General features: G+C 32.9%; 9 protein-coding genes, 1 long non-coding RNA gene and 1 pseudogene across 12 annotated transcripts; 5 read left to right on the forward strand and 6 right to left on the reverse strand.

Annotated features, from left to right (window-relative positions):
• The first annotated feature begins 25,850 nt into the window (after positions 1–25,850).
• On the forward strand, positions 25,851–26,315 carry LOC148194456 (polyubiquitin-like). Its single transcript, XM_088097235.1, has one exon. It carries the CDS (start codon positions 25,851–25,853, stop codon positions 26,313–26,315), a length of 465 nt encoding a protein of 154 aa, XP_087953361.1.
• Positions 26,316–30,295: 3,980 nt separating this feature from the next.
• On the reverse strand, positions 30,296–36,056 carry LOC124824754 (RNA polymerase sigma factor sigF, chloroplastic-like). Of its 2 annotated transcripts, none has more exons than XM_047297255.2 (9): positions 35,757–36,056; positions 33,938–34,089; positions 33,557–33,681; positions 33,242–33,442; positions 32,849–33,122; positions 32,546–32,776; positions 31,969–32,109; positions 31,602–31,802; positions 30,296–30,945 (listed from the first exon to the last, which is right to left on the reverse strand). In XM_047297255.2, the coding sequence occupies exons 1-9, from the start codon at positions 35,875–35,877 to the stop codon at positions 30,658–30,660; spliced, it is 1,734 nt and encodes a 577-aa protein (XP_047153211.1). In that variant the 5' UTR covers positions 35,878–36,056; the 3' UTR covers positions 30,296–30,657. The 2 variants fall into 2 exon arrangements, with proteins under 2 accessions (XP_047153211.1, XP_047153210.1); XM_047297254.2 differs by having other exon boundaries at positions 32,849–33,137; positions 35,757–36,055.
• Positions 36,057–43,411: 7,355 nt separating this feature from the next.
• LOC124824810 (transcription factor TCP11-like) lies at positions 43,412–44,237 on the forward strand. Its single transcript, XM_047297318.2, has one exon. The coding sequence runs from the start codon at positions 43,480–43,482 to the stop codon at positions 44,044–44,046; it is 567 nt and encodes a 188-aa protein (XP_047153274.1). The 5' UTR covers positions 43,412–43,479; the 3' UTR covers positions 44,047–44,237.
• An 8,566-nt stretch (positions 44,238–52,803) lies between these two features.
• On the reverse strand, positions 52,804–58,193 carry LOC124824811 (OVARIAN TUMOR DOMAIN-containing deubiquitinating enzyme 12-like). The gene is made up of 11 exons (XM_047297320.2): positions 57,851–58,193; positions 55,894–56,303; positions 55,638–55,795; positions 55,470–55,543; positions 55,153–55,207; positions 54,939–55,013; positions 54,747–54,820; positions 54,591–54,639; positions 53,831–53,915; positions 53,384–53,440; positions 52,804–53,211 (listed from the first exon to the last, which is right to left on the reverse strand). Exons 2-11 carry the CDS (start codon positions 56,219–56,221, stop codon positions 53,117–53,119), a joined length of 1,050 nt encoding a protein of 349 aa, XP_047153276.1. The 5' UTR covers positions 56,222–56,303; positions 57,851–58,193; the 3' UTR covers positions 52,804–53,116.
• A 20,289-nt stretch (positions 58,194–78,482) lies between these two features.
• LOC124824812 (serine/threonine-protein kinase PCRK1-like) lies at positions 78,483–82,617 on the reverse strand. 2 transcript variants are annotated; one of them, XM_088097458.1, is made up of 5 exons: positions 82,115–82,617; positions 81,106–81,492; positions 80,616–80,876; positions 79,937–80,059; positions 78,483–79,414 (listed from the first exon to the last, which is right to left on the reverse strand). In XM_088097458.1, the coding sequence occupies exons 2-5, from the start codon at positions 81,484–81,486 to the stop codon at positions 78,908–78,910; spliced, it is 1,272 nt and encodes a 423-aa protein (XP_087953584.1). In that variant the 5' UTR covers positions 81,487–81,492; positions 82,115–82,617; the 3' UTR covers positions 78,483–78,907. The 2 variants fall into 2 exon arrangements, with proteins under 2 accessions (XP_087953584.1, XP_047153277.2); XM_047297321.2 differs by having other exon boundaries at positions 81,106–81,507.
• A 5,651-nt stretch (positions 82,618–88,268) lies between these two features.
• LOC148194457 (uncharacterized) lies at positions 88,269–91,443 on the forward strand. The gene is made up of 3 exons (XR_015781792.1): positions 88,269–88,601; positions 89,008–89,112; positions 91,087–91,443. It is a non-coding gene; the product is annotated as an uncharacterized LOC148194457 (long non-coding RNA).
• A 147-nt stretch (positions 91,444–91,590) lies between these two features.
• On the forward strand, positions 91,591–99,412 carry LOC148194458 (uncharacterized). The gene is made up of 2 exons (XM_088095763.1): positions 91,591–92,789; positions 99,056–99,412. Exons 1-2 carry the CDS (start codon positions 91,625–91,627, stop codon positions 99,127–99,129), a joined length of 1,239 nt encoding a protein of 412 aa, XP_087951889.1. The 5' UTR covers positions 91,591–91,624; the 3' UTR covers positions 99,130–99,412.
• A 1,699-nt stretch (positions 99,413–101,111) lies between these two features.
• LOC124824813 (putative white-brown complex homolog protein 30) lies at positions 101,112–108,077 on the forward strand. Its single transcript, XM_047297322.2, has 14 exons — positions 101,112–101,474; positions 101,612–101,685; positions 101,787–102,059; positions 102,789–102,852; positions 102,939–103,085; positions 103,267–103,301; positions 103,560–103,633; positions 103,951–104,873; positions 105,332–105,628; positions 105,723–106,208; positions 106,679–106,827; positions 106,996–107,285; positions 107,368–107,501; positions 107,626–108,077. Exons 1-14 carry the CDS (start codon positions 101,287–101,289, stop codon positions 107,780–107,782), a joined length of 3,291 nt encoding a protein of 1,096 aa, XP_047153278.1. The 5' UTR covers positions 101,112–101,286; the 3' UTR covers positions 107,783–108,077.
• Positions 108,078–120,072: 11,995 nt separating this feature from the next.
• LOC124824809 (cytochrome P450 71D10 pseudogene) lies at positions 120,073–120,531 on the reverse strand (annotated as a pseudogene).
• A 5,272-nt stretch (positions 120,532–125,803) lies between these two features.
• Positions 125,804–128,782, reverse strand: LOC124824814 (Tetratricopeptide repeat (TPR)-like superfamily protein). Its single transcript, XM_047297324.2, has 3 exons — positions 128,498–128,782; positions 128,024–128,418; positions 125,804–127,077 (listed from the first exon to the last, which is right to left on the reverse strand). Exons 1-3 carry the CDS (start codon positions 128,561–128,563, stop codon positions 125,925–125,927), a joined length of 1,614 nt encoding a protein of 537 aa, XP_047153280.1. The 5' UTR covers positions 128,564–128,782; the 3' UTR covers positions 125,804–125,924.
• A 10,283-nt stretch (positions 128,783–139,065) lies between these two features.
• On the reverse strand, positions 139,066–143,422 carry LOC124824815 (putative beta-D-xylosidase 2). The gene is made up of 5 exons (XM_047297325.2): positions 142,970–143,422; positions 141,091–141,539; positions 140,542–140,990; positions 140,044–140,460; positions 139,066–139,956 (listed from the first exon to the last, which is right to left on the reverse strand). The coding sequence occupies exons 1-5, from the start codon at positions 143,363–143,365 to the stop codon at positions 139,364–139,366; spliced, it is 2,304 nt and encodes a 767-aa protein (XP_047153281.1). The 5' UTR covers positions 143,366–143,422; the 3' UTR covers positions 139,066–139,363.
• Between the last annotated feature and the right edge of the window lie 757 nt (positions 143,423–144,179).

A 144,179-nucleotide genomic window follows, 5' to 3' on the forward strand; every position in this document is an offset into this window, starting at 1 on the left:
TATTGGCTCTGGAAGTGTTTTTCTGAGCTAGATGGATTTTTTGTTCCTTCACAATTTACTTGTGTTGGTGATGAGCTGTTCTTGATGGTGATCAAAATAAGTTTAGCATTTTTAATATACAATCGAATTTAATTTTAGAAATTTAATATATCTTTTCTTAATGTGATACTTAATAAATTAATCATTTTATTTTTGAACTATATGAAATACACCATTTAAAATCAAGTTTTTGGATAGAATTTAAAAAATAAGTCCTAGTAATATTTGAGGTCTTTTTTTTCTTTTTGTGTTGATACTCATTCCTTTTCCGACTAAAACAAGTGATTTCCATATTTAGAAGTGATATCACAAGTGTCAAAACTCTCAACTACTTGGTTAAAGAAGTACAAACTATCATCTTGTCCCAGCTAATGTTGGTAAAAGTAATATAATACTTAATACTATTAATATAATGAAGACAATTTTAATATTTTTTTTTCATGAATTGAAATTATTACATTCTAAAATTATCTGGTGACAAGAATATTAGTTTTGAATTTTTCTCATTCCTTTGGTCTCATTTATATTATTAAAACCATATGTTTCCTCTACTTTAAACATGTAAAGGTTTAAAGAATAAATTTATGAATAATTATTATTTTTACTGGATTTAGACAAAGTGCTTTCGAGGTGGAAGGATAAAGAAGTGTGGAGATGTAAGGAACACTAGGAGGAGCATCACCTACAAAAAGTTATTTGATTTTTTATGGAGAACCGGCATGACTTAATGATTTTTCATATATTTTTTTAAAAGTAATTTTGATACTATTGTCTATAAAGTAGACTTAGTGAGGTTCTAGAATCAATTAGGATGACAACTCCATTGAAAATACTATCTTAAGAAATGTTTTTTTTCGTATTTCAATACTCCGTACAATGGCCAATATTAAGTGGGTACTTTTGTGTTATTATACTATATTTATAGGGTGTTTTTTAACTCATTTAAATATTCTGAATATAATAAGAATGAGATATAATTGATCTATAAAATGCTAAAGTTGTCAAAACGGGTAACTTGACTCGACCCGGTCTGATTCACCACGAGTTAATTACTTAGTGAGTCAACTTAATCCAAACTCACTTATTAACAAGCTGAAAAAATTCGAACCGGTTCGACCCAGTGGATTAAACGAGTTGGTTCACTAGCTCATATAATTATAAGTTTTTTTTAAAATAAAAAATTTATTTTTCTTAATTCAAATATAAATAAATGTCACAAAATAAAAAAAAAGTATAATACAATCCAAACGTAATCCAAAAACATGTACAAAAGACGAACAAATAAGTTTGTATCACTTGTTCATTTATAATATTAAAGTCTTGAATAGATAAATGTATAATATTTTTTTTTTCTTGAAACATCTTCTTTATTACCATCTATAATATAATAAAAATAAATGTTAACTAATAATATTGAAACACAAAATAATAAATAATTAAATTAAATTAGGTGGGTTGGTGAGCCAACTCGGCTCACCATGGGTTCAACCCGTTGAACCGGGTTCTAAGTGAGTTGGGTTGGAAACTAGTCCGCATAAAAAAATTACATTTTTTTAAAATCCAACCTGGCTAAAACCTGTGATGAACCGGGTTGACTCGCGGGTTACAACCTATTTTGACAACACTATTAAATACTATACTAGTAAAAGATATCATTATTTAGTTATAACCAATCTTTTATATATATATATATATATATATATATATATATTTTAGGCTGTGAAAGTCAGATAAGCTTGATGTTGCAAGCTTCTTGAAAGATGACATCTTTTCTAGCATTCAGGGGAGTATAACTATCATAATTCTACCTCATCCTCGTTTGAAAGCTCAAGAATCGGTGGAGGAGGGTAGATTTTTTCATACCTGCTTCCTCTTATTAGAGTTTTCTTCGATATTGATGTACGAAGCAACTTATATTTGAAGTATGTCCATACTTTTGGGAGGATCAACATACAAGAAAACCAAAAACATGCCTAGGCATCACATAGCAAAGCATGCATAGCTACTGCTGGGTGTAAGTTAAGAATGTGAATAGAAATGGTCTATGTACTGTTAGAGTGGTTTATGGGATCTCTTTAAATGACGTGTTGAAGGGAGGTTAATGAGACCACCACAAGCTTGCAATTGGCAAACCGAGTTGTCAATATGGCACAAAAATGTATTGAAAAAAATCAATGGAATTCGTGCAAAGGAAGTATTACCATTTCAAGGCTACTCTTGTAAGAGTGGTTGGGAAGAGCCAAGAATTTACTCCCAAATCTTATGAAAATAGGTTGGCCTTGGTCAAGTAGGCTTTAATATGGGCATTTAGATTAGTTAAATTCTCATACTCTTTAATATTGATTATAATCCATTTGGGGATTCGGGCGCTCATGATCTTAGGTGTGAAAGGATGAAAATAAACGAGGTTGGCTTGTATGACTTCGTTTAATGGAGGTGTAGGTATGGATTTGAAATACACTTGTTAATCACATGCTCGAAACTCTCTCTAAGTACATGCTTTAGAGGTACTAGATTGGGAGGGATTATTAGAAGGTGTGTTTAAAGTCTAACTCAACCCCACAAAACTAGCTTGTAAGGTGAGGTTTGCACCTCATTTATATATTATAAATTGCTAGTCGTGTGAGACTTCTAACATGGATTGCCAAGTTGGTTCTACTAGCAATCCTTAATGGGTGGTTGATTTGGTTATGAGTTTTTGTACTAGGTCAGTTGTCTCCGGCTATAGTCTTGTTGAACTCTGACTAAACTCTATTGCTCAAATTGTTTAGAGTTGAGGCTTTTGTGTTGTTATGACTTTTGATACTTTGTCAGAGTAATGTCAGACTGAGGTGTGTGAATGAGACTCGGAGTTCAAAGTTGCTTTGTCCCTTTTCTTGTTTATTCTTTGTTGGGGTTGGATGAGATTTGACTACTCACTCAGAATGTTAAGCAACTCATCCTTATGGCTTTGATTATGATTATTGGATAAGTGGTCCCTGTCAAGTATGTCAAGTTTATTCTTGAAAGCATGAAACGATGTTGATTTTGCAAAAGCTCCATATCTTTATTAAATTTGTCTTGCATACCTAAGATCACTTGTTAGACGTTCCCCTCGTTTCTTTAGAGAAAAATCCTCCAATTTGTCAAAAATATCGAGATCCATATCTTGGTATGATGACGTAAATACCCGTGTTTGACTTTGCGTAGAAATTATATACAATGTGTTCAGGGAAACGTTTTACACAAGTCTCACATTGTATACTAAATGTTCTTAACAAATTTAGAGAAAGAATTTCCAAGGTAAAAAGACTAAAACTCTTGATAGCAGAGGTAAATCCTAATAAAGAAGTGCTGAGTTGTAAGGAACATCAAGAGAAGATGATTGTAAATTTTTTTTCAACATTCAAGTAAGATTTACAAGATATTATATATAAGAGTATGATGAAAGAGAATGGAGAGATGATTATATATATATATATATATATATATATATATATATATATATATATATATATATATATATATTGGCGGAGCTTAGTTTACAGGGGTTTTGGCTCCCTAATTGTTTTCCTGCAAACATGAAAATTAATGTATAAATAAAATTAATTTTTGTAGTCTTAGTATATTTTATTATTTGGCACTTTTAAAATTTTAGTACATATATTTTGATATTCTCAAAATATCTATTCAAGTATCACTGTTAGGTATAATTATGTCAATTTTAAAAGATGAGGTTTCTTTTAGAGTCAATGGTAAAATATGTAATTTCTTACACCTTCTACAAGTGTAGTAAGAAAGATCCTGGAATTGCTCGACCCAAGGTTGAACAACACTGTGTCGGCTTGTGTTTGGGCCTAATTTGACTAATTTGGTTGAAATTAAATTTAACATTTTAAAACACATTCAATTATATGACTCATCAGGTGAGTTAAGTGTTATTTGGTTGTGAGGGTGAGTTATTTGAATTGAGTTCAAATTAGGTAATCTTGTTTTCTAAAATAATTGAATGTCTAGTTTCTTTCTATCCATTACAACGAATAAAATAAATAATTAAACCTTTATTTTTTTTTGTAAGTGTGATTTCAATAATTTTTCTTATAACGTACTGAGGTTATACAATTTATTATTAAATTTCAATAGAAATAAGTCGTACCAAAAGTAAAACAAGATAATTTTTTGGCAAACATTGTAACACTTAATAACTTTTTAAGGGGTTGCCTCTCACATACATATGGACAAGGGAAACTCAAGTGAAACGGACAACGGGTCGTCAACCGTTCTAAATCTTTGTTGTCTCTCAAAATTCTATTTGAAGTTTGAATCAAAATCTAGCAACATTTTTCTTTTGAAACCTTCAAAACTTCATCTATAAACATGCAAAGCTTGCCTCCTAGAAAGTGGCAAATTTAAAGACTTCAACACGAGAACACAAAAATAATGGCTGCACGCTTGCATATGCAAATATCAAATCACATAAGCAAGTACCTTCTCAATTATTATAAATATAAACCAAAGACAATTTCATTTTAGTGATTGAAAAAGGACCAGTTTTGTTGGCAATCATCTGAAGCACTAGTGGCACAATAATTGGTAAGCACATGATATCATGTCATGAATGCTGTATAATAATAATGGAGAGCAACATGATACCCGAGACACAAACGTAGATCATAACAATTATGCCATTGAGTGAGGAAACACCAATAATATGCATTCTCTCCATTTTCTACATTTCTTTCTCTTCAAATTGTATCGTATTCCCATCGAGGTATCGAAAAATAAATCTAAATGAAGGAATAAACAAGTGAATTGACATACAAATGTTAAAGAGTTAACATGGTGAAAAAAGATGTGTTGAGATAAATAGGATCGAAGAAAATAATTGAAAGAAAGAATTGTTAAGACATCGAGAAAAGCTTGAACGAGATAGAAAGACATTGATAAAAGTTTAACCGAGGTAGAAAGACATCAAGGAAAATGCAATCGAGACAAGGATGAAGCTAAATTGAGAGACAAATTATATACAATAATTGATGCAAAAGGTGAAAATAACGAGAAAATCTATCAGGACATGAGTAATTTAAGACAGTTACTTGATTTTTGTAATTTTTCTTTTATTGTATTTTTAAGGCAGTCATAAAATAACACAACTTCCAATATAGGTCACATGGGTTGCCTAAAGGGCTTATTTGAATTGACTTGAGATTCTAAAACTACTGTGGTCGTTGTTGTTTTAGATATCCTTCCTCCCCTTCATCTTGTTGCCTATGATGTGGTGGTTGTGGTATATTTCAAGTTGGTATTCTTTGTCATTCTAGATGCACTGGTACTTTCACTTGCAACAACTTTTTTATTTTTCTGGCTTTTTATTTGTCATTCATATGCATTGATTAGGTTGAATGTTGTAATTAAATAAGAAAAACAATGTACATGATAGAAATGTTGTACCTTGTTTGTTTTTCCAGTTTTGCAACCTCTAATGTTGTGACCATATTGTTGACATTTAATGTCCTTTATCCTAACTTGTTTTTTCCCAAGTTTAGAGTGACCTATGTTTTCATCAGCTTCTCTCCTTTTTAGTTTCCTAAGCCTCTCTTGAGAGTCTTATGTGTTGAAGGAAGGAGTAAGGGTGCATTTGTTTTAGGCCATAACTCTTGTCCATTAATTGGTGAATTATTTTACCCGTATCAAGGTTCATAGGCCTCTCATAAAATGGATGCACATAATCTTGAGGTTGTTCTAATTTGTAATTAATTGCAGCAATGACATGTCTACAAGGTATAACACAACTAAATCCTAAAAATAACATGTGCATTTGTGGTTTGTAAGGTTAACAACAAATTGTCCATTGTAAATCCTTGAGCCACTTCAAACATACCATCTCTATTCTAAATAGCAATCCAATTTCCAATTTTTTGTACTTCTCTATCTAGCCTTTTTGCTTGGTTTAGGCATTACAATTCCAAAATATACACTTAACTTCTCTTTTAAATTATCTACTCATCAAATAACACTTAATCCACTACATCATAATGAATGATTATGATAAGTTGTTCATTAGCATATCACACCTATGATATGCAGTAAGGACATGCTTACACCAATATCAATGTGTAATAGCAATTAACCACTCATATGCCTCTTGATTTACCTTCTTAAGTTCCTCCATTTTTCTTCCCAAGCTAGGCAGTAGGTTGTTTTTGTAGTTGCCATCATTAGATTTTAATGAGTATCCTTCCATCAATTTTCTTCCTATAGTTTTTGTATAAGTGTCTTAAACAAAACCTATGCTCAAAATCTTGTAGAATTCCTCAAAGACTTGCATCAGTCCCTGCAAAGAATGAAAAAAATGGGTATTTTAACATACAACTTTTAGTACTTATAACTCATTAAAGTGTTGTTATATTTACCTTTTGCTGATCAGAAATAAAAACCTAATTGTTTTGGGAATGAGGTTAAGAACTATTCTTTCACACTTTCCTATTAATCCTTTAGCATTATCTTGTATCTCCGTTACAATTATCCTTAGTCTTTCTCCTTTAGTCTCCAAGCCGAGTGGGTAAGCATATGTCAAAGGCACTTTGATGCTCAAGTTAGTCAAATGTATTCGACCGGTTATCACAGTAAAATCTTGAATTTACAATAAATGTAATCACCTACCTCCTTACCTTACCTTTGTATTTATAGGTTTTGAAGTAGGCTTTTTTTATTAGGGTTGACCTAATCACGACCCAAAAGCTAATAAGTGTGTTTTACCTGTTTTTAGTTATAAATATGTTGGATCTATTATGATGGGCTTAAGAGTAGAATCATTGATTGACTCAATGAAAAAACATAAAAACACCTAAGACATAGTGCTAAACGACTAATAAGTCAAAAAATCTAAGAGAGTTTTACTAACCGTGTAAGCTTACTATACCCAAAGGGTATTTAATTGAACTCTCGGGAAAACGAAAAACTGTTAAGACAGTGTCTTCAACAAAAACTCTTTAAAAGCCTAAAACATAAAATGCAAAAGAAAACATAACATGCTAAACAATATTGCTCTGAAAAGCCGAAATAACAAAAAGCGTTTTCATCAGTCTAAACACCATGAGCTAAAACTACTACTTCATCCAACAATGAAGTTCTTTCTCAACGCTTGGTATCTTTAGAAGAAAAGCTTAATTGTTAAATGTTTCCTCAATGGTAGGAAATGAAAAACACTTTATTGTTCTGAGCAAGCATTAAATGACATTAAATGTTTTATATTCAAAAACAACAAAAGTGATAAAAGATAAGACATATCTGTTGTATGCACAATGTACTATAATCTTTTGCAGATAACCTACTCTACACGCATCCACATACTTCATTTAAAAGTCAAAAGTGGACGTTAGAGAAAAAAGATATAATCACAGAATGTTCTCACTTGAAGTTGTGTCTAAAACTACTTCAAGCAAAGAACTAAAAAAGCAAGTATGCTTTGACAAGTTTACCTTAACCAATGGTTGTTGTACACGAAGAAAGAGAAGACACATGAATCAAAGACAAGAATTGAGTCTAATAGACATTTTTCCAAGAAGATCATTAAGATAAAGTATCAAGAGGATAGCATACAACGAAAATATTCACCCTTAGAAAAGCATTCAAAAGAAAAGCACAAAAAGAGCTCAAAAAAAGAAAAAATATGAGTAGAAAAAGAGAAAAGAAGTCAAGAAATAATCTCAAGCTTCATTGTAATATTGGCTTACTTTTGTAAGAAAGAGAGAAAGAGAAAAGAAAGAAACACATGTGAATGTTTAGACTACATTGTATTATATTCACATCCTCTCTGCGAGAGTAATAGTTTTAACGACTTATAAGCAATCATTGATTACAATTCTGAAGAGAACTAAAACACTTGTTGAACTCAATTAAGTTAAGGAAATTTAGGCAAGGTTGTCTAGTACCAGGAGTGGTGCGAATACTCATCAAGTCTAGGGTAACAAGAGGTTATTCATTGACTGAGAAGACTAGGACTAGTGCGAGTACTCAGATGTAATATTATTGAAGATTATAGTGAAACCCTCTGTAGAGGAGACTGAACATAGCTTAGTTAGAGTGAACTAATATAAAAATATATGTCCATTTGTTGTCTATCTCTTGTTTAAACTCTTCTCTTATAAAACCTGCAGTTGCATTTTTATTTCTAAACACAAGAACCTTCCGCTCCAAACGATTCTATTCAATTAAGGAAGTTCTTACAAACACTGTAATATACATTATAAATAGCACGTTAAAAGCAACTATCTTTTTTAATCATTTATAAGGTCGAGCCTTTAAACATTCATTTGATAAATCTAAAACTCGACAAACGTACTATATTAGAAGGGTTGCAAAAAGAATTTTTTCATTAATACTATTCAACACCCCTCCCCTTTTAGTGTTTTTCAAGTACTATATATACCACCACTCATATAACACAATTCAAGAACTATCTCCTTAACATAATTCACTACATCACAACTCATGTAAAAATTAACAAGAAAAGTATATTTATTTCACTTTTCCTGTTCATGAAATCATCTCGTTAAACCATAAAAGTGAGTAGATTGAGGGAGAAACTAAGTAAGTTAGTATTGTCTTTGAGAAGAAATTAATCTTCACATAAAGTTAAATATGAAGTTTTCTAAAATAAACACCACAAAAAAATTGTAGTTATGTACATGATACTAGTGGCGTTCAAGCTTCAACTGTTGATCAAAATTCGTTACACTGTGAAGCCTTAATTTGGGATCATATCCCACTTAGCCTTAATAACTGTAGAAATCCTCTACCATCTCCCTAATAATTCTTATCATTCTTTAATTAAATATTGACTATGAAACATTATCTATCTAGTCTCCCAAATTTGACAAGCACAACAACATTTTCAAAATAAAGAAAACACAACCACTAAAACAGAACTTACAAGTTAACTTAAGTATATGATAATAAAGAGTTTCAAAGTCACGTACTGTTAAGCAACCAAATTTTGTCACAAACACCAAGTATATTTCTTGAGTACAATTAAAAACTTGGTTTGAATATTTGAAAAACCAAAATCAAAATCCAACCAAACGAAAAACAAAAAGACATTACTGAATTTAGGCTTGAGAGAGAAAGGAAAAAATGGCCACATATAGTAATGACTGAGGATTCTCAATGACGCCTCTATAGAGCTTCAATGCACGAGAACAATGGCCTAGAAAACACGATCCACTGAGAGTGAGTCGCGACAGAGCCAATTTGCCAAATCAAAGAACAAGAGACTTACCACTAATAGTAGATGACGGCAAGACAGACAGAGAACGTCGGTAGCCAACAAGACAGACTAGATTTGGTGAGACGCACAGTGAGAAAAATGATGCACAATGTTTTCACTGAAGATGTGATATTTCCATTGAAGGGGTATTGTTTTCAATTAGAAGAGGAAAAAAAAACTTTTTTAATTTTTAATCAAATTTACTTAGACAATTATCGACAAATTTTATTCGTTGATTGATGACGTATATACTTTACTAACTATGTTATTGACAAATATTTTATGCTATTGATGCAATTACTTACAAATATTTCGGTTTATAAGTTAACTGAAGTAATTCATCAATAACACAATAATAGAAACATTTGTCGGTAAATTTAATATTTCTTATAGTGAATTTAGCTTTACAACTTGTATGTTTTGCATATGTTTAAATAATATATATATATATATATATATATATATATATATATATATATATATATATATGGGTTTGCTAACTTACGTACAATTTTAGACAAAAATATTTTCATCATATGTTATGAATTCTAAGTTTTAAGGTCAAACTCTCATCATATGTTATAGATTCTAAGTTTTAAGGTAAATGTATTTGAATAATTTTTATTCTCAAAACTAAAAAAAGACAAGAAACCCTCATACCCTTACTCACCTCCTCATTCCTCTCAACCCTTTCTTTTTCATCTCTCTCACTTCAACATTTTCTTTGTAGAGATGATGATTCAACATCTGTAGATGATGAAATTAGAGAGGTTAGTGAAGATGATGAAATTAAAGAGATCATTTTCCTGAAAGTGAATATGCCAATGACTAAACTATTTACAAAGACAAATTGTTTATCGCGAGTGTTTCTGATTTTTTTTCACTTGGGATTACCGTAGAGTGAGAGAGATAAAAAAGAAAGGGTTGAGAGAAATGAGAGAGGTGAGTAAGAGTTTGGAGGTTTCTTATTTTTTTAGTTTATTCAAATACCCTTGACCTTAAAACTTAGAATCCACATTATATAAAAGTATTTTTGTCTACTAAAACTCGATACACATTGTTAGGATGTACCAAATGAATATATATATATATATATATATATATATATATATATATATATATATATATATATATATATATATATATATATATATATATATTATCTTAATCGATGTGTGATACTGAAATGTTTAATAAAAATATATATATTTTCTTTCTATCACCGTTTTGTGATGTGTGTATATATGTATATACTGTGCTCTGAATACAAACAGTTCCAGATTTTGGCTGAAGGTCCGAGCCCTTACCCTCTGTTGTAACAGCCATACATAGTACACTGGAAATTACACGTGAAGTATGCTGATGAGAAAGCATGAAAACATATATAGAATGACCCATTGCATTAGCAAAGGACCCAAAATTGTTTGGAATCTAGACGTAAGTGGAGTGGTGGAGCCGTAAGGAAAGGACGAAAATGGTTGGAAAAAAGAGTAAGTGTGATGGTGATTTTGATGTGAGGCAGTGAAAGCGAAGATGGCCGCACGAGGGGAGCAACAGAGCATAGCGGCAGCTGCAGCGAGTCGTACCCACAAGTCACCTTTTTTTCTCACGACGATTCTTGCTGTCGGCTAACTCTGTTTCTTTGACCCACCACACACTAACGCACAAACACAATTCTGGATATGTATCAGTTTTTATTTAGCACCGATCCCTATACAACCAACACTTTGGTTAAAAACTTTGGATAGTAGAGACAAAGACGCCAGATTCGTGGCTTTTCAATTCTCTTTACAAATTGCGTTCAAGCCATGGTTATAACAAATGAGAATAAAATTGATCAGTCGTTTTAGAAGGAATTTAATTCTTAAAAATTGAGTTAAGGTTATTTTCTTCTTACTTGTCTATATATTGAGTTAAATCATGACAATAATCACAAAATTACAAATACATATTGCATTGTGATTTTACAATACTAGTTTAGAACAATGAATTAAAGTTGTGCAAAATATTTTGTGACGTGTGGTCAAACCAGTGTCTTGAGAAAAGATTTGTAAAATTTTATGTCTCATGTCATAGATAGGTGAATTCTTAATCAGTGGGATGAATAAGTAAATAAATTAATAATAAAAGATAAAACATTCATTGAACTAATGAATAGTTTCATAAATAACTATTAGAAAATTGTCATATATCATAGTATGGGTTTGAAATTATGTGTCTCACTCCTTATATTTTTCTCTCAATTTTAGAAATTTTAATTGTTTTTAAAAGACTGAAATCATCTTGTAAAGACTCTTCAAATCCCTTCTAGCAAAGACTTCTTACTCTTCAAATTGAAATGTTTCACGACTTGGATGTAGCCTCAAACCAAGAGAGTGTGTGCTTCCAACTTCACACCTTCAAGCCGAGATATTTTAGGTTCACGTTTCTTTAAGACCGAGAGAGGAGTGTGTCTATAGAAAACACTTCGAAGATCAAGTTAGTCAAATGTGTCATATAGTAGTAAATGGTGTAATAATAAATTAGTAAATCATTACCTTGTGAATAGTGCTATTTATACTAGACTTATGGACCTTTACCTGGTTAGGCTTTGACCTGTAAATAATTATTATCTTAATTAACCTTAATTAGTGACTATTGTAATCATCCTCGATCCTAAGTCATATTTCTAGTTAACCAAAATGATTTGAATCATCTTAGATTTAAGAAACTAGCACTGAATCTTCCTAATTTCAAGGGATTAATTTAGATAAACATGATTAGAGAAGTTAATTTTTCATTAGCAAAGTTAACAATCTAAATTATCCTTAGGACGAGCTCCTCACCTATAAATAGGAGTCTCTACCTTTTGTAAAATCACACATATCTTGAGAATGAAAAAAAAAAAATCTCTACGAGCATTTGAGAGTTGAAATTTTCTCTTCTCTTACTTTGGGTTCTTATCTTGGAAAGCTTTTTCAAGTGATGAATCATCTTACGCTTATCCTTTGGTTCTTGAATTAAAGGCGGTGTTTTCTTCCCATTTTCTCTTCTTTAATCCATTTTTTTTACTTCATTTATTTACTTGCCTATGTTTTCTATTTCATATTCTAGTCTAATCCATGACTCTTACTGTTTCTTCTTTTGCTTCCGTCATTAATGAACCTTCAGACATGGGTTTCCTCTTTCCTACAACTTGAGGGACTAATCTAGATTCTACCAACTTTTTAAGGTTCACATAAGTCGATATAATCAAAATAGGAGAGTCTTGAAATATCGAGATGATCTAGATCAAAATAGATTAACATGATGCATATTAATGCAAAGACAATTTCATATTCTTTAGCGATTTTATTCCACAGGAATATTACGTAATTCAATATAACTAAAATATCTAAAAATAATATCGGCAAAAAATTATATAAAAAAATAATAAAAAATGTCAAATGAACTAAGAATGTGAAATTAAAACAATTATTATTAGTGAACTCAATTTATTACTAATGATAGAAAATGAAGTAAAAAAATTAAAAAAAAGAGTAAAATCAATATATAATAAAAGTAGGCATGAATTAACTTATTTGTTATTATTAATTTAATATCTGGTTCCTTAAAAATTTCATGATGACTTCCTTTTCAGTCTATCACATCAAACTCTAAAGATTGATTGAAAAAGTATTTGAACTAACAAGGTTTTTTAGAAGCCCAAGGAAAGTTTATACTTTAAGGAGAATTTTCTCTTTAATTGAAGAAATTCAAGTATCATTCAATTTCAAAATACATCTTACGAAAAACAAGGAAAGCTATTTATATGAGGAGATTACTTCTCTTGCACTCGAACTAAAGTCCAATTTGGGTGACAACCTTATAGCTTCCATCACAACTGAAAATTTCATGCCTTAAAAGGGCTTCTAACATTGTGAGAGTTTTACTTGAGGCCTTCTCTTCTTACTTTTTGATATGCCTCTTCTCTAGTCTTTGGAAGTCTCTATTACTTCAAATTCAAATTTTACCAAAATTGAAATTTAATTGTCTCCTGGAAAGATTACAAACGGATTAGTACAATTATACAACTCTTACAAAACTAATAAGAAAAGGAAATGTCTAATATTCTACTTTTAGGAGTAGAAAAATTTTCTTACTTAAAATATAAGCTTCTTTTATTGTTTTAAATATAACTTTATAAATACATTTGTAGTGTTAAAATAATCGTCTATTCAAGGTTCTTCTATTAATCCTATAAATATACACATTTAATATTTCTATATCGAACAAATTTATTTCATGTAGCATGTTTCAAAATAAGATCACGTGGACCCTATAATATTTGGTCTATGGAGAGATCAAAAAATGATAAACTTTCGCCATCAGACGTGAGAATGAACAGAAATGAACTCTTGTTTGAGAGGAAAAGTTAACCCACAGATTAAAATTTGGCATTGTGGAAGCTAAGCATGTGAGACTGAATTACTCAGTTTCGCCCAAACAGAACGGAATCGACCTATCTTTTTCGGTGTTACAGTTGTTAAGGCTAGTCCAAGTCTATTACTGTTTTATTTTTTAACATTATTTTATAATTAAAATTAAAAATAAATACATATTTCAAATTTCAAAATAAATAATGTATCAAATATAATAATATTATTTTAACGAATTGAAAATCGAAACATTAATATTATTTATTGATATGATAAACAGTTTTACCTATTTTTTAATGAATTATTTATAGTTTAATTAATAATAAATAAATAATTTTACTTTACATTCTAATATAATATATTCAATACACAAATAATTTTCATAATCTTATAAGATTAAATTCAAAATATTATATATATATATATATATATATATATATATATATATCACTAAATTATAATTAATTTGTGAATTTTATTTTTAAACTTTTTCTTTTCACATATGTTACCACATGATTTTAGTTTGTGTATTTTACTCCTAGTTTTCCTACTTTTGTCACTATATTCTTTTTGCTCGAATTTTACATATTTTAGAATGCCATTATAAAAACCAACAAAACAATCATTCTTATTAATTTGTCATTGAACCAAATTATGGTAAAAATTTAGATTGTCAATATAAACTTATTACTTTAGATATATTATATTTTGAATTTAAATTATTATATAAAGTTATATATCCTTTTAGCTGGTGGAAAAATTCTTTTACAAATAAACAATATCGAAAATTAATTTAGAGGAACTCTAAATTGAAAGAGATATGTTGTTAATAAGATCAATTAAATAAATAAAGATAAAAATGGGGATATCTGTGATGGCTAAAAATTAGAAATATTTTAGTCTATTGCAACAATAGTGTGTAAAATGTAAATACAAGGATTTAAAAAAAAAAAGGAAAAAAAAAAAGAGAGAAATACAAAAGTTTTAGGTAAAATTTGAAGAAGAAAAATTCGAAATTTAATATTTTAGTTCTTGTATTTTAAGTTAGTGATTTTTAAACGAATAAAGATTTATGACAAATATTTTAGTTTGTGTTATGTTCAATGTAATATCCCATTTTTAATAGTATAACTACCAAAATGAAACATTACATAAATGCTAAAAGAACGACTAGATAAAACAAACCTCCTTCAACAGAAGATATCTACTTCTATAGATCTATCTAACAAACTCATCTGCTACTCCCTCACCTCAAACTGGAACAACTAAAAGATTGTATCCCTAAGCTCACACCATTAAGGTGATCATCGCAAAAGAGAAACAACAAACACACAGACCATAGAAAAGCAAGGGTAAGCTAGTTTACAATTGAAAAACGATACATACATATACACTCATTTAAAACTTATTATATACAACCAACATATCACTACACAATCATCAAACACTTTATGTAAAACACTTTTTATGAATAGACTGTCCGGACTTAGAATGATTGTCGAGATATGGCGGGTTGTGCACTCGTGGTAGCTTCTACTGCTTTGCAAAGTCATTGCCAATGAGTTTCACCCTACCACACTCATGAGGTTAGTATGTACCACGCCTTGGAGCATACTGGAAGCTTCCAAGACTAAGACCTCCTGCTATTCCTCACGACATGGACCAATCCTCACTACTTGAGAATGAAAGACCATTGGAGTTTCAGGATAACCCCCAAGACTGAGCTCCTGTGTTCATTCTAAACATACTTGAACCTCACCAAGAGCATTCACTTTGGAACATACTTTTACTTTGAAACACAACATAGGGCACCACTATGTAACCTCTGTGAGGATCATGAAATTACGTCCATCAACCATACTTTAAAACCACATACTTTCATTCACTTTGAATCACCATTCATACCTTTGAATCACATACTTTTATGTGTAGTTAACATCCATGCTTATCCTTTATTATGTAATACAATACACTCTCAAACATACTTCACAAACCAAACAACACCCAACATAGTACAACACAAGATGATAGAAAAAGATAGTAAACTAAACTCAGAACTTTCGCACAACGCACCCCATTCGCAGAGCGAGACCATGAGTTTCTCGCAGAGGTACCAGACCTCAAGCCCCTCGCATAGTGCACCCAGGTCACTATGCGAAAGCTTAGATAGAGACCAAACCCCCCAAACACTCGATGTCGCAGCAATTCGCCATTCAAATTAAGCTAATAGTGATCCTAGGCCACTACTAGTCGCATAGCGACCTGATTCGCTACGCAAATCCACAGACAGAGAGAAAACCCCACAGTCATTCGCACAGCGCACCCTATCGTTGTGCAAATTGCTCAAATAGAGAGCCACTCGCCAAGACCACTCGTTGTGCGAATGGATTCGCAGAACGAGTCTGCATAATTTTGCAGCACAAATCTGCAGAATTTCCCCTCATACCAAGAATTTACCAATTCCAAAGACTGTGCCCAACTTTTAATCCTCCTAACTTGTTTTATATACCTAACTGAACTTGACTAAATGATTCTAAATCTTCCTACTATCAATCTAAAGTGTTTATGGATCAATTCCTACTCTAGAACATCAAATTCATCAACTTAGGGACTCAAATCACAATCTACCACTTTGATGACTCAAACAAGTCACATTTGACTTACCTAAACTGTCCCAACAAACCCAACGAGCTCTCAACTCCAATTTCTCATTTCCACTACCTCACTTCCTCTAAATTAACTATGAAATCAAAATAACTCACTTTACTTTACCAAGATACAACCCTATATCAGATTTATCACCATTCAAACCTACAATTACATATTTCCAATACTATAAACATCCAATAACAGAGCAACCATCACTTCATATAGTTCAAATCTCAATTCATTATTTCATACTCAAAACAATCAAATTACATCATATTTATTTACCCTAAAACATGATTTTAGCTCAAACAGTTCCACCATCATATTCTCAACAAGATACACAATTAAATACAATTTAAAGGCATTTCTAGCTTCTCTTACCTTTGATCAACATCACAGCTCACAGAAACCCCAACTGCTTACTTGCACCGCAAGAAATTTCTATAAACGTCTACAAATCACCAATTGGTGATAGGAAACAACTCTTAAAACCTAGATGGAGCTATACATTGACGAGGAAAGCAACCCCATACATGAAAATAAAAAACGTTGCATGATCAAGGTTAAAGACATACGTGAAAATAGGAGAAATGACTTACCGACTGGAAACAAGAAAATGATCAGTCAAGATTGTAGCCCTCGACGCCAGGATCGTCTAAGCACTTCTTGATCGTCGAACAGATAACTCAATCGTGAGAAATTCTAGAGAGAAGGTAGAGAACTCTAGAAAAGTGGTTTCTTGAGAGATGATATGTTTTAAAATAATGAAACTCGCTTATAAAAAAAACTATTTAAAATAACACCATTTAGTATTAAATAATTGAGTCTCACTATTTTTAGACTACCACCATTTCTAAAACACTATTTTTTTGGGGTTTTACATTTAAGATAAAAGTAAGAATTAATTTTTAAGTAATTTTAACGTATCTAACTTTCATGTTTTAAATAGTTTTGATAAGTAATTTATTTTTAATTTATTAAAAAAACTAAAGTTAAAATTAAAGAACAACGTTTTTTAAAGTTATTATTGGCATGACTTCATCTTTCTTTAATATAAGTTTATACTGAGTACTCAGTCAATAATATAAATATTTTCTGTGCCAAAGATTTATAGTAAATAATTTTTTTGAATAATAAATTATATAAATTTACAATGGTGAAAATCTAGAAAATGATATTTTAGAAGTGACAATAGATTAAAAATAATAGGAAAATTTTAATATTAAATGGTTTTAATATAAATAGTTTCGTTATAAACGAGTTTCATTATTTTATTATCTTTCCTCTAAGGTTCTTACACCTTGTTTATGTGTTTGAAGATCAGAGACCGCCTGTGGGATCCTCATGGTGAGATTTTCAAATCTACCCGATCAATTTCTCAAATAGAGATTGTGACGAAGAGGAGGTTTTGGGATATGTTATTAAGTCCATTAAGCCTGTTTCAAATCCTTAGTTTGCAGAAATTTGTGATAAGGGATAAAATTGAGTTTGGATACTTTTGGAGTTTTTATATGGATTAATGCATCTAGTCTCATGTCTATTGATCAAAGTGGTATTTGGTTTGACTTATAAATGCATTTTCACATCAACTCTGATGTTTAAAGATCCAATTCGATTAGTAGAAATAAGTCTTGAGTGCATCAAATCATAAAACATAAGGGTTATTTGTTGTCATGGCGTTGGGTGTCTCTATCCTGTGGTTCTTTTCGGTGTATAATCTCCTTCTCTAAAAATCTCAAACTCTTTTTTGTAAGTTATCAGTTATGTAACGTTCTATTTTATTAATTTTATACTATTAAAATGGAATGTTACCATTCTAACATATAAATTTATGATTAGCATTTTATGTTAAGGTATACAGTTAATTTTAATAATTGATAACTTTTTAAATATTAAAAATTCTATTTAGAAATAAATATGAAAAGATGTAAAAGGTCACAAAAAGTTCCAAAAACATTATTGAAGAAAAACCTCAAAAAATATTTTTGTTAGAGTAACTTCTAAAATAGGATTTTAGAATAACTATTATAATTTATATATAATGAATGTTTATTCAATTTAACAATTATAGTTAAAATATTATTAATTTTACAAATAGAGAGACTTGTTTAATTACAAAGAAAAAACTAAAACCAAATAATTTAAATAATAAAAAGTGTAAATTAAACTAAACCTTGGAGTATTGAGAAAAATAAATTAAACAAAAGTGTTTTTAATATATTAAAATATAAAAATTAAAACATTTAATATAGTTTAAAGTATCTAAAAAGAAATATTAAATGTTTTATATTAAAATACTTTCTCCATTTTTAATTGATAGAATTGAACTTTAATGTTCTCATGAAAATTAAGAAAAGTAATAAATAATTCGATGGTTGAAATAATTTAATATAATAAGTTCATTTTATTTATTAAGTTTATAAATACATTAAGAAATATTCTGGGATAATGGTAGCTTGTCAGAAAGTGGAATTGAGATGAATTTTGAATATTTGCTAAGAAATAGAAAAAGATCAAATTTCTCATACTAAGACGAAAATAAATAGGAATAAAAACCTTTTTTAGTTAATTTGTGCTTGATTTTAAGTTGCTATTTGTTGCCTGGAACGAAACATTAATGAACAAAAAATTATTGAATAATGAATGGAAAGTTATAGAAGGCGATGCAGCCAAGAAAATAAATTAAGTTGTGGCTTGCTCTTGTCTGATGTTTCCTTAGCACAAGGACAATGCCAATTAGATTGTCTGAAAAGTAACTAATCATGTATGTTGCCCTTGAAGCTTGCAATAAATAAGAGATATATTGGATTTTTATAAAGAAGGTGATACATTATACCAATCTAGAAAATGAATTATTTAAAAAAAAACAAAAATACATTTATATAACATGATTCTAAGTTTTAAGATTAAGGATATTTTAATAATTTTCATTTTCAAAACTAAAAGAAAGAAAAAAAAAAAGAAATCCTCAAATTCTTTCTTACCTCTCTCATTCCTCTCAACCCTTTCTCTTTCATCTCTCTCACTCCAACATTTTCTCTGTGTAGCTTCAACTGAAAAAAATCAAAAATACTGGTTGCTAAACAATCTTACAAAAAATGATTTTATAATGAGTTTTCATTTTATAATTTTTGTCTTATCTAATTTTATCCAATTTTCACAAGCATAAAGGAATTAGTAATTGACCTGTAAAAAAAAATCAGAAATACTCGCTCTTAAACAATTTCTTACAAAAAAATGATTTTATAATGAGTTTTTATTTTATCATTTTTATCTTATCTAATTTTATCTAATTTTCATAAGCATAATGACATCAAAGGAATTGGTAATTGGCATGAAAAAAAATCAAAAACACTGTGCTGTTAAATAATTTCTTACAAAAAATGATTTTATAATGAGTTTCATTTTATAATTTTTGTCGTATATAATTTTATCTAATTTTCAAAAGCATAATGACATCGAAAGGAATTGGTAATTGGTAATTGGCCTGGAGGGTTTTTTAGAGATGATGATAGAGGTTACTAAAGATGGTGAAATTGAAGAGATCTTGAATGAACCTTTGCCTGAAGATATGTCAATGACTCAACTCTTTTACCAAGGCAATTTATTTAACGGCAAGTGTTTTTTTTTCAATTAGGGCTACAGTAAGGATGACAAAAAAGGTTGGAGTGTGAGAGATGAAAAAGAAAGGATTGAGAGGAATGAGAGATGTGAGCAAGAGTTTGGGTTTTTTTTTTCTTTCTTTTAATTGAGTTAGAATCCATATTTTTGTCTACTAAAATCCGGTACATATTACTAAAATATACCAACTAAAAAACAGGGGTACACGCGTTAGCAAACCATATATATATATTAGTTATGTTTTACTCAGAATGTTTAATAAGAATTCTTTTTTTCTTAGTTTTTCTTTATAGTGTTTATATTATTTAAATAGGATATTACAATTATTATTAAATTACATAATGTGAAAAATAACAATATTTTATAAGAAAAATGGTATAAATTTGTTTTAAAATATTCTTAACTCTTACAAACATTTTTCTAGTTTTTCTTAACAATCATAATTATCTGGAATTGCGATTTTCTTTCTGAGTAAGTGTTTTTCTTGTATGAATACACTCTAGAAAAATAAAATAAGATTTACCTTTATTCAAAATCGAAAGATTTAAAGTAATTTTACCTTTCTTATTTATTTATATATATTCATATCTATAAAGTTCTCTGTATAATTCCTGGTCACTGCGTAATCAAGCAACAATTTTGTATTCTTTTAATTTTCATACAGTTGAAAGGTTGATGCAAGGAGAAGAAGGGTAACTATTTCTTTTACTTTTTGTCTACTATGAAAGTGTATATAATTGTTACTTCCAACATTGTTACTGATTGAATATTTTCTTTTATCATGAGAGAAGAAAATCAGATACAGGGTCCAGAAGCTAGTATCTGGTACACTACTCTGTTTTTTTTTTTTTTTGTAACAGTAGAATGGGATCCCTGGAATATGTTTCCTTTTTAAAGATAAAGCCATGAATGGAGGCACTGCAAGAACACTAATAGTAAAGATACCCACTTCCTAAAAAAGTTTCCAGTATAAAGGCAAAGTTACTTTCTGCACCATAATTCAACCATGTAGACATATGAGTCTCTGCACCTTTAGAATTACATTTTTCTTATTATTATTATGAATCAGAATCTCATCAGTGTAGCTTTTTCTTTCCATTTATTTAGTGTCACTAGCAGCTGAAAAATAAAAATAGAAATAAAAATAAGATCCTTAAGAGCTAATGAGAGAAGCTGAAGCACATAATTTCAGTACCATGATGAACTGAACCTCAAAATTTGAGTTTGACAGACCCTTAACATCTGAAAAAGATCAGTTCAATAATTCTTCTAGTTGTTGAAACTGATCTAATCTCTTTCACATAATGACATAGTGACATTCTTCAGTTACAACCTTAAAATAATAATAATAATAATAATAATAATAATAATATAGAGAAACCTAGATGAGTGAAGAGGGTTCCTTGGCTCAATGCTCATGCCAACAGAGAAGCATGGCTATGCAACGGCGAAGAATGTAGAATTTTGCTCGCTGCTTCTTCACCAGATGACTGCACTTCTTGCCAAAAGACTTGCAGGGATCACAAACTTGTTGCTGCTGATGATTGCTTTGGCTTATGTTGCTTTCCTCCACTGCCATGGATGATTTTCTGGAAAAATGTACTATTCCTGATATGTCACCATACAGCAATAATATTAAAGTGGCAGAAACGTTGGAGTTTCTGCTTCCACTGTCTATTTATATATGTATATGTATAAAAGCACATATCAATTTGGGTAGTAAATTTTTTGGATATTATAGATGAAGTATGGACTGTTACTATTGCAACACATCAGTTGTCAGAAGCATGTGCCAAATAGAATGGGCCAAAGTTTAGTTTCGTTTGAATTTTACCCTCTAAGCGCTATAATTCAGCCACCAGAAAAAAATGAGTCACTTCATCTCTGATATGGTCACAGGTTTCTCTGAGAACCATTATTCATTCAAGTAAATTTAAATGCAGATAGATCGTTTTGGTATTCTCCTTTGAAAATTAGTTTCATTTCCACAACTCATGTAATAAAGATTTGCAGAAAAGATAATAATGTTACTTATTTATTGAAAATCCACATCTATCTTTTGCAAAAAAGACAAATTTGTTTGAGTCAAGTAAAGCTATTAAGAACTCTGAACTCTTTTTAACCAATGTTTGGTACCTTAATAGTTTCAAAGTATTTAAGAATTGAAATTAAGAATAAAATGAATGATCCTAATAATAATATCTTAACGGAATTATGAGAAATTGTATGTTTATTTGTTAATTTTGTTGAGAAGGGGAGGGGGCGTGTTAAAATAGAACTTCATACTTGTTGGAAGTATACGTGGAGATAGTTTCTACTGATAGGAAGACAGGAACATATGTTAGATTTGACAACGTTTTCATAAGTTGTCTTAGAAGTAGTGGCCCAACCTATGTATGTGCCTCATATATAATTATGAAAATAAAATGGTGCATGATGGACTTGGCCTGCTCAAACAACGTATTTATGGAGCCTATACAGCCTCTAAATATTGTTTTTAGTTCTTAGAATGTAGTGGAAACAAGAATAATGGCACTTTTACTTTTCCTATTTACCAGAAATTTCCTTGATCAAGTGTTACAATGCATCATTTGGCATCTTTGCATCCTTTTCTCTTCTTCATCTTTCTTTTACAAGTCTTGGTGACTGCATAAACTATTGATAAAGTGGGTGGATTTTGTTTAATCTAGTAATTGCTACCTAGAAATCTTTGTTTCGGTCAGTTTGTACATAATTAATGTCCTTAAAACCTTAGGAAGAATTAAACTACCACATAATTGAACTTTATGATCACTACCAATTTTTGCAATGGTTAATAAATTTCCCTTATGATCCTAAGATAAATTCAAGTTCCGGTTGAAGATACAATCACAAAATTCATGTGCATCATCTTTCATATACATTTATTTGTACTAAGCTGTACAATAGTTTGATACTTGTATTCAATTGAGGAATAAAACAAAAAAAATTCATGTTCTTTGTTCTGTAGGTATGTTTGCTTTTCTCAAATGATCGATCAAGGTATTTTAGCTAGGCTGATTACAGGTTAGGTGGTGAGCTAAAATTGTTATCATGAAAAGTCGAGTTTAATTAGATTTTCAGTTTAATGTAACATGTACATGTGAATGCCACACTACTTTACATAAAGATGTTTGCAAATAAAAAATACATCCAATTCTCCATTTATTCAAACATCAAAACCTTTAGTTAAGATCTTAAATAATTATATACAAAATCAAAATTTTGAAACTTGAGTTAAATATATTTTTAATTTTTAAATTTAAAATAAAATTAAAATTCATTTATATCTTAAACTTTAATATATTTTGATCTTTAATTTTAAAAATAAATATATATTAATGTATTAAAACTTTTTGATAGACAAAAAATATATTTCAAAATAAATACCAGTTTAAAAATTCATTTAACACTAGTAAAAAAGAGGGCTTTTAACGTGCTATATACGCTTCGGTTATTACAAGACCGAAGCGTATAAAAACACGGTGGCATTTCTGTAAATATTGATACATTATATGCCTCGGTTATCCATAACCTGATGTCTATTTCTTTTACTGCCTCGGTTACTATGAGAACCGAATCGTAAAACTACGTGCCACCTCACCAGTCTCGTCTGTCCCATCTGCAAAGGCAGACTTTTTCAAGCCTTTTGCCTCGGTTTTAGTCAGACCCGAGGCAACAGGGTATTTAAATTTTTTTTAAGCATTTAGGCACCGTTTAAGACCCGAGGCAGTAGCTTTTTAGGTTAAAATTTCCTTTTCACGCTTTCTTCTTCGGTGCCTTCTTGCTGTCGTTCGTTGCTAATGCTTTGTCCAAGGAGTCCACGGTGCCGCCTTCCCGCCGCTTCTCGTCGCCCCTCTGCCGCGTGCTCGGCCCTCCGTCGCGTGCTTGCCCCTTCGTCGCGTGCTCGCCTCTTTGCCGCGTGCTCGCCCCTCCGTCTCGTGCTCGCCCCTCCGTCGCATGCTCGTCCCTCCGCCACGTGCTCGCCTCTCCGCCGCGTGCTCGGCCCTCCATCGCGTGCTCTCCCATCCGTCGCATGCTCGCCCCTCCGTCGCGTGCTCGCCTCTCCGCCGCGTGCTCGCCCCTCCGTCGCGTGCTCGTCCCTCTGTCGCATGGTCATCCCTCTCGTTGCGTCAAAGGTCGCGCTGACACAAATTCGCGATTAGGGTTTCCATCTAATTTGGGGATTTTCTGGAGGTTTCATGGACGAAGTATGAGGAGGTTGTTGGAGATGAAGGAACTCACGATTTGGCTCACGGTGGTGATGGTGGGTTTTGGTGGTTCATGGTGGTTTCTAGGATGAGATTGCTGGTGTGAGTGGGTTTTGGCTTTTACTGCAGGTGGTTGGATGATTGATGGAGGCATTGCGTGAGGAGGATGAGATTGCTGGTGTGAGGTGTTTTTGCAGGTCTGTAAATTTCTGATGATGAACGAAGAAGATGGTGGTTCACAAATTGGGTGGTAGGGCGATTCTCGCGAAGGATGAAGGTGGTCTATGGTGGTGTTTTGGGTGGTCTGATGTGAGAAAGACGGTGGTGTTTGGCGGCGTGAGGTGTTTGGAAGCGTGAGAAGGACGGATGGTGGTCGGCGGTGGGGAAACCAGGAAGACCATACTACCTCGGTTCCCTTTTAACCGAGTTCTAATCCTACCATACTACCTCGGTTCCCTTCTAACCGAGTTCTAATCCTATATCATTTTGTCTCGGTTTGTAACCGAGGCATAAAAAAGCATGTTTTTTACCTCGTCTAAATATACTTCGGGTTAAGAACCGGTGCCTAAAGGCTAAAATAACCGGTGCCATAGCCTCTAAATGCACTAGTGTAATGAGTAAAAGAGTAATAAAATGAATTAAAAATTTTATATGTATTATTTTTTAAATTTAAAACCAACCTATAATGAAATCTAATTCTTCCAATCTACTAAAAAAATTGGCATAGGTAAAACATTGAGGACAAAATACTTTCTTAAGTTCAGTAACACGTATTCTTGTATTAATTTGTTGCTATTTTAAGTATATAGTTAATTTGCATTTATTATTCTATTAATCCTGTAGATGTTTAGGTTTATGAAACGGGTAAAAAATTGATATTATTGTAAGCTTTTCAAATCTGATCAAATATTATCTAAACTTAACCAAAAAATTAAAAAAAAATGAATATATAGTAAATTAATAAAGAAATACTAGATGAAATTGGGTAAATAATTTGTAGATAAAAAAAGCTTAAAAAATAGACTTCAAATAATTTAAATGAATTGGTCTAAAATGTCTTCTTTTCATTATTTGTTTTAAGACCAAATATAGGTTAAATCCAACTTTTAATTCATCCCAATAACTTCGTCTTTTTTACCTAGCGAGTATCAGTTTAAAAATCACCGTGGTTAAAAATAACCGCTAGTGATCATTCGCTGCAAAAAGTAAATAAAGACTAAAATTATAAGTAATTAAAAATAAGGGATTAAAATGGTGAAAAAAAAACCATAATTTCCTGTTTTAACTAAAAAAAATTAGTTTATGGTAAGTGAAATCAAAATATTAATTTATATTGATATTTTCGGTATGATAAAGAGATATATGGGTTACTTTTGATTTCACCGGCAACTTTCTGGTTAGATAGTCTAGTATATATACTTTTGTACCTAATAACATATATCAATATGTCATTATATACCTAAAGTCACAGAAAATAAATGATGTATGAACCACCTTATCACAAAGTTCACACCACATCCAAATTAAAGGTTTGTGACTATGTTAGTTTAGCGCCTCAATTGTAAATTAGTATGCAATAGCCCAATAAATGTAATGCAACCAAATTGTACATGCATTTATTTTATACAGATAATAAAGAGATAAGAAAACTCAAATACATACAAAACTATGGTGTATTTCAAAATAACTGGTGGAGAGATAGTGCCCGAGATAGAAATGATGTCATCAGACACAATTTTTGATCTGAAACAGAAGATTCAGAAGGAGTTGGATGTAGAAATTTACAGGCAAAGCTTGTGGCACCATAACAGAATAATGAGAGACCATGAATACATAGAGGATTATGACTTTCGAATGAGTGAAACATTGTATCTCACCGTTACTCCATTGCCACTTCATCACAAACTTCACGTCTTGATTAGATCTGTGGGCAGTGATGGGTATGTGAGGGTGAAAGAGACTGATAAGGTGAGTGATCTTCGCAGAAAAGTTGAGAGATATTGGGTTGTTCCTTCAAATCTTATCACCCTTACACGTCACAATGTTGTTATGGAGAATAACCTTCCTCTTTATGCTTATTATGTTAACGAGGCTTCTGAAATTCAACTTGATGTTACGATTGAACCGCGTTGATGGGTAGGTTTTGGTTAAGTTTATGACATGATAAAAAAAGGTGATGTTATATGTTTGAAAAATATTAAATAAGAGAAATTAGCAATTTATAATAAACTTCAATAAATATAGAGGTGAACTTTTTATGATGTCAAAGTTTATTATTTTGATGGGAAATAAAAGTTAGAATAATTATTTGTCTATTAGCATGTTAGTGAGGAGAGAAGAGTATCTTAATGAATAGTGATGTCTATCCTTGTGAAGGAGACATAGTAATCAACCTTGCACACATCATTTACCCAAAAGAGAGGATATGTGGTTAGCAAAAGACTGGATGCTTAAAGATTTGATAAAGCTTGAAGATTGATGGTGTCTAGAACCATTATGTAAATCTGACTTAGGATATAAGTCTTAGTGTGTGTTTTGAAGTTATTCAACCTGTTAAAATGTTGTTGAACCGGTTAAATGGCTTGCACATACAATTTTGTGAATAATATGTTCAATCGATTGAAATAACAATCAATCATTTCACATACTTAAGTGAAATCAATCGATTGAGAATTACTTTCAATTGATTAACATGTCTATTTGCAAGCTATATACACTTTCTCTTCTTTGAGAGGAGTAACACTTTCAAAAAACACAATATCAGTTCTAAAAATTGGAAAAACTCATTCTCTCTAAGGAAGATTGTGTCATTGTTGTTCGCAACTAATCTTGGATGTGTTTGAGTTGTGATTGCTCCTAGTTGTTGGGGTTTAAAGAGGTTCTTGATTGTTTAGGAGAGTTAATATTGAGGTTTGACCTTTTTATTGTATTCATTTGTGTTTGTGTGTTGTTTTTAATGTGAGTTTAGGTCTACAAAAGGATTCTTGTTGTGTACTTGTTGTTTCTTGTGTGATTCAAAAAAAACCTTGTATTGTGTGGTTTATGTTTTTCAAGAATTCAATTGTATGGATATTGAAATTTTTTGAGTTAGTGGAGGTTAACATCAGGTTGTCTTGACAAACAGCTTGTAGCTCCATTGGAGTGAAGCAATATAAAAATTTTGTGTCCATTGATTTAATTTTCTGCAATGTATTGTACTAAGTTGTTTTTGTCAAGAAAATTAATTTGATTGATATGTAATAATAATCTTTTTGTGATTACATAATGAACTGATAAATCAGTGCACCTGTTATTATTGTAGTTGATCTTGGTTATCAAATTAATGAACTTGAAATCATATTGTTAAGTGACATTGGTGTAAAATTCATTATCAGAATTTTAATCGATTGATTTCAATTTTCATTCAGTTAAAATGTTTAATCCATAACTAATGCATTGTTGAGTATTGTGGTCAATCTAATTTTTATATAAAGGTCTTTTTCATATTTTGAAAAGAACAATTTCTTTGTTTTAGAACAAAGGGGTCAATTTAAACCCCAACACCTCGTCCCTTCTTGGCTTAAAACCCCTTATTGTGATTACATATCTTTCATAGAAGATGTAAATTTTCAAATAACACATGTATTATCATTAAAGACAATGTTTCATGTTGCAACTATTGCAATACCAAGTTGGTTGAAAAGTTGAATCTTACTATCTTACCCATCCAAAACCTTATAACTTCTTTGGTTTATGAAGTAGGTGAAGGTAAAGTTTTCCATTGGGAACTATGAGTGTTTCTTTATGATAAATTACTTATGGAAGCTTGTCATGTCTTATTAGGAAAACCATGATAATTTGACAAGATATCCATGCATAATGGTCTTGCTAACGAGATAACCTCCCCCTATGAGGAGAAAAGGTTTGTTCTTCATCCTTTGACACTAGCTCAAGTTACAAAGAATTAAGTTCAAACAAACATAAAGGAAAAGGAAGAGAAAAAAAAAGTAGAAAAACCAATAATGTTAATTAAAGAAGGACAAGGTTTGGGAGAACAGTGTTCTTCCCAAGAGATGATTCATAAAGAGAATATTTAGTCCAACAAATATGAAATATAAAAAAAGTTATAGTTGTTGTTCCCACAATCAAATTAAATAATAGATCTCTAATGTAGTGATGGGTTGTCTAAAGAAGAAGTAGATGTCTAATCAAGAGTAAATGGTCCATTATGAAGTCCAAAAGTGTTTAGTTTATAAGAAGTCACTAGAAATTAAGTATACACGGGGTTAGCCAACCCAAAGTTGTCTCTCAGCAAATCAAATCGTGATATTAGTAAACTATATTCTTAGGATGTCTAAAGAAACAAAAATTAGAGAAAATAATAATTGAATGGTTTTATTGATATAGACAATGCTTAAAGGAGTAAGAATAAAATAATTAAAAGGTATATTGATTCTCTAGTTCATTCATAGTTGAATTCTTCATCAATTTTCATGTAATTATCATTCATCCAAAGTCTTAACATAATTGAATTAATGAAACAAGCATCAATCAATCATTGAGTATATCTCACATCTCCAAACATTTTTGTTTGAGATTTACCTTTTACCTCTTGAATTAAGAAAACTAATAAGAACTTCAATTAAAGTACAAGATTGAATCATCACCAACCATTCTAAAACAACTCAAAGAACAAAAATTGAAATTCAAAAAGAATAAACAATAAAAACACAGATTTGATTAATTCATTAAATATCTCTCATGTCTCCAAACGTCTATATTCTATATTTATAGCAAACAAAATATTGTTAGAACTAAGCAAATTAATAAAATTTCCAATAAAATATTATAATTGAATCGTCAGCGAGCATTGAAAACAATGCTAACAAGAGAAATTGAAATTAAAAGAGAACATATAGAAGCACACTCTCATAAAACCTTAAAATTTACTATAAACTCATTAGAGAAACCATGCAAAAAGGTTTATCCTTCCATGCTAAAGACGAGGAAGAATTACAAAAGGAAAAATAGCAAAAATCTAATGTGTGACTAAGCGTTGAGCAAAGAAGCATGAGTGGTGACAGGTTGGTTTTTCAACCTCCAACTCTTTATGGGAAAATAATGTATGGTTAGTTTTCTTTCTTTCTCTCTCATTAGAGTCTTAATATTATTTGTTTTCATTTCTATGTAAGAAATTGAAAACAAAAAATATTTGGAAAATCATAAATTTAACAGCACTCTCATTCTTAAGTTTTGCAAGAATGGGTATAGTTCAATTCACTTCCTTCATCGACTCCTTAAAACTAATAGAAGAAGCACTTGAAATAAGCTAATAAATAAAGTCTCACATCACTTAAAATAAACATTTTGTTCATAGAATAAGACATTTTGTACATAATTTGGGCAGCACTTTGTAGCTTGTGTGATGCCTACCTTGCATGTACAACTCACTCTTTCTTGTTCTTCAAAGGTCATAATGAGACTAATCTTTTCCTCAATTCTTCTTCAAAGAATCTTCAGGACCAAAACTGAGTTTTTATTATACACTTGTTGAAGTTTATATTTTTTTTATTTTATTTCCCTTGAAGTTTCCGTTGTAGGATTGGAAGGAGAGTTCCATCATACTAATTAAAAATTAGAAACAAAAGTGCAACCAAACTTGCAAAGAAGTCGTAAAAAGTAAGCTGCTTTCGAAAATAGTGGAAAGATATTGCGGGAATAGAAATGTCGATATTAGATACCATTCTTGATCTGAAACATAAGATTAACATGGATTTGGAAGTCGAAACCTACGGGCCAGGCCTCTCGCATAGCAAGAGTATTGATACATAATGAATTGAATAACAACTATGGCTTCAGCGAAAGTGAAACACTACATCTTATGATCACTCCACTGTCCCCTAACAGCACACATTCTATGCCAAGAGAAAGGTAATGGGCAGCTACAGGTATAAGGAGGTGAAAGAAGAATAAGGTTAGTGACCTGCACATAAACATAGTTATAAGCTTATTTTACAAATAAGTTTTTTTTATCAGTTTTAGTATAATAACCTGAGTTGATGACATCTCCCATAGACTTAGTACAGAAAGGTAATGTTTTTTTTTTCTCAGACAAATGAAATGGTAAATAAAACTAGGACAATGGAGGCATTTAATATTATGATCAATCAAAAGAATAATAGTAGAATACAAATTCGTAGACATATACATGATAAAATCTAATTCATTTAACAAAAAAGAAAAACTTTCTTTACTGGAATAATACTATTTCAATGTTTTCCACAGGAATGTTCACATTTGTATAAGCCTCACCTCTTAATACACATTACAATTTTCATCTGCCAATTGACTGCTATCAAAGTCCTCTCTGATTTGACCTCAATCACAGTGTTCATCAAATTTGCCTTCAAAAGTTGGATCCTCACACAACTGTTTAACTCGTTGCAAGAAAAAGTCTGCGCCGTGTGAAATGAAACTACATAACCTTGGTGTCTACTTATAAAAGCAAGTCTACATAAGCATCAAGTCCTTGTTTGACAAGGCACTTCTTAAGCTTATATAATGCTCGGATCTCCAATTGACGAACCCTTTCCTTAGACAAACCAAATATGTCTCCAATTTCTGATAAAGATTTCTGTTCACCATCTTCAAAACCATATCTTAGTCGGATTATTTTCCTTTCTTTGGGGCGCAAGATAGTTAGGACATTGAGCACATGCCGCCTCATAAGCTGTTTTTCAACACTCAAGTCTGTGGCCTCAACTGTGGGATCTGCAGTAATCTCCTGCAATTACAAAAATAATATGGTTAAATTTGTTGTGTTGAGTATTTTTGTTACAAAATTCTATACCAAAACTATATGGAAATAATATAAAAATTCAGAGATGGAATCATATTGCACAGCAGCTAATGCATATAAGTATATAAGGAAATTGTGATGATTGTCACAAGTTAACAAAATCACATATAAGTGACCTTGGTAATGAATTGAACAGAACAAAGAAAATAGTAACTTGACTCTGATCACTACTATTGAAATAATTAAACTTTCCATTAAGGTACTGTGCTATGACTCCTTGGCTAATCTCATACCGAAATGTTGTGACCAGATTCTGATGTACAAGCTCCTCCGAGAGCTAAAATACTTTATACTGCTGGTCCCCTTTCATCACGCACACCAGAATCCAATTACTAGGCAAAATTCAATATTCTTGTAGTTATCATTAGACTATCACCAATTTGGTTTTACGTTACGTTATCAGCACAAGCAAAACTCTCCAAACAAAATTGGAGGCTGATTATAAGCTGTTTTAAATCCTTTTTGCGCTAAGCATTCTAAACATTGATTCAGGACTTGTTTCTCACAGTTACACTATAGATCTAATAAATTGCATGATATCAAGGGGGAAATCACATCAATTTTCTGATAGCATGCAATACCTGGAAAGTTGTATCTTGGTCAGCCCACACAGTTTTCTGCATAGAAATTGGAGTTCTTGCAGAATATAGTAATTTGTCAATCTTTTCTACTGTAATTCCTACCCTTCTTGCTAATTCTTCTTTAGTTGGGTGAAGATTTCCTTCCTGAATGTACAATTTCTTTGCTTCCATTACCTTGCCCAATTGGATATATACCTTCTCCTGGAGATAACACATGATTTGTGTGTTACAGAAATAAAATCGATGCTTGACTATAAAAAATATTTATGCAATGGTAGTAGGTAACATCTTTTTTTTTATCGTCAAGAAAAAAATATATTTCATGGAAAATGACTCTTCAAAAGGTTGATGCTTAAAATTTAGGTACCGGCAGACGGATTGTCCTGGAATGTCTAAACACCGCTTTCCTTATTGCTTGCCTTATCCACCAGAATGCATAATTACCAAATCGGGAACCGGCTAGGGGATTGAATTTTTCAACACTCTTCATAAGGCCCATACTACCCTCCTGCAACAGCACCAGAAGAGAAATGTAAAAGATACAGCTGCTAAATGTGATTGACAATTCTGAAGAGTGAAAATGGTGGTTACAACCCTTTAATCAGAGATTTTTTTTTCCCACATTCTTGCTCCAACCCTAGCCAACCATGTTTTTTTGGGTTCTTCTATGTTGAGAACAGTTGATGAATGTATTAAATTGAGTTCATTAAATATGAAAAAATGGCAAATAAAAAACATTTGTTCCCCTTCTATACCCTACATCTGTAACCATTTTATCTCTTTCACATTTTAGAGAAGTCACAAATCACGGTTCACTAATTGGTGGAATACTAGGCAACCCAACCATTTTCTTCAATGATATTCACAATGTATAATATAACCACGTAAACACTAAACAGCCTTTGCTACAGGGGAAGGAACGTCTATAATTTTGGAAAGGCTACCTGTAATAAGTCCTGAAGGCTGAGACCACGTCCCTGATAACTTTTGGCAACATGGACTACCATGCGTAAATTTGCTTGAATCAACTTTTCTCTGCTTTTGTTTCCATGATGAAGCTGAGCATGGAGCTTTCGAGAGTTAAGTCCCGCACCCTCAGCCCATTCAGCCATAGTTGGTTCCCTACCAAATTGAGATTGGAGTCTGGTCTTCAATTCTTCCAATTTCAATAAGTCCTGTTTCATACTTCATGTCAATAGATCATCAAATGTGTTTAGGTAAGGAATTCAAGGGAACTAGGAAAGCACCTGTATCTGAGAAATCAGTTCAGATTCTTGTTCAAGTGTCAAAAGTTGTTTTGTTTCAGGACCCCTCAAGAACATGCGTAGGGTATCATTGTGATCAAATTCTTCATTTATATTCTTTTCTTTGCGTAGCCTTTCTTGAGAATCATCCTTTCTTGTATCGTAGGCTTCATCATCTTTAACTACGGACTTAGGTACTTTTCTTTGTTTTGCTCGTCTCTCTAAAAGCCGAGTTGACCTCACAGTTTTATTTCTCCCAATTGATGGGTCCGCCAAACTAGTGGAAGCCAGACTGAATTGAAGCTTTTAGTTTAGGCATTACACTTTAAACAGATAGCCTATAAACAGGAAAAATAAATTACAAATGTTAGAGCTGGCCAACAAGATAGAACTAACCCAAAAGGAATTGAATCATCATCAGCTTTAGTTGATTTCAGGCCTTCAACAACTAAGGATGCCTGTTTTGCAGTAGACAAAGCTTTCTTAGCAAGAGAAACTCCATTACATTGCACACTATCTGTCCGTCTGTCCGAGTCAACAGAAATATGCTGTAGAGTTGAAGAAGCAGCAATTTCTCCTGTTTGGGAGGAAGTTAATCTGCAATAGATCACTTATGAACCTATAAGGAGACAACTAAAGATGGCCAAAACTTACTATAAAAAATTACTAAATGATTAAATTAACATATGAAAGAATAATTTTGTGTCTTACAAGTTCTGTAAACGAGGCCAGAGATGCAGGTGCTTCCTAAAGTCCAGCACTACCTGGTCAGCATTTCCAGTGTTATTCTCTTCATGAACCGCGTCCATATCCATCTGCCTTGTATTTAAAATTGCCTGCAGTAAAACATTGGGAAGATTAATTGGTACTGTGTGCAATATGTCACAATGCAGGAAAAGCTTATTAATCACAACCTGAAAAAAGAGTTTGTGAATCCATACAAAAAAAATTAATTTGCTGAGATCATAACAAGAATGGACCGTCAATCAACTCTTATTGACTAGTCCACAACTAAAACAGTACTAAGGATTTCACTATATGGATTAAAAGAAGCTGAATTTGATAGAGTCAGTGCATCAATAAAATTTGAACCTGAGATGTTTTGTCTTCCTTAGACATGTGAAGAAGAGGCCTATATTCATCACGCTGCTCTTGTAAAAGAACTGAGGCAGGGAAATTCTGGGCTGAAAAATTAGAGGACCAAGAGGCAACTGCAGAGGAAGCTTGTTCACGAAGCATCAAAACTGCAGGTTCATGAACATAGAAATCTTACATATGTTCAGCTCAGACTAATGACAGGTTGGGGAAAATACATATGCAGTCACACACCACTTGATCAAAGAGGAAATTTTTTGAAGAGACTAGGAGTATATTCAAAAATTAGCACAATGAACTCTTTAAGAATATCTATGGAAGGAGAGTTTCCGAAGAAGAGACAATGAAGGACACTACTTTCTTTTTAAATTAAGAGGGTTACTTGAAGTATATTTGAACAAATTTCTCCCTAAGTAATTCTAGAATAAAAAAATGAAAATATAAATGAAAAGGTTTCTCTGTAATCTAAAATACTAAATTTTAACATATAGAGAACTGTGTTCCATTTTTTCTTCTTATTTTTCTCATCTAAAATGGTTTATAGAGAATTTTATCCAAACATATATCTAATTTTAATAAAATCAGATAAAATGATGTAATTGTTTATAACAATTTATTATTGTTGATTGGTTAATTAATTGTCTCATGGAGAGGCTTGGGGGACCATGTCACAATCAAATTGTGACGTTTAGTCTACTATTCTCTAAAGTAGAATTATCTGGTGATAATTAGTTTTAGTTGTCTGTTTGATAATAAACATTTGATCCAACAATTAGTATCAGAGTCAAGATCTCAAGTATAATTCCCAGCATCATGATTTCCCATCGGATAGATATTACTGAGGGGGAAATGGTTGCATGATACATTAATTATCCTATGACGGAAGGTAGATAAGCCAAGTCACAATTGAATTAAATTATGCTCTTAAGTAAAAACTTTAGAACTAGTTTTAGATTTTGGCTTAATGATAGGCTATATAGATTCAACAATTATTCTTTCTTCCACTTTTTGAAGAGTGGTGATGTAAAAGGACTTTACACTTTCTTCCAATCACAAATTGTGGTATATGGTAAGTTTGTCCGGTTTTATATTAATTATTCTGAAGGTTCCATGAACAATTATTTAGTAGTTAACGGTATAAAAGAAATTAAACTGAAAATGCATAAAAGTTAGTCTCATAAGAAATCAAATCAAAGATATTTATTAGAAATAAACTGCCCCTTCCTTTCAATCCAACACTCAAACAGACCCTGCTATCCTAGAAACAGCACATGATTAAACTCTTGTTTTTCCTCAGCGAGATAGCCAACACAAATATAGGAAGTCAGCGAGTGTGCACCAACAGCTACACAACAATATAGAACGCCCATGAAATTAATTACCTAACTAAATCTCAATGACGTTAAAATTCATTAACTCATACGTGAAAAAAAAAACATAGAATTCAAGTACACAAAACACACAATTCAGGTCTCCAACGCAAAATTATGCATAAAGCAAACAGCATTGATGAAGTATAAATGATATTCAGCTTCTCAGAAAGAGCAAACACAGCATTAAGTAGAACTATGAAAGGATAAACCTGAAAAAAACGAGTAATGTATCTTGACACATTACTGAATTGAAAAATTCTTGAGCCAGAAAAACCAACACTAACTATAATTCTCTTAATGAAGCAACATAACGCCATGTAAAATTGGGAAAAGGAGCCGAGGAAATAATAATAATAATGTTGCTTTGAAAACGCATGGTTCTAGATAGAAGTAAATGAAAAGAGAAGGGAATTGCAATGACAATTGAGTTATAACAACAGCACCGGAAGTAGAAGAGGACGGAGAGTGAGTGTTCCAAGGGTGAGTTCTTGAAGGAAACGGTGGAGACGAACAGAACATAGTCCTTGCGAACTCCATAGGAACGAGAAGAACAGCATAGTACATTAGAGTGGTGAGTTGGTAGCAGAAGAAGGTTGCAGCGTGATCATTGTGCAGAGGAAACGCAGGTGCTGTTTCCTTGCCACCATGGCGGAGTGTGATATTTAGAGAGAAACGGATAAAGAAGGTGGAAAAGCCTTCCCAAGAGACGTAGCCTATTTCGGACCTCTGAATTTCTTTGTTTTTCCGACACTGGATTAGGTTCTCCTTTTTATTTCTCATGATAATTCACAAAATATTTTTATTATTGTGTGAATGTATTATGGTGATTTTCCGTTTGGGTCGCCCCCAAAGGTAATTTCTTCCTGCACTCCTATAATTCCAACATACACCTCCATAAACTTAAAAATTTCAAATTTATTTATGATTTAGGATTTCCAGTTTCAATTCTTGGAATATTATACGGTATTTTTGTATTATGGAATGTTTTACTCTGGAATGTATAATTCAGACTACAAAATGAAAACACAAGATTTCATATTTCAAAATACAAAATTGTATTATGAATTATGTAATCTAAAATATATTTTTTATTTTGTATTTTAAAATATATATGTATTTCATATAAACAGCTTAAAATGTATTTTTGGAAGAGGGTTTGTTGGGTTTTGTAGAATCCGGAAGAGGGTATAGGCAGAAGATAGGATAAAATTAAAAATAACAAGGATAAACTGATCATTTCACTACTTTACAAAAGTGCAAGTTGCAATTAAGAGTTTCAGAAAGAAAAGTTCGTCCACAAAACATTGCAGCCCAAAAATAAAAGGGTGTTTCACCCTACACCTCCAACACACTTTCAAAAATTTCTTTTTTAACTTTTTAACATCTTATTTTCCACCTCCAACTTTTTAAAAATTTTATTTTTCTTTAATAAATATTTTTTTATTTTATTCTCTTTTTTCTTATTAAAGCACTCTCCACCACTTTAAAAATAATCTAATTTAATTTAAAATTTAAATATTATTTAATATAATTTTATATTTTAATCATTATTAAAATATGATTTATATATAATAATAGTTATATTAAAAAAATAAAAAATAAAATAATTAAAATAAAAATAATAATTAAATAAATAAATAAAATAATAACAATAATATAAAATTTGGTTTAATATATTCAAATATATTAAATTATATTAAAATATTAAAAAAATTAAATAATTATTAAATTGTAAATAAAAACTAAAAATTTAAAAAACTTGTTTATCATATGTCAAAATCCATAAAATATGCTAATAGTTTTGTTTTTTATTTAAAATTTAATAAATATTTAATTTAATTTAAAATTATAATATTATTTATTATATTTTTATATTTTAATAATTATTAAAATATGATTTATATTTTTATAATAGTTTTATTAAAAAAATTAAAATAATAATAACTAAAATAAGAGTAATAATAATGAAAATAAAAATAATATTCAAAATCATAAATCATATTTAAATAATTATTAAAATATAAAATATAATAAATAATATTATAATTTAAAATTAAATTAAATTAAATATTTATTAAATTTTAAATCGAAAACAAAACTGTTAGCATATTTTACGGGGATTTTGATACGTAATAAACAAGTTTTTTAAATATTTAGTTTTTATTTTAAATTTAATAATTATTTAATTTATTGTAATATTTTAATATAATTTAATATATTTGAATATATTAAATCAAATTTTATATTATTATTATTTTTTATTTTAATTATTTTAATTATTTTATTTTTATTTTTTTAATATAACTATTATTATAATATAAATCATATTTTAATAATTATTAAAATATAAAATTATATTAAATAATATTTGAATTTTAAATTAAATTGGATTATTTTTAAAGTAGTGCATACTGCTTTAATAAGAAAGAGAAGAAAATAAAAAGATATTTATTAAAGTTAAAAATGAAATTTTTAGAAAATGAGATGTTAAAAGGTTAAAAATATAAATTTTAGAGGTACAGATGAGATGTCACGAGGACCCTTTCATTGTTTGTAGAGAGTGAGAGTTTATGGACAATGTGGCACACAAATAACTACTTTACACAAAATTTAACGTTGTTAATTTTAAAGGACTAAAAATTATAGTTTCTTAAAGAGGATGATCAAAATATAAAGAGAAACTAAATCTAATATGTTAAGGGACTAAAAGAATAATATCTATTTTAATTAATACATTAACTAATTGTTTTAGTCTCGTAGTGGTTGTTATTTAATAAGTGTTTTTAATGTAAACGTTAGCAATGTTTTTTCATTTAATAACTTGTGATAATTAATTTTTGTAATTATGTTTTCGCCTTTACCATGGAAAAGAATTGGCACACATCCATATATAATATAGATATGTCATGTGTTTCATATTATAATATCATTATTTATCCTACACATTTCCAGTTAAACTAAGATACCAAATATTAATATTTTATTATAAAAGCAACCAATGTAATTAAATATTTTTTTCTTAATAAATACCTATTTTTAATAACCTAAGTATTAAGACAAGATGTCTAAAAAAATTAGACTATTTAATAATTTATGTTTTGAAATTTAACATATAATACTTAATTGAAATATCATTTATGGAGTAAAATATCTTAAGAATATCTATATAAAAAATAATGTTGAAATAAGTAAACAAATTATCCATTACATGTCCATAAAAGTAGTTATAAAAATTAAGTACTGTGTTTGATAAAACGTATGTATAAAATAAGAAGAATTAAGTGTTGTATATTTTATTATTAAAAGATATACTACTAAGAAAAACATACTTAGCTAAGTGTATAACACAACGAGACATGCCTAAACATTGTCTAAATTTATAACATTAAATACATGTATATATTTTGTGCCTCTTTATTGATTGTACTTTATTCACTTTATTTGTGCATTCAAAAGTTTCGCATATCGTAAAGATGTTAAGAGATAGAAGACAATCTATGAATGTTTCCTTAAAGCTTTATGTTTTATCCAAGACGTACACACCATCACTACTAAAACAATGATATTCTTTCTAAGACGTAGAATAGTACATATCTTCGTACCTAAGGTCACTCATCTACTCTTAAGTTTGAGTTACGAATCTTTTTCGAAGATGGTCATATAAAGAGGACTTGTTGAAGAGAAGAAAAAAAAATTATTTAAATTCTTATGTTATTACTCTTCTTCTAAGCTCACATCGTCTAAGTCTTTATTGAAAAAAGAAAAATATATTTTGGTCTTCTATTTCATTATATTGGATCTACCTCTCTTTGAGAATCATTTGAATATGAATTTGTATTTAAAAACACCTTAATTGTGTTTGTAAATATAAGAATGAATCAAAATACTTGTTTGTTTAGGATCTAGTTAAGTAGACTAGTTGGAAAAGTGGGTAAAGTCGTACATATAGTTTGGATTGTGGTAAACTATGAGTCATTGATAATACTTGTTGTTTCGAGTAAAGTATTGAGGTCCCTTACTTAAAGCATCCAAAGTTGTTCTGAACATTGGATGAGCTTCTTGATGGTCTTCCATTATCCAAGTTACGTTGTTTGCTCTCTCTTCACCTTGTCCAAGTTGTGTGGGAGGTATCTGTCAAAGACACTCTGACCCTCAAAGCAGTGACTTTGCATAATAATCTTGTAATAAATATGAGTAATCATAATTAATTACCTGACCTCCCCCTTCATACATATATTTATAAATATTATAATGAGTTTAGTCTGACCCATTTATTACCAATAAATGACATTATTCCTATTAATTGTCAATCAATGACTGATATTCTCATTAATTGGCGATTAATAACTGTTATTGCTCATATTAATTGTCAATTAATGATTGTTCTGGATCGGTTGGTCATTTCCTGGCTAGATGGTTGATCCCCCAATCCTTGGCTGACCGAGTGGTCATACAGTACATAAGACCCCAAGCCCAAACAAACTCTTTATTCGAAGAGGTACGCATGGATTATTGTGAACTTGAGAGAGATCGTTCACGTTGTATTGGGGAGTTTGTTTTCGATGCGCTTTAAGTCTTCGTTCCTCTTTGTTTTGCCCGATCGATGAGTTATAGGAGTTCATTGGGAACATTTCTTAGGCCATATAAATGATGATGCAATGGGAGTTCACTTTGGAACGTTCCTCACTGATCGGTGAGCTCTAAGAGTCTTATAACTTTCCTAGACTAAAGGAATGATCTAGTGGGAGATCGTTCCTCACCGATCAACGAGCTCTAGGAGTCTTACAACTTTCCTAGGTTGAAGGAATGATCCGGTGGGACATCACTCCTCACCGGTTAGCAAGCTCTAAATTGACCAAGTGGTTTATATGCAGGGTCTGTCATCTGCACATAAGAAAAATAGCAATTCGAATTTGAACGATCAGAAAAAAGTGTAGCCAATCAAACTAGCTTAGGCTATAAGGCCGAATGGCCAAGCAAGCGAGATCGTTCAGTCTTCGGTTGAACGTTTAAAGACCAAAAATGAGAAATCCATATTAGGATGTGCCATGTCCGAGACATTAGTGCTTGATGCCTTTTGACCTACAAGAGAGTTGAGAACGTTGATCGTGACTATATGGATAGGCACTGCTCGGGATATGCTAAACAAGGGTCGAGTTGCCTAGTGAGGCTCAAACGATAGCCAAGGTATTAGAGCCTGACAAGACTGAACATATGTGGTCCAACTGACCAAACGGGAGAGAGACTAAGGTTTGCTCGGGCTATACCATTTTTGCTGGAACGTTAACATCATCCAAGCTACTATGTTTCATGATTTTAGTGTTCCCACTCCATCTTGGCAAATCAACCCTTCACTCTCACCCTGCTCTCTGCACGAACTTTTCGTGATTCATACCTTATGTGCTTATTAAAAAGCCACCGGTAGATGCACTAGAGACCTTCTCGTTTGTATCAACAACCATATCATTGTAGTCACCCGAAGGAGTTGGACTTGGTAGTTTATCATTTGTAAAAAGGAAACTTCAACCAAACTTCTGTTGATGTGGAAACAACTTTCAAAGCATCAATTTCATACACATGAAATTTAGTAGAACTTTCACTGTCAACTTCCACCTCCCAGGCTGCATCTTAGCTGCTAAACCAGATTTAACCAAGGCCTCTCTAACAGAAAGTAATTCATTCACAGGGAAGCAGGAAGGTGCCTCTCGGGTTGGTGATGATAAACTTTCTGCATCATGATCATTGTGAAGGTCTAGCAGAGGAAGCATAACCCCTCTACCTTTAATACTATTTTGTCCAAATTTTAAAGCTTGTGATCCCCATTTATGTCTATGCAAAGGCTTAACAGAAGAAATCAATGCAGTTGCTTCTATTGCTTGATTTTCTTGAATATCTATAGCAAGGGTCTGCACTTTTAAAGCTGAATTTTCCTGATACTTTATCTCAGGGGTCTGAGATTTTGTCTTCATGTAAAAAGCCTCGCTACTTCCTAAAGCACCAACAGAATCAATTAGAGTCATCATGCCCTGGATCTCTTTTATATGCTTTGGATAAAATAATCTTTGGGAAAATTCGACATAATCTTTAGAGGGTCGATTATGATCAGGAGGGTTTGTCGTTTATTATTAGTTCATAAAAGTAGAACCGAATGTGTGTTAGCTTCTCACCAACACGTAACTGACCGGGACAGAGTGTGGCATGTGTCTCCCATTGTCGGTCTCACTAAGAATGTGTTGAAGGCGTCGTCTCCTCCGTCAACACTCTTGTCACTAGGCATCTGTCCATCGGGCTGGATGCCATCCTCTAGGCAATAGAGTCAATGAAATGAGGTTCTTGACGACTCCCTTGGAACTTCCAACATCCCTGCTTTTACCAACCCTAAAAACCTTGCATCTCTCTAATGTTATATTCGCTACCATTGATGGTCATTACGCGACAGTGTGGTGGTGATCGAAATAGAACGCGATGGATGAACGGTGCGGTGCAAGCAGCGATCTGCACGATAATAAGGTACAATGATGGCGAACGGTTTGCGAGAGGAGTTTCGATGGTGCAGAGGGCATCCCACTGAGGTCTCTGGTGACAACGCGTCTAGCAACGCAGGCAATGCCAAGAGGATCGCCCTTGGAGCAGGCTATGTCGTTGAGGGCGGAGCTGTTCACTCTCGTCAAACACTTAACCAGGCAAAGATGGTGAAATGCCATATCAAGCTTAGCGATTGAAATTGCAGCCATATTAGGCTATGATCATGTTGAACGTCGAAGATAATTGACCACTCTTTTAAGGCTTGAACAAAGACATAGTGCTCGGTCATGTAACAAGTCGTTATGTACGATGTTGTGAAAGACCATCAAGCCAAGGTTGAGTACGATACACAACGATAGTGTTGAGGCCAAGCGACTGATTGTTTTTCATTGTACCATTCGTCTGATTTCTTATGGCTATAGGGGGATACTGCTAGCCCACACTAGACACCAAAATGTTTCGGATAAAACATTGAGATCTCTTACACAAAACACTCAAAACTCTTCTAAAGACTAGACGAGCTTCCTGATGATCCTCCATTATCCATTAATTACCTGACTTCCTCCTTTAGACATATATTTATAAATATTGTAACGAGTTTACCATTAGGTCTGACCCATTTATTATCAATAAATGACATAATTACTATCAATTGTCAATTAGTGACTATTATTCTCATTAATTGTCCATTAATAGTTATTATTACTTTGATTAATTATTGATTAATAACTGTTCCAGACCGATCAATCATTTCCTCGTTGTATGGTCGATTATCCGGTCCTTAGCTAACCGAGTAGTCATACAGTATATTTGTTATAAACCAAGAGTGATGAAACTCATCTAATCTTTCTTAATTATTAGTATAACCCCTTGAACTTTTTTGACGTGGCTATGCTTGCTTCCTGAACACTTGGGTCACCTTTCAGAACTGAGCGGTTGTTAGGATGTGGTGGAATGTGAGTTGAGTGTAAGTGGAACTTACCTGACTTTTAGCCCTGACCTTATATTTATAAGTGTCTCAGACGAAATAATAACAAACTTACCTGGAGATTTGGTTAGTTATTCATCAACAGCTTTATCAATCTCTAATCAGATATCTTTGGTTATTTTAACCGTCTAATGGACTTTTGGCCCAATAATAAAATAAGCGCGGGCTCAATTGTGACCCAGCTTTAATAAAACTGATTGCCCTGGTTGGCCACAGTAGTGACCAAACAGTACTGAGTGTATGACTCGTTCGATCTCTACTGGGTAAATACACTTTTGAATTCAAGAATAAGAAAGAGAAAAACAATCTTTTAAATGTTATATTTTATATTTAAGATATAGTAAATTATTTATTTTATTATTAATAATAATTAAATATACAAATTTTGAGTGTTTTAGATATTAATTATTATTATATGTTTAATATTTACTAATTAATATTAATCTTTGATCTCATTGCTAAAAAGTGAGAGGAGTCTTGTTAATTTGGGTTACAGAGTAGGGATAGTCGAAAGATTTTAAAACGCAAAAGTGAAGGCCCACTCACCTCAAATCCACGCAACTATTACTATATAACCCCTCACTCACTCTGCTTTGTGGGGTCACAATTTCAACACACAAAACCCTAAATTCCCAAATTCCCCAAACCCTACAATGACCTCACAAGTTGTCCTACACAATTTCCCTCACTCCGAAACCAAGCCCTCAACAACTACCACCACCGATTCCCCACCCACTGCGCCGTCACTCGCCATCACCAAGAGGTCTTCCGCCGTCGTCACGCGCTCCACCAAGGACCGCCACACCAAGGTCAACGGCCGCGGCCGCCGAGTCCGCATGCCTCCGCTCTGCGCCGCGCGCATTTTCCAGCTCACGCGCGAGCTCGGCCACCGCTCCGACGGTGAGACCATCGAGTGGCTCCTCCGCCACGCAGAGCCTTCCATCATTGCAGCCACCGGCTCCGGTACCATCCCCGCTGCTCCCATCTCCTCAGTCGTACCCTCTGTTCCCTCCTCCGAGTCCTCCGTCTCGGTACCGGTGGTCGGCGGCCAGGGAATGTTCTCCGTGGCGCCGCCAAGCTGCCGCCTCGACCTGTCTCCGCCACCGGGGTTGGATTTTGCGGCGACTAACGGCTATCGGCACATGCCGTTCACGGCGCTGCTGTTGCAGCCGTCTACGGGGGAGGAAAACCAGAACGACGAGTCTCTCGGCGAACAATGATATCAACCGTGGGGAGTTTCTTTTTTAATTTAATTGATTTCAGGGTTAGTTGCGTGAAATCAATGTGGGTGTGTTAGGTTGCGGTTACATGTGTCTTTGTTCTGTGACAGAAAGAACGGAGTGAAACATAAGGATTATGTAAATTATTACTAGAAACTATTTGAATGTGAATTATATATATATTTGAACCTTGCTTGGTTTTAACATGTACAAAAAATTGATTACGATTTGGACCAACATTCATATCTTAAGTTGAATTCGACGATGATCGGTAATAGAAAGAAGACGAGCAAGATTTTCATTTTGCCAAAAAGTTTAAAGCGTATGCCAAATGTGATTGAATGGTCTCAATTTTGTCGTGCTTATGTGATTACGTTATGCAAATGTTTAGGCCAGAATAGGAAGATAATTATTACTACAAAGGGTCTGGTGTATGAAAAGAAAAACGGGGAATTTTGATCCTCTGTCAACTTTTCCTCCTGCCAAGGACCTGAAATATCTCCGATCTTTATTCGTCATATCACGGTAATCAAATGGAAGAGAGAATATGATTGATCTATGTTCTTTCTTTCCCTGGAGTTGCATATGTTTGGTGTTTGTATTGGGGATGGTTAATAACACCTGTGATTCAAAAGTCTTGATTTATCTGTTGTAGAATAAATGACAAAGAAAGAGGAAAGATTTAGATGAAACTGGTGGGAAAATGTATACATGAAAGATGTGTGGGATTTGCTGAAAATTTTAATTGGGGAGTGAGGGTAATGAAATGACATACTGCAATTTTTGTGATAATTATTTAGATTTAATCGTATTTTTTCTTTGATTTATTTGTTTCTTGCAAGTTTCTTATGTATTTTGTCTTCATTTCTCAATATGGTACTGATTTTCTGCCTTTTTCTTATCACGAGTTTCGGTAGTCAATTGCTGACGTGATAACATTTATTATTGGTGTGAAACTCTACTTTGAAGTGACAACACATGTGCTGATAACATATGTATACAGAATACGTGACACTTATTATGGAATGATAAGTTATTCAACCGAGTTTAAGAATACTTTTTGTAAAATATTATGTAATAATATAAACATGTGTTTCTCAAGAATTAGCGTGGAGGGACTGGAAATAGAGATTGAAGACGAAATAAAAAGACAAGGGAATGGAAAATCGGTTGAAAGAGATATGTATGAAAATAAAAAAGAGAGGAAAGAATGAGATGCATGACATGTGCGTGTGCGTGATTTTTATTATATGTGTTTCGGTATATATGATTACTATAATTTTTTATATTTTATGAAATTGTTTTTACAAATTTGTTATAAAATTTTGTGAGAAAAGACTTTTTTTGTTGTTTTTTAAAACTTTTAATTGGCAGATAATTTTTTTACATGATCATGTCCTATAAAATTATAAAATTCGTAAGTAGTTTTTACAAAAAAATTTGTTTAAAAATATTGGTAGCACCAAATTTGTATTCATAACAAAATTTATAAGTATTTTGTAAGAAAAAATTGCAAAAGAAAATTGACATTGACATCTGTATTTTTCTTGGTAGTAATGTTTTTAATTTGCAATTTTTATATAAATTCTTAGACAAAAATAATGTGAAGACTCTTATTTTGATTGATAACATATAATAAACACATTTTAAGATATTAAAGGAAGTGTAGTCTAATTAATCTCATTAAATGTTGTATTGTTTGCATTCAAAGGATATATCCATATGTGGACTCAATAAAAGAAAGTATTGTATGTATAGAGAAGAAGTATTACTTGAGAATGAATTTGGGTATTTATAGTTTATATAATAATTTTCATGAATTTGGGTATTTATAGTTTATATAATAATTTTCTTCAAAGTGTTTTATATTGTCCTCTCAACTTAAAAAGTAGAAGAGGAGTCAAGCACATTTTAAGCAGGGAAGTGAAAGACAATATAAATTACTTTATTATAGCTCAATTCCGTTGTGCAAATGAGAGAAATCCTACCACCTACAACTATATAAAAACTATATAAGAGGTCTATTTTATCTTTTCAAATAAGTTAATTAATGAAATGCATTAACATAGAGCTATTTAATGCATGATCATGACCTTGTGTGTCTTCACCAAACCATAGATGAAACAATAATATAAGGATTTTCAAGGAGAACAATTATATTTTGTAAATACCTCCTTCTCTTCAAGAAGACAAACTTTTTAAAGAGTCACTAATGTTTAATTAATCTTCAATATGTTTTTAAAACTTGAAATATTATGAACTATTTTTTCTGAGTTATATTTGATTAGACATGAACTTTAATATTTATCTTGTTCAAATGATATTATTAGTTTGTATTATTTTTATCTTATTTGAGAGAGGTTAAAAGCTTGAAGAGATTTTTAGTTAAAGAATATTTTAACTAATTTTTGAAAATACAAGTAAAATTTTAGGTTAGAAATGACAATAGAACATGAGTGTTTCCAAGAACTTGATGTTTGTGTTTGAATCGATAAAGTATACAAATTTTCAAGAACAAGTATACAAACATTTTACTAAGATCCAAACATACTCTGAAAGTATTCTTTACAATCACTTTTGACCAAATTCTAATGTCCTTGCCACTCCATGAAATTTTTCAAAGTTTTCTTTAAATAATAGCCTCTTTGGATTTTTACACTCTCCTAGATAATTAAGTAAGATATTACTAACAAAAGTACCTTGAATAAAAGAAGGTTAAGCTAAGGTTAATAACAAATTATTCAAAGAGATAATAATACATCTTTCAACCAATTTCACGATAGTATTATAATTGTTGCTTTTTTTAATTTTTAGTGCTTAAATATGAAGCTCTCAAAAGATAGTACTTATGCGATACTCAAGAGTATTAGTTGAGATTTGATGAAGATAGAAAATATTATCATAGTATATTAAATCAAATTTATTATGTTTTATTGACTAGTTATTTTCATAAGATAACATAATGTTCTTATACTGCTTTCGTTGGTAAACTATTTATAACTTTGCACAACTAATTGACATGCATGGAGAAAAGACTTACTTTTCTCCATGATTTTCTACTTAAAAAGTCCTTTTTATAGTTCTTGATCCAAGATCATGTCTTACCTTTTGCAAACAAAATATTTATTCATAAATGTTGAAAGGACAGCAAATGACACTATAATTTATAGTACCAATAACATTTATAGTTATAAACATAATTTACAGAGCATAATTTGTGTTTATCTACGTATAAAAGATCTTTTATTTGTTCTAGACTTAGACGAAATATAATCTAAGTATAGGTTATCTGATTTATAGACTGAGTTATGAATTGAATTTTGAAAAATTTTCACCAATGAATGGATACTATTATTTAAATCAAATAAACCTTATGAGATAAATTTCAATTTCAAGAAATGTCAATGACAATGTTCTTTAACTTTCTATGAGCACACAAGTTTCAATTCACATTTAATATATAGTAGTATTAGAAAGAAGAAAAACATTCAAAATTATACCGATTTATTCTCATAAGAGAATTATATCCAATTATCTATTTATCACTTATTAGAAAAATTCACTATATTTTGAAATTGTATAAAACTCACAAGAAACACACACAAACACCAATATTTTAAACCCTATATATAATGGAATTACTAAAAATTCTCTTACTAGGTGTATTTTTGCTACTTCAAAATTAATCTCATGTTTACATGTGTACACTTTTTATGTTCGACCCAATGGTCTTTTTTTAAGACCATGAGACACAAAACATTTTGTTACGAGAATTACTCTAATTCAACCTTGTATAAATTACCTTGTTTTTTGGTAATAAATATTAGAGTATTGTCACAATTTTTTATCATATATCGGACCCTTTAATATTAGTAGTCAAGATGATTCTTTTTTAGGATGCTACTACACGAAACATAATTAACATGTGCATAACTTAATTATAAGGTTTATTTGTAGTAATTTTAAATCTCGTCTTCTCTTAAAGTTTTCTTAACATTGTTATTGGAAAATAAAGATTTGATCCTAGATTTTTGTCCCTGGTTTTTTTAGATGTGACTTTTCTCAAAGTTTCATTATTAATCAATTATCATATACTAATTAAATATGGTTTACAAAGGAATACTATTTTATATGAGTTGTGTTTGTTGAAAGTCTTATTAAATTTCTATTTCGTGTATCTTGAGGATTCATAGGAGTTCAGCTAATGTTACATGTTCAAGATTCTTAATGTATAAAGAGTTTTAGATACTTGTTTGAACTCTCATAAAACACAATTACAATTTTCTTCAATGCAATAAATTAATGAGAGTAATTTATTCAAGATTCTTGTTCAATGGATAAACAAAGAAAGGTTTCTAAGAAATTAATTGAAATAAGCATTTATGTTTTGATGGTCCCTTTAAATTTGAGAAATTGAAAGTACAAATGATGCACACGAGTTTATTTAGCTTTCATTCATTTCAAGGGTAATAAGTTAATTAAAAATATTAATTTTACATGTTATATATTTCTTTAGAGATTTGAATTTATTTTTGTTTGAGTTTTATATTGAATGTTCAAATTATTTCCAACTATATAAATAATCTTGATTCATCTATTACAACTTCATTTACTTTTAACTTAGTTTTTTTTAATTGGATGTTCAAATTAGTTTCAATCTTTTAAGTAATTTTAGTTTGTTCCTTACAACTTAAATTTTTATATATTTAGTTTACTTGTTTTTGTTTTACAAATATAAAATAGCTTAGAAACAAATATAAATTAGAAAAGAAAATTCAAAGAGGGAAAGGTACAAATTGAAGAGAAAGAAATAAGAGAAGAAGAAGAAAAAAAGGAAAAAAAAGAAAGAGAAAATGTAGCAACTCAGCATTGGGATATGCAACAATTAATCTCACTTACAACATGAATTAAGCAATGATGTTAAGTTTTTAAAAGTTGAGTTAACGGTTGTAATGACATAATGTTAAAGTTAAAGTTTCATGAAAATAATATTAATTGCTCATTATTTGCATTCAATTGATTTAATTGTGAAGTGATTAGGAAATTGATTTTTTTTGTTTTGTATAGATTGATATTTTAACATGGAAAAAAATCTTCAAGTACATTAATATAAGATATTAATCTTTAATATAATTTAAATTTCAATATAGACTAAATTTTTAACTTAAATACTATTTTGGTCTCTCTATTTTATTCAATGTGGAACTCATTTTTTTAGATGTTTGATGTGATTATTATTTTTATAAATTGTGTTTAATATAATTTTTTTATAATAATATCTAAACTGTTTTTTAAAGATGAACGGTATGTTTGTTCGTGATTTTCTCTATTTTTTTAATTTTAATTTTTTTTCTTAATTTAAAAAAAGTTATTCACATGTTAAGTTAATATTGTACGACATGACAATATCAGTGACATATGTCAAGTCAGTGTTAGTGTCACGTGTCAAATCAGTATTAGTATGTCAATACCTATTTTTTACATATAAAAAAAAACCAAATATAAATGTAATAATTATATTCTAATATAGTTAGAGTAGGTTTAAAATAATGAAAGAAATATTTAATAAAAAATAAATTTGATCTCAATTTAGAAATGGAATTAATTAGGACTGAGTTGAACAAAATTAACAAAAAAATTTCATTAATTTGAATGGGTTTAAAATAATGAAAGAAATATTTAGTAAAATGTTAATTTTTTTAAAAGGCATAATACCCAATTTTGTCCCCACTTTGGTTCGGAAATCTCAAGTTAATCCCTTTATAGAAAAGTGAGTTGAATGGATCCTTACTTGTAATTAATTGACTCTAATGAGTCCCTTCCGTTAAATAGAAGGAAACGGAGTTAGTGGACTGATGATGTGGCAGTTGTCTTTGGTGAGGTGTCAATACGCAATTGTTTGCGTGCTTACGTGGTTCAGACAATTCTTTGTTGATACTGTCACCATCTTCGTTATCTTCTTCCTGCTCATGGATTTGTTTGATCTTATCATGGAGTGATTCTCGAGGTGATTGTGCTTGTTTCTTGACAGGGTTTTCTTGTTGCAGCTGAGTTGAAGATGTGCAGAGAAGCCGTGTCACTGAGTTGGAAACTATGCCAGTCAGCTGCTCGGATCTGGTGTGGTGAAGAGCAGTGTTGGCTATACTGGTCAGTGAGCGAGGGAAAGAGCTGGCCATTGTTGCTTGCTAATGATGTTAGGCAGATGATAAGAGACAAGAAACTTGTACCAGAAGGAAAAGAAAAAACACTGAAAATAGAGCAAACAGGAATTATTAATGTTAGTGCGACACATTCAAGACTGAAATTATGGCAGACTATCCCACCCCTAATATAAGGGAAGAATATTATCTCGTTATTCATAACATTTCAGCACAATTTATATCCAAAAAAAAAGTATTAATCATATTTCTTGGATTTCATTGGTCAACGGGGTAACACAGATCAACAATGTTCCCAAACACCTATTCACGAACATCTGCAATGTTCATTCTTATGAATTTCAAGAACAGAAGATCATAGCTAAACATTTTGCCTCTTAAACATTCCCTTCACTTCCTCATGGCCTGCTTTATTATCAAGTAGCATATATAGGAACCTCTCAAACAATTTCCACATATATGGAAACATGCTTTGCAGATTCCTTTCTTTCCCCTGGACTAGACCAAAACCCTAGCGCACCCCAAAGGTACGTCATTTCCGGCATTACCAGCCATTGTCGTGGCATTTAAAAATGGTTCTTGAAGTAATCGATGGTTCAGAAAAAAAATGAATGAGTAAAAAGAGAGGGGAAAATGTTCGGTGGTGATGCTGGAGATGAAAGAACCCTTCTTAGAAGAGGGAAAGAAAAAAAGGGAGTGGTGGCGTCGGTGGAGAAGCAAGCTCCGGCGAGGGCAGCGGTGAATCTGGGCCGCGAGCGGAGAGAGAAGAAGCGTCGCAGCCATCTGGGTCCTGGTGACGTGCGGCGGCGTGGGGTCCGTCCGCGGTGGCTGAATCGAGGCGCGGCAAGGATGGATTCGGAGCAGATCTGGGGCGTACGTGAAAAGCGAGGTCCTCCCTCGCACGCGAGAAGGAGGGGCTGGAGCGGCGTCCGACGATGGCCGTCCGTGGGTGTCGGAGATGGCATCGATGCCGGTTGGAATGCGGTGGCCATTTTTGGTTGGGAGGCCAGCGAACTGCAGGGAGAAGAAAGAGACTCTGGGTCTCATCCCGTTGGAATGGTGCGGAGAGAAGAGGAGAACCTGAAGCTTTCTGAACCACGTAAGCACGCAAACAATTGCGTATTGACACCTCACCAAAGACAACTGCCACATCACCAGTCCACTAACTCCGTTTCCTTCTATTTAACGGAAGGGACTCGTTAGAGTCAATGAATTACAAGTAAGGATCCATTCAACTCATTTTTCTATAAAGGGACTAACTTGAGATTTCCGAACCAAAGTGGGGACAAAATTGGGTATTATGTCTTTTTAAAAATTAAATTTGGTTTCAATTTAGAAATGAACAAAATTAGAATTGAATTGAACAAAATTAACAAAAAATTGGAATTAATTTAAACAAAATTATTGAAAATTTAGGACTTGATTGAATATAAGACATTGTCACGTGACAGTAACACTAACATGTGGCACTAACACAAGACACTAACATTGACTTGACATATAACACTGACACTAACACGTGACATTGATATTGTCATGAGATACACTTGTGACACTGATATTGTCATGAGATACAATATTGTCTTGATGTGTGTGTTGTAAATAATCCGAAACTTATGAATAAAAAATATGGATTGACGAAAATTCTCTGAAGATTTTAAGTAAAACTTACTATTATATTTATAGAACAACAGATAATTTTGAATGTGTATAAGATTTATTTAAAAAAGCTAAAATTAAATTTTAATATTTTAAAATACCAAAAAGTATTTTATCTTTTATATAGTTTCTCACTCTCCCACTATATTTTCATTTCTTTCTTCCATCTAAACAAACTATAATGGATGCATGCGATCAAGTTTAACATTCAAACTCTTACCGATGAAACAACAAAATAATTGAACTGTATATTTTACACTTTTAAAAAAGAAATTATTATATTCTATTGCCCAGACAATTTCATTTACCTGAACTTTCAAGTGCTATATTTTTACGTGAAGTCTTTCAATATCAATTAGTACAACTGATAAATATAAATTAAGTATACACTAATTTGTTTGTAACCCATTAATTCCTCAAAACTATGAGCCTATTATACTTTTATATATAAAAATACCTATATTAAAAAGTAACCAGTTAAAAAAAATATGCGTTTATTTCAGTTTTTAAAATAATAAAAATTGGAAACAGTTTTAAATTAATATGACTAAGAAGCTATTTTTAATATTTTTTATAAAGTTAAGCCACTTCTTTCAAACCAAATAAGGTACTTTTTACTTGTAAAAAATAATCACTACATTATTTTTCAGCTTCTAACAAACAAGCTTCATCTCTTATATACATAAAATTCAACAGAGTTTCTATAATTTTGAAACAACTAAAATTAGTCTCCAAAGTATGGACCAAAGCTAAAATGTAAGCTTGTTTTTACAAGGATAAATTCTGAACAAGGTGAAAATTACAGGAACTTAAAAAAAAAAACTTTAAAACATATAAACTAATTGTTATGTTCATATTCGGTTCAAACAAAACTACTCTTATTTCAACCCAAAAAACTCTAAACACTGTATTTTCATAACCTGGTAAATCAAGATGAAACTAACCAGATAAATTGGTATATACTATAACCCTTTATGTATGAAACGTCATTGGGATGTAGCTGCCTAAGCACATTCAGATTTATAATTGGCAAAGGAAAATCACACTATTCATACAAAAAAGAAAAAAGAAAACAAAAAACAAAAAATTGGGAACATAAATTAAGCCCCCAAAAAGTTTGGTATCCCTGCTGAGTTGAAGGCATCCTTATTGCCTGTTTTGCTGAATCTTGGATAAATTTTGATATATATAGTGCAAAATGCAGAGGCACCAGATTTTTGGTTGCATAGTGAGGTTCTATGCCAGCCACATTATTAATGTTTGGTCCCAAAGTTCCACCATCTTTTCTTCTTTTTTGATTCACTTGAAGGTATGTCTGGGTCAATAGGATTGCTTTTCTTGAAAGCATCTGGATCAATAGGTAAATGATAACAAGTAAATAAATATGTAAATGCCAGCAAATCTAATTGGTAGCCACAGGATTTGTCAAATATATAAAAATACCAACCACATTATTCAAACTATTGGTGAGCTTGTCTAAAAATAATTCAAGTTGAATATGAAAAAAATTATAGAATTACCTCCTTTAGGATTGATGGAGTTGTAATGCACCTCAGCCCAAAAACTAAGAAAAATCACTGCAATAGAATAGAAACATACAATGTAAGTTTATAATATATGATTGATGGACAATTGAAAAATGGTTGAAAAGTGCTCAATACCCAATAAATATCAAAGTCATCAATGGTTTATAGATTCATTGATTTAGGAGTATAACACAATATTGATAAAAAAATTCTATAATTAGGTTTCTAGATAACAGATAGATATTGATGACAGTTTTGTTTATTAGAATTTTGTGAGGGCACCAAAGATAATAAAAGAATGTCAAAATATGGCCAAGGTTCATAAAGATTTCAAGAACAAAGTGATGTGAACAGTTAATCAAGGAAATAAACAAAGTTTAATGAGAAAATAAGACCCAAAAAGGAAAAGGAAATTTTGGAAGAGAAGGAAGAAAACCTTACCTCCTCTTGGATTCTCAAAATTAGGAAGAATCTCTATGCAACAGGTGTCCTTGAATGAAGTCACCACAAATATTCTAACACCATACTGGAGAGAAAAAACAAGGAAAACAATTTCAGACATTTTCAGATATCATTTATTATTGCTATAACTAAAAATGGCATCATCTTGTTTTATCTGAAAGGTAGGAATTGCTAAAGCATCAATATGCTATAAGGCTAAAAATGATGGCATCATCTGAAGGCAAAAAAATCCAGGAATAATTCAATGGGGATAGAGAGCTAACAGACTTAAACCATGCAACCTGTGCCTGGAAATTTTGAAATGGAGGGATAGCCTTGTTAAAAAAAGAAAAATTTCAAAAATTTTGTTTGGTCTGTGTTCTCCTTTCTAGGAAAAGAGACATAAAAGAAGTTATGCCAAACACTTCCTAACTGCCATAATTGAACATATTCCAACATCAATAAGACAATAATTGGTCCATTTTTGTTAAGTAGGCACAACAGTTAGGTTGTCAACAGCCAAACTAATATATACAATATTTTTAGAAAAATTAGTACCCACTGGAACAAAATAGTTGTTAAGCTCGGCGCAAGCAGACAAATATGAAACTTGCAAACCACATGTTGTCAAAATCTCTCACTACTAATTCGTTATTTCTCTATAAGTTTGGCAAAAAAAATGTAACAGCAAATGGAAGAGAATGGAACATATTTAAACAAAGTTCAACATAAGAAGAATAGTAAGTAGAAAAACTTGTACCGAATCTGCGGCTGCTTGCAGAGTGACATGATCCCCCCATTCACCACTCCTAATTTCATTTGATAGAGAAAGTAAAAGGAGCTATTAGTTAGCTCAAAACAAGTTAACCATAAAAATAGATAGATAGATAGAAAGAGATGAGAGAGCAGTTATTACTTGGACATTTTCTCCAAATATTCGCCATATTCCATGGGAACATATCCCTCATAAATCTCTGGATGAGACCTTAGCTGGTTAAAAACAGCATTCAACAATTAGAATCCAAGAATATTGTGCAGAAATATCAAACCAGGTATTAAGATTTGGGCAACCATAATAAAGCATAATCCACTAGAGTAGAGTAAAAACCTGGTTCACAACTTCTTGTCTCACATTGTTGTGGTGATCAGGTGTGTTAAACAACTGATCAGATAATGCACGGAACTGCAGAGGGACACAAATGAAATTGTGATTTGGTACCATATTGCAAATATGGAACTAATGATAAAAAACTGATGAATGCTGCTACGCACATGCTGATAAACAAAAGAATTGGAAGAAATAAATATTAAAACCAACAAACCTGACAATTACCATCACCTTGCACCATATGCTCCACAAAGTCATATAACTGCAATCTGTTTGAAAATATAAGCGGCTTAATTTGGCATGTCTACAAGTCCAATAGAAGAAAAAAGTAGATGAAATAAATTATTCTTTCAATCAGCATAAACCTTAAAAATCACAAATGGGTAAAAAGACCAGAAATCACTCAATGAAACACATCTGTTACTATAATTTCACTATACCGGCAATTATTAAATTGGCGGACAATAAAATATACACCATAACAACCCTTTTAGCTTTTCACGAAGGAGGAATAATGCCTATAACTAATACCTATCCAGAAGCCTTTGATGATCTGAAGTTGCTTCATCAATTGAAGGAATTTCTCCATTAATTTTTGGAACATGCTACAAAAGAGGGTCAAAGAAAACTTTAGGCACCAAAGTCCAAACTACAGATCGTAGAACAGATCAAAAGAGAATCAGAAGAGGCTAAACATACAGGAATTGGAACCATCTGACTCAATTTCCTCCCTATTTCATCGTCAAGTGGATAATTGTCAGTTAGTTCCATTGAGCTTTCCTCTGCTTCACAAGGCCTACAACATAATGAACTAGAAGGTTTTATGTCCCCAATTCCATCGTAGGTATAATCATGACCTGAATATGAAAAAAATTATTGAATTAACCAAATCCATACACAATGATATTTCCAAGCCAAAAATATGCACATTCATGCTTTGACCCTTAAATGATACCTCCAGAACAATACATCATCGATGTGTTACGCCAATCATATGCTGGCTCAGAAGCATGGAACTGTTCTTCATTTGTCTGTGAATATCTTGAACAATCATCAATATCTAGTCGTGAAAATTGTTCTTGAAGAGCTCGTGCAATGATCTCGTCATTCTCTATTTGGTTACGTTGAGTAGCATAGTGGCTATGGAAGTAGTGCCCATTATTATAGACATCACCAGTATTAGGTTGAATTATGTCACAATAGTATCCAGGACTATATGCAGGGTCAGAGTCAAAAAGATTAATACCCCACTGCATAACATCTGAATGCTCATACAGTCCCATCTTTTAGTATGAAACTTGACTACAAATCTGAAAGTCTTCTGCCAGACAACGTTCAAATTATTCCACACCAGGAACAATAAAACTGCCAAAATAAGCTGTACATTAACAGATTGACTTTTGCCAGCAATTATGACAATGATATTCTAAATCAAGAACAAATCATATCATTGAATACAAACAGACTAAGTACCGCTTGTCCAATTATCATTAAAGATCTAATTAGAGTCATTGATGCAAATATGAGAATTAGATCCTAAAAAATAAATGGAGTAATTAGAACAGTTAATAAAACAAAAAGTGCTACCTGTCCGTCTGGTATAATTAATATAAAACTATCAGAATTGCTCACAACAAATTTGAGAAGTAAATTTATACCGTATGCATTATCATGTGCCCTATGGTTGATATGTGATATTAGAAGACTTATGCTTCAGTGTTTTCACAATAGCAACAACAACAATCAATCCTCTTCCACTAAGTAGGATTGATTACACGGACAAATCATTATCGTTAGATTTTATGAAAAAACAAAATTCCACTAAAACCAGTTAAGTACAATATGTTCGTAACTTCCTGCACATTAAAGTTTGACAAGTTGAGTATAATGCAGTCACAAACACAACTAATTGCTTTAGCATGAGCTAGAGATTACCATTCAGTTTCAAATACGGGAGTTATAAAAACTTTAGCTAACCTAAACAATAATACACCTTCTTGGCCCTGATAAAACATAAAAGGATGATTTCTCGCGCAAGGCTCTAGCATCGAAGATTTGGGAACGAATTGAAAATATCAAATGTATTCAACCTTGGTCCCATTGAGTAGAGAGGCTGTATACACAACTACATCCTATGATCACCGGGACAAGAGGCAATAGATTTTACATGCAGTGCAGTGACTCAAAACCCTCTAGAACCACCTCTTGGTGAAGTCAAAGTTGACACCTAAGCAGAGATTAATCTCATAGCTCAAGGATGTAAGGAATCTTCATGGTCTTCCAAAACTCATATAGCAGCAATCCTATAATTGCTCGAGACTCCCTCTAAGAAGTAAGAGAGTAAAACCAAAAGCAGGAATAAGCAAGCATCTACTTTTGTCTGTGTTTGGAACTGTGCCTCAAAAGAACCTCAAAAGTGAAGCTTCTGTGCCCAACCCATTTTGTTCTTGAGATCAAACAATTGTTAGCCTCTATGATCTTCTAAGACTTGCTTCAACATTTAAAAAACAAATCACAACCACACTGATCCTGCTATTAACTAGATCCTGATCAACTCACTCTAGTCCCAATAAATGCAATATAAAAAAGGATAACCCGCACAAAACTTCTGATTACATGTTTCTGACTACTCTATCCCCTCAACAACAACTTTAGCATGAGTCAAATTATAATTGAAATCCTTAGCATCCAACAAAATATAAACCTTTTCAATTCCCAACAACAAAAGAATAATCCAATCACAACCCTCGAGGTAGCTTACACCAATCCAAAAGAAATCCAGAAACACTGGAAAGGAAAAGTTTCCAATTTGGAACAGAATCAACTACTCCGACGCAAGAAAGAAAGAAAGAAAGAAATTAAACAGCGCAACCAATTAACGAAACAAAACATCAAAGTAAGAATCACCCCACCTCGGATTCAGCACCAACTCAATTCAGGCAATCCTCAAACTTGAAAACAAAAGCGCAGAGACAACCAACAACAACAACAAGGGTGGTACGAACTATGCAATAGGCAATAGATGAGAATGAAACGTCGATTATTTATTGTGAGAACGAAATTGGACGAAAAAAAGTGCAATTCACGTGTTTATATACAGTTAGCCACGGCTTTAAAGGTGGAACACCTTCTGCCACTGCTGCTTCATTGTGTTCGTATTTTGAAGCACTGGGCGGCATTTTTTAAGGTATTTCTTTGACCTCAAAATTTTGTCGAAATCTAAATCACAAATTTGCTACTCAGTTGGCATTTTTCATGATTTAACCATCAATATTAAATTTTGGTAATGTGGGAATGGTTGGATTAATTTGTATCAGTGGCCGTTGATTAAGGTTTGGGAATCTGGGGTAGAGGGTAGAGAGAGCTGATGGTTCAGATTGGTTGCTCAATGAAGAAGGTATCAAGCCAACGTCTCTGATTGAATCGGTATTTTCTCTTCGAAACAATTTAATTCGTATGCACTTAACTTCACTTTGAAAAAATATTAAATAGAGTAGAGAGTAACTTTGAATTTGAGAAAAAAAAATAGAATTAAGAAAAAAAATAGTAATATAAAATTTTTAAATAAAAATTAATGAATCATTTCATAAATTTGATAAATTAAAAAATATTTTAATTGATAAAAATAAAAAATTATTATTATTATAATTATATTATTATTTGATTACATTATTATTATTTATATGAAAAGTTAACTTTATTTAAAAATAAATTTATTACAATTTTCTTGTAGATCTCTTCCACGTTCAAAAGAAAGTTAAAGCAGAAAAAGAAAAGTATCAATTTTCATGAATGTTTCGTCTTTATTTGCTTATTTTTCTTTTAAACAGTAAATCAGTTTATTTCACTCTGCTGAAACTCGGACCCTTAGTATCTTTGTACCCTAAAAAAAAGAAAAAAAAAAACTTAATCTAACAATTTAGTTCTCCTTCCCACGCTAAATTAAGTTATTGTTGATGGATGACTTTTAAGATATCTAACAGTTTATAATATTAAATTCTTCTTCTTCACGTCACAGGTATTCAATTAGAAAAATAAACTCATAAAAATATCACATAGTATTAGAAGCTTTTATAAAAATGTAATAATTATTTTGAAAAAATCTTATGATCACAAAATTTTAATTTAGAATTTTAAAAAATTATAAAATATGAAATCATAAAATTTTAAAAAGATTTATGGATTTATAAGGATATAAATTAGTCCATGCTTTTACAAATACCATAAATATTATATATCTTTATTTTTCTATTGAAATGTACTTTACATGTATTCTATCCGGTGAGCCATAAATTGAGAGGTCAAACATCTAACACCGAAGCCACGAATTGGTCAGACCACAAACAAAATAAGTCATTAAGAGTAACTAATATATGCATTGTTAGAAACTCATTACGGAAAGTCTATAAATACAAGTTTGACATACAGTTACTAAGATACTTTTTTTACTACAAATTTAGTGTTAAACTATTCAAACAAACATTGATTTAAGCGTCAAAATATCTTTTACAAATGATACCTGAGTGGACCAAATAGTCTAAGAAGATTTAAGTACCAAATTATGACCTAAGCTTAAAAATGGAGGATAATTCGTACGAGTAAACTCAATATTGACCCATAAACCAAAACACCACATAATATTTTACAATATTAAATGAATCGAAGGACATTTTAAAACAATTTTATTACCTTTTTTCTTATTTTTTTAATTTTATTTTTAGTAAGAGATTAATTATTATAAAATAATAATATTATCAAATATTAAATTAACATTCAAATAGAAGAATAAAGAATTCAATTAAAAGAATTAGTATAAAAAATAATATAAATAATAAATAAATCATAAACTCCTAATTCATTGTCACTCTTAATTCAGAAAGACAGAGACGTAAAAAGTGTGTCAATCATTTATGGTAAATGAATTCTAATTTATTACAATCTACTTACTTTATTTCTCCTTTTTTGGTAAAGAGAAACAAAAAAATGAAGTTGTCAATGTTTACAATTTAAGGTTAAGGTGGTATTAACGTGAACTCATATAATATAATATGCATCTTATAACATTAAAATCACAAGTCTTCCCTTTAATAAAGTTTTATATATATATATATATATATATATATATATATATATATATATATATAATAGGAATGAAAAAAACATCTCAAGATGCGGTCGATAGTGATATTTTAATACACACTTATAAATAAATTGATGTAAGTATTATACTTATTCGTATCCACACATATTTTTTATCTGTAAAAAATAAAAATAAAAATAAAAAATTAATTTATATTTTATTAAATTAAATTTAATAAAAATTAAAATTAATTTATATTTTATCAAGTTAAAATTTTAATTTATATTTAAATTAATTTATATTATATTTTATATATTTTTTTATAATTTTATTTTAAAAATTTATAAAAATATATTTTTTCTAAATATTTTCGAATATCCATGGATATCTACAAATTCTAAAATATTTTGTTAACGGATACTCGTGTGAGTAGCAGACAGACACATAAATTTTTTTTTACAGATAAGAGTAATGAGTAGACATTATCTATATCGAGCCATTATTATCCATATATATATATATATATATATATATATATATATATATATATATATATATATATTAAATTTATATTATTTGCACATAAATATTTAATTAGAATTTTATAACATCTTATATTATTAAATTTTAATTTTTTTCTATTAATTTGTTTCCTTCTTTTACATTATATTCCGTAAAATTTCTAGCTACATATTTTAATCTAGACGATGTTCCTGAAATTCAATCATTGTCATCTGACTAAAAAAATGTTTTAAAGTCCAATAAGTCATAACAAAATGTGTAAAAGCTAAACTAAAATAGTAATAATCAATAAATTAATTGTAAAAACAATATAATAAAATAATTATACTTATAAATGTTTGAAATAAGAAAATTAGGCACGGAGTAAAAGGATAAGATGGATGCTTCTATAACAATTTCGTTACTAGTCCAAACAATAACAATTTATTAATTTTTAAACTTCTCACAAATAAAATAACACATAATGAAGTGTAATTAAATGAACATAATTTCTTTTATAATATAATATTTGTAAATTCCAATATATTAATTATGTATTAATGAATTGTAATTAAATGAACATAATTTCTTTTATAATATAGCAGTAGTAAATTTCAATATATTAATTATGCATTAATTACATAAATTGTAATTTCCCAAAGCTTCCAATTGATAAAATTAAGAAATTACAAAATTGATAAAACAAAACAAATTATATATATATTACAATTATTTAAAAGTAAATAATTATAAAGATAAAAAATATATAAAACAATTAAGAGTGACTTAGAGTTTATAAAGTTTCTATACAGAATAATTACTATAAACTGAATAAAACTATTCTACGTTGTTAGGGAGAGCATAATTAACCTAATTGTATTAAACTATAAATCATCTATATTATATTATATTATAAAAACAAAACTATAATTGAATTATACTATTTTACGGTTCAATTTAAAAAATCTAAACTTTTCTATTAGAAGTTCAGTTAAGTGCTTCAAATGGTAAAAGCATACAAAGATGACTAAAGGAAACTCGAGCTCTATATGACATAACAAACACACAAGAAAAACACACTTTTGTCATAATTGAAATAAATGAGCTATTTATCTTCTTATTAAATAACACTTATTGGAAAGCGATTTTGAATAAACAAATATCCTAAATTGAATTTTTAAAATAACAGTCTTAAGAGTTAGTTTAACAAAAAAATACTTCAAAAATTTAAATTAATTTTTAAAACTTATTCCAAAATAGTTTTAAGAAAAAAAGAAGAAGAAGAAAACACATTTAATACGATTTACAAATTGTTATGATTTTTTTTTTCATAAAACATGTAACTTAGTCATTTATATTAATTTATATTTGTATATCTACTTTTCATAATTATACATCATACTAATTTATTATTATTTTTCATTTAAGTATTTATTTTTACTAAAACTTATTATATTATTGAAATATATACATGGATAGATTTGACTAAGGTAATCTCATCAATTTTTTTAATGTAACCTATGCAATTAAATTTTATTTAAGTTTTGAGTGTTATAAAACAAGCAAGAACACGTAATTTCCTTGTATGTTTGTGATGTCAGGTGGAATCACAGTTTGCTTCGGTCACGTTGGATGTTTTTACAATTTGAAAGAGTTAATGAAAAATTCAGTCTTTTTTAAATTGAACGGCAAAACAGTATAATTTAGTTTTTAATAAAAATATTTTATTTTTTATAGTATAATATAGTATAGATAATCTATAGTTTAGTACACTTAGGTTAATTATGCCCAATCCTACACATCATCATCATCTTTCATTAGAGACACATCAACACATACTCATTCTACTCACACCCATAAGGTGATTACCGCAAATGAAAGAAAAATACAAACAAAACAACATAGAAAAAATGATAAGCTAATGTAAAAAAAGAGTTTTCATAAGATATTTAAATTACTTCAATTATAAACTAAACATGTATACAAATATAATAAATTATATAACATTCACACAAACAATTGACATTCAATTATTCGGATATATGTCTTTGGCATAGGACTTCAACATAAACAAAGGGTTTATCATAATACTACTTACAAGGTAAGTCCCCTTCACGCTAGGACCAACAATTTAGTCACTAGGCATCCTGCGACTCTCACCACATAACTTATTTTATTCTATTTGAATGTGAATATTTATTAGAGTTCAAGATACCTCATTTCTAACCCCCTATATGTCAATGCATACACTAAGATCATTACCACAAAAAAATTCTCTTTGAAATCTCAACACCATCACCATACATGTCTACAACCATAATCATCACCTCAATTAATAATAAACATTATACACATAAATCAGTTCCATCATTTAGACATATGCAAAACCACACATTGAACATACTAAAAGAAAACACATGAAAATAGAATTAGACTTCCTTAATCTCGCTCAACTAGAAGATCTATTTGTTCAACAAGTAGTACCTAAATGCACATTTTCCCAACGATCATATAGCTCGCCCATCGATATTATCACTGAAACTCACAAGCTTAAATTCTCAAAAAAAGTTGTTCATCAAGACTTGTCTCGTCCAACCACTTTCAAGTCACTAGTCTTCTAAGACTTTCATCTATGCAATGAGACTTTCGTCTATATAATGAGACTTGTAACTTGAATGACAAGCTAACACTTAAGCATTATGTTCCCATAATATATATATATATATATATATATATATATATATATATATATATATATATATATATATATATATAACCACTCTATCTCTCAAACAATCATTGTGTTTGAGCATTAAATATCATCTCTTCAACATCGTATGATAATTGAACAGGAAGTTTCTACCATAACATTAAATGACATTTTTTAATATTACTTAAGCCATTAACATGTGACTTAATTGATATATGCAAATATCAACAACCATGGCAAAATATTAGTTTTACTTGTTTCAAACCATATTTTTAGAGGTATCAATTTAACCCATGGCCCCAGGGCCAGCCCCAACCCATTATTGGAAAAGCCTTATTTTAAGAAGCCCCTTAAGTAGGGGGTCAGAAAAAAGCTCCAACTCCCAAAACCCCCTCTCAAGTGGGTTAGGGTCAGGGTTAAAATGGGTTTAGCCCCACTACAAAACTTTAATTAAATTTTAGAAACAATATAATTTATATATACATAATTTATTGTAATTTTATTCTCTCTTATATATATTATATTATATATATTATATATTATATTATATTAAATATTTATGAACCAAATTGGTCTAATAACCACATTAGAAAGATAAAAAAATGAGGTTTAATTTAAATTAAACTTGCTCATATAAAAATTGGAAATATACGTTTGAATCTTATAAACAGCCAGAAATATGTTAATTAATTATAAAAAATTAATTTAATATCTATCAATTTTTCATTAATTATTTTCAGTTTATTCTTACATTTTTACTTATTTCTAAACTACTCATACAACCTCTTATATTAGTATGTTCTTTTACTAATGTGAATACTTATATATATATATATATATATATATATATATATATATATATATATATATATATATATATATATATATATATATATATATATAAATAGCTATAAAATAGAGAAGTAAAAATACTTGTTTTTCATAAATTAAAATTAGCTTATTAAATATATATTTTAATTAAAATAATTATCTTATTAATTTCATTCTGTTGGTAATATTTTGTAAATTAAACATTATTATTTATTTAATTATTTCTAAAACTTACTATTTTGATAAACTAAAATAATTATTTATAACAAAAAATTATTTATAAAATTAATAAAAATTATTTATATTCATTTTTATAATTATGGTAATAATGATCTTTTTAACTTTTTTTAAAAAAAAAACTCAAACACACACACACACATATATATATATATATATATATATATATATATATATATATATATATATATATATTTTTATTTTTGATTGAGATAGTGATAGATAGAGATATATATCCTCCAAGTCACATGCTTTATAAATGTTTGGCCTTATTTTTTTCCATAATTCATTTAATCAAACATTTATCTCCTTTCTTTTTTCTTTTTTCTTTTTTCTTTTTTGTGGTTCTTTTAAATCACAAAATTGATAAATGAGAAACATATGATTTTTTTATTAAATATTTAAAAGAAAGTGTTGTATACTATCTTTGTAATAAACTGTTAACTCAACAATCATTATCTATACATCACTGAGGCATAAAAAGTAAATGGAACAATGATTAAGGTGATGTGTTTCTTTTTAAAAATTTGGTAAAAAGAAAGGCCCATGGACTAGCCCTAACCTATAGGGCTTTGGGAGTATTTAGCCCTGTGAGCTTTTTTAATAAAAGACTTTTTTGGTTCTGTGGGCTTTTTTGGCCCTAACCCATGTGGGTTAGGGCCAATCCCTGGGGACTTATTTCACAGTTCTACATATTTTCATCAATTATAATAAAAACCAAACCTAGTTTTTTAACCAATTGGTTTGAATTCTTTAATAAATATTTAACTTCAATAAAATCATTTACCCAAATATTTAAAAGAATTTGTACATGTATAAAGAAAATTGTTCTCTTTACAAGGATATGATGTGATTCTTATGTGTTTGTATTTAATTATTTTTTATGATATGTTTTATGTAATAAGAAATAATTAATGAATTTTGAGTGTTAGCATAATTGAGAGATTAAAATTTATAATAATACCTAACTTGAATATATAAAAAAGAACGAGTTTCTATTATAATTTATTTTATATATATATATAACTATTATAAATTTAAAATAATAAATTATTTACTGTTAGAATCGCTGCAACGGAATTATTAGCGTGGAACAAACCAAGAGGGGGTGAATTGGTTATATACTTTTATTGTGCCTTTTATTATTTTTCTCTTAATTTTTCTTACTGGGCCAATGATTAAATATAAATGACAGAGCAAGGGAAAGAGAAAAATTACACAGGCCGGGTTCAGATCACTAGGATCCTACGTCCAGTCGCTTATCTCAAACAAGATAAACCTTTTTCACTAACACAAAACACTTACAAATATTAGTCACAAAGAAAAACAATTTGTAAGAGTTTAGAAATACCACCTCTCTTGAAACCACAAGAGATGAACTTACACTTCCTTTGAATCTTCACAAAGGATGACCACCTCCTTCGAATGCTTCACGAAGGATGATTCTCTTCCAGGCACTTCCTCGGACACACCAAGGATGAACAAGCTATTCCTCTGTCACCGCAGTAGCACTTCAGGACTTTGCAGACAAGAGTTTCCTTAGCTTCAACAATCTCACAGAGTTCTCAAAGAGTTCAGAGATCTTTTGCACAAGGGAAGAGTTATTTTTGAGATAAAGAGTGAGCCATTTTATAGACTCAGCCTAATACGCTTCCATTCTTCGAAAACGAGCCATCTAACGCATTTAATCGATTAACATAAATATTAATCGATTAATAATGAGTACAACGGCTAGTTTTTCAAATCTGAAACCCCCAACGGCTAGTTTTTCAAATCTGAAACCTCCAACGGCTAGTGTTAATTGATTATTCTCAGGAATAATCGATTAACTAAATAAATCAAATATAAATTACAAGAATCAACCCTAATACATATTTGAGCACTATTTCATCAACTTTGATTATTATAAAAGCACAGAGATCTTCAATTTGTCTTTATGAATCTTGACTTGTGCAAATCTGTTCATCATCAAAACTTCATCTTTGATTTTTGCTAACATTTACTATCCATTTAACTTAAAATTTCGTTCTTAAATTTATAAATTATATTTTTCTCAAGAAAAAAATTATTTTAATAAAATAATCCGCATATTTAAATTAGGATGACGGATATTGGATTAAGGTTATTCATATATCGTTGCAATTTTTTGTGTTCCTAATTACTCCATAATTATAGTATTTTAACCATATAGCAATAACTGACGATAGTCCAAACATTTAAACGTTGAAAATGAAGAAAAAAAAGGTTTTTAAAACTAGTGTTTTATTTATTTATGTTAAAAAGATGTAGATGTAAGCTTTACGTCAAATAGTACATCAAATTTAGTTAGTTTAAGGGAATGATAAAAGGATAGTAATATTTAAATAATTTTTTTAACAATTTTTTTATAATAAATGATATATTATTATTTTATAAGTTCGTATATTTAAAACACATCAACAAGCCATTATCTACGTTGATATAAAAAAGTTGTAAAAAAAAACTTGTTATAAAAAATTGTAAAAAAAAATTTTTAAAGATTTTTTTCCATCGAAACTTAGTAAAACTACCACATGGGTTAAGTCGGTGCGGGTTGTTTATATTTTTCTCTCTTTGTATCTTTTACAACAGAAAAAAAAAAATTGTCGTTGTTGTATCTTTATATGTTGTATCTTTATATATGTTATAATAATATTAGTCCTTTAAATATTCTCATAATAGAAAGTTAGCACAACGATTTTTTATGTAAAATATAAAGAATATATTTTTATATACAAATGTTAATTAGAATAAGTATTCAATTCGTCCTGAAAAATAACTCAACCTATTATTTGATATTTTTTAACAAAGAATATAGAATAATAAATAATAAGTAAATAAACAAATACCAACATGAATAACAATATTAATATAATTTTAAAAATTAAGTACTTTAAATATTAGTTTTATTTATTTCAATTTTTTTCATTTATTTTTTAATAAATTAAATATTTTTTCATTTCTAAACTGTCATAAAAAAATTAATTTCTTCTAAAATTAAATTATAAACTATTTCACTCCTAAATTTTATGTAAATTATGTAAAACATTATTCTCGATAAATATTATATAAAGTATTTTCCATATTATAAATGATGTTCTATACTAAATATCGTGTAATTTTTATAAAATTTAGAAATAAAATAGTTTATAATTTAATAGAGACTAAATAATTTTTAATAATAATTTAAGAAAAAAAAACGTATTTAACTTCATTTTTTTTATCAACCCACTTTTATTTTATTTATTTTATCTTCTGCTCTCTATTTTCTCTTTATTTGTACCAGACATTAGGTTATGCTAGTACTACTGATGTGAACATTCTCCGATAAGGAGGAAGATTGAAAATAAGAAAACAAATTTCACAATTATTTAACTCACATGCTCTTAGTCATCTAAATTGCGCATATATATTTATATATTTTCATTTTTTAATGGAAGAGATTCTTTATATTTATTGCTTTATCTGCACTGGCATTTGGCGAATAGAAAATACCAACTATCAAATTATTTATTTGTTTTCTGTCATCAATCAAATCAGCATGCTAATAATTTTTTAAAATTCTTGTATTGATCATGCACGAAGATTAATAAAGATCATGAGTTTGATCTTATATTGACCTCAAATAGTAACCTGATATCATTAATAGTTAATTATGGCCATGACTCATGCAGAGACTTAGGCTCTGTTCTTTTTATGGATTTGAGGGGATTTGAGAGGATTTGAAGATAATTTTTTTTGTCGTTTATTTGAGTAAATTTGGAGGTAAATGATAGTGAATTTGAAAATAAATTTTGTGAGAATTAGTATAGAATTGTATTGACATGACAAATTAAAAAAAATTATTTCTAAATTCACTCTCATTTACCTTCAAATTCACTCAAATAAACGACAAAAAAAAAATATCTTCAAATCCTCTCAAATCCCCTCAAATTCATCCTCTCAAATCCACTCAAAAGAACAGGGCCTTAGTCTTTGTTCGTTTAGAGTGATTTGGGAGAGCTGATTTGGGGGAGATGATTTGAATGGATTTGAGTGGATTTGAATGGATTTGAGGGTAATTTTTTTGTTGTTTTTTTGAGTGGATTTGTGGGTAATTGAGAGTAGTTTTGGAAGTAAAGTTTGTGAGAATTAGTATAGGATTTGATTGATGTGATAGATTTTAAAAATGAGTTTAATTGGTAGAAATTAAAGATTACCAAAATGCCCCTAGTTATAAAAATAATATAAAATGTTATTTATAAATGTTATATTTAATTGTAAAAATGTTTATAAAGAAAAAAAATTATGAATAATTTATAAAATTAATGTTTAAAAATTATAAAAATTAAATAATCAACTTATTTTTAATAAATTAAAAAATATAATATACCTAATTTTATTAAGATGTAGATTTTTTTAAATTATAATATTAAAATAATTATAAAAAAAACTGAAAAATAAGTTTGCATAATAAATATAAAAAAAAACCTGTAACCGGTTACGCGTTTGCGTAACCGGTTACGCGTGCCACCAAAATTTCATATGCTCCTGTAACCGGTTACATGCTTCTGTAACCGGTTACGCCACCCTCCCATTACATGTGCTTCATACCCCTGTAACCGGTTACGATTCTCCTGTAACCGGTTACGCCACCCTTGTGTTGCGTATCAAGTGGAGGGCACACACGACTTTTCATCAACAATCCACGCAAATCTCTTCAATTTTGCGAGTGATGAAAACGGAGTGCGTTCCGCAAATCCGTCCTCGATGATCCGTTCATTTCAGTTCAAAGAAACAACCATGCATTGGTAAATCGTCGCTCTCAAATTCGCATAAACAGTTCAATCTGTTCATGCGAACACAGGCTTAGCCACTTGCAATTTCTTAGGAAGAATAAAAGTCATTTCTGATGTGATTCATTCTCTTGTTTTCCGTGTAATAAGGTGATGGACACATGCATACATAACACAACTTCACCATTTCAATTTATAAAGACAAAGGTTATAATACAATGCTTTTGTCTTGTTATAACTACAACATGTAAGCAATAGAATGGTCATTGGATAAAATTATTCCATGATCTAAATATTCATCTGATTAGATTGAGTTATTCTTATTTATAATTAGATAAAAACCGAACTAATCCAAACTAACATGATGATTTTATATATTAGGTTGAGTAATGAGTTTAGTATAGATAATTAGGCATCTCATTACTCATTTTTATATTTGTGTTTTTGGATAAATTATATTATGTTTTTTTTTCATGTTCTAAAATTAATTTGAAAAAACTTATTATGATTTGACTTGATATGTTACTTGAAGTCTTAAATTAGTTTTTGTATAAAAAAAATGCGTTATTTTTGTTTTAGGTTTAAACTCTCGGATGATCCTCGTATTTGTATGAGAATCTTAAGTGAGTTCTTATATTTCAACTGTCTCAATTGGGTCCATATATTTGCAAAATATCTCAATTGGGTCCAAATATTTAAAAAATTAAATCAATTAAACCCTGTCTGTTAAGTTTTCACAGACAACGTTAAAATGTGCTGAGGTGGATATTTTATTGAAAAAATATCAATTAAAAAAAATAGAAAAAGGGTTCGAGCTAAAGAGGAGGAAAATGGCCTGCACTAAAAAAAATCACAGAGACCCAATTTGGAAAACCCTTCGAACCCCAAATCGCCACTGCCTCATCATCCTCGCCGTCATCTCCTTTGCAAAACCCTAGCCCCGGAAAGCCGCCGCGAAGACGCTACCACTGTCGCACCGCAAAACCGAATCGCGCCACCCAGAAATTCCAAGTCGCGCTTCCATGACCACAACCACAAAGCTTCGCACCTCCATCATCCTCACCAGCAACCTCAACTTGCAAAGACAACTAGAGAAGCCAGAGGAGGGAGACCTAGTAGAACCACAACTTTTGGGTACTGGAAAGCTATTGGTTCACCATCTTCACTGCTTCCTCAAGCTCTCCCTACGCGCCTTCAATATCGTCCTTTTCAACTCCCACCCTAACACCGCCACTGACACCGAAAACACCAACATCTGGGACTGGGACTCTTTCTCTCTCTACTCGCGGGGCATCGACCATCGGGTCGGCACCATGGAGGAATCTACGACGGAGGAACCACCGCCATTGTCTCTGACGCAGCCTTTATCCACCTCAAAGACCAAATTTGGGCCTAAACCAGTGATCCCCACCGCGAAGTAGAAGACCAAATTAAGCGTCTAACCAAGGACCCTCAGGTTGTTCATGCTCTGGTCCAGCAACATGCACACTGTCAAAACCCCCAACATCTGCTTCCACCGCCGCAAACAACATCCTTCTCCTCTTCCAACGCATTCATCGACAGCCGCGACCCGAACGCTTCTCCATCTACATCATCGGACACCACCATGACCTCGTCAACGAATCTCATCTCTCCCATATCGTTTCCCTCTTCCCCTTACACTCCAAGATTCGACTAAGCCCCAAAGCCCAAAAAAAAAATCAAACAATTTCCAATCTTTACCAATTTTTATCCTTTAACAGAAAAATGTTCAATCAATTCACAAAACTTGATTGAGTGTTACCAGGAGACGATGAAGGAGAGGACGACGCAAGTGGCCGACCAATCGGAAACAAGCCCTTTGCCGCAGCATAGGCATCGAGTGTCGGCGTTAAAAAAACTGTGTACCATCATCTAAGATCACATCCAATTCTTTGGCAGCTTCTTTCATGGCTTTCACTCCCAAATTCATCAACCTCAAAACAAGAACAATATCAACCACCATGCACACTCCCTCAACAGGAGGACTCGTACAGTAACAGGGCATGTCGAACGGTCACCGTGGAGGAGAAGGAGCAAACCTTATTCTCATAATAAATTTTGGCACGTCAAAAAACTCTTAATTTAAAAAAAAACTTCACATAATAATAAAAGACTTTCACATAAGCGTGCATCACGTCATTACATTTTAATGTCGTCTATGAAAATTTAACGGACATGACTTAATTGACTTAAGTTTTCAAATATTTGGACTCAATTGAGACATTTTGCAAATATATGGACCCAATTAAGACAGTTGAAAAAACGAAGACTCACTTGAGATTCTCCAACAAATACGAGAACGATCCAAGAGTTTAAACCTTTTGTTTTAAGTAGACTATATTTGAAAATTACATATTTTATAACAAATAAAAAATTCAACATTTTAATCCAATTGACTCATCTTAATTCAACTCGTAAGTTAAATTAGATTGGGTTTAACATAAAAAATACAGAAATTCAACTCAACCTAATTTAATATTTTTTTTTACGTTGGGCTGGATAAACAATTTCTGCTTGTACCATCATATATTTCTTACACTCCAATATAAACGAAATCCGATATTACCTTCTTGTATTGTACAATTTGAAAAAAGTTGTTTTTAAAAAAGAAAAGATTTTTGGATTGCATAATATGAAAGCCAAAAATGTCTTTTAGATTGGAAAATTTGGAAATCAAATTTCAAATTATACAATTCCGAAACCAAATAAATTTTGGATTATACAATTTAGAAGCTAATCATTTTTGGTATCATGATTGTATACTCATTTTTATTTTTAGATTATGTAATTTATAAGGCATTTTCTGAGAAAAAAATAAATTTTAAATCATGTAATCTAAAATTTAAAAATAATTTATGGATTATATAATCGAAAAAGGAAAAAATGTAAAAAAATTTATACGATAGGAAGAAACATGGAATTATATAAGTTTTTTACATTGTAGTAATTATTTTTAAAAGTGAACTAACGTGAAATCTGACGGATAAGAACAACTTCATTTAAAATATAGAATAAATTTGTGAGACTAAAATTGACATAATTCAATTTAATCTATTTTATATGTTTAATAATATTTAGGTCTTTCGATCTGATAAAAATTCTGAAGATTTAGGCTTTGTTCGTTTAGAGTGATTTGAATGAGATGATTTTGGGAAGATGATTTGAATGAATTTGAGTGGATTTGAGGGTAATTTTTTTGTTGTTTTTTTGAGTGGATTTGTGGTTAATTGAGAGTGGATTTGGAAGTAAAGTTTGTGAGAATTAGTGAAGGATTTGATTGATGTGGTAGATTTTAAAAATTTGTTTAATTGGTAGAAATTAAAGATTACCAAAATGCCCTTAGTTATAAAAGTAATATAAAATGTTATTTATAAATGTTATATTTAATTGTAAAAATGTTTATAAAGAAAAAAAAATTATGAATAATTTATAAAATTAATGTTTAAAAATTATAAAAATTAAATAATCAACTTATTTTTAATAAATTAGAAAATATAATATACCTAATTTTATTAAGATGTAGATTTTTTAAATTATAATATTAAAATAATTATAAAAAAAATTGAAAAATATATAACCTGTAACCGGTTACGCGTTTGCGTAACCGGTTACGCGTCTGCCACCAAAACTTCATTCTTCTGTAACCGGTTACGCCACTCTTTTGTGTTACACTTTGTAACCGGTTACACTCTGCTGTAACCGGTTATCACTTCTTCGCTGCTTCCACGTTTGGTCATCTTCATATCCGTACAGGGCATATGAGTCTTTGTGTATTAAATCAGAGCAAATCTTCTCACTTCCGCGGGTGACCAAAACTGCATCCATTCCGCAAATCCATCTTCACTTATCCTCGCTAATCCTCTCATACGAACACAGATAAATTTCAATTCCTCGTTCTATAATTCGCATGAACAGTAAATTCCGTTCATGCGAACACACCCTTATGGATCTCAAAGGATTTTGATTTCTTTCTCCAGGGCGGTTGAGTACTAACATTATATTTTTATTTTATTCTCTAAGTTTTTTTTTCTCATTTTATATATTTGTTTCTTAAAATTTATGCAACTTTTTAATTTGTCTATGCACATCCTTATCCAGCCACAATCAGTCAATTATATAATATTTTCCTTGCACTGCACTTCTTCTCCATGTCCGTTCTAAATTTTTCTCTTACATTCAACCCTTTAAATCATTCAAAAGAGGCTTTCTTCATCCAATAAAAAATTAACTGATTGAAAAGATATATTAAATATTAAATATCTTACACATTCTAAATGTAGTAAGATATATAAATATTATAAAGTGAGAGTTGAGAGTCTCGGCGTAGCCATATTTAACTGATTGAAGTTGTTATAATAAAAAGTATATTAGAGATAATTAAAAGGTCAATGTGGTTATTAATAGTAATTTGTAAAGTTGTGTGTATAAGTAAATACACTAGTCTTTTAAACTTAAAATTAGTGCAGTATTATTTAATTAGGTAGATAATTTATTTGAATTGATATTTTTGACAACGATTAAAGATTTCATAAGAGTCTTTAAATTATTGGTTTGTTTGTATAGTTGAGTGTAATGCCAAAGAAGTAACTTAACATAATGTTAGTGATAAGGTATATTGTGTCCAGATGTTTTTAGAAACATTTATATGCAAATTTATGTGATGATTGTTGAAGGGATCATTGTTTATTAATAGTGCGTGAAAATTTGACCACCACAAATGAAACTTTTCATGCATTATTAAATGAAAAGATTATTGGGTTAATGGTTTTTTTTTTCTTTCATGAATTACATAAAACATATTGTCACTTGATGTATAGACGAAAAGGTGTAGCCTTATAAAGATTGAGTAGGTCATTGTTCTTTATTATTCTTTCACTATTCTGCACTTGCTTTTTATTCTGAAGGATTCTATTAAGTTTCTAATTTTTTTTATCACCCTATTGCTGCCGAGGAGTTTTCAATAAGTAATAAGATATATAAAAAACCAAAAGTCAATGGTGGCAATTTCACCTTTGTATGATTCCTAAAGACTTTGACGCACTTTTACTGATTTTGAGTGTCAAATGCACACCATCTTAGCCAACTTCAATAGAATAAATGGACATTTCTAACATTTTTTCAAATTTTGTGTTAATCAAATGCATATCATTCCAATAGCAAAACAAATTAATGGATGATCATGAGGTTGGATGAGTTTTGACTATTATTCTTGCAATATCGAAAACACACTGTAAAAACCACGAAAAGTTCTTCTCTTCAACCTTCGATATGAAATTAGTGGATGATCATGAGGTTGGATGAGTTTTGACTATTGTTCTTGCATGATCGAAAACACGGTGTAAAGACCACAAGAAGTTCTTCTCTTTAACCTTTAATATGCTTCTAAGTCTAAGTATCGTTTCGTGCTGAGAGAGGATGTGCTTGCAAAAGACACTTTAACGCTCATGTCAAAAAGTACGTCACATAATGATATATGTTGTAATAATGAACACATAATTAATTATCTCGTGAACAATGGTATTTATATTAAGTTTATGACCCTTACCTATTTAGGCCTGAACCATATAGATAATCACCATAATTAATTTGCTTAATGATCTTGATAATATATTTTAATTCTTAACCTTCAGTAATCACAGTTGATCCTTACTGTTACATTGCAATGTTGTCGATGTGGTCTTTGATCATTATAAATGAGATTATGTCAATCAATTGTTCATGACAGTTCAAAATAATCCTAAGTATCTAGGTTGAAATCATCTTTGTTACATATAAGTTGAGATCATGTTGGCTACACATACGGTAAGATCATGTTGGCTACACATACGTCAAGATCATGTTAGCTACGAATAACATCATCGTTGATAGAATCAAATTAAAACTACTTAACTATAACAAGCATCATGTTAGTTACACATAAAACATCAATAATTTACCGCTAGATAGTTAGATGCCATGTTCTCCTGCTAATCCATGGATCTTAGGTAAAAGGTAAAAGGTAAATTAACCCATATTTTAGCTTGCATTCTCCTTATGGGTATTGGATGCACATGTTTGGGGTAGTCACATTTGGTGAAGCTAATTGTCTTAATGTTATGTCATTCTATTTGTATCAATTTCAAGTTTAGGTGAAAGATCAGAGGATATGTTTATCATTGGAGGTGATAAAGTTTTTATGGTTTAGCTTTAGATGATGATTATGCTCCCTCAATAGAACACCATATTACGTGATTTATGCAACTTTCTTTCCATCTCTGAGTCAATTTGATGGAATTCACCAGGGTTTGGCCCGAGTCATGCACTACGAGTCCACCTGAAAATTTCCTTGTTGGTTTTTTATTTCTGTTCTTGTTTTAGAGAAAGGTTTCTAGAAAGAAATAAGTTAAGATGTTATTGGGTTCACTCATAGGACAAAGACGTGTGTCATAATGGACAACTTAGATATCAAGTCTTTCTTATCCAGAGTATTCCTAAACTAGTCTCATAAATTTCTAAAAAGAAATTCTTAATAAACAAAAGCAAATACTTTTCTAGCAAATTTAAATTAACTAAAGACTACAACAAACAAACTAAATTAAATTTAAATGTATTAAACAAAAAAAATTTAAAAAAATCTAACTAAAAGATAATAAATAATAATCAAAATATAAAAAAAAAATTAATATTAACCGTATTCCCCAACAACGACTCCAAATTTGATAACATTGTTGTTAACGCGATCAAATTAACACTACTTAATTATAACAACTTTAGTATTACCGAGTTAGTAATTAACAAACTAGATAAGATTGCATATTTAACCAAGGAGTCTCAAGAAATCTAAATGGAAAAACAACCGGTTGATACAAGCCAAAATCATACAGTTGACTTACTCAAGGACTGGACTGCTCTAGGGAATATGTCATTAACAAAAGTTATATGAGATGTGCCCCATGGAGTCTCTATTAAGAGACAATTGATAAGTGTGATAATTATCTATTATTCACACTTATTAGAACTCCTTATTTTTCTTTATATCATGTGTTTTTGTGTTAAATTCTATGAAAAGATGTAAGATTTGTATATAGTCTTTATAGATAGATGTAATTTTTTGTTATTTTACAGGAAAATGGAATATTGGAGAGAAATTAAGAGTTGCTACCATAAGTCTCTCGCCTAGCCACAATCATACCTCGCCAACGAGACAATGTCACTCGTCCAAACTAAGAGAAAAAGGAAGAAGAAGTCGAAACTTATTTGCTCTATACCAGAAACTGATCGGATAGAAATGAAGATTACTCAGTCATGATTTCCCAAGCACTTCCTGATCGTCAAATAGATGATCAAGGAGTTATATTTCTTAGATAAAAGAGAGATAGGTGATTTGTGTTTTAAGTAATGAAACGAGTTTAAAAAATTATATCTATATTATTGAATTATTTTAAAACTAAAATACTCGGTCTCATTATTTTAAAACATCTATCAACTCTAATACTTAAATTTTTAGGTTCTTACAAAAATTATAAAATTATAAAATTTTGAAATTATAAAATTAGGAAATTATAAAATCATAAAATAATAAAATTACGAAATTACAAAACTATAAAATTATAAACCAATAAAACTATAAAATTGTAAAATTATAAATTTATATAATTATATAATTATAAAGTTATTTTGTATCAAAATTATAAAATTTTAAAATTATAAAATTAGAGAAAGAGAGAAAAATCATGTGACTTGTAAAAATAAAAAAGAAAAGAAAGAAAAAGAAAAAAAAAACTTGTGTATACATGACTAACATAACAATAACAATCATTATATTGGTAGGGGGATGTTAATAGACTGCCAGGTACTTCTAAAAAAGTATTCAAGTTATAGGACCGAGATTATACTGATAAAAGAAAGTTAAAACTCAATGATATACTCTAGGGTTAAATATGTTTTTAGTCCCTAAACTATTGGCCGTTTCTGGTTTTCGTCCCTCTTTCAAAGTAAGGTACGATTTGGTCCTCAATCTTTTCGAAACTTTGGTTTTAGTCCTGGAAAACTAACACCGTTAAATATGTACTGACGTGGCTAACGGTAGACTGACACACGATTTTTTTTAAGTGTTTCTCACTCTTTCTCCCCTTCTCTCTTCCTTCCATCTTCCACCCAACTTCATCCCTGGTTACATCTTTTTGAGTCTGCATATCAATGCTTTGTTGCTTTACCCATAAAGGAAAAGAGAATCATGAAAGCTGCTCCAAGTTCCACCACCCTCCGACTTGCCACTTTTGTTGTGTCAATTGTGTGAATGTTTTCTGTCAAGGTGGTCGAGCCAGTTCCCGAACCCCAAAGACCAGCCAATATACTACACAAACCCTCCAATGCAATTCCTTGACTCACCACTCCTGGAGTTGGAGGCCTCAAATTGACTCGCAGAGATGCAGAATGATAAGTTCCAACCTGCAAAACCAACTTGTCATTCACTTACTCACAATTTTAGTTTCTGATTATGTTCTCATGGAAAATACAGGATATTACATTAGTTTTATAATCGTGGGATTCATAGTACCATTCAGCTAATATTTGTATTTACAAGCATTTAAATAATTTACTTACTGAATCCACAGAAGCAACCAGAGATACTACGGCCATGATTATGCAAGTCCTGAAATGGAAAATCGGGAAACCCCATTGCATCCTTTGTAGTTATATGCTCCCCCAGCTGTTAGAAACGACGCATATATCCATGTTAATGTAACACTCAAGGGAACCTGCAGATATTTGGAAATTTGTAAACACAATTGGTTAGGATATGTTGGTTGGTAGAAGAAACGTAACTCACTCAAGTTGAAGGGAGAGGAATCCAAAGATTTTTAACAGAAGGATACTTTTAAAAACAGTAACTTTCCAAAGAAATTAACATAACTGCTAATAAATATCAGAAAAACGAAACCAGGGATGAAGTTGGGTGGAAGATGGAAGGAAGAGAGAGAAGGGGAGAAAGAGTGAGAAACACTTAAAAAAAATCGTGTGTCAGTCTACCGTTAGCCACGTCAGTACATATTTAACGGTGTTAGTTTTCGAGGACTAAAACCAAAGTTTCGAAAAGATTGAGGACCAAATCGTACCTTACTTTGAAAGAGGGACGAAAACCAGAAACGGCCAATAATTTATGGACTAAAAACATATTTAACCCTATACTCTATGATATAAATATATAACGTGCATCATACGTGTTTGAGAGATGAACACATCTCACAATAGAAAGACAACTGAGATAACCACTCTTTTTGGCTCCCACTACAAGAGTCTATATATAGGAAAACAACAAAATTCAATATACTGTTCCAAAACCTTAAATCTGTGCATTTGACTCGCAAAATGATCAGGAACTATAGATGTAAAGGAACAAAATTTCAATATGCATATTTATAAAGAAAATGTGCAAATAAAAAAATATAGAATTTACAAAGGAATTATTTTACATCCATTAAGTGATTAATTTTCACTTCTCTAAGAGCAGCTACATACATTAGGGTCATCAACATATCTAGCATATCACAGAAATCCAGCCTCCACCTTGCAATTCACAATTCTTTTCCTCTTACCTACTTCAATATAGCATCCTTAAAAACTTCATCAAATAGATTGATACGCTTGAAGCACCCCTAAGTGGCACAAATAGTTTATGCACATTTTTTCGTTTGGTGTGACAAAAATAGCAGTAACATGATCTGCTCTTTCTGGTTTCCAAGTACAGGAACAAAAAATCATTCTTGTCATAAACAAACTTTGCCTCCAATTATTTGCCTTGTTCAGTATAAAGCTACAACCATGTACTTAAAAACTTTGGTCTCCACATCCTTAACCAATTACAATGTGGTTGTTGATCCATGGTAATTTTCTTGTTCACCGTTTCAGCAGAAGCTTCTTCCGAGGCTACAACACCCTTCAAGGGTTGCTGTGGATTTGTACTCACTGAAGACTCCACAACCTGAGTCACCATTTGTAACACTTCACTCATCTTTGGGCGATTCTTTGGGTTTCTGACCAAGCATTTGTTTGCTATTACAGCAAGTTTTTGTGCTGACCTGAAGAGGTGTTTCCTCTCAAGTCTTGGATCCAATATTAATTGAAATTTCCTTCCATCTGAAAGGTATGGCCTTATCCATTCCAACATTTTCTGCTCACCTTTGGGGCGATTTCGGTCAATCGGCCGCCGACCAGTAATGAGCTCATAAAGGAAGACACCATAGCTCCATACATCACTCTTTGATGTAAGACGTCCGGTTTGAACATACTCTGGAGCTGCATAACCCATTGTTCCAACTACCTGATGAATAAACAGACCATATGAACATAAGTTGTATGTTGATTCACAAAATTCCAGCTCTATGTAGTTTGTAATGAGTTTGTTAATCATTTAGCTGTTAACTACAAAAGGGCAAATTTGTTCATCAGCATGATCATGTTGAATATAACATGAGTCAACAGAAAATAGAGTAATTGTCTGAGTAATGTTATATATCCACATATAATATCTTATTGATTCTGAGTACTTAACAAAGTATTCAATGAAAAGATAAGAAATGCAGGTTTGAATTGGTGAAGAATTAGCATGGTTATATCCACATTTAATATCTTGAAAATATAAACATTCAACATTTTCATCATTTATTGCGTAGGAACGTTGCATGAGGGTTTATGAAATTCATTGGATAAGAAATGAATTCATTTTTTCAGAAATTGAAGATTTTTGTCAAAGGGCATCGTATTCTTTTGCTTCTTACATCTCAGCATAAATGTGAACATCATATTAGTAAGTGAAATATGAGATCAATAAACAAGACCATACCGCTGTTGAGACATGAGTTAACCCATCAGATGGTCCCAATCTTGCTAGCCCAAAGTCTGACAGCTTTGCTTTCCACTGCTCGTCCAAAAGAATATTTGAAGATTTGAAATCTCTGAAAATTATCTAAACCAGCCAACAGATAACAGTCACCACGGCAAGTCCAAGCAGCACAACATATACTTAAATAGCAAATAAAATTAAGAGTTAAATATGAGAAATTAGAATTTGTCTCTATCCCAAACTTTGATACATTGGTTCCCAAACTTAAAAAATGAATGGATATAATCATTTTAATCCAATTGTATTAATTTTTTTTACGTGCCAAAAGACGTTGCAAGTTAGAGTTTGAGCTGTTATACCGTTTGACACGTTCATCTAACAAACCCAAAACAATTAATGTTATTGAGTTAAAAAGACTCTATTCATTCATTTTTAAAGTTTCGGACCAAAATCTATGAAAGTTTGGAAAAGAGATGAATTTCAATTTTACGTCTAAGTTTAAGGACAAAAAAATATTTAATCCTAAAATTAAAATTCAACAAAATTCCAATTTAGCTGTTCCCATCTTCCTTCTACTGGAATGTCTAAATGAGATCAAAACAGTTAAGTTTCTACTTTCTGCACAAGGCAATGAAGGCATTATCTAATTTATTAGTAAAGTTATGCTATATGGCTATACCTGAAAATCCATTTCCTCATGCAGGTATGTTAAGCCACGAGCAGCATCTTGGGCTATTTTCAACCTCCTATTCCATGGGAGAGGAGTTTCTGATCGTGGTGATAAATGGTGTTCCACACTTCTGTTGGGCATATATTCATACACCAGAAGCCTTTGGATTCCTCTTTCATCATCATCAGCACAGTATCCCACTAGTTTCACCAGATTTGGATGCTCCACAATACCCAGAACATTCACTTCTGTGACCCATTCCTTGTGCCCCTGTAATCCAAAAGTAGCTAATATTTTAATGTAGAGTAAATGTTACAGAAAAACAATGCACCTTATTTTATTTTACTAATATTCCTCCTGACACTGCAGAAACACCTAAACTGTGGAACGAGTGCTTGAACAGAAATATCTATCAGAAAATTGTTCTAAGAGATCTCTAGCGTTGAATCGGCAATTCAAAAGGCATCTTAAGAGGAAAACTTAAAAGGAAACTGCTTGCCTGAATTCCTCGTCTGCCAAGCTGTTTAACAGCAACTTCAATTCTTGTGGAAGGATCATCAACACTCTTGATCAACCCCTTGTAGACACACCCAAACCCACCCTCTCCAAGCATCACAGAGCGACTAAAACTCTTTGTGGATGTTTTTAGTTCGGGCACAGTAAATACTCTGAGGTTGCTGGGTCTTTGAGACAGGCTGGGAAATGCATTTCTCCTAAGGGAGTCTGTGCTGGCGTCTGAGGCATCCATAGAGTTCAATTCAGAACCAGATCTCCTCATCTCAGCCTCAACAGTAGTAGAAATGTTGGACCGACCCGATATGGACTGCAAGCTCTTGGGACCATCCTTCTTCTCTCCAAAGTAGAATGGAAAACACTTCATTGCTACCTGATTTGAACTAGACTGCATTATCAGAAAATTTGAACAACAAATTAAGAAACGTATACCCATTGAAAAGTAACATGGCATCTGAATTGAAGGTCACACATGATGTTTCAGGGTGTTTGTTTTCAAATCCTACATATAATTTTCACGTTTAATAAGAAGTTATTTGTTGGACACATCCCTCACATGATTTTCTACTTTCTCCACAATTTTTCAAACGCACTTTCTTTCCTAATTCATCAACAATTCAGAGAGGGGAAACCCATTTGGAGACTCACTACTGCATCCCCCTCCCAACAACTCCAATTTCAGATAACCCCATCAGAAATTGTGTTAACTAATTCTAGCCAACATGATCCATAGAACCAACCAATCCTATTCTAGAAATCAATCTTTCAAGTAAGCCAATTTTAAATTACCAAACAGAAATAGAATTGGTAACAAGCCAAAAAGTTTTTGGAAAACAAAAACTAAGAATGGCATGTGTCTACAAATTAAGAAGATGGAGTTTAAGGAAATAGAAACCCCTGTATACCTTTCAACTCATTTTTCATTTGGGTTCAATTGCAGGCCATACTAGTTTACCAAGAAAAACCAAAAAACATATCTTGATTCTAAAACTCACCTTAAGTTCAAATAGATATAAATTGACCCCAAAAAGCGTCGGCTTTTCTGACTCAAAAAAACCACAAATCCCTTTTTTTTTTTTTCTTCTGTGTTTGGCATCCAGGTTCTGACAAGGAAGACCTACTTAAGCCATTGCTCCCAAAAAGAGAAGAACAGAGTGAAAGGCCCCAGCAGAAGTCTCTGCTCTGCACGACTCGCTGGGTCGAAGGCAAATCAAGCAAACAACCTGAATTGATACAAATTGATTTTTCTTACAGTAGCATTGTTTAAGATCCAAACTTTGTGTGGTGTGAACGTGTCTTCTGTATTTGAGAGACCAAGTAATAAAGAGCTGAAGAAAAAGAAGAAGAAACAGACACAGCCAGCTTAAGTTGTTGTCGTTGTGTTCTTGTGAAGGGAAGAAGCATAATTGGGTTTGCGAAGTCAAGGCGATACACGCAGCCTTCGCTCTTATTTCTTTTTGGTGGATTCACACGTATACGTAGAGTTAGTTCATTTGCAGTGGAAAGTTAAATGGTAGATAGAACAAGTCAATAAGAAACAAACTTTGCAATTTGTACGTTACAGGGCAAAGTTCATGGCAGAAAAAGACATGTTTTTTCCTTTTTCCTTTTTATAACCTTAATAGACTCGAGAAAGGACGAGGTGTTGCCAAAAAAAAAGGAAGGCAAAATATGTTTTTATTACACTAAATTTAGTTTTAGATCTTCAAACATCTTTGTCACTTTAAATATAAAATGTCGTATTGTTTAACTCTTTGTAAATACTGTGTTACTGTGGGCTCATAGCCGATCGAACGGTAAAGGTGCAGAAGAGTAGTCTGACCGATGATACCTCTCAGGTCAATGAACCGATCGGTAAAATCAACCCGACCGATGATACCTCTCAGGTCAGTGAACCGATCGCTAAAATCAGCCGTTAAGGTAATTAATAGTAATAACTGTCTGGGAGTTAATGAAAATAATTGTTATTTATTGACAATTAATATTGTCATTCATTGGTGGTTAATGAGTCAGACCTAACGGTAAGCTCATTATAATTTATAAATATTTGTGTGGCAAAGGAGACAGGTAACTTGAACTTGAACTTGAACTGAAACTTAGAGCTCAGATAACTAAATCTTGATTACAAGATTATTACGCAAAGTCACTGACTTGAGCATCGGAATGTCTTTTGCAGGCACCCTCCCCCACGGCTCGGACAAGGAGAAGAGTGAAGACAACACAACTGGACATCGGAGCAGACAACTTTGAATGTTTTGGATTAGGGTTCTAAATCCCGCCGAAACACTGTTTACTTTATTTTTATTTTTCTATGAAACACTGTCCAAACTACTTGAAAAAGGCTAAAAATGATGTATTCTAAATTTTAAAAAATAAACAAAACTTTAAACTGAACCTAGAAAATGTTAAAAAGAGAAAGTTCAAGAGAAAATAAGTGCTTTGTATGGTTGTATCAAAGGATCCTCCTCTCAAGACCTTCGTGGAGGTTACCGATGTTGACCGTTGACCGGGTCAGTATCATGAATTATGATTTTTGAAGGATGATGAAAGAACTGTTTCTGCCTTTGGAATTTCGTTTTCAAAGGTGAATTAGAATTAGTCTGGGATTATTGCTTTTCAGTTTCCACAAAACAATGCATCTTAATTTATTACTAGTTTATTTGATATGTAAAAAGTTTTTGGTCAAGTTAAGACTTGATTTTATGTGTTGAGTTGGAGCTTTATATCTGCCACTTGTATTAAAAGTTTACAGTTTTAAAACAAAGGGTATATAAATTTTAAGTTTAACTTATGTGCCACGTAATAAAGTGGTTTATATTTTAATGTTAGCTGATGATACCGATTCTAAACGTAAGTTAGTTCCAATTTGAATCTATCAACGTTAATAATGTTATTTAGATATGTGAAATTAAATTGCGTTGAAAGAGAATTGTTTATTTAATGTGTACTTACAATTTTTTTTATCATGTCTATCTACTTTTAAGATATTTAATGTGTACGTTCTTGAAATCTTTAAGCAATCAATAAGCCCTAGTATTTTAGAAAGATTTGTGTTATAATGATCTCAAAGAAGAGTTTCAAAGGTCCAAGTGAAAATAAAGATGTTTTGATGATGTTTAGCTTTCTTTGATTTTGTTTGTGTGCTTCACATAAGGTATTCACTAAGGAATTTTTAATTTAACACAACCTATTTGAAAGAAAATGGTTTTTTAGAGTTAAAATAAAGCCTAAAAGATTGTTTTACGTTTTTAATGATTAGATTTATATTTAGTTGATTAATTTGTTATTGAGATTGTTTAGGAAAAAAATCAATTATTTGGTTTTATAACAGATTAATCCAAAGAGCACATTAAGTATTTTTCAATCTCTCGTAATTATAATACTCTAAGATCTTTAAACAACCGATTAACCTATTTTTAACAATTAATGAGTAATGTATTTAATCGATATATTATTTAATAATAAATTTTATCAGAAAGATGTTGTAACTATTTTTCAAAATTGTTAGAATAATTAATTAAGAGCTTGGTTTAATCAATTAAATGCATCATAAAATGTTTGAATTCAGTGTTTGAAAAGTATATAAATAAAAGTTCTTTCTAAACCTTTTAGTTAACTTTTGAAATCACTTAGATAGAATTACAGTATTTTTTTGAGTTACTCTATCCATTTTAAAAAGTCCTTACAAGATTTCAAATATAAGTTAGGTTGAATTCTTAAGTCTCAAATATAAGTTATGTTGAATTCTTAAGTCTTTGTAATTGTTTTTGTTGTTGTAAACACTTTTCAGTTTGTTTTTAGTGGACCGTTTTCAATTTTGTTTTTGGTTGTTGTTCTATTAAAATGTTTTTAGATCTTGTTCACTGGAATGAATTTGGGGGAGAATGATTGAGAGAAGATTTGAGAGGATTTGAAGGTTAATTTTGTTGTTGTTTATTTTAGGGATTTGGAGGTAAGTGAGAGTGAATTTGGAAGTAAAGTTTGTGAGAATAAGTGTATGATTTGATTGACGTGACAAATTAAAAAAATTTACTTCCAAATCTACTCTCATGTACCTCCAAATTAACTCAAATAAACAACAATAAAATTTACATTCAAATCCTCTCAAATCCCCTCAATCACTCTTCTCTAAATTCATTCAAATGAACAAAGTACGTGTTTGTTTTGTACGTGTTTACAATAAGAGTTGATAAGACATATATCATCTTGGATAGTTAAAGGATGGATAAGGTTATGATTAAAGTGCTTCAAGAGTGGATAAAGCATGTATCGTTTTTATCATCTAAAGTTGGTTAAATATTGATATCCTTTTGATTATGATATGCGTTAAGCTTATTGGTCTCAGTGTTTGAAATTATTGTCTTGTCCTGAACAAACATTTAATTGATAATGAAACTAATTTTTTAATGAAGAAAAATTGATATTTGGATGTAGAATTGGTTGAATCCTAACATATATAAATTCTTGTATGATTTTCATCATTCTTTATTTTTCCCTTTGCATTGCTTTCCAATTCATGTATCCATAAGTTTCTCAATTAATTGCGTTCTAATTTTTTATTTGAATATTTTCTAATTTTTTTTAAAAAAAGTGTTATTTAAAGAAAAACTTTTTAAAACCAATTCACCACTCATTCTATATTAGTTTAAAAAAGTCTTTTTTTTTCAATGAGAGTTATTTAAAACAAAGATCCTAAAGCTTTGCTTTTAGATGAATGTGATAAATTTGTTTTTTTGAAAGGTGAAATATGACTACCTTGCTTTATGGAGAAAGTTTTTCAAGTTAGAAAAACAAAATGTGATTATTAGTTGAATTTGTTGATCATAAGGATTGGATTATTTTTGTGACCAATAATGTGTAGGATGAAAAAAAAAACTCAAATGGAATCCAGAATAATTTTATTAAAACTATATATAAGTAATAAAGTAATGTTTTAAAAAAATTACATAATTCATAATTTTATGATGAATACGTTTAGTTCATGAAATTTCCAACATATCAAACGTGTTTATATATAATGATAGAACCATAGTGAACCAAAAAATAATTTTGCCTTTTAAACTGAAAATTAATTTGATGAATTGAATTATTTTTTGTTTTAACAAATTAAACTGTTTTTAAAAAATCTTAAAAAAAGAAAAATATAATAATTACATAAATAGAAAGAAATTGTCTCTACTCAAGAAATAGACAAAATAAAATAAAAATCAATAAATATTCAAATATAAGTTTTATTTTAAAAGACAACTTATCAACACATCTTCAATCATCCAAATTAATAACACTTGAAGAGTCCACTTTATCTTGAGAGATTATATCTACAAAAAAGTAAAATATAGGTTAAACCTCTTTGGAAGTTCCTATTTATGTGAGTTTTTCTTAGTTAGATCCCCTCTTATCGGTTTCACCAATTTAGTCCTTAAAAGTGAAAATTGACATAATTGGCCCCTGCAGTTAAATTGGCTTAACAGAGTTAAGTTTTTTTATGACATGGAACGTTGATGTAGACCGTTTTTTAAATGTGGCATTGAGAGAACTTTATACATGGAATATATAATTAAAAAAAATTCTAAGAATTCAACCCCAAGGTTCATCGTCTTCAACCTTACTAATCTAACAGCAGGCGCCGGCAGTTCAACGCAACACTCTTTTGATTCCACAATTCTTCTTCTGGACCTGCGATTCTCGCAATCACGACCACCGTGCAACTCCAATCCCTAACTCTCACTCGCTCCTCCATACTCCCTTCCCTCACCTCTCCACCGATTCTCGTCACCACTTGCCGCAACTCCGCTGCGCTGTCGCGCTACTCTGGCCTCCGGCTTCGAGCCACCGTTGGAACCGTTTTTTCGACTCGCGCCGCCTCGAGAATTGCTACTCGCGACAGACGCATTGCTTGCGAGGCACAGGATACCGCTGTTAAAGGTTACGATTTTGTTGCGAAGATTTGTCGTTTTGGTTATGTGCAAGTTTTGTGATGTCATTTTGATATGTTAGATGTTTTTTGTGAAATTTTCGTTGCGTTGTGCAAATATGGAATGTTAGAATGATTCAATAATTCCAAAGATTATGCTAATTATTTAGCCTTTGAGCATTTTGGCGAGTGAAGCTAAGAAAAAGTAGAACAGGTTTTTTTTTCTCCCGCCGAGGTGAATCAATCTTGATAACCTTTTATCATTTCAATTTTGTTTTTTGTTTCCGAACATTTCAAATAATAATCAAAGTTTAGGCAGAGGTGTGCCATATTTTGTTTTTGCAATCTGTGGAGTATTCAGAGCATGTGGAAGTTGTTGGGACTCCTCGTCTAGGGTATTGAAGAAGATACAGAGTATGAGATTGGAAGAAGAGGCAGCAGAGTATGGCTTGCGTCTAGGTTTCGCGTCTAGGGTTCTTTAGGTTATGAAATTTGGGATTTCTCTGCAGGTTTATGTGAGACCCTATTCAAATGTAATTTGAAATTGATTTTTGGATTTCTTCTCACGGGTTGGGTGATGGATAGGGAAGAAGATTTCTGAGTGGTGCTTCATTGTAATGGAAGATGACATTTTTCTAAATTTTTTAATCAAACATTTTTCACGTCAAACTTAGGAAATTCCACGAACACCCTACTTATGCCATGTATAAAAAGTTGTCCACGTCAACATTCCAAGTCATAAAAAACTTACCCCGTTAAGCCAATTTAACGGCAGAGGCCCAATTGAGTCAATTTTTTATTATAAAGGACTAAATTGGCAAAACTGATAAGACGAGATTTAACTGGGAAAAACGCACATAAATAGGGACTTCCGAAGAAGTTTAACCTAAAATATATTTCATCATTTTTGAAAACTTAAAATATAAACTAAAAAATATATAATTTTTTCATATAAACTCACCTTACTCAAATTTATCGAGCTCTTTAGGGTTTTCATAAAAAAGTATAGGGAAATGTGTTCATTTCAACCAATCTTGTGTGCAAACAATCACTTCCACTATTTTAGACATTAAGCAACTTTGATAAAGACTAACTACCCCTCCTTTTGTTTTGAATGCACACTCTAGTCATACTTTAGATATGAGAATGACTACCACATTCCCAACCATGTTAGCAAGGATAGAAAATTCAATTAAATTGACTTTCTACCAATGTAAAATGTCAGGCCTCAAAAAAAAAAAAAAAAAAAAAAAAAAAAAAAAAAACAAAAGATAACGGGGAGGAAGGAACGTGCGCTGCCACAAAGGGACAGCGAACGTTGCTTCCCCCTTTGAAAACAAAACCAAAAGCAAACAAGAAAAGGAAAGAGAAGAAGAGGGGAAGAGGGAAGAGTTTGGGAAGTTAAAAAGGGAAGCTATGGGTCTGCTGGGAGGGGAAAGGATTGCTGCCAAATTTTTGTGAGAGAGGAGAAGTTCTTGCTGAAAGTTCTGGGAAAGAGGAGAAGTGGAGAACTTTTGAAGATTTGGAGGAGATAGACTCAAAGAATTCACAAAGGAAGTCTTCAAGAGGTAAGGAGTGCTAGAATTTTCGTTTTGATTAGTTAATCTCACTGTTTTTGTAGAAATCCAAAAGCTTTAAAGTTAAAAATGGAGGTTTTTCTGGTTTTCTGGAAAACCTATGATTCTGCAGAATCTGCAGAATCGCGTTCGTCCAATTTGGTTTCAAATTGGACGTTCGTCCAAATTGAGACGAATTGAACGTTCGTCCACTTTGTTCTGAACGTTCGTTTTTCTTTAGCTGACGAGCGTTCGCTCATGCGTTGCTCATGCATTCGTCCCGTAGCGTTCGTTCTCTTTTATGCGCTCGTCCAAACGAGTGTTGTTTTCGATTCTCAGCGTTTGACCTTTTTGTAAAAATGACGTTCGTTCTTAAATATTCTGAACGTTCGTCCTAACAGTATATGACCAAATATAGGTGGGTTTCTGCGCGTTCGTTCAGATAGTGGAATAACGAGCGTTGGTGATAAGGATTTGAGTAGAGAGCGTCTGTGTGCGCCTGTGAACGTTCGTTCATTTCCGGGTAAGGGAAGCTTATTTAATTTAACTGGTTTGTTGTATGTGTATGAACGTTCGCATGAATATATTGTATGAAGTTTGATGAAATTAAATGATATGTACGTTCGTTATTTAAATGCATGATGGATGATATGAATGAATGGTATGAACGTTCGTTAATTGATTGTATGAATATAATGCATGATATTGGATTTTCTGAATGTATGAACGTCCGTTATTTTTGGTAAAAAAAAAAAGAGATATATGAATTTACATGATACGGATTGAATAAAATGTGGAAGTTGATGCTGATATGAACGTATGAAATTATGAGAAATACATGTTGAGGTTAACTGCACTATAAATGAATTGAAAAGAGTCTTCCATGATAATGAATGTTGGTGCCGAACGGTCTTTAACCGTTCGGTTTTTCCTTATCTAAAATGGTCACAGTTTGATTCGTTCATTTGGAATGATTCCTGGTCGAGGACGAGCGTCCTCATGTTACACTGCCTTGTTGAGCGTTCGTACTTTTGTTTGCTCGGTTTTAATGGGAGCGTTCGTCCGAGTACGGTTCGGTATCATACCGAACGTTCGTCCTAATTACTGTTCAGTCTTATACTGAACGCTCGTTCTGTTTGGCGTTCGGTCTTATACCGAACGATCGCACTAAATGATATTCGCGCTCGCTCAAGATGTCTGCGTTCGTCCAGAATGCTGCTCGGTTTTGAATTGAGCGTTCGTCCTTTAGGGTGCTCGGTGTTATGATGAGCGCTCGTCCTAATTGATGTTCAGTCTTATACTGAACGCTCGTTCTAATTGACGCTCGGTCTTATACTGAGCGTTCGCTATAAATGAGGCTCGGTCTTACACTGAGCGCTCGCTCTAAATTGTGTTCGGTCTTATACCGAGCGTTCGTCCTAATATTGCCCCGATTTGAAACTAGCGTTCGTCATAAAATGGGGCTCAGTCTTATACTGAGCGCTCGCTCTTAATGGTGTTCGGTTTTATTGAAATAGCGTACGTCCAACTTCAGATTTGCCACGTTCGGTCATTTATTTAAAATTCACGAGCGTCAGTTCATTTAACTGATTCTCAAGGTAATAACGTTCGTCCCAATGAACTCGGTTTCTAAGATTAGCGTTCGTCCTGTAGGGTGTTCTGTTTTAGACTGAACGCTCGTTCTAAAACAGGGGCTCGGTCTTAGATTGAGCGCCCACTCAAAATGGTGCTCGACATATACTGAGCGTTCGTTCTCTGATTCGAACGAGCGTCCTTTGGTCCCGTTTCCAGCGTTCGTCCTCGGCCTTATTGGGGACAGAACGTTCGTTTTTTTTAGTCTACAAAGAAATGATGAAAATAAATATGAAATTATAAAGGTTGAGAATATATGATATGAAAGCAAATTGTGACTTTTGAACGAGCGTTCCAGTTAGGGACGACTCATTGATGAATAGTAATTTTGGAAAGTATACGAGATGAAATGAAAATATGATTATTGAACGAGCGTTCCAGGTAGGAATGACTCAGATAAATGTTGAAATTCGTAAAGTATGACTGTGGGAAGTTAATGCTGGCTGTTCAATCCTGATATTCCGTGAGTGATCGTCCTCAAGTAGAGGCGCACGTCATGCGTGGGAATGGTAGGAGGTCGTCGTCCTTAGAGGTACTTTGGACGGACGTACTAACCTCGGGTGGCAGCTGATGAGAATGCCAGTTACCACACCACCCGGGTGCACGAACGCCTGTAACTACGCAGAATTCATACAGTCCGGACAGTCAGTCGTGTTGAGTTTTATTTAGTGAGTACGTTAAAGTGGGTTGTTATGTAATGAATGTGTATGTTGAAATATGCATGTATGATGAATTGTTTACTTGAAATTCTATGTTGATGCATGAGTTAAATTAAGTAAGCTTACCCTTTCGTTTCCTTGTGTTGTCTATTGTCCTTGTACGTCCGTCTTGTCATTGCAATGATCATCCGTGTGGATGTGAGCAGAGGGAGACGAGCGTTTGGAAGAGGCGCTGAATGAAGAGAACCTGGTTGATGTCGAAGTGAAGACCGAGCAGTGAGGCGCTCGGCCAGTTATGTAGCCAGTATTAGAGTGGTCGTTCGACCATCTTGTCTTGTTATTTTATTCCGATAGACCGTTCGGTATTTGTGCTGTGTAAACCATTCGGTCAAGTTTCGTGTACGTTCGGCTTTTTCATTTGTAACTCTGAAGACGTGCGGCTTTGCACGTCTGTTTTGTTATTATTGTAAGACTGTACTCAAGGACGTTCGTCCTTGAGCGTTGTTTTGTTTTAGTTGGAAAACTGTACTGAAATATTATTAAATGTGATTTTCTGATTTTATGGTTTATGCTATATTTTTGGGATGTCACATTAGTGGTATCAGAGCAGTTTTGTTCTTTTAAGGACACTGTAGGTTATGAGTACACTGTGTTTTTGCTGTGTGCTTAAATTACGTTTAATGAGTTATTTTCGACTCTTTGAACAGGACTAACGTTCGTTCTTTTCTCCGTTCCAAAGAGTCAATGGCACCTAGACTTCCTCCTCCTCCACCACAGACCAATGAACATGATGTGCCCAACAACACCAGATTGTTGGAATCGGTGATCGAAAGGCTACAAGAGCAGAATGCTGTTCTGATGCAGCAAAACGCGACTAATTCACAAAATCTCGAAGCTGCTCGCGCTAATTCTGAAGTGACCCACAGGCAACTGATGGAGATTCTTGCAGCTACTAGGGGTACGCCAGGAGCATCTGCTTCAAACACTACTCATCAGGCTGAGTGGAGTTTGGAAAATTTCTTGCAGCATCGTCCTGCAAAGTTTGATGGGAAATGCCTTCCTGACGAAGCTGATCAGTGGATAAGGGACATGGAGCAGATCTACAATGCCAAGCGATGTCCAGAAGACAACAGGTTAGCGTATACTGAGTATCTGCTGACTGGGGAGGCAAGTCACTGGTGGACAAGCGTTAAGATGATACTAACAGAAGCTGAAAGCCTTATTTCCTGGGAAGTGTTCAAGGAAAAATTTTATGAGGAGTATTTCCCGGACAGTGTCCGTTTCGGCAAAGAAGTGGAGTTTCTCCAGTTGGTGCAGGGCAATATGTCTGTTTCTGAGTACACTAACAGGTTCAAGCACCTGGTCCGTTTCAATACCATGGCTACCAGTGAAGTGTGGCAGTGCAGGAAGTTTGAGAATGGGCTGAGAAGTGATCTGAAGGTACTGATATCCAGCCTCTGCATTAAGTCTTTTCCTGCCATGATTGAGAGAGCAAAAGTGTTAGAGAAAAATGTGGCTGAAGCAGAACGACTGAAGAAACAGCAACAACCAACTAGAGGGCCGATCATATCCAGGCCGAATCTGAATCGAAACAGGTTGCCGTATGCTCGCCCAGCACAACCATCTAATTCCCAGGCTATGGTTGTTGGTGGCCAGTCTGGACAGCACGGATCAGTCAAGTGTTTCCAATGCGGAGGACCACACTACCGGTCGTCTTGCCCTCAGTTATTGGGAGTAAAGTCCTGCACTCGTTGTGGAAGAAATGGTCATATAGAACGTGAGTGTAGAATGGGCGGACGAGCGGCAATGAGGCCGCTAAATGCTGGGAGGATGCAACAGGATCGGGGTGGACGAGCACAAGCTGTCGGTCGAGTGTATGCGATCACGGGCGCCGAAGCTGCCAGCTCAGGTACGCTCATCACCAGTACTTGTTTGCTGTTTGGAATGCCTGTTTGTGTATTGTATGATTCGGGGGCAACGCACTCCTTCATTTCGAAGGCGTGTGTTGAGAAATTGGGATTAGCCGAACGCGAGATGCAGTTCGACTTGGTAGTATCAACCCCAGCGGCTGGTGAGGTTAGGACGTCTACTGTATGTGTTAAGTGTCCTATAGAGGTTGAGGGGCGAAATTACAAAGTGAATCTCATTTGTCTACCCTTGAAAGATTTAGAAGTAATCTTAGGAATGGATTGGCTGGCTGCCAATCGCATTCTCATAGATTGCGGTGCAAAGGAATTGGTGTTTCCAGACGAGTATGAAGTGGATCTATCTGTGACGCTCGGTCAATTGAAAGAAGACATCGGGGATGGTGCCAGTTGTTTTCTGATCATGACGCATTCAGACGAACGAATTGAAGATTTGAATCATGAGCGACCGTCTAGTAAATCGAATGGAGGACGATCAGTCGTGGATGAATTCCCTGATGTATTTCCCGATGAAGTGCCTGGATTACCTCCTCCACGCGAGGTAGAATTTACTATCGACTTAGTGTCGAATGCTGGACCTATCTCTATTGCACCTTATCGGATGTCGCCAGCAGAGTTAGCTGAACTCAAGGAACAGATTGAAGAGTTAATGGATAAGCAGTTTATCAGACCTAGCGCATCACCTTGGGGAGCGCCAGTACTCTTAGTGAAGAAGAAGGATGGCAGTTCTCGTCTCTGCATAGATTACAGGCAATTAAACAAACTGACTATCAAGAACAAGTACCCTTTGCCTCGGATAGACGACCTGCTAGATCAATTACATGGCGCGGTCATATTTTCAAAGATTGATTTACGGTCGGGATATCATCAGATTCGGGTGAAGGAAGAAGACATCCAGAAGACAGCCTTCCGATCTCGATACGGACACTACGAGTATGTAGTAATGCCGTTCGGTGTGACAAACGCCCCAGCAATATTTATGGACTACATGAATCGTATCTTCAGACCGTATCTAGACAAGTTCGTAGTCGTCTTCATTGATGACATTCTTGTCTACTCCAAAAGCTATGAAGAGCATGAGGATCACTTGAGGATCGTTCTAGGCGTGCTAAGAGAAAAGGAGTTATATGCCAAATTCTCTAAATGTGAATTCTGGATGAAGAAAGTGCCATTCTTGGGACATGTGGTTTCAGCTGAAGGAATCTCAGTAGATCCGGCTAAAGTAAGAGCAGTACTGGAATGGGAGAGTCCACGCTCAGTTACCGAGGTTCGTAGTTTTGTGGGACTCGCGGGATACTATAGACGGTTCATTGAAGGATTTTCCAAAATAGTAGCTCCGCTTACTCAGCTGACCAGAAAGGATCAACCGTTCGCTTGGACCGATCGGTGTGAAGGAAGTTTCCAGGAATTGAAGAATAAGTTAACAAGCGCCCCGGTACTGGTCATACCTAACACGGCTAAACCCTTTGTGGTATATTGTGACGCGTCTCATCAGGGTTTGGGCTGTGTACTCATGCAAGAAAAGAGGGTGGTTGCGTATGCTTCTCGACAACTGAAGGTTCACGAGAAGAACTACCCAACTCACGACCTGGAATTAGCAGCGGTCGTCTTTGCTTTGAAGATTTGGAGGCACTACTTGTATGGATCAACTTTCCAAGTATTCAGTGATCATAAGAGTCTCAAGTATCTTTTTGATCAAAAGGAGTTGAATATGAGACAGAGACGTTGGCTGCAGTTCTTGAAGGACTATGACTTTGAACTACTTTACCATCCGGGAAAAGCAAATGTTGTAGCAGACGCTTTAAGCAGAAAGGTAGTTCACGTCTCCTCCATGATGGTCCGAGAGTTAAGTTTGGTAGAGAGCTTTAGAGATCTAAGGTTACAGTTCGACTTGGAACCGAATGTTATTAAATGCTGTACTCTTAGAATCTCCAGTGACGTATTTGACCGGATCAGAATGAAGCAGCGAGAAGACGAAGAGTTGGTGAAGATCTTGAACGCACTCGGTACAGATCAGGCCAAGGAGTTCAACACGGGAACAGACGGTTGTCTACGATACATGGGTAGGACGTGCATTCCGAATGATGGTGAGTTAAAAAGGATGATTCTTGAGGAAGGACACCACAGTCGTCTTAGCATACACCCTGGTATGACTAAGATGTATCAGGACCTCAGGAAGTCGTTCTGGTGGCCGGGAATGAAGAGTGATGTCGCACGTTTTGTGGCATCATGCTTAACGTGTCAACGAGCCAAGGCTGAACATCAAAGGCCAGGCGGTCTACTTCAGCAGTTAGAGATTCCGGAATGGAAGTGGGACGGCATTGCGATGGACTTCGTGACCCACTTACCTCGAACTGTCAGGAATCATGATTCCGTGTGGGTAATTGTGGATCGACTAACGAAGAGTGCTCATTTCCTAGCAGTCAATCTGAAGATGTCCATGACGAACCTGGCTAAGCTTTACATCAAGGAAATTGTTCGTCTACATGGAGTTCCGTCTAGCATTGTTTCAGACCGAGACACGAGATTTACTTCTCGGTTCTGGCGATCATTACAAAGTGAGCTCGGTAGCAAACTCCATATGAGTTCGGCTTATCATCCTCAGACGGACGGTCAGTCCGAGAGGACCATCCAGACGCTTGAAGACTTATTGAGGACGTGTGTTCTAGATCACATGGGCGTTTGGGATGAAGTCTTACCTTTGGTAGAGTTCACCTACAACAATAGTTTCCAAGCCAGCATAGGAATGGCTCCCTTTGAAGCTCTGTACGGTAGGAAATGCCAAACGCCATTGTGTTGGTTTCAGGAAGGGGAAAAAGTGTTAACAGGACCAGAGCTCATTCAGCAGACGACTGAGAAGGTGAAGTTGATTCAAGAAAGGCTAAAGACGTCCAGGAGTCGACAGAAATCCTACGCTGACAAGAGGAGAAGACCCTTGGAGTTCGATGCAGGAGATCATGTTTTCCTTAGACTGCATCCGACCACGGGAGTTGGGAGAGCCATTCGACCCAAGAAGTTGTCTCCCAAATTCATCGGACCTTATCAGATCTTGAGGAAGATCGGGCTAGTTGCGTACGAGTTATCTTTGCCGCCTCAGTTATCAAACTTGCATCCAGTCTTCCACGTTTCTCAACTTCGGAAGTACGTATCCGACCCTTCTCACATATTAGAGTTAGAAGATATTCGTCTTCGTCAAGATCGTACATTGGAGATGCAGCCGGTACGCATTGAAGATAGCAACACCAAGTACTACAAGAGGAAAGCTGTCAGATTGGTGAAAGTTGTCTGGGATGAAAAGACGGGCGACTCTACATGGGAAGTGGAAGATGCCATGAAGGATTTGTATCCCCATCTGTTTGAGAGTACGTCTTAATTTTCGAGGACGAAAATTTTTGTAGTTGGGGGGAATGTCAGGCCTCAAAAAAAAAAAAAAAAAAAAAAAAAAAAAAAAAAAAAAAAAAACAAAAGATAACGGGGAGGAAGGAACGTGCGCTGCCACAAAGGGACAGCGAACGTTGCTTCCCCCTTTGAAAACAAAACCAAAAGCAAACAAGAAAAGGAAAGAGAAGAAGAGGGGAAGAGGGAAGAGTTTGGGAAGTTAAAAAGGGAAGCTATGGGTCTGCTGGGAGGGGAAAGGATTGCTGCCAAATTTTTGTGAGAGAGGAGAAGTTCTTGCTGAAAGTTCTGGGAAAGAGGAGAAGTGGAGAACTTTTGAAGATTTGGAGGAGATAGACTCAAAGAATTCACAAAGGAAGTCTTCAAGAGGTAAGGAGTGCTAGAATTTTCGTTTTGATTAGTTAATCTCACTGTTTTTGTAGAAATCCAAAAGCTTTAAAGTTAAAAATGGAGGTTTTTCTGGTTTTCTGGAAAACCTATGATTCTGCAGAATCTGCAGAATCGCGTTCGTCCAATTTGGTTTCAAATTGGACGTTCGTCCAAATTGAGACGAATTGAACGTTCGTCCACTTTGTTCTGAACGTTCGTTTTTCTTTAGCTGACGAGCGTTCGCTCATGCGTTGCTCATGCATTCGTCCCGTAGCGTTCGTTCTCTTTTATGCGCTCGTCCAAACGAGTGTTGTTTTCGATTCTCAGCGTTTGACCTTTTTGTAAAAATGACGTTCGTTCTTAAATATTCTGAACGTTCGTCCTAACAGTATATGACCAAATATAGGTGGGTTTCTGCGCGTTCGTTCAGATAGTGGAATAACGAGCGTTGGTGATAAGGATTTGAGTAGAGAGCGTCTGTGTGCGCCTGTGAACGTTCGTTCATTTCCGGGTAAGGGAAGCTTATTTAATTTAACTGGTTTGTTGTATGTGTATGAACGTTCGCATGAATATATTGTATGAAGTTTGATGAAATTAAATGATATGTACGTTCGTTATTTAAATGCATGATGGATGATATGAATGAATGGTATGAACGTTCGTTAATTGATTGTATGAATATAATGCATGATATTGGATTTTCTGAATGTATGAACGTCCGTTATTTTTGGTAAAAAAAAAAAGAGATATATGAATTTACATGATACGGATTGAATAAAATGTGGAAGTTGATGCTGATATGAACGTATGAAATTATGAGAAATACATGTTGAGGTTAACTGCACTATAAATGAATTGAAAAGAGTCTTCCATGATAATGAATGTTGGTGCCGAACGGTCTTTAACCGTTCGGTTTTTCCTTATCTAAAATGGTCACAGTTTGATTCGTTCATTTGGAATGATTCCTGGTCGAGGACGAGCGTCCTCATGTTACACTGCCTTGTTGAGCGTTCGTACTTTTGTTTGATCGGTTTTAATGGGAGCGTTCGTCCGAGTACGGTTCGGTATCATACCGAACGTTCGTCCTAATTACTGTTCAGTCTTATACTGAACGCTCGTTCTGTTTGGCGTTCGGTCTTATACCGAACGATCGCACTAAATGATATTCGCGCTCGCTCAAGATGTCTGCGTTCGTCCAGAATGCTGCTCGGTTTTGAATTGAGCGTTCGTCCTTTAGGGTGCTCGGTGTTATGATGAGCGCTCGTCCTAATTGATGTTCAGTCTTATACTGAACGCTCGTTCTAATTGACGCTCGGTCTTATACTGAGCGTTCGCTATAAATGAGGCTCGGTCTTACACTGAGCGCTCGCTCTAAATTGTGTTCGGTCTTATACCGAGCGTTCGTCCTAATATTGCCCCGATTTGAAACTAGCGTTCGTCATAAAATGGGGCTCAGTCTTATACTGAGCGCTCGCTCTTAATGGTGTTCGGTTTTATTGAAATAGCGTACGTCCAACTTCAGATTTGCCACGTTCGGTCATTTATTTAAAATTCACGAGCGTCAGTTCATTTAACTGATTCTCAAGGTAATAACGTTCGTCCCAATGAACTCGGTTTCTAAGATTAGCGTTCGTCCTGTAGGGTGTTCTGTTTTAGACTGAACGCTCGTTCTAAAACAGGGGCTCGGTCTTAGATTGAGCGCCCACTCAAAATGGTGCTCGACATATACTGAGCGTTCGTTCTCTGATTCGAACGAGCGCCCTTTGGTCCCGTTTCCAGCGTTCGTCCTCGGCCTTATTGGGGACAGAACGTTCGTTTTTTTTAGTCTACAAAGAAATGATGAAAATAAATATGAAATTATAAAGGTTGAGAATATATGATATGAAAGCAAATTGTGACTTTTGAACGAGCGTTCCAGTTAGGGACGACTCATTGATGAATAGTAATTTTGGAAAGTATACGAGATGAAATGAAAATATGATTATTGAACGAGCGTTCCAGGTAGGAATGACTCAGATAAATGTTGAAATTCGTAAAGTATGACTGTGGGAAGTTAATGCTGGCTGTTCAATCCTGATATTCCGTGAGTGATCGTCCTCAAGTAGAGGCGCACGTCATGCGTGGGAATGGCAGGAGGTCGTCGTCCTTAGAGGTACTTTGGACGGACGTACTAACCTCGGGTGGCAGCTGATGAGAATGCCAGTTACCACACCACCCGGGTGCACGAACGCCTGTAACTACGCAGAATTCATACAGTCCGGACAGTCAGTCGTGTTGAGTTTTATTTAGTGAGTACGTTAAAGTGGGTTGTTATGTAATGAATGTGTATGTTGAAATATGCATGTATGATGAATTGTTTACTTGAAATTCTATGTTGATGCATGAGTTAAATTAAGTAAGCTTACCCTTTCGTTTCCTTGTGTTGTCTATTGTCCTTGTACGTCCGTCTTGTCATTGCAATGATCATCCGTGTGGATGTGAGCAGAGGGAGACGAGCGTTTGGAAGAGGCGCTGAATGAAGAGAACCTGGTTGATGTCGAAGTGAAGACCGAGCAGTGAGGCGCTCGGCCAGTTATGTAGCCAGTATTAGAGTGGTCGTTCGACCATCTTGTCTTGTTATTTTATTCCGATAGACCGTTCGGTATTTGTGCTGTGTAAACCATTCGGTCAAGTTTCGTGTACGTTCGGCTTTTTCATTTGTAACTCTGAAGACGTGCGGCTTTGCACGTCTGTTTTGTTATTATTGTAAGACTGTACTCAAGGACGTTCGTCCTTGAGCGTTGTTTTGTTTTAGTTGGAAAACTGTACTGAAATATTATTAAATGTGATTTTCTGATTTTATGGTTTATGCTATATTTTTGGGATGTCACATAAAACATTAACTCAACTGACTTTGTATAAGATTCAAATTCTTTCTTAAATATTTTTGAAGTTCTGATATATAATCAAATTTATTACCTATGATTCTTAAGTAGAAACTCATGTCATAAGAATTATTATCTTCATCATCTAGTTGAGATTCTTATTTGGGATTCTTGTTGGATACTTTAAGAACATTCTTCAAGACCTTGATATTATTAATAAAATGGTTTTAAAGATAATAATAATTTTGATTTCAATTCATTACTCATACTAGATTCAAATATATATAGTCAATAAAATATATAATCAATGAAGTAATTAACAAAATTCAATCCTATTCTAATAACATATCACCGTTATTTTGACCATTTCAACACATAATTTCTTATTTTGCATATCTAGCCAAACAAAAATATATTTTGTAATTTAAACTTATCTCTAAACATTAACTAAATTAAATTTAACCTTAAAAAGGTGAAGGCAAATAATACCTTTATAAGAAATTCTCAATAAGTCTTAAATCTAGCAAATCTAAAATTATACTGTAACACTTTTAAAATGAATTTTTAATCTCTTTTAAATCATCCTTCAGAGTCAAACAACTTAATATGTGTACAGCAATCAAACTCATATGTACAACAATGGACATCTTCTCCATTTTAAGACAAGACATTACGTTAATCACAAGCACAAAGGCACATACAGTCTCAAAATCAAATAAAACAAGAACCCACCCATTCAAAGCCATATAAGAGAACAATATAAAATTAAATCACATTGACTCAACCTCAATATTAAAGCTGTGTAATGGGTTTTAAAATTACTAACAGGCGAAGAGTGAACCCTCGTCAGAAATTGCACGGTGGCCAAGGGTTCAACGTCGCAGCACGACGATGAAATTCAAATTCAGTCAAACAACTAGCGGTGATGAACGGCCAACGACGATCACGAACCGGAGACGGCAACGATGGCCCTGGGTAGAGGTGAAAGACGTGCGAAGACTCCCGACCCAATTTGACATGGGTTTGGCGGTAGTTGCTGTTAGAAGTGTGCTCGCGACGACAATGCGAAGGCAAGGTTTGGACGGAAATGAGAGAAAGTAATGAACAAGAGACTTATTAGTTAACTAAAGTAATTTTAGAGATAAATTTTTAAAATTAAACTATTAAATGATTCAATTAAGTTTTTATTAAATAATTCAATTTCTTTTAGTAAAATATGATGTAGTTATTTCACAATTTTAATTAATTTTATCCGTTATATAATTATGATCATTACATCATCCACCAATGTAGTTATAAGATAATGAATAGTTTTTCTTGTTTTCCACAATAACATTATAAATTAAACCATGAAAAATTATATCTATTTCTTTCAAAGTCAAAATTTAACTTCGAGATAATAAGCTTAAGTAATAGTCATAATTAATTATTTATATTTTTGTATTATGTAAATTTCAATAAAAAATAACTAAATTTAGAAGTGAGTCACGTTCTTTTTTTCTTTTTATCACCCACGTTTATATTACTGCTAGAATGCTTGACTAAAATATACTATTATTTTAAGATAATATTGAAGAAATGAATACTAAAATGGAGTCAAAAAAATAAAGATAGAGCATGGAAAGTGTTTTAGCGAAAAGCAAAGGATGAAGAGAAAGAGAGAGAATATGGAAAGAATGTAGATGCTTGAATCTAGCCACCCATTTCTCCGGGCCATTTCTTGAATCCAAAGCAAAACCATTACCAATGAGCAAGCCTTTGACTCCTCCTTTCCTTTCTTCCTCTCATCCATGCAATGCTATGCTTTTCTCCATAGCCTCCTGCTTCCTTCATCCTCCTCCACACTACGCCAATGAGGAACCATGCTTCTTCCCTCTCTTTCCTTTTCCTCTTCATCCCTTTCTTCCCCACGATTCAATGCGCCGATAACACTTTCGCCCCATCCTTTTACACCGAAGAGATATACAAGGAGCTTGAAAACCTCGCCATTCTTTTAAACAAGGATATCAAAGCAGGTTTAGGTTTCTGCGTCAAGGATGTGTGAGTCACTCCTTTTCTATATATCATTGCTTCCTCTTATACTCCTTCTACTAACCAACCATGCATGCACGCATGCATTCATTCCATTGCGTTGAAGCTTTTCTGATTCCTTGCTGACAGAACTGTTGGCATTTCAGGCACAAAGATTGGGAGGAAGCATTTGATTTTAAAGGAAGGTTGGATTTCGTAGATTCTTGTGTTAAGAAAAAAGGTATCAGCTTTCGTTTTCGCATTGTAGTGTATGATGAAATTTAGTTTGCTGTTTTCATGTCATTTATTTCATGCAAGTGGGTAATGTGGTTTGATTGACAGGGGATTTCAGAGATAGAATATGTACTGTGGCTGAAATAAGGTATTACTTCCATGGTTTCCTGGAACAAGGGGCAACATCTAGCAACTATGTAAAACCTAACAGGAATTGCAACTTGACTTCGTGGGTTTCTGGTTGTGAACCTGGATGGAGTTGTAGTGCTGGCAAAAATTTTGACCTCAAAAAAGACATAAAGGACATTCCCTTTAGAACCAGCAACTGTCAGGCTTGTTGTGAGGGGTTTTTCTGCCCTCAAGGATTGACTTGCATGATACGTAAGTATGTCATACCTCTTTAATTTTTACCATTACTTGCCAATGTAGGATGAAATTCTGTTCATTGTTGAGACAAACATGTTTTGTTGTTGAAACATCCATCAAATACTCTTTCCTGCATATGCATCTCCCCCATTATTGGTGTATTTGTTATTTTGGCCTTCACAGCTCCAATGCATAATATATACCCAGAATCAAAAAGAATTTATTGAAAATGAGATTAATCTAACTAGTATATATACCCAAGCTTGTAGAAAAGGACCTGTTCTGAATATGCCGAAGTCAAAGAGAAAAATTCTCCTAAAGTACTAGGAACAATGTCTTCAAGTTAGAGTTTCTTAAAAAGATTACTAATGTTAACATCATTCTAGAATAACCTACATGGCAAATTTTATCATCACAAATCTTCTTGTTGTAGGTTAGAGCTATTGAATCTCTTCAAAATTACAATATTAAACCTGGCTTTATTAATTTACCATCCAATATACCGCTAAATGATTTAATGTGTAAATAGTTTTTCTTTTTCTAGCTAAACTAAAAATAGTAGTGTATAATGCATACATAAGCCTTTATCTTCTTTTCTTAGAGTTTGATTTTGTTAGTGCTAACTTTTTATATCACGAAGAAAGCAGCTTCGGTTTGTTTAAAATTTGGATTATCTTTTATGAATAAAATCAGTCGGCACGGTTTTTTTTTTTTCTTAACTATCTGATTTTCCTCTGTATGAAGCTTGCCCACTAGGTTCTTATTGTCCACTTGCAAAACTGAATAATGCGACTGGAGTATGTGACCCGTAAGTTCTACTTCTCGATTGTTTTCTAAGTTTTCTTTTACTCAAAGTGATGTTTTCGAACTTCAACACTGAAAATGAATTTTCAGATATAGTTACCAAATACCTCAGGGAGAAACAAATCATAGTTGTGGCAGTGCTGACATATGGACGGGCGTGGTGAACAATAGTGATATCTTTTGTTCTCCAGGATCATACTGCCCCACTACAACACGTAAAGTCTCTTGTGATAGTGGGTATTGATTTATCCCATGCCTTATTTTGCCCATTTTAATTTATCAAAATTCCCCTTTTTGTTATTCAATCTAAATAAAACTCCATTATTACGTGCTTTTAGTCTTCATGCACATTGCAACCAACCTAGTACTACTCACTTTCGAGCATTCATGCTAATTGGTTATCTTTTCCTAATTTCAGATATTATTGCAGGAGGGGTTCTACTCATCAAAATAGTGAGTTTTTGTTGTTGTATATATCATAAGTATAGTTTATTTGGTCCATTTATTACATCGCTATGTCATTAAATAGGAGTCCATAAAGGAGACTGTAATAATAGAAAGCCTTATAACAAAGTTGATATCATAAATGGGCTAGATCATGGAAATTATCTGTCAATAATTGAATTTAACTGTCTTATTTTCTTGATCTATCATGTTTGAGATTTGAGGGCACTAATTCAAAACCTTTGTCAATATTGTTCATTTCTGCAGAATGCTCCAGCTTGAGTTCCTGCAATCCAAACACAGCAAACCAAAATATGCATGCTTATGGCGCTTTACTTATTGTAAGTAGAATTTAGTATGCTATTCAACTTTCTTGTCATGCTTCTATCAGGGTTTTGATATGGTTTGGGTTTTGAGTTATTATTCTTGAAGATCATAGCATTTGTGTTTTATTTTACATGCACATTATTGGAGCTTATGGTTGTCTTGTTGCACAATGAAGAAATGCAACATGGTATCAGCACAAGAATGTCCCAAAGTTTACTTGGTTCATACTTTTGCATATGCTCTGAAATAACATGAGATATTGTCAAATATTTTCAAGAATGTCTTCTCCCTGTGTACAGTTTATCATATTTGATATCATTCCCCCTTGCAGGTTGCATTGAGCACTCTCCTGATCTTCATTTATAATTGTTCTGATCAAGTTCTAGTTACTCGAGAAAGGAGAAAGGCGAAATCAAGAGAAGCTGCTGCTAGACAGGTAAGGGAAACTGTGCAGGCTAGGGAACGATGGAAAATAGCAAAAGATATTGCTAAGAAAGGTAAAGGGGGAGGATTAGGTGAGCAATTATCTCGAACCTTTTCTCGGAAAAAATCAGCGAAATCAGATACCGTAAAGGTTGGTAACCAAGCTAAACGTGGTATGGGAGATACGTTTTTGCCATCGGTACAAAATTCTTCAAGCTATGAGCAACAGTCTGCAGCTTCAGACGTGCAAAAAAAGGAACCTACCAACCTTACTAAAATGTTGAATTCCCTTGAGGATGACCCACATAGCAATGAAGGATTCAACCTACAAATTGGAGATAAAAACATCAAAAAGCAGATGCCAAAGGGCAAGAATTTACACACACAAAGCCAAATTTTAAGGTATGCTTATGGTCAAATTGAGAAGGAGAAAGCTCAACAAGAGAAAAACAAGAACTTGACTTTCTCCGGAGTTATTTCGATGGCCACAGAAGGTGAGGTTCGAACAAGGCCTGTGATTGAGGTAGCTTTTAAGGACTTAACTCTCACTTTGAAAGGTAAAAGAAAACATCTACTGAGATGTGTGTATGGTAAACTCATGCCGGGTAGAGTTTCTGCTGTGATGGGTCCCTCAGGAGCTGGCAAAACTACATTTCTTTCTGCATTGGCAGGGAAGGCAAGAGGATGCACTATGACAGGATCAATTCTAATTAATGGAAAGGCCGAATCCATTCACTGTTATCGGAAAATTATTGGTTTTGTTCCACAAGATGATATTGTGCATGGGAACTTGACCGTGGAAGAAAATCTTCGTTTCAGTGCAAGATGCAGGTTTCTGATTTACCTTGGAGAACTTACTTTGTGGCTCTTTTATAAATGCTATAAATGTTAACTTTGTTACATTACCTCCAATTCACTGTACATCATTCAAAGGTTAACTAATTTAGCACACTTTATTTTGAATGTTTTTAGCAGTTATATATGATTCATTCCTAATCTCATGCTTATCAATCTTTTGACTAGTATGCCATGTTTTTGACTATTTTCTTCATAATATTTTAGGTTATTTTTAAATAATTGTTGTGTGATCAATTTATTAATATTGAAACACTTCACATATTATTAATATGATGTGCTCCCTTTTTCCTGCTCTTCCTGTTTTTATTGTGAACACATGCACTAACTGTCTCATTCAAAATGATTGCATTAACTTTCTCATGAATTTGCATATCTTTTTGCCTTCTTTTCATTGTTAATTTCATTTACATGGTTGTTTCTTATTACTGAAGACTATCCGCGGATATGCCAAAACCAGACAAGGTTCTGATTGTTGAAAGAGTGATTGAGTCCTTAGGACTCCAGGCAGTGAGGGATTCCCTTGTTGGGACAGTAGAAAAACGAGGTATATCTGGGGGACAACGGAAACGTGTAAATGTAGGGATGGAAATGGTTATGGAGCCATCATTATTAATCTTAGATGAACCTACAACTGGTTTAGACAGTGCATCTTCCACTTTATTGCTTAAAGCACTTCGTCGTGAAGCACTAGAAGGGGTAAATATCTGCATGGTACTTCATCAACCAAGGTAAGATCTTCCTATCCTATTCTCTTTTTGATGAAGTACACATACACCTTACAATATATAGTAGACGTCTGACTCTGGTTTTGTTGTGATACAGCTATACTTTGTTCAGAATGTTTGATGATATAGTGTTTCTAGCCAAAGGTGGTCTTACTGCATATCATGGTCCTGTTAAGAAAGTAGAAGAATACTTTGCTGGCATTGGAATCAATGTACCTGATAGAGTGAATCCTCCCGACCATTTCATTGACATTTTGGAAGGTTTAGTGAAACCAAATGGAGCTGTGACTCATGAGCAGCTTCCTGTCAGATGGATGTTACATAACAGTTACCCAGTACCACCAGATATGCTTCATTTTGCTGATGAAATTGCTGCAGCCTCAACAAATAGCACTGAGGCAAATCCAACAAAGCCCCTAGAGGAAGTTGATGATCAATCCTTTGCTGGAGAGTTTTGGGAGGATATGAAGAGTAATGTTCAGATGCGAAAAGATCATATAGAAGCAACCTTCTTAAAGACTAAGGACTTGTCTAATCGAAGAACTCCTGGTGTAGCTCGACAATACAGATACTACCTTGGACGGTATGAATTATGAAACCTCAAGGTTTACTATAGATACAATTGCCCTTAAAGTTAACTAACTAACACGAATGGATTTCTAGCTTCTTTTAATCAAGTTTGTCATCTTTGTCTAGTGTAAGTGTTGGAGATTTCACATCAACTAGGGATAAGACGAGTGTACAATATATAAGTGGGTGGAAACCTCATCTTATACGTTAATTTTATAAGATTGAGTTAGGCTTAAAGTCTACTTAATAATAAGAAGTAAAGTGAAGTTAGAGTCAAGTAACTATCTATGTATCTTAACATACATATGATATGAAGTAGAGTTTTTAGCATGAAACTTGAAATCTTAGTTAATCTGTTTGCTTAAGTTTAAATTCATAGTGAATATTTGAACAAATTGAGTTGTTTCTGGTTTTTGTCGTACAATGAATTATATACTTTGTGGATTACGTTAGTTAATTATTAACCATTTTCATTGTGTTCAGGGTTTGTAAGCAGACGCTAAGAGAAGGAAAATCACAAGCAGTTGACTATCTTCTTTTATTGGTTGCTGGTGCTATATTAGGAACTCTTACTAAAGTAAATGACGAAACCTTTGGGTCCCTCGGATATACCTATACCGTTATTGCTGTTTGTAAGTTTCAAAACTCCATACCAAATTTGATTCTACTTTTTCTTTGTTGGTTAATTGAATTTCTAATTTAGATTCCTGTAAAAATTTTGAATGGCTCTAGCTGTATCAAACTTTAGTTCTTGCTCCTTACGATTTGTCTCTTTCCTCATTCATTTTGAACACTTGCAGCTTTACTTTGCAAGATTTCAGCTCTGAGATCATTTTCTCTGGATAAATTACAATATTGGAGGGAGAGTGCATCTGGAATCAGCAATCTGGCACATTTTTTGGCCAAAGATTCAATTGATATTTTCAATACAGTCATAAAACCTGTAGTTTATCTGTCCATGTTCTATTTTTTTAGCAATCCAAGGTCAAGTTTCGCAAGTAATTATGTCATTTTGCTCTGCCTTGTGTACTGTGTAACTGGCATGGCATATATAATGGCAATTTATTTTGAGCCTGCTCCAGCACAATTGGTACGGATCATAAACATATACACATTTTCAAATTGTTGATATAATGTAATATGACCCTTTTTTGTTTTCTTATCACTTTTAGTGGTCAGTGCTTCTCCCAGTTGTTATGACTCTCATTGCAAACCAGAAGAAAGACACTCTCTTTATGAAGATCCTTGTAAAGTTGTGCTACCCAAATTGGGCTTTAGAGGCATTTATCATTGCAAATGCTGAAAGGTCGGTTTCAATTAGTGAGTTAATATTCTCTTTCCTTATTTGCTCCTTAACTAATGAAGATTCCTTAATTTCAACAACCTTCTATTTTCACCATGTAACTCTTGTGGTTTTTTATTTTTCTTAGGTACACTGGAGTTTGGTTGATTACTCGGTGTAGTTCGCTAATGAATAATGGCTATAATGTCGGAGACTGGCCTATTTGTATGCTTGCCCTCGTTTTGTATGGTATAATTGCTCGAGTTGTGGCTTTCTTTTGTTTAGTGATCACTCAGAAGAAGTGATTTGGGATATGCTTGTGATCCTTGTGTACAAATCAAAGCTTTTAAGATGCCATTGCTAGTGTGTTATAGCAAGTAGGGATAGTTTCCAATTTTTCAGGAGAACACTTAATGCAAGATTTAGTCAAACATTTGGACTTAGCAGTAAGATGTTTTTAGGTTACATGTTGTAACAATGCCTATTTTTGTGTAAGTATTTTTGTTTTCTGTTAGTCATTTGCTCACTTGGGTAAATGACAAATAGTTTGTGCAGAAATGTATAATAGCAAAAAATATTCTCTTAAGCTCGTTAAAACCTTATCTGTAACTAGTATGTTTAATTAGTAGTGTGATGAACGTGTTATTTTTTATATAATTTCTATATAATAACAATTACCGATTTAATTAATTTATAAATTGTGTAATTATAAATAAAATGAGGTTGGGAGAAGCATTGTGTATGGTTTATTATGAGCAACGAATAAAAGAATTAAAAGCTCAAAATTGATAATTTTTTTATTTTTAAGTTAAATTGGTAACTATAATTGGTTTTTCTTAAAAGGAAAACATTGATCACATTAAAATGGGTTAATATTTAATTATGATACACAGAAATATATGTTATTTTTTGTATGTTTACAATTTATTGTAATCTTATATTAAATAAAAGTAAGTCTGAATATTTTTATATATAATATTACATTCTTAACTCAATTTTATTGAACCAAATTTCTAAAATATATATTTATATTTGACATTAATGAATTATTTATATCTAAATCATGGTTCATAGTTTGTAAACCTTTAAGGTCCATGAACTTTACATTTTTTTTTGTATCCTTTATTTTAACTTTATGCATTGGAGGTATTATTGATGTCATAGCAAGACAAATAATTTCAAGTAACTTTTGATTGATTATCACTTTGTGCAATGTCAAATTCTTTGAAAAAATTGAGTACAAAATCAAATTCCTTTTGAATGCATAACTCTACATGCAATTCATTTGATGAAATATTTGAAAAGCTCAATATAGTCCACATGATATAAATTTCAAACACAGGAATCACTCCAGGGTCATATCTAGCTGATTCATAAACACATGGTAGACCTCAAAATGCAACCACAACTTTCACTATCAAATCTATATGTTGAACTCGATTGAACTCCTTAGCAATAAGTTCCAAAGCATATTTTGATACATATCTAATCAATTTTTTATACTTTCTTGGCTTAAAAGCGTCATTCATAAGATTTGAACTTTTTATTTCAAATGAGGCATTTATTTCTTTATGTAGTAGGATGATGACGTTATAAATTGCATCCCAAGTCGAGTAGAGGTCTCCCTTACTGCTTCTCAATACTTTCTTTAGGTTCCAATGAGCAGACTCAACCCTGATACAAATAACATGAACAATGTTATAAAACATCTAACCAAAATAACTAAATAAAATAAGATGCAAATATATTTGTTTGATGTTATGTTTCCTAAATGCATTGCACAGTTTGTCCATGCCTTTACAAACTATTTCTTATATGGAAGAGCCAAGAGTCATTGACGTATTAAAAGAATAAAGGCCATGAATTACAAACATGACGAAAACGATCAACACAATCACTAAAGGTTTACTCATGTTCACAATCCATTACATTTTCCCACACTTCCATGATAACATCTCATGCCTCAATCGAATTAACTTACATTTTGTGCTTGGTTTGCACATTTTTCTAAATGTCAAAACGACATACGAGATGATACCGTTCAGGAAATACAGAACCAATGACATTCATTAAAGTTAGGTCTATGTCGCTAACAATGACTTGTGGACCACCCTAAGATGTCATAAATAATCATCTTAGTCTTTCCAGATCCCAAGTGAAATTATTTGGTCATTCACTTTATATGAATACAAAAGCAGTTGAGAAAGTCAACTTTGTTGATGTGACCCCAACTGTCTCAAGTAACGACAATCGATATTTATTGGTTTTGTGGATGTTATCCATCAAGAAAATAATATTAAATGCATTCAAAAATTTTACTGCATCGGAATATGTCCAAAAGAAATCACTTATCACCTCATATTTGTCTACACATATACTCTAGTGGATGTATTTATCATGTTCTAACATCATCATCACCTATTGTAAGTCAGTTCTTGAACCTCATAATAATCGTTTGTAAGTGTATCTTACATTATTTTCTTTGAGAGTAAGGAGAATGTTTGCAGGCTTCATTTGACTTTTGGCCATATCAAACAAGCAATGACTGTTAAGTGGATTTTAACCTCCAAACAAAAAGGGTGACCAACTAAAGTATGTGACAAATGGTTATGATATTCACACATTACCTTCAACACCCACTTCTCTTAATTAGAAATTTGATTGCATCTCAATTTAAAAGGACAATCGCATTTTTTGTGCAATATATATTAGGTCGAACATCATATTTGTGTTTCTTATACTTTTCACCCCTTTCTCATCCTAACAATACATATATCTTACACTTAGGTTGACCATTAGCTTTATTTGATAATATAATGACAACAACAAAACCAAGATCAAAAGTAACCCTTGAACCCACTTAACTAACTCGTCAAGTGTGAGAAAAATTTGATCAGCCGTAAAGTTATTTGTTCAATCTCCCTCGCACATTTCATTTATTAAAGAAAAGAAATATAAAATAAAGGTAAAACTTAAAAGACAATCTTCCATCTTAGATACAAAGACTCTACACACCTACAACATGATATCAACGTAAAATACCTCACTTGTTCAATAATAATAACTAGAGATCAACAATTTCATAAAACAAAAACAAACAAAATAAATTTAAAAATAAAAATAAAAACAATAAACAAAACAAGCTATATAATTAAAAAAAAAAACAATATTAGATTTCAAAATTTGAAAGAATACTTAATCGGAATCCAATAGTATCATTAACTGAATTTCAAAATCTGATAGTATCTTTAAGTGGAGTTTGAAATTCGATGAGTTCCTAAATCAAATTTTGAAATTCGTCGATTTCCTAACCAGATTTCCAAATTTAGTAAATTTCTATACCAGATTTTGAAATTTGGTGCATTCCTAAATATGATGAGTTACTTAATCAGATTTTAAAATTTGATACTTTTCTAAATCAAATTTCAAAATTTTGTACTTTCCTTAACTGAATTTTGAAATTCGTTGTTGGTGAAACTTTTTACTCTATTTGAAATTCGTTGTTGATGAAACTTTTAACTCTATGACTTTCAAAATTTAGTGAATAATTTTGAAATTGAATTTCATGCAAAACATAATAATTAATAAATACTAAATCTAACATTTAGAAAACAACACGTGTAAATGAAAAATAACGAAGTGAATACATAATGAAAATGAAAAAAGAAACGCATGAAAACGTCATTAAAAGAAGAAGAAAGTCGAAGTTGAAAAAAAAATGTGTTAAAGTTGCTTCTGAAAATGATTTGGGAATGTCAAAGATCTATAAATACAGCACATTCTTTGTTAAATATGTTTGACAAACAATAACTATTACTTATCTAATTAATTTAATATTTTATATATATATTTGGAAGAAACATAATTGATATTACGGTAAAATCTGGGGGTACCGGAAACAAAATTGGAGGTGCAGGAATAAAGCCCCCAATGAGTTCGTGGAACCACAAAGCCCATACTTTTTCCATAGTATTTTGAAAGGCTTTTTTTCATGTGAGCAACTCCATAAGGCTTTTCCTCTGCTTACTTTTCCTTTCCCTCTCAGTAATCACTAATTTCATGTTTATGGTACAAAAACTCTGATCTTTCTTACAACAACAACTCTTTTGAATTCCACGAGGCAAATCTCTACCTAACACGATGCATTCTATTGTCTTTAATGCTAATAATAACGTCTTAATCAAACTTAAATCCACTATATGTCCTTAATGATAGAACATAAACATAGATTAATATGACTAAAGGGATTCTGTGTTACTTTTTTGAATAGTAAGTTAGAGAACAATTGATAGGTCCCTTTGCATATAGCGACATGAAAACAACTGAGCATGTGTTGTTGTAAAGGAATATTGTTCCCTGCAAACTCAGATCTCAATAAAACCCATCACTTTTTTCCCTTTCTAACTGCCAATGAAATTCGATTCCCCATGTCTCGCAAAAAACAACACACATCCCTCTTTTTACCTCTTAACACTATTATTCTTTTCACCTTTTCATCAACTTGTTTTTTCTTCACATTTTTTATTGTGAAATAAAAAATATGGTACGATTTGAATAAAAAATCTGGTAAGAGTTTTTGTGATATTTTCATACAACACATTATGGATATATTATCCATGCTTATCTGGGAAGAAAAGAACGCACATGATACCAGCACATGACTTAACCTCTTTTCGGTGTTCCCTTCATTCAAACATCACCTCTTCAAAAATAACCTTTATTCAAACCTCTTCTTTTTTTCTGCCTTTTCACATATTAATATATAATTTTGCATAATCACATTTGTTCTTTTTAATTCGGTCTATTATGTGTTCCAGAATTTCTCTACCTTGTAAAATCTTCTCAATCATTAATCTCTTCAACACCATTTTTACAGGGGAGTTAGGTTAAAGCTTATTGTAGGCAACCCACATAAAGTATACTAAAAAAGTGGGCAAATTTTACAGTCTTTGGAGGCAAAACAGTTTCGATCTAAAACAAGTATGGTCCAATTTAATATCATCTAAACCAATTTAAATACTTTTCTTTTTCATTTTGAGAAAATGAGATTTAATGAATAAATGGTTTCCCTATGTTTTCCACAAAACTTATTCTTTGTGGATCACGAAATGTATATATACGCAAAAATGAGGTCTAAGAATAAATTCTTAATTAGACAAAAACCAATAGATTTAAAAATGTTACGGTAAATATTACATATAAAGGGAATTTTACTCTATCATTTAATTACAAAATGAATGATATATATGATATGACGAGTTTTACAGTAGTTTTATTTTAAAAAAATTATATATGATGAGTTTTTTTGAATGTGAGTATTGTTTTTTTACATTTTGCCGGTATATAAATACTAAACTCTATCGTATAGGTCATATATCAGCTTTAAAAATATATAAGCTCAATTTAAATTAAATTTATTTTAAAGTTGAATTTCGTTCTCCAGTAAATATTTATGAAAAAAATAATTAATTTATGGATAAAAAGCCTATCAATTATATTTTTTAATTAAAAATTAAGTTTTAAGTTTAATTCAATTTTATAAAATAATATTCACACTTATTTATATATTTTAAATTCATTTTATCTTTAATTAATATAAAACTATGAAATTTTTTTATGGAGAGATCGGTTCCATCCCAAGAATATCTTTTATCCTTACCACCACAATTACTATTCTTCAAATAATTTAATTTCATACTACACAAAATATTCGATGACAGTAAATTCATGAACTTAGACATGATTATCTGCTCTGGAGCTAGTAAGAATATAGGTTTTCAAATCTCGAAAGGGAAAGAAAAAAAAGACTAAACACAGTGTCTCATGGAGATGCCTTCTGACCAGAGAATACTTGTATATATAGCAATTAAAGAAATAGTACCTCGTGAGTTGCACCTTTTCTTTCGGCACAAGTGTTATATATGCTTTCAATGCGAATATTAAAGTATAATTGAAATAGAAAACCATATAGAGTTAATTATCACAAAATATAATGCAGTCAGAGAAGTAGTTCATCACTACCTACTAAAGCTTATAGACTATATAATCTATACTTTTGAAGAAATAGTATTATTTTATTGTATGGATTATGAACGAAAGAGATATGCAAAGAGAACTTTTTTTTTTCACCAATGTTATTTACCAATCATCCTTGACAATTAAGAATGATTATTTTAAATTTGAATATGATTATTAGTAGTTAGATTATAATTAACTTGATGTTAATTGGAAATTTAATTCAAGCAAAAATGTCAAATTAAAAGGAATTTGTTTATAGCTTTTATTCAAATATCAGCTCAGTAGTATTTGTGTAGTGTCCATCTAAGACAACGACATATCATTAGAAATATTGTATGTGTGATGGAAACTAGGATGCTTAAGACACTTAGTTATTTTTGGATTATTAAGTATTAACCAAATTTTCGACTTCAATTGTTATCTTATACATTATAATCGAATTTTCATTCGTTTTAATTCTTAATATCAATACGAATTATTGTGATTATTAAATCTGTTTTAAAAACACGTATCCACTATATATATAAAAGAATACCAAAAACAATAAGACAAGATATTAAAATATCCGTATAAGAAAAGAAATGGAATAATTTCACTCACTTGTTTGCTTAATTTGTTTTTGAGTGGGCTAGGAGTAAATCTAACAAAATAAGTTAGAGTCTGTTTAGAATGAACTTTTCTATATAAAGACTTGTATGAAAAATAAATATATTTTGACTCAAACAGATTGCTTTACAAAAATCTAATCGAACAGTTTATCAAGCATTGTGGAAATTTTGTTCCTCTGGACGAGGCTGCAAATTTTGGTTCTGATTTCTGTGGCATACCTGGTTATATTTGCTTGTATTTTTCTGCATTGGAGTAACGTGTACAAGCTGACCCATGGTTTTCCATAAACAAGAGTTGCTTAAATAAGATACAGAATCTTAGTTATATCTGAAAACATAATCAACTCCAATCATGGCACACAGTTTCGCTACCATATTTTTACTTAAATGTAAAACTTGCTTACTGAACAGTTTGAGAAAGAAGATATTTACACGCAGTTGCATTGAGAATCAGATTTGGCCACAATTTGACCCGGTCAGTTGTGACGTTTGTTGGTATTAACTGACTGAAGCATTTTATCAAATATTTGGTGGGTGTCTTCAAAATCAGGAAATGCGAATGTGAATAATAACTTGAAACTTTTTTCTGGCAACAGTTGGATCCTTCCTCCAAGGTGGAAGGAAGGTCAGAGAAGACAGTGTAATAATGCATCTCTTACACAGAAGAAGAAATACACAAGCTTTTGCGTGTATGAGCTAGCACGCCTCAAACAAAAGAGCATTATTAGGCTTGGAAGGATGAATCCAAGCTTTTTTGCATTGAATTCCAACGACCCTCTTCGATTTGTCTATACGTTAACCATGGTATAAAGTTTTTGCATTGATATAATAAAAGCTGTTGAGAGAAAGTTTACTGGTACGGAAGACATGGGTAAAAGAGTTGTCATGGTAAAAGTTGAATTGACGTTTCTTCTCTAATCCTTTGTTTTCTTGTATTGAGTGCAGATTAGACCTTTTTCATCTTTGTTGGTTGTATACGAATGCAAAACTTCTTAGAAAAACTGACCACTTTTTCCCTTCTGCACCACTTCATCATGCCCTTCTACAGTTGCCTCCACTATTTTCAGCACCTATTGGATTCTCTCCATTTCCTCAAAACAGCTACACATTTCTTCACCTCCTCTCCTAATTCCACCTAATCTTCTCTCTACACATCATCTTCGACCATCTGATCTGTTTTAATTTATAAGATTTATTATCAAAACAAATACAAATTTTTTACTTTTTTTCAACTTATAAGATAATATTTATATTTATTTATATATTATGATTTTTTTTATTTTTAACTGATCGATGTCAAGCGTGATATTCGATGTTAATGTTTTATAATAAATTCATGGATAAAAAAAGAATTAGTTGTTTAAGTAAATGTTTGGATTAGTTAATAATTGTTTCATTATAACATTTAATATATAATAAATACAATTATATGTTTTTTACTTTTTTAATTTAAATATGTATTTTTAGTTTTTGGAGTGACCTTTAAGTTAATGGTTTAATCACAACTGATAATTTCATTTTGTTTTAAACTAATTAATGTTAGTGTTAATACTGTAATAATTTAACCTTTCAGTGAATTGATATGATCCATCATCGTATAGATATGACTCATTTTAATTTAATTACAATAAAAAAAATTTACATATAAAACTTATTTTATATTAGTATTTGAATTATTTATACTATTTTAGATGAAAAACATATTTATACGTAAAAAACATTGATGTAATTGAGTTAACAAAACTATTCTTATTCAGTCTTTAAATTTGGAAAAAAAATGTATTAAAATTAAGTTTCGAAGATTAATAAGTCTCAATTTGCCATCCAAATTCCTATTTAACCTTTCATTTTATTAATTTCAATTGCTTGTTTTTCTAATTAATTAATTAATGTGGTAACTGTTTTTCCGTTTTCACAGGAGAAACAACAAGTTTACTTTATAGTACTTATACTCATTGATTATAAAAAATATAAAACCGTAAAAACAATTAATGTAAGAGAGGATGTAAAAGTACTGAAAAAAGAGCACTGTCAAGCAGGGTAAATATATTTTGAAGAGTCTTTGCCGAGGTTGGAATCAGATTCATCAACGGGTACGCGCATATTGTTTCTGGTTCTAGATAAAGGAAACATGATAGACGTACGAAATTTCAAATAAAACAAAAACTAAGAAAAATATATAAACAATAAAAGGTTTAATCATTCTAACACTTTAGTGTTTGGTTGAAAATCTTACATCGATTCTTCAATTTTTTTTTCCAATTAAATTTTTAATTTTGAAAAATCAAAGTACAGTGATCCTTAGTCATACTTTTGTTAAGCCAAATCATTTTAAAAATCACACCAACGTGTTTAGTCATTATTTTTTAATGTCTTTCAACTAATTTATCGATAAGAACCACATTAATTATTTTTTTTAAATTAAAAACCTAATTGAGATAAAAAAATAAAATAAAATTGAGTGATATGCTACTTTCAACAAAAATCGAAAACTAAACCATAATAAAATAAATTTCATTGCTCCTAAGAAAGCATTATTTTTTTAAACAATCGATCTTATTTATATTAATTATATCAAACTTTTTTTGCTAATCTCTGATTTCTTGAATGTCAAAGACAGTATCCTGGTTATAGTGCACAGGAAAATTCAAAAATATGTTTGTTTTGCAAAATGTTCAGAAGGTAAATTTATTCCTCACTATTTATAATTATTACAAGATACCATAATTTCATAACAAAATGGTTTTCTAATTTAGTGTCAAATTCATTGTTAAATTTAATGAGGAAATACTCTCAGAAATTAAAATTAAAACATAGGTAACATGGTTTTTACACACTCAAAGACCAAATTAATTTTTCTGTTAATTGACCACGCTATATACAGTTCGGAATCTAATTAATCATTATTTTCAAGAAGCTTTTATATTATCTTATGGCATAGACTTCAGACTCTAGCCAAGAAAAATAGTTCATAAGTTATCTTTGTATTTATATATTATAATCATATAATTTTTTTCTTATATTTATGAAATTACAACTAGTATTAGTAAAAGAACTGAAGTGTTTTCTCAGGGCATTATTAAATATCAAAGTCACTAAGGAGAAACTGGGAAAGCAAATAGTTATATTAAAAAATATATATATTTATTTGTTTTTTAACAAAGAAAAACAAGTATAAGAGGAACAAGCAAGAGAAAATAAAAATTATTCACTCAAATTCTTCACCTAAAAGGTCCTCTAATTTAATCCTTAGAAGACTTATTTTTAGATCAAATACTTCATTTAGAGGTCAACATAAATCCTTCGAACACCGACAATACTTTTCAATGATCCTATAATTTTTTTATAAACGTTAAACCAATAGAAAGGGAAAATCTAAACGACAAAAGTATATTAGGAAGCATATTTATAATGCATTAAACAGAACGGTTAGCACTCAGATCATTTTATCCATTCGCTACCGTCAATTAGGTCAAATGGTTTTATTATGATTGGACCGTAATTGGATCAATGTTTAAGTTATTATTGGACCAATAGTCAAATACATGAGAAAATAATCAAAATAAGTATCAAAGCTAAAGGTAAGTTTGTTTTTATTTTATTGGATCTGTGCTAGTTTAGGATCCATAGAACACTTATAAATATTATGACAAAACCAAAAGTCAGGTATATTCGACTTAAACTCTACAAGACCCAAATACTCAACTGTGATCCCATATTGATGGGAGTTTTTTTTGGAACTTCCCATATTCTCGTCTACTAGGAAGTTCTCCTGGGTCACGGACGGTCATTCTCGTCTACTAGGAAGTTCTCCGAGGTCGCGAACAGTCATTCTCGTCTACTCGGAAGTTCTCCTGGGTCATGGACGGTCATTCTCGTCTACTCAGAAGTTCTTTAGGAACTCCTGGATCACGGACAATCATTCTCGTCTACCGGGAAGTTCTCCAGGAACTCCTGGGCCACGGACAATCATTCTCATCTACTCGGAAGTTCTCCAGGAACTCCTGGGCCACGACAATCATTCTCGTCTATTGGAAAGTTCTCCAGGAACAATCATTCTCATTCGAGCATTTTCAACCGAACAGTCTCGCTTACTTGGTCATCCAGCCTCGCAAAATGTGTTAGTCTAATCATCTACATTATTTTTTGACAATTCATATTCGATTATTATTTTCCTTCAGTGCATATAACAAGATACTATCAGTCGCTGATCAATATGGGAAAAAGTTCTAAAAAGAACTCTCATCAGCTGCCGCTTGGCCTAGAACGAAGTTCCAAAGAGAACTTATAGTGCCTCCGCTCAACATTAGGAAAAGTCCCAAGAAAACTCCTATCATTCATCGTTCGGTTCATCTTGTCAGGAAGATTTGGTTAGGATCTTAGCGTTTATCGCTCAACATGGGGAAAGGTTTTTGAAAGAACTTCCATCTCCTAAAATCCGCCATTCGGTCCAGAGATGAGCAACGACTAAAAGCACATTGAAAACAAACTCCCCAATACAACGAGAGCATCCTCTCTCAAACTTATATAAGTCATACAGTTAACCTTAACTAATTTCGAACGGTTAACTCGGACTTGGGGGGCATATGTATGGTATATAGTATAAACCGAACGGTTGGCACTCATGACCGTTCGGTCCATCCCCTACAGTCAACCAGGCCAAATGGTTTTATTGATGATTGGGTCGTAATTGGGCCAGCATTTAAGTTATTATTGAGCCAATAGTCCAACGTATGATAAAATAATCAAAGATATCTGATTAAAAATATTGATAGGTTGTTTGTACGTAACTAACAAAATTTAAAGGTAAGTTTGTTTTATGTTATTAGATATGTTATTAGACTGAAAACGAGCGGTTCAAACATTCTAAACGTTCGGAAGCAAGGAAGATACCACAGAAAGGTGTGTTTCTGCACAAATTCCTGCCTAAACACATAAAATTACGAAATGCACCTACACTATGCATATCTTTCTAGGTGATACGCATACCTGATTGTTTAAGGAAATAAATAGATGAACAGTATGGGGAGAGAAAAAGAAATAAAAAAGAAAATAACAAAAGAAAAACAGATAAAACGTAAAATAAAATAGAGGAAGTTATTTTTCTAGAACAGAAATAACAAAGGTGAAAATTGACTATTTTGATGATTTATTTTATTATTAAAAATATTTATTTAATACTGTGATCAGAAAAAAAGTAATAAAGATTCCCCATGTACCTTCGTACTCAATAATGAAAAAAAAGAGTTCCTATTGTCCTTTGTATTTGAGTAAGTCGAGAGGAATCCCAAGTCTCTTCGTGGACCCCACTATTGATTTAATTTCACATTTATTCTCTTTAAATTTACCTTCTTCTCTACCCTTACTTTCTCTCTTTATTATTTACTGATAAAAAATAATGAGTTTAATATATTTTTAATCCCTAAATTATCAAGTCAATTTATTTTTAGTGTCTCTTTCAAATTAAGGTACATTTTAGTCTTCATCTTTAAAGAAACCTTAATTTTTGGTTCTCCAAAACTAACACCGTTAAAAATCAGCTGATATAGCTAACGGTGGTGTGCCCATGTATTTTTTTTTCTTACACTAGTCAATATTTTCCAGCTCTTCTCTCTCCCTCTCCCTCTCCCTCGGACTCTACCATAGCCACCTCTGGCGCCACCTCCGACGCTACCTCGAACTCCTCTCCATGATCGCGAGCCGCCCCTTTCTTCCCACGACCGTCCACTGCAGTCGGATCTTGAAGTCCTTCACCCTTTCTCTCTCCCTTCGAGCTTCACATCGAGCTTGCAGTCATTACATACCTATTGTCAGTCCCGATGGAAAGCCTCTGCCATGCGTTATATATTGCCATGGAAACAGGTAAATCTGGGATAAAGTTCATTCCTTTGTTGGTTATTACTGATGTCTCATGGGAGGATTTATTAGGAAGAAACTATTGGGAAGAAATTATTCCTCTGCCACCACGGTCATGTCAAGTTCTTCATTTTCAAATTGTCGGGAAGCTTCCAATCAAAATGGTAAAGTAATTGAGCAAGTGGCAACTCAATATTTGCGATGGCAAATGTAATGCCTGGGCATATTCTTCTTCCACCACCAAATGGGATAAATTCAAAGTCTGCACCTTTGAAATCGATACAATTATTATGAAACCTTTCAGGTTTGAAACTCTCAGCTTCAGTCCAATACTCAGAATTTCTTCCAATTGCCCAAGCATTGATAATTACCCTTGTCTTAGAGGGTATCTCATATCCATTGATTTCAAACCTATCTCTACTTTCTCTTGGAACTAATAATGGTACACGTGGGTGTAACCTTAATGTTTCTTTGATTATGGACTTCAAGTATATCAGTTTCTGTGAGTCTCTCTCATCCACATATCCCTTCTTACCATACACTTTTCTCACCTCAGCTTGTGCTTTTTCCATCACCCCAAAATTAATGATGTTAACTTCATCAGAGTACCTTTAGTGTCCAGGAAAACGAGTTGAAGAAAGAGATAGAGCATGAAACAAAGATGACACGTTTCAGAAAAAAGAGAAGTGAATTGGCATACCGTTAGACAGTTCAGCCAAAATTTAACGTCGTTGGTTTTGGAGGACCAAAAATTAAGGTTTCTTTAAGGAGAATGACTAAAATGTACCTTAGTTTGAAAGAGGGATTAAAAACAAATTCGCTTGATAGTTTAGAGACTAAAAACATATTTAACCCAAAAATAAATTTATATAAGTAGAAATGAATAAATTTGAAAGGAAATAAAAGGAAAGATAAAATTGTTTGAATTAAGCAAAATTTGCTTTCTTTCTTTATTTTATAAAGGTATATTTGAATTCATAGATAGATTTTGAAGATTGAAAATAAGTAGATACAAGAGAAAAAAATATATGAAGATAAAGTTGTTTGTTTAGATTAAAAAAAATAATAAGAAATGAAAAAAAGAGTTTATCAAAATTTGTGATGAATTAATTTATATGAATAATAAAAAAAATATTTTTATTTATTTAATATAAAAATATAAAATAAAATATATTGTTTTAATTATAATAAAATAATAATAACAACAAAATATATCTATAAATATTTAAATATGATTTATTATGTTTGGATAAGAATTATTAAATATTTTATTTACTTTTAATTGATTATTTACAATAGAATATAATTTTTTTAAAATAAAATTTAAGATTAATATACATATATATATTTTCTTAATTTTTAATAAAAAATTGAAATTATTTTTTGAAACTTTTACCTAATTTAGTTTCTAACTTAAAAATGAATACGAATTTTTACCTAATTTAGTTTCTAATTAAAATTGTATGAATTTTGTTCTATTAAGTTTATTAATTCAGATATTTATACCTTTTATACATTTACATTTCAATATTTGGTGCTGTGAGACGCATTTAAAATAAAAAAAACTACATCTGTTTCGGTAGATACTTTTAGGGACCGAGAGACTAACCTGCTGACGCGTCTGGGCCGCTCGCTCGCTTCCAAACTCCTCCTGTTGGCCGATCGGTGTTGGCGCAAACCGATCGGTCTCCTTCTTGACGAGGGGGATGTACCTGCAAAAGGTACTCCGACGCCCAAGTTAGGCGTGTGATTTGAAGAGCCTCGGCTCTTAGTTGAATATTTAGTGAATGATGCGTAAGTGGAACGTACCTGGCTTTTGGCCCTGGCTTTGTATTTATAATTTACCTCATGGATCCTGAGCTGATATAAGCCCAATAAAATATAAACAGAATAAGATATAAACAGATTACCTGAACATCCGGTTGGTTGTTTGTAACCACTCGGTTAATATTTTATACTATACATTATGCCCCCCAAGTCCGAGTTAAGCGGTTGGCTTTAGCCGTGGTTAACTATAGGACTGATGTGTTTGAGGGAGGCTGCGTTGGCGGAACTGAAAGCGTTTTACCGCTCGACCTTCAACATTAACCGAGCGGGATTTACCGCTCGTCCTTCAACAGGAACCGAGAGGGATTTACCTCTCGGTCGTCGACATTTGTCGAGAGGGTTTTACCTCTCGACCTTCGACTTTAACCGAGCGGGATTTACCGCTCGTCCTTCAACAGGAACCAAGAGGAATTTACCTCTCGGTCTTCGACATTTGTCGAGAGGGTTTTACCTCTCGACCTTCGCATAAACCGAGCGGGATTTACCGCTCGTCCTTCTGGCGGAACCGAGAGGAATTTACCTCTCGGTCTTCGACATTTGTCGAGAGGGTTTTACCTCTCGACCTTCGACATAAACCCAACGGGATTTACCGCTCGTCCTTCTCGCGGAACCGAGAGGAATTTACCTCTCGGTCTTCGACATTTGTCGAGAGGGTTTTACCTCTCGACCTTCGACATTAACTGAGCGGGAATGACCGCTCGGCCTTCAACAGGAACCGAGAGGAATTTACTTCTCGGTCTTCGACATTTGTCGAGAGGGTTTTACCTCTCGACCTTCGACATAAACCGAGCGGGATTTACCGCTCGTCCTTCAACAGGAACCGAGAGGAATTTACCTCTCGGTCTTCGACATTTGTCGAGAGGGTTTTACCTCTCGACCTTCGACATAAACCGAGCGGGATTTACCGCTCGTCCTTCAACCGGAACCGAGAGGAATTTACCTCTCGGTCTTCGACATTTGTCGAGAGGGTTTTACCTCTCGACCTTCGACATAAACCGAGCGGGATTTACCGCTCGTCCTTCAACCGGAACCGAGAGGAATTTACCTCTCGGTCTTCGACATTTGTCGAGAGGGTTTTACCTCTCGACCTTCGACATAAACCGAGTGGGATTTACCGCTCGTCCTTCAACAGGAACCAAGAGGAATTTACCTCTCGGTCTTCGACATTTGGCGAGAGGGTTTTACCTCTCGACCTTCGCATAAACCGAGCGGGATTTACCGCTCGTCCTTCTGGCGGAACCGAGAGGAATTTACCTCTCGGTCTTCGACATTTGTCGAGAGGGTTTTACCTCTCGACCTTCGACTTTAACCGAGCGGGATTTACCGCTCGTCCTTCAACAGGAACCAAGAGGAATTTACCTCTCGGTCTTCGACATTTGTCGAGAGGGCTTTACCTCTTGCTTTGATCGAGGAATGCTTCCTAGTGAACGGGCTTTACCGTTCGGGTTTGAGAGGGCTTTACCTCTCTGCTTTGAGCTAGGAGTGCTTCCTAGTGAACGGGATTTACCGTTCGTCTTTGAGAGGGCTTTACCTCTCTCCCGAGGGGATTTACCGCTCGGTCTTCGACCTAGGAGTGCTTCCTAGGGAACGGGCTTTACCGTTCGGCTTTGAGAGGGTTTTACCTCTGTGAGCTAGGAGTGTTTCCTAGTGAACGGGATTTACCGTTCGTCTTTGAGAGGGCTTTACCTCTCTCCCGAGGGGGATTTACCGCTCGGTCTTCGACCTAGGAGTGCTTCCTAGGGAACGGGCTTTACCGTTCGGCTTTGAGAGGGTTTTACCTCTGTGAGCTAGGAGTGTTTCCTAGTGAACGAGATTTACCGTTCGTCTTTGAGAGGGCTTTACCTCTCTCCCGAGGGGGATTTACCGCTCGGTCTTCGACCTAGGAGTGCTTCCTAGGGAACGGGCTTTACCGTTCGGCTTTGAGAGGGTTTTACCTCTGTGAGCTAGGAGTGTTTCCTAGTGAACGGGATTTACCGTTCGTCTTTGAGAGGGCTTTACCTCTCTCCCGAGGGGGATTTACCGCTCGGTCTTCGACCTAGGAGTGCTTCCTAGGGAACGGGCTTTACCGTTCGGCTTTGAGAGGGTTTTACCTCTGCTTTGAGCTAGGATTGTTTCCTAGTGAACGGGATTTACCGTTCGTCTTTAGAGGGCTTTACCTCTCTTCCGAGGGGGATTTACCGCTCGGTCTTCGACCTAGGAGTGCTTCCTAGGGAACGAGCTTTACCGTTCGGCTTTGAGAGGGTTTTACCTCTGTTTTGAGCTAGGATTGTTTCCTAGTGAACGGGATTTACCGTTCGTCATTGAGAGGGCTTTGCCTCTCTCCCGAGAGGGATTTACCGCTCGGTCTTTGACCTAGGAGTGTTTCCTAGGGAACGGGCTTTACCGTTCGGCTTTGAGAGGGCTTTACCTCTCTCCCGAGAGGGATTACCGCTCGGTCTTGGACTTGATCGTTAATTATGAACTTTGCTGACGAAATTGGCAATCAGTGTTTGCAATAGGAGACTTCCCCTTCGTTAATGGAATTCTATGAAGTCCGTTTATGACTAGATCGTAGTCTGCACTTGCATAGTTGATGGCGTGGATTTTGATATATATTTCTTCAAGATGTTCATTGCTGAAAATTCTCATGATGATATATATTATGGTATATAACCGTATAATAAATGATTCGGTTACCAGATATTATGAATTGCACCGAATAAATAAGATATATAATAAACAAGGTATCAAAACCGTCTTAAGATTTTATAAGATTGCTGTTGATAGTTATCTCTAACACAACAATTTCTTTGACTATTTTAATCATGCCAAAAACTGTTTCGGTTATAATAATTAGATAACTATATTTATAGTTATATACTATAATATATATATCATATATCATATAATATATTGTGGATTATACTATATATATTTAAGATATCTATATAAAATAGTTGTTATAATGTCTATTATTAATTAGATATTTTATGAAATATTCATATTTCAAAAAATACTTATCTTGTGGATGACGTCTCACGTAGAGATGATGATTCACGTAGAGTGCTTCATAGGGAACGGGCTTTACCGTTCAGCTTTGTTGTTCCTCCATGCTCCTAGTGGTCACCGTTGGGTTTGCCGCTGGGCCCCACGGTGGGCGCCAAAATGTTTCGGTAGATACTTTTAGGGACCGAGAGACTAACCTGCTGACGCGTCTGGGCCGCTCGCTCGCTTCCAAACTCCTCCTGTTGGCCGATCGGTGTTGGCGCAAACCGATCGGTCTCCTTCTTGACGAGGGGGATGTACCTGCAAAAGGTACTCCGACGCCCAAGTTAGGCGTGTGATTTGAAGAGCCTCGGCTCTTAGTTGAATATTTAGTGAATGATGCGTAAGTGGAACGTACCTGGCTTTTGGCCCTGGCTTTGTATTTATAATTTACCTCATGGATCCTGAGCTGATATAAACCCAATAAAATATAAACAGAATAAGATATAAACAGATTACCTGAACATCCGGTTGGTTGTTTGTAACCACTCGGTTAATATTTTATACTATACAACATCCAACTACAAACCGAGAAAAACTAGTTCAGTTAAAAATTAAGGGATAAAAGTCGTATTTACCCGGAAAATTTAATATTAAATGTATACAATTTCGTGAAATTCTGCCTTGTTATATGCAAAATCATGGCGTTTCGTGTTGCCGTCGATGAAACAAACTCAGCCTAAAAGAACGCTGTAATTTTGTTCCAAAAGTGAATGTCAAGTCAACATACATTATATGCATACCGACATTTGCATCCAGTAAATTTTTTTAAAATCAAATTCAAACTTACGGTAAAGATTAAAAAATATTAGTAAATTCGCTTTTGATGGATTCAATCTTCCCACTAAGGAGAAGTTTTAAGTAAATTGTTTAAAGTACTTGCTCATTGCAATAATGCAAAACACATTTTTTAATTGGTAGGAAGTTTTAAATCATTTAGTTTTGCGGCAGCACTAGACTTCCAAATTAATAGTACTTTGTACAACTAATAAATGAAACATAAAAGTAATAATATAAAATAAAACAGAAAAAATGTGACAAAATTTTCCAACTTATCCATCTGTACAAGAAGCGACGAAGCAGAGATTCTTGGATTTTTTTTCTTCTTCTCTAATCAGCAGCTCAACGCCTCGTACTTGACCGGAATGGAACGGTTGAATCCCGTTTGCGAGAGCAAGTTTCCAACAACCGCAAGATCGCGGCAAAATACTCCCTGAAAAACCGCGGGATTGGCGGTGGAAGGAGACGAAACAGTGCACTTTTTGTTTTCCAAGTTCTCGACTTTGGCCTGAGCTTCCATAACCTTTTTCTTCCTTTGCTTCTCAGCAGCCTCCTCGTCCATTATGGCACCCATCACGTTGGTGTAACCCTTCTGGAGCAGCCGGTAGAGCAAGAGCGACGACATTCTCGCCCTCTCCTTAACAGAATCGAGGTCCCGCTCGTCCGCCAGCTCGCACCTCTCGATGAAGCACATTGCCTTGTCGGGCTTGTGTTTGAGAGACAGAAGTAAATGCGCTCTCTGTAACTCCGAACGACCACAACCGCGCCGCAAGCCGATGAGACCATGGTAGTCCACGTTGGAGGTGTCTCCCGAAGCTACCCTCTGTTTCAGTTCCTGGATCTTCGTCGTGAGGGCGCAGAGTTTCCCAGGAATTTCTCTGGGGCGCACGTTTTGGCGCTTCCAGGCAGGACCGGCGAGTTTGCGGTCGCGCAAGATAGTGTTGTAGAGGAGTTTGAGGTGTTCGAGGTCGTGGAGTGAATCAGGGAAGCAACGAATGGATTCCAGAAGAGAGGCTCGGGTTTCCAGAGCTTGGATGCAGGTGGGGTCCAAGGCGAGGGTTCTGTTGCAATCGGCGATAGAATCGGCGATTCGGCCGGCGGACCGGTGAGCGGAGGCCCTGTGCATGTAGCACTCGGCGAGGAAGGCCTGCGGGGCACCACGTCGCCCGTCCACGATTTTGGAGAAGTGGCGGATGGCCTCGGAGTGGAGGCCGGCTTCCAGGGCAGCGAGCGCGGCGGCACGGCGCCGGAGGAGGAGCTTTATGTGGGCAAGGAGTTGGGTCACTGCTTCAGACTCCGGGAGTGGGACCCGGGGTGGGCTTGAGTCGCCGGAGAAGAGGGGGTTCGAGAGGGAGAAGCTATCGTCGGACCAGCACACGCTCTCGCGGCGGAATGCGGCGGAAGCTAGGCGTTTCCCCGTCTGGAGAAGGACCATTGCGTCTTCCATTAGGCCTAGGTGGCAGCATGCTTTCCCCAGAACCAAGTATCTGTTAGAAAAAATAGAACAGAAAAATGTAAAAATGAATTTCCAATTCCAAGTTTCTAAACTTTTTTATAATTTCTGAATACATGAATTATATATATACAAAATTATAATAGAAAATATATTCCTAAGAACGTAAGACAAAATCTAGACGAAATACAAACTATGAGTAGGGTAAAAAATTATTAAGACAGTACCTTAAACCTTTTTACATCATTTATTTATTTTATTTGACATTATAGAGGACTAATAACAGTTTTTTCTAACACATTCTTTGTATTTGCAAAGATTTTTTTCATAAAAACTGTCAAACAGTAAAAAAAACATTTTCAAAATAGTTATTCGGAAATAAAAGGTTAGCATCCATCGTTTATTGATAAAAATTGAAAAAAATAGGTGCTGTCTGGGTTCCAAAACAACCTAGTTTTAATTATTTTACAGAGGATAAAACAAAATGAAAACATTTAATTAACATTTCAAAAATTGAAGTTACGGTGAGTTACTTTACTTTCTAAAGAGAAAGTCCCGGAGACTTGAAATGTAACAGGACTTAAACGCAAAGATTTTAATAATATTATATTAGTATTTTGGGGTTTCCCCATTGTTACGGTGCATTCAATTGAATCGGGGTTTTAAAAGTAGGAGTTAGGAAACATTTCATTATGGCAGGCCAGCTGGCAGGAGCATTTACTCAGACCCCATTCCCGGATGACATCTACTCCCAACTCCCATCTCATACAAAACTCAACTCCAATACAAAAAAACCTCAATTTTAATTTTATATTTAAATACTGTCAAAACAATTATTTTTTAATAAAAAATTAAAATCCAGGCGCAGTGACAGACTGGAAAACCAATGCAAGAGTGGCATACTAAATACTACAATAATGGCAAATGACGTAGTATTTAATCAAATATATTTAAAAGAAATAAAAAAAGACGGGAAATACCTCCAATACCCTTCCTTGTCGCAACTTTTACACAGCCCTGCCATAACCTTCTTCTTCAAGTCAGAGACAGAGAAGCACTTGAAGCTCTGATCCGAACCCGAGGTATCAGAGGAGAGGAGCTTCGCGCCCTCCCTAGAAAGTTGTTGCGAAGAACTATCCGAAGAAACCGACTCATCGTTCGCCATTTTCAGGCTCGGGATGTAGTCTTGAAGCATATCCGCTACCTCTTTGAACCTCCGCAGACAGAGCAGAGACCTCGCTCGCAGCTCAAGCGCTTCGTCGAGCCGCGGATAGATCGCCAGAGCCGCGTCGAGAAGGTTGAGCGCCGAAGCGATCTCGCTCTGTTCCTGCGTGGCCATCAGAGTGCGAGCGTCTCTGATGTATTTCTCAACAACCTACAGTAACAGGCGCGCGTTTAGGATCGACGGAGGGAAAAGAGATTTCTTGATTAAAATGGCGGTGGAAGATTCTTACCTTACGGTTGGTGAGCCACCAGTGCTTTTTTTCTGTAGCATTGAGATAGGGAGTGGTCACGGCCATTGATGGTGTTGTAGCAGAAGATTGAATCCTGGACCGTGAAAATATCAAACAGCCTCTCCTTTGGTCCCTTTTCTTTCTTCTCCCACCTGTTAAGGTAGGAGTGTTATCGCTCTCTCTCTCTCTCTCTCTCACCGCACTTATAATAAAAGGAAGAGAAATATATAAAGGGGAAGAAGAGAGTTTGAGATGGAAAACGGGGCAATGGACTAGTGACGCACAAACTAGGGATTCTAGATTCTATCAACGTTCTTCACTTCTTTTACCTTATTTCTCTTTTATTTATTATTTATCTTATTACATTATTTATTATATAATAATAATTACCTTTTTTTCCATTTAATAAATGTATAGATCTATCATTTAAGCAAAAGTATTACTTCAAACTGTGAACGAAAATAAACAACTGTATTTCTTTCTGGCTTTTTAAATTTTATTTAACTTTATATACTAACGTCACAGCCTTACAGGTGTAAACACGTAATAGTTTCAAATACTAATTAAATATATGTGATAACTATACATTTTCATTGATTAAAATAATGTTTCACTCTATATAAATATATAAAAGTGTAAGTCGAGAGCTAACACCTTGCAAAAAAAATGCCTTGAAAGAGATATTGACAACTTTGACCTTTGTGTAAGAGCTCTCATCCTTTAACATCATAGCTGGCAACACACACAGATTTAGATTCTCTCACATTACCAATATTGGGACCTCGTTCCAGCTTTATGACTTGCATTTTATTTTTTCTTAATAAAAATTATCTTCTTAACAGGTATTTTCAGGATACTGCTTCAAATTTAACCAACAAATATTTAATTAGAGTTTTATTAAGAAAATACGATAAATATACAATTACATTTTTTTATAAAAAGTTATTAACTCTTGGATGAGTGTGGATTGAAGAGAATGTTGGGATATTGACGGTGAAGCATTAAGTCAAATAAATTCTGCAAAATGTAAGCAGAGGGAAACAATTTACAAGATTTCCCAGAGAAGTTTGGTTTTCATTAATTTCTTATCACCTAAAAAGTCCGGTTCTTTGATAAACTGTTTTTTTTCCTACCTCTTTTGTCTAACCCTGGTCATTAACTCGAATAACTCAACGTGGGTTGATAATTCAAGAGAAAAGTAGATAAATAGTATCTTGGCATGTGATTTTGGAGTTTGATTAGTGAAATGAGCATTGGTTTGCATTTTTTCATGGTAAAGCAGACTCTAATCATGGAGTTTTAGATAAGAAACTTGGTCAATTAATAAATAATAACCTGTTAACAATTCACTTTGACACGAAGGACTACTTTAATTTTCTTTTCTCATTGGTGATTATGTTGATTGTGCAACTTTTCAATTTGCCGTAATCACCGAGAAAGAGGTTGTCATGTTTTCACAGATGGATTTGCATTTTTCATTTCAATGAGAGTTTGTACTTTAATTATGAGCCAAGTTTTTTTGTAAAATTCGGGTCAACACATAAAAACTAATATTTATTCGGGTCAGACGTGCTTAAGTTGTATCACAATTTCAATGTTGTAAATAAATAGTATAATCATATTTTACACTGTTATTTAATTATCTCGTTTGGCGGTTTATATTTTTTATTATAATAATTTAAAATCATATTAAATATATTTTTATTAGTAGTAATGTATTTTACCCTGAGAATATATGATTATTAAAATCTTATATGGTTAGATTGTAGTTTAATTTTAATTGGTTTGAAAGTGATATTAAATACAAATTAATTTACTTTTATATTTTGTGTGAATAAACTATTTTATGCTATTTTTATGTTTAACCCTTAATACTTTGCTTTTTACGTAATCAGACAAATAAATCTCATTATTTTGAATAACAGTAAAACCAAAAACCTGTGCATATTTTTACTATGTTGTAAAGTACATTACATTCCTAAGCTTACGGGACAATTTATATAATTATTAGATAACTCTTGCCAGTGTTAAATGATTTTAAGGCGAAGTCTAACCTATTATTAAAGTTTATAGTCTATTTTAATGTATTGACTATTGATAAATCATATTTTTTGTTATTAAAGGCTGCATTGACTCGTTTTGATTATAGTTTTTTTTTTTAAAATGTTGATATAGAGAACCTTTTTTTATTGTAGAACATGGAATCATCTAAAGAAAAGTATGAAAATAATCAAGAAAAGAAGATGCTTCAAATAGCTTTGAGCACTTTATGAGAAACACATAGTTGAGCTGATATTTAACATAGTCATAACAATTAAACAAATTTGTTTCTTAAGAAACAAAACACGACAATGTCGCATTAAACACACTGGTGTATTGTTTTGAAGGATTATGCTAAAAAAATTGAGTAAGTTTATGCTATATTCCTTAGTACGACTTGTTAAACCTAAAAGGGTCTCATTTTTTGAGGGAAAAGTTCTTCTGCTTCTAACATGTCTCTGGTGAGAGGATCATGATCAGATTAAACCAAAACACACTGAGTTTAAATTATGCTTTTCTATTTATAATAAAAATTTAAATCTAGGACATCAAGTTTAGCATGATCATGCTTAAGCCAAAATTAACGAGAAGAACGACCTGTGCCAAACGGTGATCAATTTTTGTAGTTATTTTATGAGGAAAATTTATTTACCCAGTAAAACTTAACTTGGTATCAATCCAACACAAGCAAGAATCAAGAAGAACCAAAGGTGTAATTGAAGTGACAACCTAAGACTTTCCATATGTTAACTGTTTTATATATGACATTATTGACATTTTTAGAATTTAATTGCTTCAGAGCTACCTCTAATTTAGATGAAAGGTATTAAAATTTGAAGTGAATTATTATATATGTGTTTTTGTTTATCTGAAAGCACATATTATACGCAAGAAATATGGAAGATAGCATTGCTTGTGAGGGAAAAAAAATTGATGGAAAAGAGTGGCTTGTATCGTAAGCCACGGGAATCATGCTTTTTCTTTGAAGAGGGTTTGCTTTTTATTTCACCCATATGATATTATTAATGAATGCACGTGAATGGGGATAACTAGCCAGATGGGTTTGTCTTAAAGGCTTCTCTAACTTCTGCATTTCCTTCCCTCGCAACACCGTTATAAAATTCTACACTTCCCGTCATACTTCCATGCCCCCGTTTGCCACGTCACCCTCTGATCCCAGCCTGTCTCCACGTGGCATTCCACCCTTTCGGCCCCACAACCCAAGCACCCTTCTCCATTCCATGTGTCTGGATAAGCCTCGGTTCTTGGAGTCTACCCTTTTGTTTTTCTGTTTCAATCTTTCATTTTTGTCCACTCTTATTATTCTTTTTTTTTTTTTACTTTTTTGTATTATTAATGTAATATGATTGTTGCTTTTATTTTCCAGACGTTATCATTGTTTCGTTTTGGCATATTTTATATGATTGCATGATCAATTATTATTTGAGTCTTGCATATAGCAGTCCAATACATTAAAAAAATGTGTTGTTTTTCTTTTCTTCCTCTCATGATAGAGTTTCTTTCCAGCAAATTATTCTAATTGTCAACAACAATGGAAAACTTAACTGGCCAATACTGTAAAACATCAATGATAACAGACGAAAAAAAGAGAGAATAATTTAATCTAAAAATTATATTGAATTTATTTAGTACTTGGGTATTGGGTTGCCAACAGACGTGCTTGTAAACCTACGCAATCCAACAAAAATAACTATTAAAATATTGAAAATCAAATACTTTTTTTATTGGTTAATTTCAACAACATTGTGAAGTCAAAAAACAATCATGAGAACCTCAGTCATCTAAAATTAAACGATAAAGCGTAAAAGAGTATCGGTATAAAAAATCATCTAAATTTTCCGTAGAATTTAGTTTTTATTTATTTAAACCGTTTCTTAATTTTTATCAAGGTGATATCAGTTAATTATTTTAAAAATATAATAATATTTATTATATTTTAACTTATTCAATATTTAAAATAAATTCACTGATGAAATATTTAGGAAAGTTAAAATTCTTTATCAACTAATCTATATTAATTAAATAATTGTAATTTAATATCAACAAATTTAAATACATTATATTTAATAAGGGGAAAGAGTTGTTACTTTGTATGACGCTTCCTCAAATCTCAATACATTAACAACCAACGGCTACAGAAGTGAGATGTGCCACATTTCAACTTCAATAATATAGTTTGATTTAATTTCTTTATAGTATTTTAAGCATACGAGTGATGAAATTCGAAAGGGTCGCCATCTCTTGTTTTCGTATCACATGCCACATTTTGTACTATGATGACGTGGTTGCATAAGGAAAGAGAAATTTTTAAATCACATGAAAACTAATCTGACGATGATCACATTCACATCTTTCATTGACAAATAATCAAGCTTTCTACTCAGCAAAAGACGACCTTGAAAGGATTATTTAAAAAGAACTCAAGAAAGCATTTTTATTTGCGGATTAGAAAAACGTTAATTAACATAATAATTGGGTTTGACTCAAACATTTTGTGGTAATCTTTTGATTTGTCACACGTAGAAAGATATGATTTTTTACCGAAGAGATTAAAAAAAAAAAGTAAAGAGGGACGTAGAGGTGAAGAGACATTGGTATAGGTTATTTTGGGACCATTAATGGCAAGGAAAAGTGGGTCTACAATACATACATATAGTTGTGACTCTGCTGTATTACAACAGCTAAGGAGATCCAGGTAGGAATTGGGGTCCATCATTGGGATGAGTATGACATGTTGTGTTTTATTGGTAGAGATTATGAATGGCATGGGATTGGAGGTCCACTTATTTTATGTCATACTTGAGCTTCACCCACTCTCAAAAATTAAATTTTTATTTTCATTTTCTAAGACGAAGTAGAGTGGGGGTGTTTGTAACTTTTTTGAATGGGTTTGTTAGTTGGAGTACTTTTGTTTGTTTTGTGTGACAATGACAATGACAATAGGTCCTAGAATTCATTTCGGAGAATCAATAGTAAAACTAACAATATAAAGTAGTCATTTAAGATTAGTTTTGCTTGTTGTATGACACATGTTGTGTCTTAACTTGTGAAATGACAAGTTTTACAAGATGGCCTCATGTTGTACCCATTGCAGGGTCTATGTCTGTTCTTGGGTACTGTTTGATTGGTGTAACCATTATTGGTGTGTTTCCTTTCCTTTACTTTTGGATCTAACCTTTTTCGTTTTCATTCTCCACCTATTATTGCCAATTATTGTTTTTATCCTCAACTCAATAGGTAAGGTCCATGGTTCTTCATGTCTCCATACCTACAATTGCTGCCTCTTTCTTTTCCACTATGCATATCATATGCTTCTAAGTGTTGTTGACTCAATATGCCACCAGTTCCCACTAAATATGCCACCAGTTCCCACTAAATAAAGAAGCTTGGAGAAAATGTTTTTTACATTACCCTTTCGTTATAATTCGATTGCAAGATAAGAAAATGTGAATCGGAAGACAATAGATTATAGACAACAAAAAGGCTGGTACAACAACGAATACTATAAACGTATATATTTCTTTTACTTTTTCGCTATTTTTTTTGTTGCAAAGAAACTCTACAATGTTGGCCTATTTTTTATTTTATTATTATTGTATAAAAGATATGCCTATTTACGTTAAGTTCTTGCCTTCTCAACATGTTGTCATAATGAATCTCCAAAAAATTGATTGTCTTTCTCACGTTCTAAACACAATGTTAATGACCGAAGGATTAGAAGGTTAAGTGATGAACAAATTTTAGATCCAGTGTTTGTTAGGTGGTAAGTGCAAGCGATTATATATTATTCAACCAATTACTTTAAACTTTCAAAATAAATATTATTTCTATTTATAGAAAGAAGGTTAAAAATTCAAATAAGATAATGATTGAAATTTTGCCAAAATAAAATGAAAGGGAGTCATTTTTATAGATGTTCTTAACTATGATCTTAAGCATGGATTTTTATATAGGTGGTAAGATCCTAACGGTGGTTTGGTTTGGTTTCGATTTCTCTTACTCTTTAGAAAATAACTCCTTACTATTGAGAAAAGATATTCATATGCAAAAGACTCTCCAATACTTAAGTCCCTAAGAGAGTTAGAATCTTTTTCAATATTATATACATCCGTGTTTATCAAGTTGATATTTTTTGGGAAATACTAATTATATTTATATTATCAACATATACCGCAAACCTATGTTTATATTGGAATAATACTTATCCTACACATATAATAACACTATAATAACACTATAATAAATAGTAACAAAGTAACCAATAACCAAACTATCAAAATTTAGTTATAATATATTAATAAGATCCAAATAAATAAACATAGGTTTAAATTGTTCTATAATGAAGAGGTTTGAAAAACTTTATTAAGTATACACTTTAATATATCTATTGCACTTAATAAAAGCAATAGAGAATAAAACTAAAATTTACTTGTAACACATTTCATCTTCTTAGTGTTGGACTTCACCGTGCATATTTGCATACCTCTTTGAACAAGATATTCCATTTTACCAAATAAAGAAAGACAAGAGAGTTTATTCTTCTTCTTTTTTAACTAAAATAGCATTTACTCGTTAGAGACTAAAACCTATTTAAAAATTATGTTAACGTATGTAGTCATAGAAAACAAAATTCCAAAATTGTTGACCTACAACTAAATTTGTTTTCAAAATTTGTATGTTCAAAATATCCAATCAAATTAGTGAACCAATTTGTGTTTAACATATATTTTAAATTTATTTATTTTTAAACTTATATATCTTTTTAAATGTTTATCGATATTTATAAGTTTCATAATTTGATTACGAGGTGAATTTCCATCCCACTAATAAAATGAAAATTTAGATTTGTATGCCTTTTAGTTATTTCGCACCCACTTTTATTCTTAATCCTATAATGGTATTATATGGAAATTAAATATAATATATATGTCACCTTCCTTGCTAAAAAAAACGAAATTATATAACTGATGGTTAATACTTAGAAATTTATTTTCCATCAAGAAATATTGGCTGTAATTGCGTATTTATGGTAATGGGAACCATTTATGTATAAATAATGCGGTCGAATTATATACCTAACTACACTTCATTATAATTTTAAGAAACACTCATTGTTGGTTCAAGGAGGACAGATTTGATTTATGTGTAATTCTAATAATGGCCACAGAACATTCTTTTGAATTAGACCATAGTATTTTATGCTGAACTACTTAATTATTGCTTTGTTACACCAGAAAAACGGCCCAATAGCTGAAATCCAATGACTATTCTAGAATCTAATATTTCTATTTTTTCAAAATCATATTTTTTTTTTTATGAATTGAGCAGTATGGAAATTCTACAAGTAGGGAAGTTTTTTTTTTTTAAAAGTGTTTAATACAACTGCACGTCTCATACTTAAACTTAAAATGAATGATTAACTATAAAATATCGTGTGTGAATTTATCTTCAGAACGTGGTTTTAAAACATAGTTTGTTAAAAAATAAAAATGAGGGAAACTTAGGATTCCGACTTATTCCAGGGTGGCCCTTTATTGCTTATCCTTGCACAATAATAAGATCCTTTAGATATAAATATAATGATTGAAGGAATTGCATCCTGAGATGGCAATGTTGGTAATTGCGAATTTAAATACAATGATTAAAGAAATAAGTTGGAGATTAAAGATAAAGAATTCATGGGAAACGCTTTCCTTTCTGAAAGACATGTTTGTACATAGGGAGGCAAAGTGTGACGCACATCACAAAAGATTCTCGGATAAGGTTTTTCCTCTGTTTCGTTTCATTTCCACAAAGCCCGTTTCGCTATGCTCTAAAAACTATTTTTATTACATTAAAAGCTATTTCTTTTCACTCACAAAAATATGCATTAAGTAAAAAAAATAAAGTAAAGACTTTAATATTTTATAATCTATTTTGATTTTTTGATTTTTTGAAGTGGTGGATATATTAAAGTTTAAGAAGAAAATTTAATTTTTTTTGCCTCGTATTCCTTTGAAGGTTATCCATTATGGTTATCTTTCCAAGGACTTCTCTGCAAAAACTGAGGGAATTCTGTGGGATGCACGTGTCTAGATATTGAAATTTCACGTGGAGATGCTGACCCATGTGTGGTGTGGCTTTACATATACATATTGGTATGCATGTGTAGCTTAAATTTCAATGGATTCATGGCCAACAGGCCAGCTTAACAGGGGTGTGATTTCATCACTCTTCTGCTTACCTCAAAACCTTTCGACCAATAATGCATCATTCTCACCAAATTCAAATTCAAATTTTCAGACACACATCATATGCTTCTCCTCTATTTATCTCTCTCACTAATCATTTACTCTTTTTTAAATGCAAGCATTATGCGCTATATGTGTGTCTATTAATTCTCTGAATCTGTCAGCTAAACATTATATTAAACTTGATCCGGCTGTTCACTCACAAACCATGATGAATTGGAGTAATAATATAAATATAAAACAATCAAGTCTAAATCAAGTGGCACCCAGAAAACGATTCTTCTTCTTCCATCACGTCATGCTAAGGTTTTGAAACATGGGAATTATAGGTTTCACTCGGGTCATCAATCAATAAGACACAGATGTAATAAAGTTTTTTAAAGATAGAATAAAAAAAATGAGAAGCTGGCAAGCTAATTTCAGACCACACTGAAAATCATGGCTAACCACTCCCACACAACATTAATTGAAAATCACAACAAATCCAAAACAACACCACAAGGAGCAATAATGCGTGTGTAATTTTATGGGATCAGATTCTCAAAGTCAAGAGTTTTCTGCAGCACACCTTCCACTGATAAGAATCAATAGATAAAAATGAAACTATTCAATTTAAAATGTGTTTGCAGAATATAGCATTAACGAAGGATTTCTGATATATGAATGGAGGGGATTTCTGATATATGAATGGAGGGGATTTCCAGATTTATTGATGGTGTGAAAGTGTGACATGATCAAAAGTCAAAATTGAAGACTGGATGGCAAGTGGAGCAATTAAACAAATTTTTGGAGGTGTTGACGTTTGACAATTCTTGGGGCTGGTCCTCATCATCGGGTATTCAGCCAATAAATTAAACATTTTCTGGTAACATAAATTTAACCAAACCTTGTGGGCTCTGTAATAGTCATCCTTCGCAATCTTATGTGTCATAGCTTTTAATTAGGTGCCCCAAAGATAAAAGGCTTTTTAAGCAGGACCACTGAATTCAACATCAAAAGGAAGAACCAAAGACATCTTATTGCTCTTTCCTCTTCCAGAGATTGGTACTTAACATAAGTGATGGAGCTCTCCCCAATAATTGGAAACATTTTAAGAAATAGAAGCGAAAAAGTAAACATGAAAATATGCAATGTCCCATGGGCTGCACCCTTTTCTTTTTTCTCTTCATTTTCAGCCCCTCCTTCTATGTTATAAGTCAGCCTTTGCTAAAGTTTGTCCTTTGAATAATGACTAGTTGGGGGATGGAAAAAGAAAGCTCTTCTATTCCCTGTTCATACTTTGTTTTGATGGAGCTTTAAGCATAATTGTTAAAGTAGAAACTTGAATTCAAAGTCAAGCATCGTTTTAGAACGTATATATTTGGGTAACAATGTTTGGTAAAGATACGAAAAGTTTCATAAGATGTAAAATGAACAACCGGTGTTGCTTGTTGCAGTACTTTTTGTTGCTTGTTGCAGTACTTTTTATGGAGACAGATAAATGATGAATGAAAACTGATATTTTATCCTTTTTTATTCATTCTTCTACTGCATGGCTATGAAATTTAGAGAAGCTATTTTGAACAGTGAAAGTCCTTCATTCCGGCTGAATAATACAAACGAAAGCGTGGAATCTGTGACTCCATAACATGGGAACTTGAATTAAATGCTTTACTGTGTTGTATTGGCTTGTTATAAGCTGTACGTCAACATCAAGGCCATTTCCAATATCAAAGCATCGCTCCATATTTTTATTGTATTTTTTCGATTTAGCTCTTTTTGGCCTACACATGCCAGCTTCTGTCATCGATTTTTATCATTATTGGTTTACATGTCACATGATTGCCTTATTAGTTTTTCTCGCTCTTTAAAATCTAAATCATGGGAGACTTTCTTTTTGTTTTCGATATAAGATGGGAGCATCACTTTTTAATGTATGGGACCCTCGTTTTGTACCAAGCCAACTTGCATTCTGCTTCTTCTTTCCTTATTTGGAAAACTACTCAGCTATTAAACAATTTATATATGTAATTTCCCCCATTTTTATACTTTACAATTAACCAATCGAATCATCCTCCTTCTAACAATATACTTTTTGCCTTTCCTGCATTCCGATCCCAGCAAGGGATGGGGTTCATACCATTCAAAATGTTTCCTAACTTTGCATTATTATATTTTTATAATAAATTAAGTATCCGTGAAGGGATGTGAGGAAAATCTAATTCAGTTGGTTAAACACGATGGATTGTATAAATGAAGTAGAAATGGAAAGGCCCAAGTAGTTTGTGCAAATCATGGTGAAAAAGCTCGTCCTCATTACCGATAATAATCATAGAATTACATTTGATAAAAGTATAGATGTAAAATGAATGGTAAACAAAGTAGTGATGAATGAGAGAGAGAAAAACATATTTCCCTGATCTCTCTCCAAAAATGGCAAGCAAACCCTGTTACTTTTATTGGGTGCGATTGATGAATCAATGTAAGGCATGTCATATGAACAATTTGAGGTTTGAGTTGATGGTTGATTTGAAGAAAAACAGCATGTATGTAGGAATTCATACCATGATAGTATCTATGTTATAGTTGAAAAACTTCAAAGAGTTTGTGGGTGAAGTGTGAGAGAGTGTTTAATATGAGCGATGTGAAGAGTGTGAGAGCCCATTGGAATTCTCCTAGTACCGGAGGTGTCAACGACGCTGAGGAGCTTGCAAACGTGAATGTTGATCCGCAATCGTTGTTGGGCCTTGGGGGGAAGATGGACTTTGTGGAAGCCCACAAGTTGCTTATGTGGAGCCCAGTGGCCATTACCGGGAGGTGGTGCGGAGAACACTAACAACGTGTGCGTGCCATATCTGGACCCAACATTTTTAACGTCCACGTGAAGGCTAACAGAAAGTTTACCACATCTTGCATGTGTCACTTTAATTGCCTTGTTCGCAATGTTGGAGCTGTTCTTCTGCCGGTGCCCATCCACGGGAACTGATACCACTTTGGGTGCACTTGCCAATGTTTGAACAAAATGCGTGTAAGACAATCCGTAACCAAATGGATACACCACCGGCCCACTGTAAAATCTGTACGTTCTTCCTGGGTACCCTTTCGATTTGATTGATCGCATTGCCATATTTGTCATTGCCAACTTTTCAACGTACCCTTCTGGGTACCATGTCATCGGTAGCTTCCCTCCTGAAATTAAAATATAATAATATCCTCATATACACTTTATTTGGGCTTTTTCACAAGAGTAAAAATAATAAGACAGACAACACAAACCAGGGTTAGATGTTCCAAACAAGATATCTGCAATGGCAGCACCACCAGCTTGACCCGGATAACCGGCCCACAAAATTCCTTCGATTCTAGGGTCATTCTTTGCGAAAGTTATATCCACAGGCCCACCAGACATTATGACCAAAATCGTTGGGCCCTTGGAGGCGGATGCAACTTTGGACACAAGGTCTTGTTGGTGACCGGGAAGAAGCAGGCCAGCCCTGTCCACAGTCTCCGCCTCGATGGACTGATCCAGGCCCATCACCAGCACAGTTGCATCCGCTTGTTGGGCTGCGTTTATAGCTCTCCCGAATTGCTTGTTGTCTCTGCAAGCCACATTTGCACAACCCATCTCGTGAATAACAGTCTTGGCATATTTCCCTATTCCCTGCAAAGGGCTGGTGTATCCGCAAGCAATACCTAATAAGCAGATGAAGTGATGGAATTTTTAGTTTGAAGATTTTGGTGAAATGAAAAGAAGATCGTATTGTAGGAAGCTACCTGCATAGTTTCCAATCATTGTGACAGTGGCATTAGAATTGGGCCCAATGACGGCCAGGGTGCGATAAGTCCTTGTGGAGAGAGGCAAAGAAGGGCCTTTGTTTTTAAGTAGCACGATTCCTTGTGTGGCGGCTTCAAGGGCAAGGTGTTGGTGACTTGGGGTGCACACATCTCTTGGGCCAAGATTCCCATACGGATGACCCGAGGGCTCACCATCGTACATCCCTAACCTCATTTGGACCGTCAACGTGTTCGCCAAGGCCCCATTCACATCAGCTTCACTTAACAGGCCTTTTTTGACGGCATTCTTGGTGTGCTGGGCTAGAAAAGGCCCACAGTCCAAATCCAAACCTGCTTTAATGGCATCGGCAGCAGCTTCTTCTGGCGTTGACGTGTAATGTTGGCTATTGTAGAAGACCCCGACAGAGTCGCAGTCTGATACAATGTAGCTGAAGCGTAGGATTATGGGAAAGCAAAGAGTAAGATTTATTGTTGTGTTGGAGAGAGAGAGAGAGAGAGAGAGAGAGAGAGAGAGAATGGCAAGCTCACCCATTAAGACCCCAGAGGCTTCGAACGGTAGTCTTTAGGAGAACGGGGTCGGCACAGGTGGGAACGCCGTTAACCTGATTGTAAGAACACATCACACTCGCCACGTTTCCTTCCTTAACGCACATCCTGAATGGCACGTTGAACGTCTCCTCCATATCCTGCTTGCTAACCTCTGCATTGAAGTGAAACCGATCCACACCCTTCCAATTATCAAGGTCATAAGCCGTAAAGTGTTTGCAACAGGCAGCCACCTTCAACCGGTCACCGTCGCTCCCCTGTAATCCCCTCACGTAACTTGCCGCATACTTACCGGCTAGTAATGGGTCTTCACCCGGAGTCTCCTGTCCCCGGCCCCACCTTGGGTCTCTAAAAATGTTCACGTTTGGGCTCCAGTATGTAAGCCCACTCGTTCCTCCGTTGTACATTGCTCTTGCTTCGTCGGAGGCCACCTACACATTTCCGCCGCCTAAGTTACACTTTTATTAATTATTCCATCACTAAAATATTTTAATCATTTTATTCCAGAGCCATTGGTTTGCGTAAGATGGATAATTCGACCAATGTCAGGTAAATGTTCGCATGCATATTGCACGTTTACATTATATTTGTTTTAGGAGAGAAATAAAAACCAAAAAAAAAAATGGGTCATAAATACATAATTTTTTAAGATTTTTATATAGTAAGGATAACAAATAAAAGTAAGGCTGATAAAGGATTTTGAGAAATGAATGAAAGCAATACATTATTCTTAAAAAAATTGTGACAGAAAAACGTTTAGGAAGTTTGAATAAGATGCCATCCTATCTACGCAGTGTGAAATTCGAACATAAGTTTCTAAGCTAAGGCCTCTGTTTTGGGCAACACGATAAAATTTTATGATATATGCACATACTTTAATATTTTAAAATTCATTTACAACTATACAATTTTTTAAATATAAATATAAAAAAGTAAAAGATCACTTGAATATTAAATATTAAAGAAAAGCTTTTTTTTTTCAAACACAGTGATGAATTACAAAATAGTCATGAATTATTCTAATTACAGTACCTTTGGAGAAACTACCTTTTAAAGGAATAACGATATTTCACAATATTCTTTTTTACAATATATTAACATTATTTATGTGTCATTCTATTATTGATTCAAAATTATTTTACAATTAATAATAATAATCATAAACATCAATATACCAATCACATAATAACACGATGTTAAAATATTGTAAAAATTCATTATCATTTCTAAAATTAAACATGATAAAGTCGTATTTATATCAGTGTTTTTAAAAGATATTTAATCGATTACAAAGGTTTTCTCAAATTTTGATTGTACAATTTAGTATAAAAAAGTTAGAAAATTCATTTCAAATAATTATTATGATTGAAACGTCTTAAATATTAATTTAGTTTTTTTTTCTTCTTACCCAATTGAGCTTGTATTACCGGAAAAGAGTGACGAATTAATGGACGAGTATAAATAAAAGTTGCACTTTCTTTCAATAAAAATTAAAATAAAAAGTCTCACTGACTCCACTCGTCCAATTTGTTGACTAAAGTGACGAGAAAGAAAAATGTGACATCTACATTAAATTTTTTCTCTGACTTCAATATTTTTTCCACTTCAATAAAAAATAATGAAAGATATAAATATAATTATTAGAAAATTACAATACAATTGTTAATTAATAAAGTATTGCAGTGAAATATTAAAAAAAATATAATTAAAAAACTTATATTTTGTTTTGTTTACTGAGATAAGAAATATTTTAAACCAGAATAAATCACTCAAATGACATATTACAGAAGATAGAACAAATGCAATAGTAACTATTCCATTCTTACAAGAAAACAGAAGCCATGAAAGAAAAGCTAATTACCTGTCCAATAGCTTCCCATAAAGAAGCGTTGAAAGAAGCAGCGGTGGTGATGACTTGAGGGAAGCTGGTGGCGGCGGGAAACTGGCCGCCAAATTTGGTTCCGGGGCCCACATTTGAGACCCCATGCAGTGCCTCCGACCACCACTCATAGCCTTTGATTCCAAGCCGTGGAACTGCCGCCGCATTGTTCACCAGCAAGCTCACTTTTTCTTCCACCGTCAACCTTCCAATCAGGTCCTTCACCCTCTCTGCTATAGCCAGCGACGCCTTGCAAAAGGGTAAGCCCCTTGTGGCGGCGTTCTTTGGGTCACACGCAAAAGGGTCACGAGCCTCGCCACCACAGAGCACTATGAGGAAGAAGAAGATAGTGGTGAGAGGCGAAAAGATTGAAGCCATTACAGGGAAAGGGAAATAAAAAGTGAAAGGCGTGGTGGCTTGAGAAGTTATGGGAGGGATGGAACAATGTTTATATATATATGTAAGGGAACATCATGGCTTGTCCAAAGCCATGTTGTTTCAGATAGAAGTTGCTATTAGCTGGCTTTCAGCCATTGGATTTTCCATTATCTTTTTACCTTATTAGGAAATGAAGCAACTTGGCTGGTGAGATTTAATGCAAGTTGGTGACTTAAAAAAAGTTCTATCTGTCAATTTGTCAAATTAACAACTGAGAAGAATTCATCACCTGCCGTATGTCGGTTTTAAAAACCACATAATGCTGTTACTTCCTTATTCTTTACGAAAGTGAATTTATCATATTTACCATTACAACCATTCGGGTGTGTTTTTAATAATTGGTTTACAATTGCAACTACAGAATTCTATTACTTACCTTATTTTTCACTGAGGTTTGGGTATGGAGGATATGTCTTTAGTCATATGAGTCCAACAACATTTGAATGGACATTGGTGATCCTATTCCTTGGAATTGGTGATCCTATTCCTTGGGTATGGTTGGTCCTACTCGTTAGACATTAATAATTAAAACAAATGTGCAGTGTTAGATAGAGTGCATGAGATTGACTTTCTTTATTTTGGTGGAAACATTTTCAAATGTTTATCTGGCAAGCATAACTTATCTTAGTCAGTAAAATGATTAGGTGGTCCAAAATCTGATTCAGATGCCAAAGAAGCTTTGGCCAGAATAAAGAAACAAATTTTCATCACTGAAGTTACTAATGCTTATGGCAATTGGTAGGCGTTATTGATA

This window comes from Vigna umbellata, chromosome 8 (assembly GCF_029865625.1).
Source record: "Vigna umbellata cultivar VRB3 chromosome 8, Vumbellata_1.0, whole genome shotgun sequence".
NCBI lineage: Eukaryota > Viridiplantae > Streptophyta > Magnoliopsida > Fabales > Fabaceae > Vigna > Vigna umbellata.

What these genes read in the sequence shown, in the direction of transcription:
- LOC124824812 (XM_088097458.1), bottom strand. Translation starts at nt 81,486, where the DNA reads ATGAAGTGTTTTCCATTCTACTTTGGAGAGAAGAAGGATGGTCCCAAG. An exon ending in ATGAGGAAATGGATTTTCAG is followed by an intron (nt 80,060 to 80,615) that starts GTATAGCCATAT and finishes TGGCTGGTTTAG; the next exon opens with ATAATTTTCAGAGATTTCAA. An exon ending in TAACTCATGTCTCAACAGCG is followed by an intron (nt 79,415 to 79,936) that starts GTATGGTCTTGT and finishes TTTATTCATCAG; the next exon opens with GTAGTTGGAACAATGGGTTA.
- LOC124824810 (XM_047297318.2), top strand. Translation starts at nt 43,480, where the DNA reads ATGACCTCACAAGTTGTCCTACACAATTTCCCTCACTCCGAAACCAAG.
- LOC124824811 (XM_047297320.2), bottom strand. Translation starts at nt 56,221, where the DNA reads ATGGGACTGTATGAGCATTCAGATGTTATGCAGTGGGGTATTAATCTT. An exon ending in CATCAAAGGCTTCTGGATAG is followed by an intron (nt 55,208 to 55,469) that starts GTATTAGTTATA and finishes ATTTTCAAACAG; the next exon opens with ATTGCAGTTATATGACTTTG. An exon ending in TTTTGAGAATCCAAGAGGAG is followed by an intron (nt 53,441 to 53,830) that starts GTAAGGTTTTCT and finishes ATTCTATTGCAG; the next exon opens with TGATTTTTCTTAGTTTTTGG.
- LOC124824814 (XM_047297324.2), bottom strand. Translation starts at nt 128,563, where the DNA reads ATGGCCGTGACCACTCCCTATCTCAATGCTACAGAAAAAAAGCACTGG. An exon ending in GGTGGCTCACCAACCGTAAG is followed by an intron (nt 128,419 to 128,497) that starts GTAAGAATCTTC and finishes CTGTTACTGTAG; the next exon opens with GTTGTTGAGAAATACATCAG. An exon ending in GACAAGGAAGGGTATTGGAG is followed by an intron (nt 127,078 to 128,023) that starts GTATTTCCCGTC and finishes TTTTTCTAACAG; the next exon opens with ATACTTGGTTCTGGGGAAAG.
- LOC124824815 (XM_047297325.2), bottom strand. Translation starts at nt 143,365, where the DNA reads ATGGCTTCAATCTTTTCGCCTCTCACCACTATCTTCTTCTTCCTCATA. An exon ending in TATGGGAAGCTATTGGACAG is followed by an intron (nt 141,540 to 142,969) that starts GTAATTAGCTTT and finishes GGAAATGTGTAG; the next exon opens with GTGGCCTCCGACGAAGCAAG. An exon ending in GTTTGGAACATCTAACCCTG is followed by an intron (nt 139,957 to 140,043) that starts GTTTGTGTTGTC and finishes TTTTAATTTCAG; the next exon opens with GAGGGAAGCTACCGATGACA.
- LOC124824813 (XM_047297322.2), top strand. Translation starts at nt 101,287, where the DNA reads ATGAGGAACCATGCTTCTTCCCTCTCTTTCCTTTTCCTCTTCATCCCT. An exon ending in GCGACTGGAGTATGTGACCC is followed by an intron (nt 102,853 to 102,938) that starts GTAAGTTCTACT and finishes ATGAATTTTCAG; the next exon opens with ATATAGTTACCAAATACCTC. An exon ending in GGGTTCTACTCATCAAAATA is followed by an intron (nt 103,302 to 103,559) that starts GTGAGTTTTTGT and finishes TCATTTCTGCAG; the next exon opens with AATGCTCCAGCTTGAGTTCC.
- LOC124824754 (XM_047297254.2), bottom strand. Translation starts at nt 35,877, where the DNA reads ATGTACTATGCTGTTCTTCTCGTTCCTATGGAGTTCGCAAGGACTATG. An exon ending in AGGAAGACAAAACATCTCAG is followed by an intron (nt 33,682 to 33,937) that starts GTTCAAATTTTA and finishes GTTTTACTGCAG; the next exon opens with GCAATTTTAAATACAAGGCA. An exon ending in AACTGATTTCTCAGATACAG is followed by an intron (nt 32,777 to 32,848) that starts GTGCTTTCCTAG and finishes AGTATGAAACAG; the next exon opens with GACTTATTGAAATTGGAAGA.
- LOC148194458 (XM_088095763.1), top strand. Translation starts at nt 91,625, where the DNA reads ATGGCACCTAGACTTCCTCCTCCTCCACCACAGACCAATGAACATGAT. An exon ending in CGCCGAAGCTGCCAGCTCAG is followed by an intron (nt 92,790 to 99,055) that starts GTACGCTCATCA and finishes GGATGTGAGCAG; the next exon opens with AGGGAGACGAGCGTTTGGAA.
- LOC148194456 (XM_088097235.1), top strand. Translation starts at nt 25,851, where the DNA reads ATGGTGTATTTCAAAATAACTGGTGGAGAGATAGTGCCCGAGATAGAA.